The sequence below is a fragment of the Osmerus mordax genome, chromosome 5, assembly GCF_038355195.1.
Source record: "Osmerus mordax isolate fOsmMor3 chromosome 5, fOsmMor3.pri, whole genome shotgun sequence".
NCBI classification, from domain to species: Eukaryota; Metazoa; Chordata; class Actinopteri; order Osmeriformes; family Osmeridae; genus Osmerus; species Osmerus mordax.
In genome coordinates, this window is record NC_090054.1 from 21,647,893 (window position 1) to 21,777,642 (window position 129,750).

The window sequence follows — 129,750 nt, forward strand, 5'->3', positions numbered from 1 at the left end:
CTGGGCGTTGAGCAGCTGGCGGATGTTGAACACCTGCATGGGGTGATGCACCCTGATGAGGACCTCCAGAGCTGCCAGCAGTGTCTCCCACACGCCTCCCTGACACACACACAGTTCAGATGTTAGCTTTAGTGTAAACCAGCTGTCGGTACCTGAGCCTTGTGTTGTGTGTATGTTCCATGCTGAAAGCAGCAGCTGTACCTGAGCCTTGTGTGCTGTGTGTGTGTGTGTATCTGAGCCTTGTGTGGTGGTGTGTGTACCTGAGCCTTGTGTGTGTGTGTGTGTACCTGAGCCTTGTGTGGTGTGGTGTGTGTGTGTGTACCTGAGCCTTGTGTGTGTGTGTGTGTTTACCTGAGCCTTGTGGTGTGTGTGTGTGTGTGTACCTGAGCCTTGTGTGTGTGTGTGTGTGTGTGTGTACCTGAGCCTTGTGTGGTGTGTGTGTGTGTACCTGAGCCTTGTGTGTGTGTGTGTGTGTGTACCTGAGCCTTGTGATGTGTGTGTGTGTGTACCTGAGCCTTGTGGTGTGTGTGTGTGTGTGTGTGTGTGTACCTGAGCCTTGGCCCAGATCTTCCAGTCCAGCAGCAGGTCTGCCAGCAGCCTGGTGTCCTGCACCACAGCGCAGGACTCGGCGTCCAGGCGGAAGTGTCCGTCCTCCCCCAGGGTCAGGATGGGGGCACTGCAGCAGCCGTCCAGCAGGGTCTGCAGCGAGGGGGAGCACACACACTTTAACACAGGATAGTCTTTCTGCTCAATACGCCACCTTGGACAGCACTGGTCATCTGTGAGACAGAGGGGGCCAGATACGCCCGGATTTACGATCTCCAGAAATGTCACCAACCGCACTCTCGATAGAGGGGATTGAGATTGGCAATGACAGGAGGAAAATCAATAGTCTCCTCGTGGAACACCGTTGAGCACTTATCACTGTCAACACAACTAACCTTTCTACCCCAGAGAGGACCTGTCTCTAGCAATCAGCCGGGGATATTTGTAATACTGTCCAACATCAGTGCAGGGGAGCTGAATCAGATGATGGGTTCTCCGTTAGAGAGCACCTTACACTGACTAACTACACCTCACGAGAGTCTCCAGATCTTGTCTATAGTATCCACACTGATGTAGGGTTAACAGACGGCTGTATCAGTGAGTGAGGAAAGCATGAAGGCGGTAACATGATGGCCGGGCCTGCACTGAAACAAGCCAGCGTGAAGCCCTGTCTCTCCAGCTCTCGTCTGTCCCACGAGTCTTCAACGGTCCTGTCTAGTCCCCCGGGCTCTTAGCTCAGTTACGAGCACGGCTCAGGTAACAGACGCATCAGTTCACACTGTCTCACAGCAGAAACACAGCCTTGTAAATAATCCTGCTGAGCAGGTATTGAGTGGGAACGTCAACACACGAACATGAACCACAATGAGTGTCAAGTCAGAAAGCTGGATCGGATTCAGCTGTGGTCATCCTAACATCATACGAACATGAACTTGATGTGGTTCACCTTGAGCATGTGGTATCCCACAATGCACTTGGACTTGATGAGGACCTGGTGGATCATGGCGTAGCCGTGGCAACAGTCCATCTCGTGGATGCGGTGCTGGTTGAGTTTAGCCAGGGACAGCAGCACCTGGAGGGCCAGGGCCTGAGTCCTCTCACAGTCACTCAGCTCTACAGCCTGCAGGGGGGGGGGGAGAGGGGAGGAGGACTGTAAACTAATGACACAGAGATTAAAGCTTTCGGAAACTAACCCTAATTCTCAGCTATTACCAAACATTCTATAACCCTGAGTTCTAATGCATGCTATAACCCTGAACTCTACAACATGCTATAACCCTGAACTCTACAACATGCTATAACCCTGAGCTCTACAACATGCTATAACCCTGAGCTCTACAACATGCTATAACCCTGAGCTCTACAACATGCTATAACCCTGAACTCTACAACATGCTATAACCCTGAGCTCTACAACATGCTATAACCCTGAGCTCTACAACATGCTATAACCCTGAACTCTACAACATGCTATAACCCTGAACTCTACAACATGCTATAACCCTGAACTCTACAACATGCTATAACCCTGAACTCTACAACATGCTATAACCCTGAACTCTACAACATGCTATAACCCTGAGCTCTACCCATTAAGCTCCTCTCTGTTCATCGTACCCGGGCAAAGAGGAACACAAAGTTCCCGGTGCCTCCGATCTTGTGCAGGACACTGTGCAGGCCCTGTGGCTGGGAGGGCAGCAGGCCACGCAGGCTCTGGGGGTCCAGAGAGGAGCTCTGCACCTCCTTACAGCTGAAGGGCCTCTGGGACGCCACCACCCTGGCCTGGCCCTTCATCCGGATCACCGGCTCGTAGATGGTGTAGCTCCTAGGACTGCTGGGGGCAAACACCACTGCCAGGCCCTCCTGCGTCCACACACACACACACACACACACAACACAACACAACGATTAACAAAATGATTAACACACTCCTGTGAAGACACATTTACGATATTCTCCCTTTACTGTGTGGACACACACACAGACACCTCTAGAACCTTCTTCTGTGCTGACACACACACACACACACACAGAGCTAAAAGAAGGGCCGTTTTCAGAAAGAGGACAGGAGGTGTGTATGTTTGTCTGTGTGTGTGTGTGATGCCAATAAGCATTAAGGGTGACAGACGAGCTCACCACGAGGCTGGTCGTGTCCACGTCCTTGTTCTTCATCAGCAGCTCTCTCACCTGCTCGCACCTCAGCCCCTCCTGGGTCAGGTACTTGGAGAAGACCCCCCGCGGCTGGCCGTACCTGCAGGGCATGATGGAGGTGAGGTCCGGCCCACTGGCGTACAGGTAGTACGCCTCCTCTGGACCGATCCTGGAGCCTGGGAGACACACACAGTTTAAACACACGGTTAGCGTAGCGAGCCTGGAATAATGACATCAGTCAGGTTCTGAGGCTGGTATGACTGGACACGGACCATCACAGCCAATCACAGACAACAGGCCGTTCTGTATGCAGCGTTCCCCTGCTCTGGGAATGTGGAGAATCCACACACACACACGACCTCGTACACAGCAGCGTTGTCTGAATCACTAAATCAGAGAATGCAACTGGTGGAGCGATGCAGACCATTTGAAGGATGGTGAGAGCTGAAGGGAGGAGGAGTGAGGTGAAGGCTGAAGGGAGGAGGAGTGAGGTGAAGGCTGAAGGGAGGAGGAGTGAGGTGAGAGCTGAAGGGAGGAGGAGTGAGGTGAAGGATGGTGAGAGCTGAAGGGAGGAGGAGTGAGGTGAGAGCTGAAGGGAGGAGGAGTGAGGTGAGAGCTGAAGGGAGGAGGAGTGAGGTGAGAGCTGAAGGGAGGAGGAGTGAGGTGAGAGCTGAAGGGAGGAGGAGTGAGGTGAAGGCTGAAGGGAGGAGGAGTGAGGTGAAGGATGGTGAGAGCTGAAGGGAGGAGGAGTGAGGTGAAGGCTGAAGGGAGGAGGAGTGAGGTGAGAGCTGAAGGGAGGAGGAGTGAGGTGAGAGCTGAAGGGAGGAGGAGTGAGGTGAGAGCTGAAGGGAGGAGGAGTGAGGTGAGAGCTGAAGGGAGGAGGAGTGAGGTGAGAGCTGAAGGGAGGAGGAGTGAGGTGAAGGCTGAAGGGAGGAGTGAGGTGAAGGCTGAAGGGAGGAGGAGTGAGGTGAAGGCTGAAGGGAGGAGGAGTGAGGTGAAGGCTGAAGGGAGGAGTGAGGTGAAGGCTGAAGGGAGGAGGAGTGAGGTGAAGGCTGAAGGGAGGAGGAGTGAGGTGAAGAATGGTGAAAGCTGAAGGGAGGAGGAGTGAGGTGAAAGCTGAAGGGAGGAGTGAGGTGAGAGCTGAAGGGAGGAGGAGTGAGGTGAAGGCTGAAGGGAGGAGGAGTGAGGTGAAGGCTGAAGGGAGGAGGAGTGAGGTGAAAGCTGAAGGGAGGAGGAGTGAGGTGAAAGCTGAAGGGAGGAGTGAGGTGAGAGCTGAAGGGAGGAGGAGTGAGGTGAAGGCTGAAGGGAGGAGGAGTGAGGTGAAAGCTGAAGGGAGGAGGAGTGAGGTGAAAGCTGAAGGGAGGAGTGAGGTGAAGGCTGAAGGGAGGAGTGAGGTGAAAGCTGAAGGGAGGAGGAGTGAGGTGGTGTCTCAACCAGTAGAGAGCAACCTTGAGGCTATCAGAGAGCCGGCCTGACTGGCAGAGGGAGAGGAAGGAGCACGACGCAACAGAGACAGAGAGAGACAGAGAGTTAGAGAGAGAGAGAGAGTTAGAGAGAGAGACAGAGAGAGAGTCAGAGACAGGATCTTCGTACCGTTGAACAGCAGCACGGTGCCCATGTCCCAGGCTCCGCCCTGCCTGGACGGCGTCTCTGACGAGGCGATGCAGTGTCCCAGCAGGCAGAAGGTCTTGTTGCTGTCGGACGACAGGCTGGACTTCCTGGGCAGGGTGTAGTCCAGAGAGACCTCACACTGCCTGTGGACGGACAGGACGTCGTGTTGGAGATGAAAGCCACTCACACTGGACACACGTTTTACTAGTCATCCTAAATAAGACCTGTTGTGAACGACTCGCCTGGATAAACAGAGGCTCAATAAAACACTAAATAGGATGAAGTACTTAAAACGATGCATTTCATCATACGTGTTTGACTAGATGAAATCCCTCCCCTCCCCTCCTCCTCTCCTACCTGACCCCGCAGACCCAGAGTGCGAGGCTTCCGTGGATGTTCTTCTTGCCTTCAGGCTGTTGGCTGTATGTGATCCCCAGGTGCTGCCAGGGCCCCGGTCTGAGCACGCCCGGCCCAGACTCCGCCTGCGCCAGCAGCCCTGCCTTCATCTCATCGTTAGGGTCAACGCACATCCTGACGACAGGACAGTCACCGTCACACACAGGAAGTCACACCACACAGACCACACCTTGTTTACGTCAGGTTAGTATGTTGGACAGTTTGTGTGTTACTGTCACTGTCAGACACTGCAATGCTTCCTACGTTAGTGGTCAGACAGTGTTAGTGGTCAGACAGTGTTAGTGGTCAGACAGTGTTAGTGGTCAGACAGTGTTAGTGGTCAGACAGTGCTTTGCACACCTGCCATGTCTGAGCTCTCGGCCAGGTGTAGGACTCACCTGAAGGTGAGAGACCCAGAGGAGAGGTCAGCCCACACCTGCAGCATCAGGGCCTTGGAGCCCATGGACAGAACGTGCACCAGGCCCTCCTCCACCACTCTCTGCCCCGCCTGGGAGGCCCCCAGCTGGGGCTCGGCCGCCGTGGTCTTCCCCTCCTCTGGAGCACACGGAAGGAGAAATGACGAGATGTGAACACAGGCTGGAACACAGCATGCACCACACAGGCTGGAACACAGCAGACACCACACAGCAGACACAGCAGACACCACACAGCAGACACAGCAGGCACCACACAACAGACACAGCAGGCACCACACAGCAGACACAGCAGGCACCACACAGCAGACACAGCAGGCACCACACAACAGACACAGCAGGCACCACACAGCAGACACAGCAGGCACCACACAACAGACACAGCAGGCACCACACAACAGACACAGCAGGCACCACACAACAGACACAGCAGGCACCACACAACAGACACAGCAGGCACCACACAACAGACACAGCAGGCACCACACAACAGACACAGCAGACACCACACAGCAGACACAGCAGGCACCACACAGCAGACACAGCAGGCACCACACAGCAGACACAGCAGGCACCACAGAGCAGACACAGCAGGCACCACACAACAGACACAGCAGACACCACACAGCAGACACAGCAGGCACCACACAGCAGACACAGCAGGCACCACACAGCAGACACAGCAGGCACCACACAGCAGACACAGCAGGCACCACACGGCAGACACAGCAGGCACCACACAGCAGGCACAGCAGGCACCACACAGCAGACACCACACAGCAGACACAGCAGACACCACACAGCAGACACAGCATCCTGACCCAGCATCTCACCCTTCTCTCCAGACCCCTCCTGTTCGCCAGGCGTGGCCGTCTTCAGCCACAGAGAGGCGCTGAAGCCACTGGCCATGTGAGGCCAGCAGTTCTGCCCCACTAGGGGCAGGTGCAGGGGGGCAACATGCCAGGGGGAGGAGAGCAGGTGACCCGGGGACGGCTTGCCCCTCCAGAGCAGCCCCCCTCCTCTGCCCCCCACACCCCCGTTCTGCCGCCCCCCAGGGGACGAGCCCCCCGGCGCAGAGCTGCTGAGGATCATGGGAAAGGACAGGAAGTACAGAGGCTCCATGTCCACGTTGGCCTCCACGATCTGCAGAAGCCCCTTCAGCAGGACGTCCTGGAGCAGAGAGGAAGCATGGTTACCATGGAAACATAACCCAACCCTTCAGCAGGGAGCATGGTTACCATGGAAACATAACCCTTACCCTTCATCAGGGAGCATGGTAACAGTACATGGTAACAGGGGGCCTGCAGTGAGCACAGCCACCTCACCTCTCTAAGATTTACATTTCTGATATTTAAATTCAGTTTAAACCCTTTACAAAGACGAGGCATATGAAAGGTGGTTTGCGTGTTTGTGTGGTAATATATCCTGACCAGAATGGGGGCTTATTATCACTACATTGTTAGAAATGCTTTAGACAGCCCATCCAGAGATGGTGTTGATGAAAGCAGAAGTGACCCTGGGCTGGAAACAGACGTAACCAAGACGTGTACAGTAGGACACAAAAGCCCACAGAGCCGGACAAACATCTAGGCCACACACACACACACACACCACCACCAGCACACACACACATACACACACAAGTATGACCTGACCACTATGTTATTAATTCCCATATCACCAAACAAATTAAGGTGGAGAATATTGAAAACTGGGGACCTGCGTCACCAGGTCTGTCAGGTTATAAATAACCCTGTTCAGATCTAAGAAACAGGGGTTATTTAAGCAAGCTTCCACATAGCAATTAACAACTACTTGAGTGTTAATAAGTTGCCTCGTCAAATTAATTCCCAACACTTTGGTGCTAATTGCTCAGCACTGTATGTGATGTTTATGAACAATGCCATGGGAGAGCTTGTGTGAGATCCAGCCCCCTACAGTACACATGATCTACACTGCAGTACAGTACACATGATCTACACTACAGTACAGTACACATGATCTAATGATCTACACTACAGTACAGTACACATGATCTACACTACAGTACAGTACACACGATCTAATGATCTACACTACAGTACAGTACACACGATCTAATGATCTACACTACAGTACAGTACACATGATCTACACTGCAGTACACATGATCTACACTACACTGCAGTACACATGATCTACACTGCAGTACACATGATCTACACTACACTGCAGTACACATGATCTACACTGCAGTACACATGATCTACACTACACTGCAGTACACATGATCTACACTGCAGTACACATGATCTACACTACACTGGAGTACACATGATCTACACTGCAGTACACATGATCTACACTACACTGCAGTACACATGATCTACACTGCAGTACAGTACACATGATCTACACTACAGTACACATTTACATTTATTCATTTAGCAGAAGCTTTTATCCAAAGCGACTTCCAAGAGAGAGCTTTACAAAGTGCATAGGTCACTGATCATAACAACAAGATAGCCAAAAAACATCGCGAGTAGCCAAAACATGAAGTACACATTGTGAACAACCAAAGTAAGTGCCAAAGGGATGATCTACACTACAGTACAGTATACATGATCTACACTGCAGCTCAGATGAGATGCTACACATCCAGCACTGGGATGGTTTCACCTAACAGGACACTGCACGGTGTGGGAGGGGCTATAGGATTGGGAAGGGCTGTGGAGTAGGAGGGGCTACATAAAGGGGAGTGGTTACTGAAGTGGGTGTGGCTACAGGAGTGGGAGTGGCTACATGAAGGGGAGTGGTTACTGAAGTGGGTGTGGCTACTTACGGTGGGAGGAGTCTTCTCCAGGAAGAGACATATCAATAGCGCCAGTTCTTCAGCTGTGATCCGTTTGCTCACCATGGCAACCAGCAGCTCAACTAGCAGGGCCTGGCAGTCTGGACAGACCATAAACAACACCCTCAGTCACCCAGACAACAGCACAGCATGCAGTATCCATGAAACATCATGAGAGAAGCAGCCTTGACCAACTCCACACCAACATGCTTAATCAAACCCTGGAGACACGGTATTAAAGTGGTGCAAACCCACCTGTATAGGAGGAGTCCGATTGGGTGAGGATGGTGTGGAATCCAGTGAGGATGGTTTTAACTCCTCCCTGTTCAAGGTAGAGTAAGACTCAGTGATACAGTCTCCCTCTCAAGAGGGGAGGACACAGGCAGGGTGAGCAGGGAGACAGACAGGGAGGTAGAAAGACAGGTAGACAGACAGGGAGGTAGAGAGACAGGTAGACAGAGAGACAGACAGGTAACAGAAATCTGTTCTCAGACCAGAGGACGGCTCGTCAGCCTCACCTGGTCGTAGAGCAGAGCAGCGTTGAGGGGGTTGGCGTGGACGGCTCCCAGGAGGCTGTGGAACACGTGCTTCATCACCTCCAGCTCAGGGGAGCCGGCGGCCAGTAGCTGCAGCTCCATGGTGCAGATCTCTGGGAAGAGCAGCACCCCGCGCCCAGGCCCCTCCGGAGGCCCTGGCTCACACTCCCCCAGCCCTGCACCCTCCACCTTCAGCCCTGGGAGGGGAACCAGAGACGCCGGGGTGAGGGCCCAGAGCAACACAACAGCCCACACTCAGAGTCCTCCGGAAAACAACAGAGTCAAGATCATCAAGCGATGAGCACGCTTCACATCCATGCACAGCTACGCTTCACCTCCTGCAGCATGTAGACAGTGTGTATACCAGCAGGCAGGACCCCCCTGCTCCTGAAGGCCTCCCTGCTCTACTGGCATCCCCCCTTGCTCCGGCCGGGTCTGGGTCCACCCCCTCCCAGGGGCGGCTCGTAAACACGAGCGAGCCCTGAGCGCTGAGCTGTGAGCCCTGAGCGCTGAGCCCTGCTGGGGAGGGGCAGCATGGGAGCCTCCGTGATTTACAGGAGAGCTGCATAGAAGACACTCACTGGGCTGCAGGGAGCACTTTTTATTAATGAAGCTCTCCATTTCACTTTCCCTCCCTCCCTCCCTCCCTCCCTCCCTCCCTCCCTCCCTCCCTCCCTCCCTCCCTCCCTCCCTCCCTCCCTCCCTCCCTCCCTCCCTCCCTCCCTCCCTCCCTCCCTCCCTCCCTCCCTCCCTCCCTCCCCTCCCCTTCATTTTTCCATCCCCTCCAACCCAATTTTTCCTTCTTACCAACATCGACTAAAACATTTACTGTAATCAAGTTTGGACAGGGAACCCAGGAAGACTACAGATTAAATAAATAATAAACACCCTGATCTGAAGCATTAGTCCTCAGCCTGTGTTTTCCCTCGATTTCAAAGCTGCTCTTTGAAACAGAAGCCTGAGGGAGGATGGGAGACTGGAGGGAGGAGGAGGGAGGATGGGAGACTGGAGGGAGGAGAAGGAGGGAGGATGGGAGACTGGAGGGAGGAGAAGGAGGGAGGATGGGAGACTGGAGGGAGGAGGAGGAGGGAGGAGGGGTGAGACCATGTTGAGCACCTGATTGACTTTGGATCAATATTGTACTCAACATCTCCTCTATGAAATCACTCTCTCTTCATCAATCTCTCTCCCCTTTCCTTACATTTGAAAACACGTGACCTTGGAGAAGATCAACATAAAACTGGTGAGGCTGCCACATACAGTGTATTTACAGTATCGGCCTGTGTTTGTGTGTGTGTGTGTGTGTGTGTGTGTCTGTGTCTGTGTCTGTGTGTGTGTGTGTGTGTGTGTGTGTGTGGGGGTCGGCAATAGCGACTGGAAAATACTACATGAGTCACAAGCCTGCTAATGAGGCCCCGGTTTGCACCGGTCTTACAGCGTGCTGACAGGAAAACAATGAGTGCATTCTGAGAGGAAGGAAATGTTAAAAGAGAGGTTGTCTCCACCCCCTGCCCCCCACATACACACACACACACAATCGCACACACACACACACACACACACACACACACACGTGAGAGGGAGTCAGATCAGAGCCAGCGTGACCTGGCTGGTACAAGTCACCTACGAACGCAGAGACCTGGGTTAGAATCCGACTAAGCCATTTCCTGCAAGTCTTCCCCTCAAGTCTTCCCCCCCTCTCCTTTCCTGTCTCTTTCCAACTGCCCAGTTATTACAGCTGAAAAAAGCCCCCCAAAATATAATGAAAAAGTTAAGAAAGTCTATCTGTCCTAACTTCAGGATGGATCACCTCCGTCTCGGGAAAGCCCCCGGCTCTCCCAGTTTCCCAGGGCTGTGTTGGTCTTTACTCTGGAGGTCAAGACAAATGGAGCCGGCCCTTCGATCCCCCAAGATCAGATTCACCAACATCAACAACCAGCAGACACAGAGCACCCGAGGAGGATGTGTAAACAGTGATCCCACACAGTCCTGATGATGAAGGATACAGCCCCAAGGTTGGCTGTGGGAACACAGCGCTGAGCAGAGAGAGTTAGAGGACTGTCTCAGAGGACTGTCTCAGAGGACTGTCTCAGTTAGAGGGCTGTCTCAGAGGACTGTCTCAGAGGACTGTCTCAGTTAGAGGACTGTCTCAGTTAGAGGGCTGTCTCAGTTAGAGGGCTGTCTCAGTTAGAGGGCTGTCTCAGAGGACTCTCTCAGTTAAAGGGCTGTCTCAGTTAGAGGACTGTCTCAGTTAGAGGGCTGTCTCAGTTAGATGACTGTCTCAGAGGACCAACTCAGACTGTCTCTAGTTACCTAATCAGGTCTTCTGGGTTGTGTGTGTGTGTGGTAGTACCTTCGCCCTGCTTGGCCAGCAGGTCGTCAGGGTTGCTCTCGCTGTCTGCGTCGTAGCCTTCCTCCTCCCCCAGGGGGCGAGCACCACTCTGCCCCTCCTCCACCTCCTCAGACAGCTCCCCCGCCGGCACCCCCACTTGCACCCCCACCTGCAGCTTCTGACACACACATGCAGGCACACACACATACACACACACACACACATGCAGGCACACACATACACACACACATGCAGGCATGCACACACACACACACCGAGGAGATGAGTGTAGGCAGGATAACAGCAGACATGTTTGCATGTGCAGTAGCATCCAAACTCACACAAACCAAGCACCAATAACCCACAGAAATACTCAAGTAAATACCATCAGAATCAGATTATACATCTGCTCTATCAGCCATTGTCTTGCTGTGACCAAGGCTGTGGCTAAGCTAACGCTGTGAGCTAAATCCATACGCTAACACAAGGAGGACGCTGTTCCTTACCCATCGACTAGCACTTCGACTTCCTTCACTTACTGAGAACACTACAGGACGTTCTCTACGCAAAACAAGTCAATCCCACTGTCTTGCCACAGCGGGAAAACAAAATGTTTTTCGAGAAATTGAACAACTAAAAAAAGTACACACGGTTTTGGTCATGAGACCAATATCAGCTGACCAACAAGACTCACTCAACATCCCTGAGGTGTTTAGTGAGTCAGTCATCTGCATGTGCTCTCTCTCTCTCTCTCTCTCTCTCTCTCTCTCTCTCTCTCTCTCTCTCTCTCTCTCTCTCCCTCTGTCTCGCTCTCTCTCTCTCGCTCTCTCTCTCTCGCTCTCTCTGTCTCGCTCTCTGTCTCGCTCTCTCTCCCTCTGTCTCGCTCTCTCTCTCTCGCTCTCTCTGTCTCGCTCTCTGTCTCGCTCTCTCTGTCTCGCGCTCTCTCTCTCTCTCTCTCTGTCTCTCTCTACAGGCAGATTACTAATCACTCAAGACCCTCACACTCACAACTGGTCAGTAAATACATCAGACCAAAGAATTGAGAAAGACCTGAGCTGTAGCAAAATCGGGATCACTGGAGCATAAATCCATTATATAAACATCTAAACCCTGGACGTAGGAAAAGGCTTAATCTGACTGGCATGTTAAGACCAGAGGAAAACACACCGGACCAGGCAACACAGAGCATCGATGACAATAAGCTTCAGTAAAACCTATTTGACCAATGGATTTCCATTACCTGGGTAAACAATGCAGGTGACCTTTGACCCCTACTGTAGTGCTAAAACTCTGACGGAGGGCAGGAGTGTCGTAGCCTGGTCCTAACCAGACCCTCTTACATTTCATTTGTACAGAGGGTCTAGGATCGCTCCATTGACAAGCGTTAACTTCCTTGAACGCGGGTACTCTGTTGAAGTTTAAAACTATTGGATCTGCCCAGAGCCACTCTGATCTGCCATAACCAATCACTAGCGTTCGCCTTAGCCAACTCATTCACCACTACTGTAACAGAGCTAGCTGCCGTAGCTGGAAAATCAAACTTTTCCCGAACCCCGTGGGGAGGAGGGCCACAACATCATGGCCACCAACAAAACTCAGCAGAGATTGTTCTTGCTCCGGCTTTAACTTTTGGATATTCGGCAGCGACTCCGCCGCCATTACTGAACTACAACTCAAACTAGCGAACAACATCAACGTCATCGTTCTCAGCCACTCCCTCTGTTCGCTGATTGGACCTACAAAAAATGTGTTTCTGAAAACCGACTAATACACCGAAATCCCAGACCTAGTACAGAAGCAAAATCAAAATTGAGCGGAAGTACGTAGGAGGGCAGAGCCAGGCTAGGAGTGTCGTGCTGCACCTGGTCTCTCACCTGAATGCCAGGTGAGAGACCAGGTGAGAGACCAGGTGAGAGACCAGGTGAGAGACCAGGTGAGAGACCAGGTGAGAGACCAGGTGAGAGACCAGGTGAGAGACCAGGTGAGAGACCAGGTGAGAGACCAGGTGCACTCACCCTATCTGGCTTCTCCTCGGGGGGGTCGGGGCAGGACGACACCTCCGCCAGCGCTACCCTCAGCAGGGAGTCGAACAGGGGCACGGCCAGGTCGGAGGTCACGACCCCAGAGCGGGACAGCTGATCTCTCACCTCGCACAGCGTTTCCTCCACTGACTGGAGCTGCGAGGGGAGGAGGGAGGGGCCCAAAAAAACAAAGGTCAAATTGTTAGAAAGTGTCATTTCTAGAAGGTGTATTTTTTATGGTTTATGACTTATTTCAATGGGACTGTGGATTGTTGTGAAGCTGATGAAGGCTGATGCAAGTTCAGTAGGGGTGGGAATCTTTTTGTACCTCACGATTCGAATCGATTCTTGGGGTCACAAATCCACAAAAAATTAATTCACGATTTTTTGTTACTTTCACCCCCCCCCCCAAAAAAAAAAAAAATGATATAAAAAATAAATAACGTTACAACGTTACCCCTAAAGTCCAGTAAAGCCATGTGAACGGTACAGGCAGGGTTACTTCTGTCATTGGGTGTGCTTGCCTTTGGCCAGGCACAAAACTATATTCTCCCTCATATTTATTTATTATTTTCCGACCCAAACTAGTGAGTGAGACAGGGCGGTGACTGTGTGAGGCAGGGCGGTGACTATGAGGCAGGGCGGTGACTGTGTGAGGCAGGGCGGTGACTGTGTGAGGCAGGGCGGTGACTATGAGACAGGGCGGTGACTGTGTGAGGCAGGGCGGTGACTGTGTGAGGCAGGGCGGTGACTGTGTGAGGCAGGCAGTGACTGTGTGAGGCAGGGCGGTGACTGTGTGAGGCAGGGCGGTGACTGTGTGAGGCAGGGCGGTGACTGTGTGAGGCAGGGCGGTGACTGTGTGAGGCAGGGCGGTGACTGTGTGAGGCAGGGCGGTGACTGAGTGAGGCAGGGCTGTGACTGTGTGAGGCAGGGCTGTGACTGTGTGAGGCAGGCAGTGACTGTGTGAGACAGGGCGGTGACTGTGTGAGGCAGGGCGGTGACTGTGTGAGGCAGGGCGGTGACTGTGTGAGGCAGGCACCTGGAAGGAGAGCTCAGGCTCGGTCCTCAGGAGGGTGGAGCTGGAGCTGTGCAGACAGATGCCCAGCAGGGCCTCCAGGAGACGGATACTCTGCAGGGGCCATTCCTCCTCCAGCCTCCTGGAGGGGTCCCTTCCCCTGGCCTCGCCCGGGCCTGGGCCCAGACCCTCAGCCTGCTCCAGGGTACAGTCCTCCTCCAGCCTCCTGGAGGGGTCCCTTCCCCTGGCCTCGCCCGGGCCTGGGCCCAGACCCTCAGCCTGCTCCAGGGTACAGTCCTCCTGCTGCCCTGCAGAGCCCGGCTCTGCCGAGACGGGGGCGGACGAGTCCAGGTGAGACGGGCTCACCTTGCCCTTCCCCTCCCTCCTCTTCCTGGCCTTGCCGTCCCTGGTCTTGGAGGTGAGCTTCTGGATGACCATGGAGGTGAGGCGGGAGCACACCTCCAGCCCGCCCAGCCTGAAGAACTGCCTCTGGAACACGGGGCTGGCCAGGTAGACCCCACGGCACAGCGTCCACACGTCTGCAGCACGCCTCACCTGCTCCTTGGAGGGCAGCGCCACGCTGTCGGGGGCCAGGCAGGGCATGCGCCCCCCCAGAGGCTCGCTGGCAGTGCTGTCGTACCCGGACGTGTCCTCAGAGTCGTTGGCTGAGTCACGGTCCGAGTCGGCCTCCTTGCTGACGCACAGGAAGGCCACGCAGAGGAACAGGTTGATGGTGTTGAGGTGGGCCTCGCCCCGGCTACGCCCCGCCCCTGCCCCGCTCCTCCGGCGAGGGCAAGCCTCCTTCAGGCCCTCGTAGAACTTGCTCAGGCTCTGGGGGCCCTCTCCGACCCCCCGGGAGCCCAGGTCCTCCGCCAGCCCCAGTACGGCCTCCCTCTCCTGGGCCTCAGCCTTCTCCAGCTCCTGGAGGGCTCGGTCCGACTGCTGGGGCCCCACGCCCAGGATCAGGGTCTCAAACACCTTCAGTGCCCAGGAGCGAGTCTGGTCCAGGTAGATGAGCTCTGTGATCTGGTTCAGGCCGTTACAGCTCAGGAACAGGTCTCTGATCACCCTGCGAGGACAGGAATGACTCGGTGTAAAGAGAGACAGACTACATCAGAAGACATACGCTTTATAGTGGAGCTACACAAGGCCGACAACATTGTGTCTCCTAACCGTCAGAAACAGAAAGGGGAGGAAGAGGAGAGAGAAGGAGGAAGAGGAGGATCGGGCTGAAGGAGGGAGTGGGCTGAACAAGGCATCATTTTGCTCAGCGACAGAAAAACAAAACAGCCATTTCAGCCTCCTAATTGCTTTAGCAACATTATACACACAGTATTTATAATGCACTGATGAATAATGAAACAGCCCCTCATGGGAGCGTAGGGGGAACATGGCCTCAAAGAGATATGATTTTAACCGAGGTTAGAGGGATATCTGGTACAAGGGGGAACGCTGCCCTCTCACAATCACAAAGCCATTATCAGCCTGACAATAACAAATGAACATGATTCAGTTTAATCAGACACACAAACAACTCCAAGCTCAAACAAACACAGGAGCAAAAAGATGATGCACAAATGAATGAATCTGCCAATCAGCACATTAGTCTAACATGCAGACAAGCCCTTACAACAGAGAGAACCTCATTAGAGTCGTGGTTTAACCAAGCTGGAGATGAGATGCAAATGACATGCAGAATGCAGAACGATATTGCAGCATGGATCTGCAGTGCCAGTCTTTGGAACCGGGTCCTTACAGAACCGGGTATCGATCCCCATCCCTATCTTAAACGACTCACAGTTAAAGACAATTAACTGAATAGTTGACTCTAAAACAGGTCAAACATTCACTGAATCTATTCACTGACGGATCCTGTTAAATTCATGCTAAGCTGTCTACCACCCTGCCGTCTAGCCTGTCCAGCAAGGAAGGGATTCATAATTTACCAGTTTAAATTAGCAATGACTCGGCGATACAGATCTGATGACAAATTAAAGTCAGAATGGATTACCAAGCCAGACCTCGAGTTGACATGGGGGAGGATTGGTTTCTACAGAGGCATAAAGAGCACAGATCAGAGAGAGGAGAGGAGACAGCAGAGAAGACAGGAGAGGATACAGGAGACAGGAGAGGAGACAGCAGAGAAGACAGGAGAGGATACAGGATACAGGAGAGGAGACAGGAAATGTGACAGGAGGACAAAGTGGATGATCACCTTGACTTGATCAGGGTTGGCAGAGCCTGCAGGTAGACCAGCAGCACGTCCACAGGCAGGCAGTGGGTGTGATAGCTGCACACCTGGCTGCACACCGTGGACACCCCCAGCTGCTGGGCGTGGTGCGCTAGCTCCACCCCTCTCTGCAGCACCGGGCTGAAGATGTGCGTGTAGAGCTGCCACTGCACCACAGCGTTCCCCCGCAGAGTCAGCTGGCACACGTGCCCGGCGATCTGCTGGCTCAGCTGCCGGTCCTCTCCAAACACCAGCTCCTGGTAGGCCTCCAGGGCGTCCCACCTCCACAGCATGTCCTCTGCCCCCCCTCCGCTGGGCAGGATGCCCTGGGAGCGGTAGGACATGCTGGGGGAGGCCAGAGAGGACTCCCCCTGCTGCAGAGTCTCCTCCAGGCCCGGCAGCTGGCTGCTGTCCAGAGTGCAGATGTTACAGGAGGCTAGCCTGGCCGTCTCCGAGGGCTGGCCTCCTCCCAGCTGCTCCAGGATCAGCCGGCTCAGCACGCTTAGAACGTGGGCCTGGTAGCTGCGTAGCCCCGGGGCCTGGAAGGCATGGAGCAGGGGCCCCACCACCGAGCGTGGGTCCATGCAGCAGCAGATGCCCATGGCCTGGACCCCGGCCAGGACCTGGAGCACGGCCGGTCCGCTGGGGGACAGTCGCTGCAGCAGACGCAGACACTGGTGTGAGCAGGCCGCCACGCAGCAGCAACGCTCCGGGTAGCGGACCGCCTCGCCCTCCCGGCCCTCGCCCTCCTCCTCGAACGGGTTGCGGCGGGCGGCCTGCTTGAAGGCGGAGACGGGCAGACCGGAGAGGTCCCGGTGGTGATGCAGGAAGTGGGAGTACTCACAGCGCCGGTGGCGTCGCCGCGCGCACACTGACTGATGCAGCTGCTCCGACTTGGCCTTCTTGACGGCGCCGACGATCTTCAGGACCCCGGCGATGAGGCCCTTCAGCCTCTCCGCGGCCTCGCCCCCCACCTCCGCGGCCTCGCCCCCCACCTCCGCGTCCCGGGCCCTCCCCAGCCCCTCCAGGCGCAGCGCCGCCGCCTCGAACAGCTCCAGGCCGCGGTGCTGCACAAACTCGTGGAGAAGCTCCAGCGCCTGGCTGAAGAAGAAGGGGTTGGGGGCGGAGGCCTGGAGGCAGCCGAGCAGCAGCTGCAGAACCCCCTCCAGCAGCTCGGGCAGCAGCAGGGCCCGGTGCCGGTAGCGGGAGAAGGAGAAGTCGTCCTGGACCTCCGCCAGGGTCTTCTTGGGCCGCGGGGCGAAGGGGTCGGCCTGTCTGTCCAGGCAGCTGCGGATCTTCAGCGTGGCTCGGAGCAGCTCGGTCAGGCTGCGTCGGAGGCTCTCCGGCAGGGCCTCACTGGGACCCACGTCCACCGACATGAGGTGGAGGATGGTGCGGAGGAGCATCCTCTGGACCAGGGCCACCGGTTCCTCCGTCCAGCCCCCGGCCAGGTCCTCCCCCCCGCCCCCCCCGGGGCCGCAGCAGTCCCCGAACTCGGTGAGGATCTCGGTGAGGGTGGGCACCACGCTCACGGCCAGCCCAGGGTTGTGGTTGATGCTCATGTCGAACTTGCACACCTTCTCCAGCAGGGACAGCAGCACGTGGCAGAGGTCGAAGGGGGAGTTCTCCATGCGGTTGAAGATCGACATTGCGGCAGGGTCTGTTAGGGTCTCCGTATCCAGGGTCTGGGGGCCTGGGGCCCTGGGGTGGGGGTAGGGGGCGCTGGGGGGGGGGCCCGGGGCGCTGGGGTGGGGGTAGGGGGCACTCATGGCGTCGGGGGTGGGGGGTGGGGGTGCTTGTGACCGGTGGTGCTGACAACTCACACGGAGTGTGGCGCCGTGAGCTCTCCTCGCCCGCGCCCCGCCCCCCCGGCCCGTGCTCGCCTCGTCCTCAGGCCCCGCCTCCGAGTCTGAGGAGGTCAGCTGGGACCGCCGCGCCTCCTTCACCGAGTGGCGTTGGGAGGTTCTGCGACAACGCCGCTGCTTCCAGGTTCCGCCGGCGTGAGATCTCCTCCAGGATCCCGGGGCGTCTGGGCCGGTCTTGTCCTGCCCTGCCCTGGGAGGGGCGCTCCTCACCTCCCGGGTCAGGAACACCTCCAGCAGGGACGGCAGGGCGAAATCTGTCAACACAGGAAATGGGAACACCTCTGTCAGATGGATCACACCTGCAGGTTCATCATTCTCAGTGTTCCGAGCCTCCAGGCAGCTCCAGGATAACGAGCTGGTTAAGGGGTCAGAGAGTTGGACTCTACGACTAATCTATACATTTAATGGGTCTTTGATGCCACCCGAGGGAAAATACCTTCCATGACCCTAGCTCTTCCCTGACATAGGCGGCATCTACTCAAGGGGAAACCTGTTTTATAAGCTAAGGCTGAACTAAGGTGGGGAATCAAGAATTCCCAACTTAATAGTAAAATAACTTTCCCGTCATTATAACTTCATGTTTTCAGATCAAATCGAAAGGTTTTCTAATGAGCCTCAAACTTCATACACACTGGTTGTTCTAATCCAAACCGGTTTAAACCGATTTGGAGATCATATTGAAGCTAATAGAGGAAAAATGTTGGAAGCCCATGTTGGAAGAGATTAGCAAGTCCACACGAAATACCTGTGTTGCCCCTGGGTCACCAGAAGTCTCTGCTCTCTTGTACAACAGGGTTTTTAAGAGCAGTTTATCCCTGAACTAAACTAAGAAACATCAATGATGGTAATAGACCGGTAAACAATTCATAAAACAATCTTTTAAAACGTTGGCACATTGTGTAGTGTACTAGACTAGAGTAGGTGAGGTTTCACAGCAAGTGAAACACTAGAACATCCTCGAGGAAGATGAGCCCTTTCAGTGTGTCTGCTTAGCGCTTATATGCTTTATATGCTTTAAGTGTGCCAAATCCATAAAACAATGCCTGAAAGTAATGCATTTTCCTGTCTACTCTATTCAATCATGTCTAACTCCACAACAAACCATAAACTGTACTTGTCGGGCTACAGTGCACACCATGTTGTGAGAGTGATATCGAGCTAATTCAGAAGCTGCTATTGAGGCTATAGTGCTGTGTTGAAGCAGATGTTAGCTGTGGAGCAAAGTGTGTGTGAGTGAGTGTGTGTGTGTGAGTGTGTGAGTGTGTGTGTGAGTGTGTGTGTGAGTGTGTGTGAGTGTGTGTGAGTGTGTGTGAGTGTGTGTACACACCTGGAGCCTTCTCCTCCTGGACTGGGATCTTCCAGACCAGTGGCAGCAGAGACAACAGCAGAGTCAGCAGCTCCTCTCGACAGGTCAGCTCCTGAGAGGACCAGGCACAGAGAGTTACCTCCTCTCCCTCACAGTTACCTCCTCTCCCTCACAGAACGTGACCCCCCCCCCACACACACACACACGCACACACACACACACTCTGTCTCTATCGGTCTGAAATCACACAGTGACGCTCCGACTCGTTTTGAAGAGACAGTTCCTCCCCCAGAGACAACGCTCACACTCCACATCTCACCAGAACCCCTGGGAGGAAGAGAAGACCGCCGGCCCAGACGGCTCTGAACGCCCACCAGAGCCCAGGCGGACCAACCTGCAGGGGAATCTGGATGGATAAACTTCCAGAGTGCAAACAAGCAACATCAACGTCTTCAGAAAAGTCCCAGACCAGAATGTCGCCGCAAAACCGTGTTAAAGGGGGTAAGTCTGTTAGTCTTTGTAAAATCTGACCCCTCAACCCAGCTACCTTGGGAAGTTTGCAGCAACCAGGAACTCTTCTGTCTCCTTAATCACCCATTTCAGCTAATGCCAGCCTCCAGGGCTGGCTATGTGGCATCTGCTTGACAGCCTTTCCCTAAATACCGGCTCAGCTTTCACCCTGCTGTCGTACAGGGGAATTCCTCACGCAGGAGAGAGAATGCACTCCTGCATTCTGCACTCCTGCATGTGTGAATTAAAAACAAATAATAGGGAGCCGTGTCCTGGCATCAACAACACAGGAGACGTGACGGGCTGTCAGGGATCTGAGACGCTGGGAAACACAGAGAAGCTCAGATGGAGAGGAGACAGATACGCCCTCATCACACCCAGTGTGACTTCACGAGAATCCCTAGACAGCAACACTTAGTGGATGAAGAGGAGGTGGGCTAGATTAGCACCAGTGTTGAGGGCTGTAATAAGACTGTCTCACTGCTGACTGCGACCAGCTAGAGGATCACTGATGAGTCAGCACTCTACCCTCTAGACAGGACAGGGAGGAGTTGCCCTAAACCACTTTAGGTTAAGCTGACCTCACTCTAAAATAGATCAGAATAGCATTTACTGTAGACACCATAACCAAAGTAATGTGACAATTTAATACCCCATTCCAGAGAATCAGAGCAGTCCCATAGTCTTTCAGCTGAGGAACTCAGGAATCCTCCTGTCCACGTACAGCCTGGTGTGTGTACTGAAACATCTATATCAGATTTCCATGGTTACACGGCCATGTTCAGATGGGAGCAGGGATGTTTTGGAGGGAGCAACTGTGATTTGTGTGAAGTAATGACCGGCACAACATATGATGGCACTGTGTGTACCTGAGGATATTATGGTCTGTCCCAAACCACAGCTTTAATGAGACTAACAGCTGTTGCAGGCGACACTCCAGCTCCACAGATAAACACATTAGCCTCTCGTGACGGGGGCAGACCCAGCCGGTGTAGGGCCTCTCGTGAGGCCCTGACGGGGGCAGACCCAGCCGGTGTAGGGCCTCTCGTGAGGCCCTGACGGGGGCAGACCCAGCCGTTGTAGGGCCTCTCGTGAGGGCCTGACGGGGGCAGACCCAGCCGGTGTAGGGCCTCTCGTGAGGGCCTGACGGGGGCAGACCCAGCCGGTGTAGGGCCTCTCGTGAGGGCCTCTCGTGAGGCCCTGACGGGGGCAGACCCAGCCGGTGTAGGGCCCAGGGAGAGAGCGGGGAAACATGACACTCTCTGAGGCTGAGTTAGTGCATGTGGACAAACTATCCACGACATGTCACATTTTGATTAACATGATTTAGCTGTTAGTGGCTAAAATGCTCGATGCAGGGTGAGGTTTCTCATCCTTTGATACATGATCATCTGATTTCACAGTTGATCTTTCCTGTGAATTGAGCTTCATGCTCCATTCTGAATTCCTGACTAAGCAGAGAGCCACTGCTTCAATGTGGCGTTTTATTTATTTACCGACTCACATACGACTCACATTCTGAGTCATAACACGAGTCGAGTCATTACATGAACAGTAGTTCCTAGTTCCTCTCCGTGAGTCAGACCTGCTCTCTATCCTTTGTACCTGCTGCATCCTGCATGTCTTCCTCAGACCTGCCTCAAGTCCTTGAGGGTCTTTTCCCACACCAGACCAAGCATAGGCCCTGGTTAGACTGCTCTTCCCTTTCTGGAAGCTTCCATGGTTAGACACTGCTAATGGTGGTATGGGCGCATTAACATTCCTCCCATGAAGGCTGTGCTAGAGAGATATCAATGCTCTGGGATCGATGCTGGAAGTAGTTCCAGAGGCAGGCTAGGGCTGACTCCATGCTAGAGGCAGGCTAGGGCTGACTCCATGCTAGAGGCAGGCTAGGGCTGACTCCATGCCAGAGGCAGGCTAGGGCTGACTCCATGCTAGAGGCAGGCTAGGGCTGACTCCATGCCAAGACACCCATTTTACTTAACCAATGCCCTTGATTGAATCAATCACATGTGCAGACACAACTACACAGCAACACAAATCTACTGGGCCATAGCCCCCCTATCTGCCGTGTGTGTTCAGTGTTCAGTGTGCAGACGAGACAGGCACAGAGTGTGTGTGTGTGTGTGTGTGTATGTTTGTGTGTGTGTGTGCAGAGGAGACAGGCACAGAGTGTGTGTGTGTGTATGTGTGTGTGTATGTGTGTGTGTGTGTGTGTGTGTGCATTATCAGTGTTTGGAAGGCGTTGTTAGGACACGTGTGTGGATGAGATCTCCCCGTGTCACCGCAGGGTCAGTCACAGGCCTCCTCACAATTATCAGAAGAACAGAGTGAGCCTGTGTACTAGACCAACAGACAGCATGCTCTCTAAAACAGACAGAACACTCAAAACATGGCAAAAACCTCAACCACTTACTTACAACTCTAACTGATTCATAGCAGAAATAAAATGTCAAAACACAACAGAAACAGAACAGGGGGATCTTGAGCCTTATGCTCAGCCTTATGCTGTGTTCACGTAAAGCCAAGCAAATTATCCACGAGAATGATGCAGTGTTTATTCGCGCGCATTCGCATTGACTTTACATGTAATCTCACCGCGCAAATAATTCGCTTTGCGTTCGGTGTGAACACAACATTAGATTAAAAAAAAGACCAGATCATTACAGAGAGGCAGAGAAGACAACAGCATTCCCAAGGATAAGGTTAGTGACTGAAGGATAGGGTTAGTGACTGAAGGATAGGGTTAGTGACTGAAGGATAGGGTTAGTGACTGAAGGATAGGGTTAGTGACTGAAGGATAGGGTTAGTGACTGAAGGATAGGGTTAGTGACTGAAGGATAGGGTTAGTGACTGAAGGATAGGGTTAGTGACTGAAGGCAGCCTGCCTCCATCTCCTTCTCATTTCACTCAGGGGACCACCAGCACATCAGAGCTCCTGCATCCAGGTGTGTTGTGTTGGCTGTCTCACCTGGTCTAGCCAGGTGTGTTGTGTTGGCTGTCTCACCTGGTCTAGCCAGGTGTGTTGTGTTGGCTGTCTCACCTGGTCTAGCCAGGTGTGTTGTGTTGGCTGTCTCACCTGGTCTAGCCAGGTGTGTTGTGTTGGCTGTCTCACCTGGTCTAGCCAGGTGTGTTGTGTTGGCTGTCTCACCTGGTCTAGCCAGGTGTGTTGTGTTGGCTGTCTCACCTGGTCTAGCCAGGTGTGTTGTGTTGGCTGTCTCACCTGGTCTATCCAGGTGTGTTGTGTTGGCTGTCTCACCTGGTCTAGCCAGGTGTGTTGTGTTGGCTGTCTCACCTGGTCTAGCCAGGTGTGTTGTGTTGGCTGTCTCACCTGGTCTATGATGGAGTCCAGTGTGCTGAGCAGCAGGAAGCCACGCCCCCTGACCAGGTACTCTCCCAGCGCCGCCATGTGGCTCTCCTCCTCGTCCTCCTCACGTGACTCCGCCCGCTGTGACTCCGCCCGCTGTGACTCCGCCCGCTGAGCCACCGCGCTGCACAGCTGGTGAACGTCTGTCAGGAACTCCCTCGCCAGCGTGTTACTGGCCCCGCTCATGTCCGAGCTGAGAGAGGGGGCGAGAGACAGAGAGAGATGGAGAGAGAGATGGAGAGAGAGATGGAGAGAGGGCGGGAGAGACAGAGAGATGATGCAGAGAGAGGGAGAGACAGAGAGATGGAGAGAGAGATGGAGAGAGGGGCGAGAGACAGAGAGAGATGGAGAGAGAGATGGAGAGATGGGGGGAGAGACAGAGAGATGATGCAGAGAGAGAGAGGGGGAAGGAGAGGGAGAGAGAGATAGAGAGAGAAAGTATGAAATAGAGGGATGGGGTGAGAGAGATAAACAACACATGATGCTAAGGATCAAGTTTTATTTGATACTAACAGTGGGAAATTTGATCAAGTCTATAGACCTCCAGTATCTCCAGAGGAGCCAATCAATGACTCTGTTGACTCACCAACGATCCTGACTGATGCTACAATACTGTACGTTAAGGTTAGTGGATACACTATTAAATGAATAAAGACGTGATACAGCCAGAAGGAAGTGATCTAATGCTTATCTGATGGTGTTTTACAAACATTGACTAACAAATGGAAACTTGAGCCTGAAATCATAAGTCTATGGTTTCACTGGAGGCTTGTCATTGGTTAGCGATTGTTTATAGATAACTAAACTATTCAAACTGAAAGTATTAGAGTAGAACTGAAAAGGTTTAAAGCTACGTGAAACTTGTTGTCAAAATGTTTGCCATATGTAGGTAGCAAGTGAACAGGAGCTAATTTGGGCTCAAACGTTTTAAGCGAAGAAACAACATGAGATCTGGTTGGCTTCTGGACAGTTCACAAGACCGCGTCCACAAAGCTTCATCCGACTAGGCATGAAAGCACCACACACACACACACACACACACACACACACACACACACACACACACACACACACACACACACACACACACACACACACACACACACACACACACACACACACACACACACACACACACACATCTGACTAGGCATGAAAGCACCACACACACACACACACACATCCGACTAGGCATGAAAGCACCACACACACACACACACACACACACACAGCACCACACACACATCTGACTAGGCATGAAAGCACCACACACACACACACACACCTAACTACCCACACAGCCTATGCCTCATCTCAAAGGTCTGCTCACCAAATGTTCACCAAACACACAAAATCCACAACATTCCTTCCACCAAGCCTCACTGAGGCAAAATAAGCCAAACAAGAGCATAGGAATGCCCCTTAATCTCACCAGAGGTTAGATGTGGGAAAACCTTTCTTCCCCTCATTGTGAACCGTGCGTTCCAGGCTAAGACGCAGATCCCCTGGTTGTGTTCGCATTCTTCCTCGCAGCACTGACTGAATTTTCTGTCCCGCGGCACAAATTCCATTAAATCGGAATTTCAAATGGAAGCTTTCCAGATTTGCAGTTGATCAGTGCGTCACATGAAAGCATGTGCTGTCACATGATGCTGGTTCTGTCACATGATGCTGGTGGTGGACCTGGGACGCTGACATGCCCCCTGCAGTTTGGAGCTCCTCCTCTGGTATCTCCAACCGGCCTGCTGTCCTACACCATCCAGGGTGCCGGCTAGCACCCAGAGATGTAGGTGGAGTCATACTACAGCGACACAATAGCCAGTTTGTTGGCTTAAAAAAAAAAAAACTTGTTAATAAAAAAACTCTAGTACTTCAGGAGGGAAAAACAGAGCAATCACTGACGGGAAGCTCTCTCTCCCAAACAGCCACAAACTCCAACTAAAAAGTATTTGCAACACTTGATTCATCTCTCCGTTCCCTTCACAGTCTGATAGTATGTTCTGCTGAAGCCAGAACAGCCTCTCTGCAGAGGATTTTGGTAGCTTCTACTATAAGGGTGACTGTCTGTGACTGCTCAGGCCCGCTCCACAGCCCCACAGCCCCACCTCTCTCTCCCTGCCTCTGGGTCTGGGCAGCCTGTCTGTGACTGCTCAGGCCAGCTCCACAGCCCCACAGCCCCACCTCTCTCTCCCTGCCTCTGGGTCTGGGCAGCCTGTCTGTGACTGCTCAGGCCCGCTCCACAGCCCCACAGCCCCACCTCTCTCTCCCTGCCTCTGGGTCTGGGCAGCCTGTCTGTGACTGCTCAGGCCAGCTCCACAGCCCCACAGCCCCACCTCTCTCTCCCTGCCTCTGGGTCTGGGCAGCCTGTCTGTGACTGCTCAGGCCCGCTCCACAGCCCCACAGCCCCACCTCTCTCTCCCTGCCTCTGGGTCTGGGCAGCCTGTCTGTGACTGCTCAGGCCCGCTCCACAGCCCCACAGCCCCACCTCTCTCTCCCTGCCTCTGGGTCTGGGCAGCCTGTCTGTGACTGCTCAGGCCCGCTCCACAGCCCCACAGCCCCACCTCTCTCTCCCTGCCTCTGGGTCTGGGCAGCCTGTCTGTGACTGCTCAGGCCCGCTCCACAGCCCCACAGCCCCACCTCTCTCTCCCTGCCTCTGGGTCTGGGCAGCCTGTCTGTGACTGCTCAGGCCCGCTCCACAGCCCCACAGCCCCACCTCTCTCTCCCTGCCTCTGGGTCTGGGCAGCCTGCCTCCCTCCTATACTGGCCTGTCTTGGTCAGATCACTCTCAGCCCTGGCCCGGGGGCACAGCTAGGCTGGCAGAGAACAACAGTTAGAGTTAACATGATTCTACAGAATCCTCACACAACAGGTTTGACTGTCTGTGTGTCTTGTGCAACCAAAAGGACTGAGAGAAGCATGTGTCCCTGCACTAGCAGAGAGAAGCATGTGTCCCTGCACTAGCAGAGAGAAGCATGTGTCCCTGCACTAGCAGAGAGAAGCATGTGTCCCTGCACTAGCAGAGAAGCATGTGTCCCTGCACTGGCTGGGTTCCACATCTGGTGTGTTGGTTGTTTGCACTGATCTCACACTGTTGTGTGTTTGTGTAGTCTTACATTTACATTTAGTCATTTAGCAGACGCTCTTATCCAGAGCGACTTACAGTAAGTACAGGGACATTCCCCCGAGGCAAGTAGGGTGAAGTGTCTTGCCCAAGGACACAGCGTCAGTTGGCATGACCGGGAATCGAACTGGCAACCTTCGGATTACTAGCCCGATTCCCTCACCGCTCAGCCACCTGACTCCCTAGTCTTGCGTACTGTGGCACCCTGGTCCTGAAGAAACAGCATCTTGTCATCATAAGGGCCTGATTCTGGAGGCTAAACACATCCCAGTCAACAAGGTCTTCACCACGAGACTGACAGTCCAAAGGAAGTCTCCAGATTACACTATAGAATCACGTGAATGACATGTGAGCCACTGTGTCTATATATATGTATATATATATATGTGTGTGTGTGTATATAAATATTTATATATATAAAAAATAAAGCATGACACATATTCTAAGATCACATATAATCATAAGCTTTCTTCTTGTGTAGAGCAATTGTTCCCACAATCTGATACTAGGGACTGTAACTAAGAGACAGCGATTACAAACCCAACGATAAGGAACGCTTGCAGGAAACCACACCGCTTCACACAGCATCCTTTCTTCAGCATGTCTGAAATGTCATGTTCTTTCCATCTCCGCTAATTAAAGGGGCACTACTAGATCCTGAAGCATTTAGCTTGTTTTTGCACATACTGTAGAGTTTATTAGCAGATCTGCCTTCAGAAACAAAGTTTCCTTCTGTCCCACTTCACAGCATGACAGAACTCAGTTATGAGGAGCCAGGGGTTTACAGTAAACCACTAGTGGCTTACTGCACTATCCAGGGTCAGTAGACATCCAGGAGCAGTGAGGAGGGTGTAACTCAGGGACTATACTGGAGCAGTGAGGACCTACCAGAACTTCAGGGTTTCCTTGTTCCTCTGAAGGTGGACGTGACCAACACAGTGGAACATACACAGGAAGCTCTCCAGGCACTGTAGACTGACCTGCACACAGAGAGAGAACACACACACACACAGAGGACACACACACACACACACACACACACAGAGAGGACACACACACGTCAGCGATAATAACAACAGCAGCTGAAATGTTGCCTATTACTGATTAAGGACTGGGTCAAGCTTAGGTTCTCTTGCAACTCTCAACCTAACCCTTTGAGATCAAAGAAAACATGCAGAAGATGTTTTTTTTACAGTTAAAACAAGTCTAATGAATGTAAAGTGACACAGTGACATCAGATGTGGTGTGGAGATACACTTTCCTTTACTAGGCACCGGTTCCGTTTTTATTCCTTCCATTATCCTGTTATCTGTCACACTAGCTCTCTCTACGCACAGGCACCCACAGGGGGCCCACACACACACGACAAACCACCTCATTCACATTACTACCAGACACGACTGGTTAGAACACACACACACACAACACCCCTGGGTCACCATTACGTCTAATCAAACCTCACCAAGCCACTTCCATGTGAGCAGGCACACCGGACACGCCCCACCGGCTACGCGCTATATAAATGCAGAGTCCATTTACCATTTACCTCGGGTCCTCTCCTCTTATCAGCCTGCTCATCAGCCTGCTCATCAGCCTGCTCATCAGCCTGCTCTGCTCTCAGTCCCTCTACATCACACAGCACTGCTTTCACAGTTACATGAGGCAAGACACTTCCTTCCTTTAGTGTTACGACAGAATCAGCCTTCTGACTCACAGACTCACCCCCTGAACCAGACCAGCCCCAGCTCACCCCAGAGGAACCAGGTCACCGTGACTACGCCTGTTCTGGTAGTAAAATATGACCGTGTCACATGATCACAACAGGAAGGTCCTTAACACACCTTGAGGTTTCAGGGCTAATCAAATCAGACCGTCACTTTTTGAGTGCAGTGAAGAAAAAAAGAAAAAAACTGCCGATCAGGAGAGACCATGTTTCTGTCTGACTCACCAGAGCAGGGGCAGGAGGGAGGAGGCTCAAGGGGGCACAGGACCCCCCAGGCCAGCAGTGGGTCCCCCCCCCACCCTCCTCATGGGGTCACTGCACACCAGGGGGCTGGACAGCACCACACAGCAGACAGGGAGAGGGAGAGAAAGACAAAAGCATGAATGAGAAAAACAGAGTGAAGGGGTAAAGCAGAACAGGAACATAAACACAGAGAGAGAGAGATGAGTCTGGTGTCAGATGAAAGTAAAGACATGAAGAGAGAGAGATGAGTCTGGTGTCAGATGAAAGTAAAGACATGAAGAGAGAGGATGATGGACGGTGGACGGGAGTGGCTGGGAGAGGGGAAGATCTGTTCTGTAAAACTACTCCGCCAACACAAGCAACTGGATTTAGACTGGCACTCATGTCGATGAACACCCATATTTCCTGGCTGCAGAACACTTTGGCAACAATTGCAGGCACACTAAACCTGTCCTGAACGCAAAGTGAAACTAAGGTTCTCTCAGAGTGGAACAGACACTCTCGTGCCAGCAAGACTGTTTGCCTTCTTATTTGATCATGTATAGGCTAAACACAGCATAATCAGACCAGGAGACAAGCCATAGCAGGAGAGGGATTTGATAAAGGTTGAGGGAAACATAATGATAATAAACAGCTTTTCAAAGTCCATTAGAGAGAGCAACTGGCCTCTGGAAACCTAAAGTTCATCCAGACTTCCTCATAAATACCAGTAGGTCACTCATTCTATCTGGCAACACACAGACAATTCTTGGTTTCAGTAAAAGCTCAGTATAAACCCATCTAATACCACGTGAAGTTGTCAAGATGCTGCTTTGCATGCGCGTTGCAGATGGCGTCTTTTCACACTCTATATCTAGCACCACGCGTTAAAAACAGAACAGTGAGAATGAACACCTTGTGTCTCACCCATCAGAGGGTTCTCATATTTGTTCTGGAGCCTTCTGTAGTCACAGCTGGCTCTACCAAAGGCTTATGCACGCGTGGTGTCGTACTGAGGGCGACGGAGCCATAGAACACAAGTGGATTATTTAATGCGATATCTGCATGCAGTATTCACACTGCTTCCCAAGTAAACAAAGGCTGACATGTTGAAAGAGACCGTGTGTCTAGTTCTCTGTGACTCATTCCTCTATGGCTGGCTGGGTCTCCACTTCCTGTTACAACTGGAGGGGGAAAAAAGACTCAAGCCATCCGGATCATGATGGACCCAGACAGGCTATACCACGTGTGTGTGTGTGTGTGTGTGTGTGTGCGTCTGAGAGGTCTGGTCATGGGAGCGATGCTGGCTGAGTCACCCACTCCACGAGAAACGTCCCTTCCCGCTCTCGTGGCTAATCATGTTCCTGGTGGGGGGTCTGGGGGGAGGCAGCGAGGCAGGGAGGCAGCGAGGCAGAGTGCCACGTGATCCCATCCTCGTGAGAGAGTCCTGTGGTCACATCATGTTTTTCCGGTTGAGGAGCGAGCTGATCTAATTTGACATCTGGGTGATGAACATCATGAGGTGTCCCGGGTCCGGAACCCTCCGACCAGCCGCTACAGAGGGCCAACACGCACACACTCACCTGCCACTACGGAGGGCCAACACGCACACACTCACCTGCCACTACGGAGGGCCAACACGCACACACTCACCTGCCGCTACAGAGGGCCAACACGCACACACTCACCTGCCGCTACGGAGGGCCAACACGCACACACTCACCTGCCACTACGGAGGGCCAACACGCACACACTCACCTGCCGCTACGGAGGGCCAACACGCACACACTCACCTGCCACTACGGAGGGCCAACACGCACACACTCACCTGCCACTACAGAGGGCCAACACGCACACACTCACCTGCCACTACGGAGGACCAACACGCACACACTCACCTGCCACTACGGAGGACCAACACGCACACACTGACCTGCTGCTTGCATCAGCTTGTAAACACACTCTGGTGCATACAGAGGCAGCAAAGCTGCACAGGAAATGAGAAGAGAACAACTTGCTACTTTCAGCTGCAGTTAGATGACTTCTCAGCCGCTTATTATGTTTTTGTTCACCTGAGTTCTAGTCCTGAATAATGTTTACTCCTTCTGTGTTGAACAAGCTAAAAAAAAGCTGTCTTGTCTTTCAAAACTGTGGTCCATAAAAGGACAACCATGCTACTGTAGCCCAGTCCTCCCCGCTCACAGCTGCCCCTCCAGGGACAGGAGAGGAGGAGGAGGAGGAGGAGAGGAGGAGGAAACAGGAGAGGAGGAGGAGGAGGAGGAGAGGAAACAGGAGAGGAGGAGGAGAGGAGAAGAGGGGACAGGATAGGAGGAGAGAGGGGGAGACAGGAGAAGACGAGAGGAGGAGGAGGAGGAGAGGACAGGAGAGGAGGAGGGGACAGGAAAGGAGGAGGAGGGGACAGGAAAGGAGGAGGAGGGGACAGGAGAGGAGGAGGAGAGGAAGGGACAGGAGAGGAGGAGATAGTTCCAAAAGGAGAGAGGGAGGGCTAATGTCATGCCTGCTGGTGGAAGAAAATAACCAGGGTGGTGCAGAGGTGGAAATTTGACTCAGCAGAGCACCAGAGAGATTAATTATTCACGCCTTAAGTCAACAGTTTGGAACCAAGTCAGACCCCAGAACGAGTCTAGGGTAACGCCTGGGAACACTCTTAGTAGGACTAGGCTACTGTACGCAACATGGCATTTTGCATACCCGCATATCAAAAACACTCAAATGTATGTGAGTGTTTCAGCATGAGTGTATGTGAGTGTTTCAGCATCCTGCCAAGGCAGCAACATGTGGTCAGGATCTTTCATGTGGGTAAACTGCCCTCACACTAACTTCCTCTCACTGATGTAACTTTCAACTGTACACAATACACCCGCACGAAAACAAACTGAGTGGTCTGCATTACTGGGTCTGGGGGATATTCTGTAGCTTACGAAAGTCTGATAGCATGATGACTCGCTCCTCAGACCCAGACAAACCTGGTTTGGGTTTTACTCACAGGCTCTCTCCCTGGAGCCCCGTGAGGGCCGAGCAGCCAGACACCCACAGAAGGCTGGGACAAGGACCAGGCTGCCCGAGACAAGGACCAGGCTGCCCGAGACAAGGACCAGGCTGCCTGAGACAAGGACCAGGCTGCCTGAGACAAGGACCAGGCTGCCCGAGACAAGGACCAGCCTGCCCGAGACAAGGACCAGCCTGCCTGAGACAAGGACCAGGCTGCCCGAGACAAGGACCAGGCTGCCAAGTCAGCAGAGCCACAACTTAGCTTCCACTCCTCCTTGATTCAGTGTGTTTTACTCAGAGCACAGTAAGTGCTGCAGTTCACTGGCTTCTCAGGAGTTAGGCTACACTGCAGTCTCACGGAAACGAGAGTGTTTCTGCCATACCGTTCAGCATTTAGCTGCACGTCAATATCCACTTGGTAGTAAATGGAGTGTGGCGGCGCTTGGCGAGCGTCCGGGCGATGGATGTGGGAAGGCTGTGAACAGCCCTGATAGGAGACAGTAAACTAGACAGCTTAGGGAACAGAGTCAGTGTTGCAGCAAACCTCGTTCGCCCCCCTCTCTGACAGCTGGTCTATCACCAGTGATAATGTCGCCCCTCTTATCGTGTTGTCTTCAGCAGAGACGTTTTAATCATAAGGTACTGACACAACAGGAATTAGATCACTGTTAAAGAACACTACATCTAGCTATCTGTTCACACCAGGGTCGGACTGGCTGTCGGGAGTCGAGAGATTTCCCGAACGGCCGGTCAAACGGCCGCGCATAATGCAAAATATACATTTATTAATTTAGCAGACACTTTCATCCAAAGCGACTTCAAAGAAAGAGCTTTACAAAAGTCAGATGGCTGAGTGGTTAGGGAATTGGGCTTGTAATCAGAAGGTTGCTAGTTCGATTCCCGGCCATGCAAACCAAATGACGTTGTGTCCTTGGGCAAGGCACGTCATCCTACTTGCCTCGTGGGGAATGTCCCTGTACTTACTGTAAGTCGCTCTGGATAAGAGCATCTGCTAAATGACTAAATGTAAATGTAATGTAAAAGAGCATAGGTCACTGATCATAACAACGAGATAGCCCCAAACATTGCGGGTAGCCAAAACATGAAGCAAACATTGTGAAAAAACAAAAGTTCCAAAGGCAAGAACCGTAAGAGCATGTAGTTAAACAAGTTACACTTAAACAACATGAACCTCAAAAGTCCCCGTAGAAAGCAAGCCACAAAGCAGCAAACATGTGTCCAAACTTTTGGACTTTTGGTACTGTATATATATTATAATAATACACGGTCGTGTATTATTTGTCAGGTTTGTCACACCGTGAAAAACCTGTACACATCCTGTCAGATGTGTACAGTTTAAAAACTTACATTTGTAAGACCAGTCCGCTCTCTTGGTGAGTAGAAAGTGTAATCAGTCACACAAACAGCCTGTACAGTAGAACAGCCAAATTAATTTAATATCAATCCAGGATTTATTAAGAAAATCTGCTTCTAAAAACAGCAAGAGGTGATTTACTGCTGTGGTCTGACAATTGTTGGAGTATAACTAACAGATCCTCCTTTCTTTAGTATGAGACTTTCACTTTGAGGTTTACTGAAGAATCACGTTAGGCCACAAAACCTGACCTTTGAGTTGGGCCCTCTGCCAGAGACTCTACATGATAAACCTCTGCTGCCCTACCTGGAAAGGAAGTTCCCTCCATCTGACTGGTTAGTTTTCCCTGCACACTTCGTCTGATCCACAGACGTCGGATTTCCCTTCTCAAATCTCCCTGAGGGGCTGTAGCGAGTGGGAGGCAGCCTTCAGGTGATCAGAGAAAACAGGAGAGGAGCTGAATCAAGCTGATTCAGACCAGGACAGGAGAGGAGCTGAATCAAGCTGATTCAGACCAGGACAGGAGAGGAGCTGAATCAAGCTGATTCAGACCAGGACAGGAGAGGAGCTGAATCAAGCTGATTCAGACCAGGACAGGAGAGGAGCTGAATCAAGCTGATTCAGACCAGGACAGGAGAGGAGCTGAATCAAGCTGATTTAGACCAGGACAGGAGCTGAATCAAGCTGATTCAGACCTCTGGATATCTGGGTTTCTCCATGCATTTGCACTTCTTATCTCTACTCCTGCTGCATGATTGTGTTCAGCCTCTGGTCTGCACCTCTCTGTGTCTCCGACCGTCTCTGGAGGAGGGGAACCCTCTCTGAGTTTCACTGGGAGTTTTTCCTTGTCTTCCATGAGGGTTTAGGTTGGTGGAGGGGCAGTTCTTGGGCGTAGGTGAAGCCCTCTGTGACATTGCGCGAGTGAGTGATACACATTAGTGTAACAATCACAAGTGTCGGCCGTGCAGGGACATGGTCCACTGACTGGAAGCAGAGTGCTTCAGTTACGTATTAAAGACTGACTGTAGTGAAGCCATCACAAGGCTGAAGAGGAAGCCCCATAACAGGCACACTAACAAGGGAAACAGATCTGTCTTGTTTTATGTCCGACAGAGGAGGAACCAAAGGAGCAGAACAGTTCCACAAATGAAACGTACATTTAGACAGAGCACTTTAGCCACAATACGAAAACAAATAAACACAGAAATAAGACCTTTTTAAACCAGAGAAGCACAAAACAGCTGCTTCCATCTTGCTGTGGAGGCGTCAGCGTCGCCATAGAAACGAGAGATGCGAGTAGTCGTTCTCACCCTGTGTCAAGGAGGAAGCGAAATGCACAGTCTGTTTGTTGACAGAAGCCTGGCCGCAAGCATACATAGCAGGAACCATGAGGCTGGTGAGGACCAGCGTACTGGGAGGACACAAGCTGCAGCAGGCAAGTAAGACTGGCTACGATAAACAACACAAAAACTGACAAGGCAACCAGTCCTAGGATCCCGTTTGAGGATCGTAACACTGGTGGGCCTGTGTGTCATCATGTGCCTCATTCACATCCCACCCTCATAAAATACCCATAAACCCTAAAGGCCCCCTAGGTTAAGGACTGGCGTCTAGGCCAGATGGCTGTTGAATCTGCTGTTGAATCCCCATCCTGACTAGCGTAGAGACACTAATCTGAATCCCGTGATCTGGCTGCAGTGGCTGGCTGGCTGTGTGTGTGTGTGTGGGCGGGGGGGGGGGGGGGGGGGGGGGGTTGGGAGGAAGCAGTGTGAGGGAGAGGGGGTTGCAGCAAGAGGTCAACTCTCATCTCCCAAGACAGCTCCCTGTAATCAGTGAGAATTAACCGACGTAGCCAAGCACAAACTTCAGCGCCGGACTGGACAGCACTTCGAACTGTGGTTGACACCCGCCTAAACAGCTCTGCAGTACTCTGCTGTAGCTCTCACTCATGCGACTTTGAGTGCAACCGAATACAGTGAGATTACTCTGTTAACACCCACACACACAGTCTACACACAAACTGCCTGCACACACACACTGTTGTTTAATATACTTGTGACAGACCTAAGTGCACTCCAGTAATTCCACCCACGTTTATAATATCTACAGCCTGGGGCTGTAAAAAGAATCTCTGTACAGCAGTTTTACAGGACATCCTGGCAACAGTGTAGGTAATCCATAAATCTTGAGGAAAAATATACCATCATGTCTTAACGCTGATCTGGAAAGAGACTGCCATTGACTGTATAAATCCACCTGATATCTAGCAAGCCTCTTCCTTTATGGAAACAGGCGATTGGACTGTCACCTTACCTGAAACTTGAGAACCCATACAGGTCTAATTACTTCAGCCATGGCATTTACCTGTAGATCAGCTCCCTGCAGTCTGCAGTCCATGTAGTTCTCCCAGGCAAATGAGAGATTGGCCAAGTGTGGATTGGCCATGTCGGAAATTTCTCCAGGCACAGGGGGGTAATGTTAGGTGGATCAGATCAGTCCTCATCGAAGGAAAAGGGTAAACTGGGGGAAGTTCAAATCGCCCCACAGTCAACCAAAGTGAAAATCACAGACGATTCCTATTTTTACGTCAGTAATCCATTGAATTGCTTCATCTCTCTGTAGTCGGCATCACTTGGCAGAGCGAGCGCTGCTCAGTTGGAACTTGGAAGGACCGATGCGAAATCATATCATCCAGCTCGTGCACAGCTCCAACACGATCCTGTAAAGAACATACATTAACTATTAAATACACTTACCTAACTTAATTATGGTAGCTAGCGAACTGTATTGATGTCCACATCTCTACACACGCACTTGCTTCACACACAACGTTACAATGGGCTTTGTGATTGTTTTGACAAGCTAACCGGGCAGCAAGCTAACGGGTTACGTTAGCTAACGTTAGCTGGCGTGTAAACAGAATGATGCGTGTAGCTAGTGTTGCTAGTTAGCTAGTATAGACAAAAAACCTTCAGCTTCCAGACTCGATAATATACAAATAACGAACGTAGTTTGCAAACTAGCAGGCACAGCACAGTACCCGGCAACAGCGTCTTGTGCACTGAGCAGCAATTGAGTTAAGGGACCATTTTCCAACCCGCGTTACTGTATAGCCTGTCACACAGTATCAGCTGTCAAACACTGTCCCACCGCCGCATAATGCTAGCTAGCGATCTAGCTAGGCGACTAAAGCTGGCAACGAATGACGTCTAGCAAATACAGATATCAAGATTCAATGTGTTAAACTCTGTGAAACCTCCAAATTGTTATGTTGTCACTTTAAGATCTACGGAGCAGATTTCTGGCATACCTGACCTGTTCAACGCGACTCCAGGTAGCTTCAGCCAGCGATTCAGTCACTGGGAAAGAGACGTACCGAAGTACACATTCACGCCCCCAAAAGCCTGCTTTGTGATTCTATTGGATCAAAACGGCTAAGCCCCTATCAATCAAACATTTTCTTTCAAGAGATTCAATTACTCGCAAATCACTCATCCTACGTCAGCAGTGTCTCCCTTTGTGGGCGTAAACCCACGGATAAGAATTATTAAACATAAAAAGGAAGCTTGTATATTAATACAAGGCATAAATACATTTATTTGTGAACGCATGCTGCTTTTAAATATACGTTTAATGGATTCCCGATTACACAAGTAACACAGTAGTGAAACATGCAAACTTGGACTTCAACACAATATCATTACGAGGACAGCTGTACTGGGATTTGAAAATACTGGATTGAAATGATCTTCCGCTGAAACTGATCCCATGGTTCCATTTCGTCATCCGTCTCTCGTTGAGTAATTCAGCGCTGTCCTGTCAATCACTCAAGGCTACACACAAAGAGATGATCTCAACAGATGTTTTACTTAACATTTCCACTGGGGCTTGCTTTAGCAGGAGTATGTTTTTCGTTAACATTATTAGAAACATTTCGGCAGATTGGAACAACTAGCCCTCTTTAGCACAGCTGACATAAAAGCTGTTTTCTTTTTTCCCTTTGTCGCCGTCCAGACAGAAATGACAGCTCCGACATTTCGTTTGGCACGAAGCAAGCAAACTGAGTGGACAGCGACCTCTAGTGTAATAGCGGAAAACCTTCAAAACGACATTAGCAATAAAGCACAAATGCCACAAGATGGCGTCGTTTCTTCTTAAATTCCAATCACTGAGACAGCACTGTCTGAAAAAATAATTTCACGCCATTGTTAAAAAAGTTTTTTTTATTGGATAGCTGCACAGAATGTAAACTTATCTTCCCCTCCAATACAGTCAATTCTTTAGCAATTTTCACTATTATACTTCAATCCGAATTATGGAATGAGTTGCATATGCCAACATCACAAAGCTAGGAGATGAGTGTTTGATTCAACTAACTTCACATTCAATTTATTCCTTGAGATATTCAAGATATTCAAAATGTCAGCACATATAAATGTATTGATAAATATGTATTCAGCATGAACAATTCCCCCCAAAACTATAAAGGGATAATGGAAAAAAGTTGTGTTTTTTGTTGTCATAAAATGCACAGTAGGATTTCAGTGAAGTTTTTTAACAGCTATAGTTTAGAACAAGTGGTAGCCTGACTCAACATCAGATTGGACATTTGAGGTCACTCAGAGCTCTTGTACCTCAGTACCTCCCCTCTCTCTCCACACAGCTCACGCCCACAGTGTTTTTCGGACACATGCAGGAGCGCCCTAAAGGTGTGGCTAAGCAGAGATGCGTGCAACCTCCATTGTTCACGGTACAGTAGTTTTGTCCTGATGACAGAAATAATACACGTTAAAAAAAACTCAGAGAAAGACAGTATACATAATTAATATTGCTGTCAAGCATTCCTTTCATGTTCAGTCTGGTAAATATTGTGAACTGGTATGTGATTGGTTTGTGTAAATGATCTCTTGAGACATCACTAACAAACATCATCTGAGGGCAACAGCCTTTTTCTCAGTTTCACAGTATTTGGAGACGACACACAGCACATCCCAGATGTCAGAGGGCCTCCGGGCCTCAACATTCTCTGGATTTATGTAATCTTACCCAGAGACAGGGTTCTGTTTGGAAGTCCATTGCCCTAATGCGCAACAGTAACCTTAGTGTTCCCCCCACTTCATCTTGACTAGGCTTCCTGTTGCTTTCAGATTGAAGAGCATGTCAGAAATCTCACTCTGTTCTGTGTAAAGGCATAACCAGGGCCAGAGAGGTCAGAGGGCTGAGTGCTTGCACTGTCACTGAAGTTACAGAACTGAGGAACACCCACACCTGGCTTCCTAAAGGTGACCCCAAACTATGCAAGGGTCACACTAGTTCATGGAATTATTTACAGGATGTCCCAGAACAGGGGTGACGTTTTGTGTTTTACTGTTGTAAGTTCTTATTTTCCTTTCTTATCTTCGGCCCTGACACTGAATACTTACCCTCGCTACAATTTACGGGAGACTTAACCAGAACTGGTCACACAGGGCTGATAAAAAAAAAACTACACACCCGATGGACATTGTGCGTAGGCTGTTGTGATCCCGTACAAGCGGGTTCGCTTCTGAGGCTGGAACTCATCCGTCTCCCTGCCAGTGTTCCGGTCCACAGCGATCACTCCATCCCTGACACAAACACAAACACTCACTTAACAGTCTGGGATTCCCCAACTGGAGGGGGAAAGGTTAGCTACAGCATGATAGCTGTGATGAATACACTGTGTGGAAAGTTAGCTGTGAGAGCTGTGTTGAATACTCTGTGTGGAAAGTTAGCTGTGAGAGCTGTGTTGAATACTCTGTGTGGAAAGTTAGCTGTGATAGCTGTGATGAATACACTGTGTGGAAAGTTAGCAGTGATAGCTGTGTTGAATACTCTGTGTGGAAAGTTAGCGGTGATAGCTGTGTTGAATACTCTGTGTGGAAAGTTAGCTGTGATAGCTGTGATGAATACACTGTGTGGAAAGTTAGCAGTGATAGCTGTGTTGAATACTCTGTGTGGAAAGTTAGCGGTGATAGCTGTGTTGAATACTCTGTGTGGAAAGTTAGCTGTGATAGCTGTGATGAATACACTGTGTGGAAAGTTAGCAGTGATAGCTGTGTTGAATACTCTGTGTGGAAAGTTAGCGGTGATAGCTGTGTTGAATACTCTATGTGGAAAGGTAGCGGTGATAGCTGTGTTGAATACTCTGTGTGGAAAGTTAGCTGTGATGATGTGCAATAAACAGCCCCCTGATGAGAAGCGTGGGAACAGTAAGGGAAGGGGGGAGTGCAGCACAGTTGTTAAGTTTATTGAGATAGTTTATCCTGTGGTCCAATGCCCCACTAGTCCACAGCCCCCTTCCAGCCCCTCCGGCAGAGTTGTGCCCCTGGTGAGATCTGAAGAGAGGCCCTGAACCACGCAATCACAGCCACATAAGAGTCTTACAAATTGCAAGCAGCTGCCACTTTTCAAATAGGTTCCCTGACCCCCGTTCCCAACCCCCAGGCACCCTCCCCTTCTCAATGGCAAACACACATAGATGGCATGGTCGTTCTGGAGAAACAGGGCCCCACTCTGAGGGGGGGGGGGGGGTGGTAGAGCCCTCATGCTGCTCATGCAGCAGGAGTGAAGTCTGTGGAGTTCATCTGACCTCTGATCCCATCCCCTTCCCAGCACCCCTCCCTTCCTGTTTAGGTAACACCTTCACCGATTCTACTCCTGGCATCACAGACTGAACCAAATACTCTGGAGTTCATTCTGTGACACCTAGGACTTGTGAGACTACTGTTTCCCTGTAGTTAAGACTTGAAAAAAAAATGGAGCGGAAATATTCATAACAGTCTCAAATTCAATGAGTCAAAGAGTGAAATTCCTGCCGGGGAAGAGGAAGTTGTGGTTTGTGTCTTTACCCTACCTTTTCCAGTCAGTATAGTAGATGTTCTTTCCATAAGAGGTCATTCCAAAGGGGTACTGAAGGCCTTCCATTACCTTTCTCCGGTCACTCTGGCCTGGGTCGATACACTCCATCTTATGCGTGCCTGAAGACAATCACATCCGATCACAACCCTCGACCACGGCACGTCCCAACGGAAGATTGTCACCATTTGAACGCAGCCTACCTGCATCAGTCCAGCACAGCAGAGAACTCTGGGTGTCAAAGGTCAGACCATTGGGCAGGCCCAGACCATCCTTCACCAGGACCCTCCTGTTGGTCCCGTCCATGTAAGAGGTCTCAATTTTGGGGGCCTCCCGGTTCCAGTCAGCCCAGTACAGGTTTCTATTGATGAGACCAGTTACAGTTTATAACAGATTGGACAAAATCTGAAGTGTTTAAAGGGATTAAAAACAGACAAAGTCTTCAGTAAAACGGCTGAGCTCATTGTTGTTAACAGGCCAGGCTTCAGTAATCGGGTCCCACATTCCCGAAAAGCAATGCGGATCAGATGGGGAATCGTTCCCATTCCCACAGAGCAGAGCAGGAGGAGGCACCAGGCTCACCCCTTGGTGGGGTCAGCAATGATGGCCCGGGGGTTCACCAGCTCAGTGTCGACCAGGACACGTCTCTGAGTCCCGTCCAGGGATGCCACCTCGATCCGGTCCTTCATAGAGTCGGTCCAAAACAGCATCCGGCTCAAGTGGTCTATTGCAATCCCCTCCGGGCTCTCCAGATCTGTGGATGAGCAACACGAGACAGAAGATTTGACTGTGATACATTTCCCCCCTGCAACCAATGAAGCAGTTGTCTTCGTAAGAATGGCGTTACTGAGCATCAAAGGGATGCTTTCCAGGGTCACAGGTGATCCAGCTCTTAAGAGAACTGCCATGAGAAACAGATGTGTGATTGGAGCAAAGGTGAACTCTGACCCTTGAACCCTGACCTCTGACCCCACCTGATCTGATGACTTGAATGGGTTCTCCCCCCTGCAGGCTGGCCTTGCTGATGGAGGGGGTTGTGATGTCTGTCCAGTACACCATCTTCTCCACGCAGTCGTACGCCACCCCAATGATTATCTTCTCCTGTGAGAGAAGTCAAGTAACCGTGAACCTCTGAAGAACAGTTCCTTCTGAGAGCAGTGGTGTAATCGTGAACCTCTGAAGAACAGTTCCTTCTGAGAGCAGTGGTGTAATCGTGAACCTCTGAAGAACAGTTCCTTCTGAGAGCAGTGGTCAGGGACCTGAGGCTCATCTTGGGCGACAGATGGAAAAGCTTGTTTTCCGACGTCAGTGTTAAGATCAAGAAAAAAGGCTGAAAATATAAGAACTTGAAACCAAGTGCGTTGGCAGGAAACTGCTAGTTTGAAAATCTGGTTGTGAAGAAATAGTGTGATTTAGACGATGCTACACTGATGTTAACAATTAAGAGTAAAAATGTCAACATGTGGCTGTGATATTGCCCCAGCCTTCAGTAGCAGATGGTAACCAACACCACATGCTGCTAAGTGCTAGTAGAGAAATTAAATGATCCTACATGCCAAACTGATGATGTGTAAAACTAAAACATTTCCTGAATCTAAAGTCTCAATCGATTTTCCAAATGATGTCACATGCCCTGGTAATAATGTCCTGAGCTTAACTTGTGGAGATATCATATCAATATTTAGCTTTACTCAAAAGCAGACCCACAAACAAATAATGACAATGTACCAAACAGGATCTATATCACCCTGAAATTGTTTAACTATAGCTCTTAAAAATGTAAACAAGTCGTTGAGCAAGAGAGAAGTTTTCTTCTGCAGAACTCTCATGACTTGTGACTAAAGTGGAAAGGAAGACACAAACAGGAACAATGACGTCTTGTTTCAACGGAAAAAGTAAGACAAATTAAACCACACAAAAGATTTAAATGCCACCTAAACAAAATGAAAACCTCTAAAATCTTAAGAGATTGTGTCAGGACTTCTGAGTCACCGCTATCCTAACCTCATGGTAAAAGTAGAAGTGAATGAGGACTTACTGGTAGGTGGAGGACGGCCTTGGACTCACTCTTCTTCATGTCATACCCCTCAAGAGGGACAAACTCAATCCTCCCACTCTGGGCAAACAGAAGATGTGTTCCCGGGGGCAGAGGGTACACATCAGGCCTGGTAGTGGGTCCCACCGGAGGGGGAATGACCTCTTGGTCAATGCCTACACACAGACCAACACAAGAGTGAAAGGTGATTGCTCAAGAACTAAGCCCAACAATGATGCTGCACGGTAGCTGGTTCAGGGACAGGAGGTCTGGTTTGCTCACACATAGGTCGGCTGCCAGGTCCAGTCCGCGTCCCTGGGATCTCCTGCCCGCTGCGGTTCACACACCAGCAGTGTCCCGTGCTGCCGTGACACTGGGTGTCTTCGTAGGCTCCTTGGGGACCGCAGGTGGGGACGTACTGGCCAGGGACAGGGCGTGGCCCTCTGGGGCCAAACTCAGTAGAGCCCAGAAGTCTGTCTCTGTGGGTCTCACACTGGGTTTTTGTCCTCTCTGCAGGAAGAGAATAAAAAAAATCTGACACATTTGTATTCAAAAACATACACTGCAGGACTGAGTTGATAATAAATGAACCTGTACTTTATTGTTCGTGCAGAAGTTTCCACCAAAAGGCTAAATCAAAGACTTTTCCGTCAGAACTAACCGTTGACCACATAAAAAAAACACACATTGTCTCTCCCCACTACAGGACATGACAATTTCCTTCTCCACCATTCTTGGAAAAGAAAGCACATTCCAGCTGGCACCATCAGGCTTTAGCAGGGAGCTCAAATCCAAACAGGAATAAACAACACTGGGACTGAAACCAATCTGGACTTTCCTTTTGTAGGATCAAAACTAACAATACAAAACCTTCAACACAGTAGCGACACTAACAGAAAACCCGAACAGCTAGAAATCTGAAACACAGTAGTCACACTGTATTTGTATAGAATTTGATTTGATTTGACTGCCTCTGGTGTTGCAGACAGATGCTGATGTGGACTCCATGAGGCTGGTGTTGTGTCTGGACTCAATTACTTTTCCACTATAACTCAATCGACATATCTGAGGTTGCGGGACCCAGTTCTTTGCGGGACGACCTGAATTTCAAACACACACTCAGGTACTCCAGGACTCACCTGAGGTGCAGTAGAATCCATCGCCGTAGAAACCTGGCCTGCATTGGCAGGTGAAGGATCCCTGGGTGTTGTAGCACTCAGCGTCCTGATGACACCTGCCGGGCTGGCACTCATCCACGTCTTCAGGCCCGGAGGAACAAGGGGGAGAGGGCAGACCAGAGGACGGAGGGAGGGAGAGGAGGGAGAGGGAAAGAAGAGGGAGGGAGGGAGGGAGGGAGGGAAGGAGGGAAGGAGGGAAGGAGGGAAGGAGGGAAGGAGGGAAGGAGGGAAGGAGGGAAAGGCAAAGTAAATATAATCTTGTATCTAATAACGCCTCATCATTTAGCTAGTGCCTTTTTATGAGTGTTTTTAAATCCTTGCCCCTGAAACAAACCCTTGTAAAACATCCCCAATAGGCCCCTGTGTTTGAGGAACACGCAGAGGGTGTCGAGAGGACGGAAAATGTGAGTCCTGTTGGTGTCTGTTGGACAGCTCTGTGTGTCTGTCAGCAGGGCCAGGCAGATGTCATACTCATCTGCTCTTTTACGTCCTCCTGTTTAACCTCAGCAGATGACTCACATACCTCAGAGCTGAGCTCCACCAGGTGGTTAACCAATCACGTCATTAATGCCCTAACAACAGACACCTACAGGACTGGTAATCTGAGGTTATCACGATCAAGACTGAGAATCCTCCACTGTGTCTCAAACACTATATGTGTGATAGATGTCTGGTCTGCTGTCTAAATGCAGGTCAGATGGTTCCAGCTGTACCTTGACAGTTGCGTCCGTCTCCTACGAAGCCTGGCAGGCAGGAACAGATGAAGGCAGAGCCTCCGGTGTAGCTGCAGCGAGCCCGCTCACGGATGTCGCAGTTGTGGCTTTCATCGGAGCAGTGGTCCACTGGGCGGTTCACCTCTGGAGGAATCAATAAAGACACTCTCAGATGAATCACAACCCTCACGTTGTCTGTTCTGGGTCTAGATGGGGTCAGATGGCTTAGCGGTTAGGGAATCGGGCTATTAATAAGGTTGCCGGTTCGATTCCAGGCCCTGACTATTACGTTGTGTCCTCGGCAAGACACTTCACCCTACTTGCCTCGGGGGGAATGTCCCTGTACTTACTGTAAGTCGCTCTGGATAAGAGTGTCTGCTAAATGACTAAATGTAAATGTTCTGAAAGGTGACCAGACGTGATCTCATGTGTTTTTATTTGCTGACAGATGGCATTGTTTACCGAAAGAGGATCACAGCCTGACCACATGGGCATGTATACATTAAACAGTGTGTTTTGTTTTTACTCATGCTCTGAGGAAAGTGTTCTGTACACAGACAGCTCTGTACACACCAATGCATGTCTGTCCATCGCTGGCAAACTGGTAGCCGTCCAGGCACTCACAGCGGAAGGTTCCGGGATGGTTGTTGCAGATGGCGTGGAGGCCACAGATCTGGGGCGTTTCCCTGCACTCGTCAATGTCTGGAAGAACAACACAGCCTAAACATCCCTCTCTGTCACAGCAGTCATCAGCATGATGTCAGAGTCTGTGAGTCCTGATACTGTCAGAGTCTGTGAGTCCTGATACTGTCAGAGTCTGTGAGTCCTGATACTGTCAGAGTCTGTGAGTCCTGATACTGTCAGAGTCTGTGAGTCCTGATACTGTCAGGGTCTGTGAGTCCTGATACTGTCAGAGTCTGTGAGTCCTGATTCTGCCTTTGTCTCCCGATCTGACAATCAAAGGCGTTTCAGCGTCTTCCCTCATCAGATAACGACTGAGGATCAGACAGTAGAACTTAATCGGGTTTCCTAATTACGAATGGTTCCAGATAGCGTCTTTCCTGTGTCTGTGAAACATCCTTGTTTCTACGCCTGTGCCTGGGACCACTTCCTCAACAGTCCCCAGACACAAGAGCCAAAGTCCCTGGTCGCGTAGAGACTCTGGTGTCCGTCTCAACCTCTGGCTGAATTATTGTTGTGGGACCGCCCCCTTAATGGAGAGGGCTTCTGTTTACAGGGTGGCCTCTCAACCAAGACTGTTCTGTGACAAGCAACCAGTTCCCCAGGAAGGAAGGGATTAGCAGGAATGCTGACAGGATATTAAACTATGGCTTCAAACGGATGCAGACCTAAATTGACTCGGCGGGGAAGAGTAGGGTCATGGACAATCAATGTCTCCTCCATTTATAGTCAAAATACAAGTCTATTCTTGACTTTAGATTAGTGAGTTATAAATATTTCCAACGGTCCCCACAGCGTAAGATTTTTTTTTAGAAATGGTAGCTAGCTAGCTTAGATAGCTGCCGGGCTAAATTACCTAGCATTAAACTTGTAGCAATGCTACTACCATGTAATGTATTTACCATACTAAAGCGTTTATTGCATAGTTTTCGGAAAATACCCCCCCCCCCCCCCCCCCAGACGCAATCACGACGCATGATATGCTCCTATCTCTACAAGAAATGACCATTAGACCGTTTCTCGCTCGAAATACAAAATCCCAGATTTCCGGGAGATTGTACAGCATTTGCGGGCGTCAGGGAGCTGCTATTGAAATGCGAGAGACTCCCAGACCTTCCGGAAGACTTGGGATGTCTGCGATCACATATTTGTGACGCTACTCCTTCACGGGTTAAATCCATAAATACTCCCTCTATCCTGGTAGGGAATGCTTGAAGACGCACCTAGTTGTAACCGCTTGGCACATAACTCATTCCATTTCAAAAACCTTTGTGTTAGTGTAGACATTTTGCGTTTGTACCATGGCACGTCCGGCCATCCCCGATGAAGCCAGCGCTACACTCGCAGGTGAACAGGTTCCCCTGCCCCGGCCGGCACACAGCGTTGGTGTCACAGCCGTGTCTTCCCGTGAAACAAGGGTTCTCCACTGGCAGGCCACCCCCTGAACACAACAACACACCCTTTATTGCAAAGACAACATTTCAAAACCAACAAGTCAATACCATCCCATCATACTCAACAACCACTATCATTCCTCTAATTATCCCCCCAAAAATCCACACCGCTAAGGGTCTCAATCAGGAGGGGATTCTGTTTTTTCAAATCAAGAAGGAAGTGACATCAGACCAAGACTGAGACAGGAAGTCTGAGACTGAGATCTGGCCTCGTGACCTCACCATTGACATCTCCAATCTTGTTGGTCATGGCGTAGCGAATTAGCTGGTTTGGGACGTCATACATGACGAAGATCTGCTCGACCCGCAGCATCTGAGAGGGCAGCGAGGCGCTGGAGGCTTCATCGTGGGCACAACTCTGGAAGGTGATGGTCTGCCTCCACTGGTAGGTCTTGGTCTCCGAGGGGACACCGTTCTGACTCACCACGTAGTCTCTGGTGGAGGACGATGTGATCACTGCGGGACAGGACGCCAGGGTTAGCCAGCAGGTCACAGCTGTGACTAACCTGTTTACGTTGGATGTGGATTCTCAGTTTATTTTGGGGGGGAGGGGCGGGGAGGGGGTAGATATATTTGTGAGAGTTTTTCATGCTTTATTGGACAGTTTGGAAGTAAAGTGTGACAGGAAAGGCAAGGAGAAAGAGAGAGGGGAGGACATGCAGCAATGGGCCACGGCCAGATTCTCTGTTTTATCTACACAACCTCAGATGTCACCAAATATATGTATGCCTCAACAACAACAAAACTATGTCGACTTTCAGCCCTGTTTGTGGTGTGGCCAAGTGGTTTTCAGAAATCCAGCCTTGAATTGAAAACAACAGATCACGCTTTGTCTCAGGACATTCCATGATCACGGCACTTCCAGGACCGGCCCGGTGAACTTACTGTTGCTGCTGTACTGGTAGATCTCCGAGTAGGGCTCTATCTGCACCGAGGCGCCCTGGGGAACCTCTGGCACGCGGCCCTCCAGAGAAGTGCTGACCACCAGGTGGTCGTGCTCATCGATGCCTTTGAACTCCTGCCTGATGGTCAGCTTCTCGTTGCCAGGCAAGAAGGTCACCTCAGCCTGTCGAGTGAATTCCCCACCTTGACAGAGAGGGAGAGGGAGGTCATGAGGGAGGTCAAGACTCTTGTAAACATTCCTGGCACCAGGCGAACTGTGTCTCATCGGCCCCTGTCTGTGCTGAGGTGATCTGAGGGGAGTTTTGGGGAAGATAGATACTGTTCCTGGACTGGGAGCAGCTGGGCCCACGCAGCTGCAGGGTTGTGAGATCTGAAACAGCTGTGTGACTCTTCATCAAGGCCGGATGAATACAATGACTCATCATTTTTTTGCACAATGTGAATAAAGGAATGGGAAAGTAGTAAACCAAGGAAGCTTCACAGAAAGACCTCTACAACGTACTGTGCTGTTAAACAACATGGGCCTCCCGCCCTCGCTCTCTCTCTCCCTCTCTCTCTACCTCTCTCTCTCTCTCCCCCTACTCTCTCTCCCTCTCTCTCTCCATCTCTCTCCCCCTACTCTCTCTCCCTCTTTCTCTCTCTCTCTCTCCCTCACTCTCTCTCTATCCTCCCACTCTCTCTCTATCCCCCCACTCTCTCTCCCTCTCTCTCTCTCTCTCTCCCTCTTTCTCTCTCTCTCTCCCCCTCTCTCTCTCTCTCTCTCTCCCTCACTCTCTCTCTATCCTCCCACTCTCTCTCTATCCCCCCACTCTCTCTCCCTCTCTCTCTCTCTCCCTCCCTCTCTCTCCCTCTCCCCCCACTCTCCCTCCTCCCTTTCTCTCTCTCTCTCTCTCTCTCCCTCTCCCCCCACTCTCCCTCCTCCCTCTCTCTCTCTCCCTCTCCCCTCCCTCTCCCTCTCTCTCTCCCTCTCCCCCCCTGCCTCTCTCCCTCTCACCGATGATGCTGAAGCCGTTCTTGAAGCCGGGTTGCTGCAGGGCGAAGGCCCAGCCTATGACCCCTCCCAGGGCGGACAGGGGCTGCAGAGAAGGCCCCAGGCTGGCAGGGATGGTGCTGATGGCTACATAGGCTCGTCCCTCGTTGGCCACCACGTACGAGTGCAGGTCGTTGCTGCTGAACTCCATGGGTGACGGATTGTTTCCCACGAACACCCTCCCGTTCACTTTACCGTTCATCCTCTGGGGCTTCCCTGCAGAGCAGAGCAAGACTCAGCAAGCGCAGCATAGAAGTATCCGCTTGGCAACATCGAAGAGAATGGTACATGTTAAAGGGTAAACAGGAAGTGTGAGAACACACCCTCTGCCACACACTGAACACCGTTGCCGTAGAAGCCAGGCCTGCAATGGCAGCAGTAACCGCTGGCATAGTCCTTACAGTCTGCAAAGGTGGAGCACTTCTTCCTGTTGTTCGCACATGTCTCGGAGTTGTAGGAGAAGACTGTGAGGCGAGAGGGGGTGATGGAGATTGTTACGTTTCTGGGGGGGAACTTGGAAATAGGTTCATCAGAAGATAAATCTAAAACAACGAGGCCGAAATGACACTTGACGTGGGTTGCCCCGTACTGTTCAACTCTCACCGTCAACATTGATGTCTCCTCCGTCGTCCACAATCACCACCTGGGGGTCTTCTGGCTGGTAGTGGGGCTGGAACTGGACAGTGTGGATGGGGATCTGGCCCCCGACGGTGCCCTCCTGGCCAGGGTGCGGAGAGCCCTCCGTGGGCAGGTCTGTCACCTCGCCTGGGGCCACGTCTGTGAAATACGGAGAGGTGCCCATCTCGTACACCCAAACACCTCGCTGGCCGGAGTTTGTCTCCCTGGAGAGACAGAGGGAGAGAGAGAGAGACAGAGGGAGAGAGAGAGACAGAGGGAGAGAGAGAGAGACAGAGGGAGAGAGAGAGAGACAGAGGGAGAGAGAGAGAGACAGAGGGAGAGAGAGAGAGACATTGAAAGACGATGAAAAGTGCGATGAGTTTGGAAGCGCAAGAGACAAAATGTGGCAGAGACAATACGCTTACTCAGCTAGAGCCCTGACAGACGTCTCGTGGTTTGTGGTGGTGCGGTAGTACGGACCCTGCCTGCTGAACAGGAAGGAGCTCACTAGGCCCTTACTGAAGCCGGCCTGCAGGATCTCACTACTGCCCCTCACTGGTGTGGAGACAAACTGCAGCCCTTTCCTCGGGTAGAGAAGAATGGTAAAAGACGCCCTCTCCAAGGAAGCAATCACCAGCTGGAAGGTGTTTCTCTGTGCGACGAGATGTTAACAGGAAAAGAGATAATACGTTCTGTAAGTTGCAGGTCACGATTCGGAATATCACTGGCTGACGATCGCACACCAGTCCGGATGAGCTCACCTCCTTGTCCAAGCTGTCCAGGCTGTCTCCTCTGCTGTGGGGCTGGTAGGAGGCCACGTCTGCCCAGGTCACCACCAGGACGTGGGTGGGCTCTACCTCATCATCCTCTGGGAAGGCCCTGTTGATGTGGTCTGCTGCCTGCTGCAGGGTGGACACGCTGGCGTCCTGGCGGAAGTACACCTTGCCCACCCCGTCACTCGTGTCCAGGTCTCCATGCAGAGCTGCGATCATGCCGAACCCAGCCGGCATCTTGCCCAGGTATGTCGCTTCACTGCTCGGCTTGGCCGTGGCAACAAAGCCGTTGGTGTTGAGCTGAAAGGTGAAACATACCTTCAGTCAGCCTGCGACAACAAAGCATGTGACTTATGGTTCTTTACAACGACGCATACAGGTCAACAGGAGAGCCGACCCACTTTGATCTCTATTGGAAACAAATTGCGTTAATGATCCAGGTCAGTCGTATAAAAACACAACCAGACATGGTTAAACACACTGTTCTACAGAGTTACAACTTTCCGTATGAACCGGTGCCGTGCTTGTAAAGAAGCTGAGCTTATGGCAAAAACACATTTTTGCTCCTTCCTGTGTAAAGAGAACACAACAACTATTCCTGGCCACAGATGGGGGTGCTTCCTGTCCAAACCTCAGCTATCCAGCTCCGGAGATCCCCAAGATCGCACAGAAACCTTTATGAGGAGAACTTTCTGTTTAAATGCAAGATAAAGTTGAGAAAATGTCTGTTGACATTTTTCTGTATGAAATATTGGACTCAAAAGCACCCACTTTTTCCAGACATGATAATCAACATGTCTGCTTCAAAAAGCATGACTATTTCCCCAGTGGGCACAGACAGTTTAGGACAGGTACTGACTTAGTGTTCTATGCTGAGTATGAAAGAATTTAGCTCTCCTACTTTCGAGAAAGTGTCTGTGATTAATGATATGCTCTTGAAGGGTGTCTTGGAGAACAGGAAATCATTCAACACTTTGATGTTTTCCATTTACTTTAAAGTCTCTTAATCACTTTCTGATGGAATAAATCGGACTAAACTCTAAATCTTTCTTGATGTTAATAAAATCTCTCCTGCTTCGATGTTCCTCCACCATGTAGCATGTTAATCTTTCTGACCTATTGTATGAAACTATTCTGATAGCTGGCCTTGTAATCCACAACACCATTAGAGCAAGGATACAGCATTTCTTCATTTGAAAAGCAGAATCAGGAAGATAAAGAGTTGTTTGTCTGACCAGCACAATACCACAGCTTTTCCTTTATGCTGTTGCAATTGCTCTTGGGCAATTAAGCATGCTCCACAATGGTTGCACACTGTGAGAATTAGGTTGATGAAAACATCAAAAAGTCTGTTTCAATTTTACTCATTTGTTATTCTAAATAATTTGGTATGTTTAATTGGGGCAAAGTGTTATACAAGTCACATATCTCTTTAAAATAGTGTGTCTAAGTGTTGCAAACCCATATAGGGGTTTAACATGAATTACTTGAGTAGATTGCAAAACCAGGTCCTTTCAGTACTTTAGCCTCAGGGGCAACAGTAAAATAATAACCTGAAATGTTGGGACTACGTTATTTCCACAACCAAATATCAAGTATTAGCAAGGCAACATGATTGTTCATGTGTGCTCATGCTTTAGAAAAGATTCATAGAAATGTATAATCAGAACATATGTGGTGTTGTCATTTTATTTTTGTATTTTTTCAAGCGAAGAGCAGAAATAAGCGGCGTGCCGTCCCCGGTGTGCTCGTGACCCTTATAATAAATACGCAGCTGCGCTATTTATGTCAACATATCCCATATTCACTATTTGAGTGTCAAATTAGTTACTTGTTACAATACTCATTCAAGAATGTTGTGAACTTACATAAATCTTGTTGAATTTTCCATCGTAAAACAATACAGGTTTGTCTAGGGTGAGTTGGTGCGTTTGGTCATTCCCTTGTTCCAGCAACTGGTCTCCAGCGGTGACACCGAATGGAAAGAAATCTCCCCGTGTGATACTCTGCACCGATACCGCAAGCCCGAGTAGAGTAACGGTGATCAACCAGCCTGGTTTATGCCAGCCCATGTTTTGATATTTAGATACTTCTGCCCAGTCGCTGGGTTAGTTCAAATGAGTAGGCTAACAGGTAACGGGAGAGAAGCTCCGAACTTGCCCCCACGCAGAAAAAGCGCAAAGAGATTTACGTCGAAGTTGACAGGATAGACATGGAGGGGTATGGAAGGCCGAAGAGGGCGGGGTGGAGAGGGGAGCGGAGCGGAGTGTCGGAATTTCTAGAAAGAAATTCTCCGAAAAATATCATAATAAATGAATGTTTAATACAAAAAGGACTTAAAGATAGTTTCAGGATATTTGACAGATTTCTGGCTTTATATGGATACATATGATCCCAAAATACAAAACGTAAATATTTGAAAAAATATGTTATTCAAAACAATAATAATAATAGGCTATATGCAACTTAATATGTAACTGGCTGAAAATTGTATGTTGTGATAGTGGAAGATAATTATAAACGTGTTAAAAAAATACATAAATGGCAAATACTGAGTTTTGTCTTTACAAGCCTGTGGATGGCTCCACGGCGTGTTCAGCCGGGCACCGCGCACACACACACACACACACACACACACACACACACACACACACACACACACACACACACACACGCACACACACACACACACACACCCACACACACACACACACAAACACAGAGGAGAGGTCCGGAGGTCTGGCCAGATGCCAAGGGAACAATTACTAGCACTCTTGTGCCCCCTACTTTCTTTCTCTCTGTCTCTTGGACATATTATATAAACTTTGGGGACGGTACACAAGTCACTGTACCATGACTAATCATGTGAGGGAAGCCGCAATCAGCTTCTTGCCTGGCGGGAATAACGAGGAGTTTGCGAGCAGGCCTAATCTGAACGGGAGTTTGTTTTGGCCAAACTGCCTGATACTGGACAACACACTGCTTGTTAGAGTTTGAGAGCACATGTTTCTTCTTCACCAAATAACATGTAGGCTATTAAACCACTGGAGGGATCAGATTCGAATTTAAACTCTTGGTTTGCAATTAGGCTACCTGTCTTTTTTAGCAAATCATTTATAGGTGAGGTCCAAATATTTCGTGTCAAGTGTTACATTGGCCAGTTAATTGTGAGTTCAGTGTAAAATACCAGAGCCAGGTTCGCTCTTGTGTTTCACTCTTAGATTGGACGGTCAAAGGGACATGGTTTCAGTGTTCTAGATTTTGGGCCAACTACTTGAAATCTTTTATTTTATGTCTCCAGGAATTCTTTGGAAAGTACAGCTCATTAATGCCATCTCCTGGTCATTCATAAAAGTGCACTTGGATTTACAGTTTCCTGCCAAAATGAAACTAAGCTAAGCTGTTTAATAAAATCTGGTGGTAAATCAGATTTTTGTATATATATAAAAAAAAAGTTAGTTCGATGGTAGAAATAGTGAAATAACCCCGCATTCACAAGATCTTGAACGTATTTGTGTACTGTGTATTATTACCCTGTAGCTACAACCACTGTTAAAATTGTGAACGATTAAACGCCAACATGCTGATTTTTTCAGTTATAAAATGAGGATTTACGGAGTTCACTGGAACTCAGAGACAGGGGTCAATGCCGCCCAACCATCACGCTGTGACTTGGGTGACTGTAAGACATGTTTCACCTCCCATGTCCCTACACCAAGACCTGCAGCCTGGGAACCTCCGGCTGGGATCTAACCAGACCATATTTAGGAAGGCTGCAGACGCGATGGCTGACAGCGAGCACGAGAGAGAAGGATTGACTCTGACGCAAGGATGACACAGAGGAGGTCTCTCACCAACCACCCCTTCTCTTCTCTCTGTCTCTCCCTCCCCCTGTATGTCTCTCTGGTGTCTCTCCCACTCTCTCTCCCTGCTTCTCTCGGTGTCCCTCCCACTCTCTCTCCCTGCTTCTCTCCCTCCCTATGTGTCTCTCCCTCTGTCTCAAACTTTCTTTCTCTCTTTCCCGCTCTCTCTCTCTCTCTCTCTCTCTCTCTCTCTCTCTCTCTCTCTCTCTCTCTCTCTCTCTCTCTCTCTCTCTCTCTGTCTCTCTCTGTCTCTCTCCTTTTTAGTTTCAGTAAGGATATTGTCCTTTTGACAAAAGAGGAAGAGTATTCTTGAGGACAAACACTACCTTGTCATGTCAAAACTCATTCCTGTAAGAGACAAACACATGCTATTAGGATTTACCTTGGCTTGATGGTGGGGTTGTATATGTGAATACTGGTCTTCTTCTTTTCTCTTGTTTGCCTTTGTAAGCAAAATGACCTTACGTAATATCTCTAGCTAAAACCCTGGGAGGCTGCAGGGAAACCCTATGTCAGGTTACTGGGAAGTAGATGGCCAAAGCCATTTGCTTGTTTAGAGGGAGGTTACAGAATGTGTCTGAGCTGGAAAAATGTATTGAAAGGGTCAAAGGTTAGTTGTAGTGACCTCCAGTTCTTGCCTCCCTGGCGTTCACATGCCCTAATCCAGTCAAACAAAAATACGCAACCACAGCAAACCTTGCTTGGGAATTGTTATTGATTGAAGCGTCTCTCAGACCAGTCCAAGGCCCACAGACACAGACAGTCTGTCAGGGCCTGCCTGGGCCAGTCTGTCAGGGCCTCCCTGGGCCAGTCTGTCAGGGCCTGCCTGGGCCAGTCTGTCAGGGCCTGCCTGGGCCAGTCTGTCAGGGCCTGCCTGGGCCAGTCTGTCAGGGCCTCCCTGGGCCAGTCTGTCAGGGCCTCCCTGGGCCAGTCTGTCAGGGCCTCCCTGGGCCAGTCTGTCAGGGCCTGCCTGGGCCAGTCTGTCAGGGCCTGCCTGGGCCAGTCTGTCAGGGCCTGCCTGGGCCAGTCTGTCAGGGCCTCCCTGGGCCAGTCTGTCAGGGCCTCCCTGGGCCAGTCTGTCAGGGCCTCCCTGGGCCAGTCTGTCAGGGCCTCCCTGGGCCAGTCTGTCAGGGCCTGCCTGGGCCAGTCTGTCAGGGCCTGCCTGGGCCAGTCTGTCAGGGCCTCCCTGGGCCAGTCTGTCAGGGCCTCCCTGGGCCAGTCTGTCAGGGCCTCCCTGGGCCAGTCTGTCAGGGCCTGCCTGGGCCAGTCTGTCAGGGCCTCCCTGGGCCAGTCTGTCAGGGCCTGCCTGGGCCAGTCTGTGGGCTGTCAGCAGCCCAGGCAGTAATACATTTTAGTCATTTTATAATAATACTATACTAACATTAATGTAATGTATACTAACTTTGCATAAATGAATTATTTTTACGACAGGAAATCCTGTCTTTTTTTCTTTTTTTTTTACCTCACATCAAAGTGCAAGTCAATGCAACAACAGAATATGATTTAAACTGAAATCATGTCCATGTTTTAGCAGTAGCAGTAGTAGTAGTATCTAATGCAGCAGTAGTATTTGAGGCAGCTGTAATATTTAAGGCAGCTGTAGCAGTTGGTATTTGAGGCAGCAGTGGCAGCTGAGGCAGGCCCTCTCCATGGAGGCAGCAGTGGCAGCTGAGGCAGGCCCTCTCCATGGAGGCAGCAGTGGCAGCTGAGGCAGGCCCTCTCCATGGAGGCAGCAGTGGCAGCTGAGGCAGGCCCTCTCCATGGAGGCAGCAGTGGCAGCTGAGGCAGGCCCTCTCCATGGAGGCAGCAGTGGTGGGAAACCCCAGTACAGGGTTAAAGGTACAGTAGAGTGCGTCAGCTGATGCGTATCGTAGCGTGAGTCCTGTAGGCTCTGCCCTCGCTCTGAGCTCACAACACAACACAGTTTCCTGCTCCCAGCTCCTGACAAACGGCTCGTTCTCTACACAGATCATGTGCCTCAGCCTCTCGCCCACAGAGCGCTACAGCAGGAAGTCAGCCTTGTTTTCTTTTTTCTGCCCCCTGTTCCACTCTCCTCGGTTCTTCTCTCTCCTCAGCTCCTGACAACCCCCGTTCACACCCTTTCCTCTCTCCCCTCTCGATTCTCCTCCGTCTCGCTGTCTCTCCTGCTCTCTCAGGCGTGAGAGCAGCTTGTGTGTGCAGCTCTGTATCCCGGGCGGACGGAGAGAGTGCGACCAAGACAGCCAGGCTGAAAGACGAGGAGGGAGAGGGAGTCTTCCTCTTCGCTTCCTTCTCTCCGCGAGCCATGGAGGCCCCTGTGAGGGAGCTGGCTCTGGGCAACGAATCCCTGCCTCCTCCAACCCTCAGCCCGGCCGTGCCCCCCTACGTCCGCCTGGGTCTGACGGTGGTCTACACCGTCTTCTACTCGCTGCTCTTCGTCTTCGTCTATGCCCAGCTGTGGCTGGTGCTGCGCTACAGGCACAAGCGGTTCAGCTACCAGACAGTGTTCCTGTTCCTGTGCCTCCTCTGGGCCGCCCTGAGAGCAGTGCTCTTCTCCTTCTACTTCAGGAACTTTGTGGCGGCGAACACCCTGGGACCCTTCCCCTTCTGGCTGCTCTACTGCTTCCCCGTCTGCCTGCAGTTCTTCACCCTAAGCCTCATGAACCTCTACTTTGCTCAGGTGAGAGGGAGGACTGGTCTAACACTGTATCTTATGGAGCGGCATGTGTATGTTATAGATCTGTGTCTGTATGTTATGTACGTGTGTTAGTATGTTATAGACTTGTGTCTGTATGTTATGTACGTGTGTTAGTATGTTATAGATCTGTGTCTGTATGTTATGTACGTGTGTTAGTATGTTATAGATCTGTGTCTGTATGTTATGTATGTGTGTTAGTATGTTATAGATCTGTGTCTGTATGTTATGTATGTGTGTTAGTATGTTATAGACTTGTGTCTGTATGTACAGCAGGATGACAGGACCATGTTCCTGTCCTCTCAGCAACATGTCCTGTAGAGGGTTAGAGAGAGGTTCCTGTCCTCTCAGCAACATGTCATGTAGAGGGTTAGAGAGAGGTTCCCGTTTCCAGTCACTACCCGCTCACTTCTTACTGGAGAAAAAGAAGAAGTGAAAGAGCTCTCTACGTAGACTGCAGGACAAACCTGCACATCTGACGGTTGACAAACAATTTGAGAGCATCTGTGTTTTTTCACAGGTTGTGTTTAAGGCCAAGTCTAAATATGCACCAGAGCTTCACAAGTTCAGGTAAGAAAAAACGCCAACAAACTGACATTTATTATTAATTATTATTAATAAATGGCCTTCACTTGCATGTTCAGGCAATCAGGCAATCAAAATGTTTTGTGGATCGATAAACGTGACGGTGTTGTTAACAAATCTGTATGGGGCACTATAGACTGTGGTAATGAATCTGTACGGAACACTGTGGTAATGAATCTGTATGGAACACTGTGGTAATGAATCTGTATGGAACACTGTGGTAATGAATCTGTATGAAACACTGTGGTAATGAATCTGTATGAAACACTGTGGTAATGAATCTGTATGAAACACTGTGGTAATGAATCTGTATGAAACACTGTGTTAATGAATCTGTATGGAACACTGTGGTATTGAATCTGTATGGAACACTGTGGTAATGAATCTGTATGGAACACTATAGACTGGGAGACAAACAGTGACTCTGGCTGCTTCTGGCTTTTTTCTAGCCAGCTACTAACTTTTCTCTCTTCCTGTTCCCCAGGTTCCCTCTGTACCTCCTCTTCCTGTGTCTGAGTGTGGTGTTCCTGGTGGTGAACCTGACCTGTGCCCTGTTGGTGAGAACCACATCAGCAGACGCTCAGACCATCGTGCTGGTCAGGGTGGCTATCAACGACACGCTCTTTGTCCTGTGTGCCGTCTCTCTCTCTCTCTGCCTCTACAAGATCGCCAAGATGTCGCTGGCCAACATTTACCTGGAGTCCAAGGTTAGGGAAGCAGTGTTGGGGAGCTCAACAGAGTTATTGGAATGTAAAGATGTATTTCTTGTGAAGAATATATGCGTCAAGTCTAACAAGATACAGACAGTTTTATTTAGGTGGCAATCGAAAGAAACCAGAGTGATTGCAAAACTAATATTACAAGAAGCTGTACCTGGTAGAACTTTTACATTTCATATTAAAACAATCAAATCCACCTTGTGCCAGAACTACAGCAAGCATAGGTTCTAAACCTGCAAGGGGCCTTTCCACTCGATCCACAGCACTGACATGAAACGCTGGCATGATGAAGCACAGTAAGCTGGCTGGTCTGTCACTATAGTGTTCCCTTCCTCTGTCCAGGGCACATCCGTCTGTCAGGTGACGGTCATAGGAGCCATGGTCATCCTCCTGTACACCTCACGGGCCTGCTACAACCTGGTGGTGCTGGCCCTCCCCAACATCAAGAGGATCGACTCCTTCGACTACGACTGGTACAACGTCTCTGACCAGGTACCACCAGGATACGTTTGGTGACTAGTTTGTATTTGGACAGGTACTGAAAACACCACCTAAAATCCCTCCTGTTGACTGTCAGATTCATCCCGTTCTTTACATTGATAATGGCGTAGATTATCCGTAAACGTAGCTGTAGAACCATCATTTGTGTCCAGAGTTGGAAAAGCATTCTTGGTTCCTCAGGCAGATTTGCAGTCGACCCTGGGGGAGGCAGGGTACGTGGTGTTCGGGGTGATCCTGTTCGTGTGGGAGCTGCTCCCCACCTCTCTAGTGGTCTTCTTCTTCAGAGTCCGACGGCCAGCACGGGACAGGGTGAGGACACCCCCACCATCCACATGTTTTCATTCTGCACGAATCTTAACTATCCCGACATCCTGCCATCCCCTGACCAGAGTTCTACCTGACCAGGACCCGACCAGTGATGTCTCTGACTAGGAACTGACTGTTGTGTCTGTGCTGTGTCTGTGCTGTGTGTCTGTGCTGTGTGTCTGTGCTGTGTCTGTGCTGTGTGTCTGTGCTGTGTGTCTGTGCTTTGTGTGCAGAGTTGCTCAGGGATCCCAGGACATATCTTCTCCTCCAGGGCTTATTTCTTTGACAACCCCCGGCGCTACGACAGTGACGATGACCTGGCATGGAGCATCATCCCTCAAAACAGTCAGGCCAGGTACGTACTGAAGACTGAAGACACACAAACTTAACCGTTAAATTAACCGTTAATTATGTATGTAAAAATTACATCTAATTTAAACACATGCACTACAGACATATTTAGGTGTAGATCAAGTTAATCAACTAACAGGGTTTTAATGAATGACGTTTGTGCCAGTTTGACTGCAGACAGCTATGACTGGGGCAGCCGGAACAGCAGTCTCACCCCCTACACAGGAGGCCAAGACCCCTCTCCACCCCCTGAGGAACTGAACCCTTACTGAGGCCCTCCTCCACCCCCTGAGGAACTGAACCCTTACTGAGGCCCTCCTCCACCCTCTGAGGAACTGAACCCTTACTGAGGCCCTCCTCCACCCCCTGAGGAACTGAACCCTTACTGAGGCCCTCCTCCACCCCCTGAGGAACTGAACCCTTACTGAGGCCCTCCTCCACCCCCTGAGGAACTGAACCCTTACTGAGGCCCTCCTCCACCCTCTGAGGAACTGAACCCTTACTGAGGCCCTCCTCCACCCTCTGAGGAACTGAACCCTTACTGAGGCCCTCCTCCACCCCCTGAGGAACGGAACCCTTACTGAGGCCCTCCTCCACCCCCTGAGGAACTGAACCCTTACTGAGGCCCTCCTCCACCCCCTGAGGAACTGAACCCTTACTGAGGCCCTCCTCCACCCTCTGAGGAACTGAACCCTTACTGAGGCCCTCCTCCACCCCCTGAGGAACGGAACCCTTACTGAGGCCCTCCTCCACCCCCTGAGGAACTGAACCCTTACTGAGGCCCTCCTCCACCCCTGAGGAACTGAACCCTTACTGAGGCCCTCCTCCACCCCCTGAGGAACTGAACCCTTACTGAGGCTCTGGGCTCTTACCTCACTGCATGTTTCTCCACTGGTGAAGACTAAAAAAAAAAATGTAATAGTGACTTTGCAGCTAACATGGCAGTGGACTCTGGGTGAACATTCCCTTAGACTCCACATTGTAGGACTCTATTTTCTACATTCTGTTCTCTCTTGTGGTCAGAAATTGTGTGTGTATGATAGTCTTTTTTGTAAACATTGTTGTACATTCTTTGAATGGAAAAATAATCAGAGAAGTCACTGCACAGATCCGGTTATAGTTTTTCCAAGATCTACATATGCAAAATGTATTCCATCACTTTCATTGTCTGTTGTGTATAGGGCTTACTCATTTACACATTCATTAAGGCAGGAAGAACCATGTATAGGTAAAATATATTTTGTACTAATGAATTTTTCTGGTTTGTGGAACTGGACAAACCACTTGTGGTTTATAGTAGCTAGTCCATTTAACATTAAATAACTCTTGTTAAAGTTAGTTTGTATACCTGTGTAGCTTTTGATCATTTTTAAACATATGTAAATGTCAATGTTTTTAATGCAGATTTTAATAAGGGGTTTCCAGCATACATGTCCACCATAGAAATGCCCACCACTGGATTACAACCTGCAACCTATGTGGGCATTGTGCTCAACACATGATTTCACCAGTTCAAACACCACAGCAACAACTGAACACGGTCACAGGTTTTATTGGGGGAATTAAGCCGGTGGCAAAAACAATCCTCTTGCGTCCTGTGGACAGGAGATCACAGCAAAGCAACACAAGTTTACTAATTGGGCTGTTTAGCAGGCAGGAGACTGTTGGTGTGGTTGGAGGAGTCCTCAAGGTGCCTGGAAAGGAGAGCTGGGAAAGGGAAGATGGGTTACAGGTAGTACATGTGAGGTGTAGACAGGTGGGATGGGTGGAGACGTGGTCTGTCCTGAACCTCAGTTGTGGTCAACTCCACCTTAGTGAACAATAGAATTGGGACCGACTGAATTGAAACATTTATTGAATCAAAAGCAAACAAAGGACTCATTCTCAGCAACAATAGAAACCTTAATCCAACCCATGATTGCAACGGTGAGCAAAACCCAAAACACTGGTCTCCTCAACTACAGCACCAGTGCTGGTAAACTCCATCTGCCTCCAGTCCACCACATTCCCAGGCCTCACTAGAATTCCAGTCATGTAGTACTGGATCTCCTTTGGAGAAAGAACAGAGTCCCACATGTAGACATCAGTCAGAGAGCCAACAAAAGATTGTGCCGCCTCAAAACTGCCACCGTAAGAGTCCTGTTCCTGACCCAGAATGATACTGGGAATCCCTGTGATGGAATACCCAGGGCTGACTGACTTCCTGGGGCTGGGCTTGCTGTTCAGCCACACCTGGGCTAGTCCTGTGGTGGTCTCCCAAGTGGCACAGAGAGAGTTCCACTGATTCAGCACGCCTTTCAAACCAGGGAAAGTTACACAACTATCATTCACATACACATGGTAAACATCATGCTCGTCTCTCCACAACACCAGGCTGTTGTCTTGCGCCGGGCTGGCGAGAGAGAAGAGGCTGGAACCTCTACATGCATCGGTGAAGAAGCGCAGACACACAGTCGTCATGTTGATGGAGGTCTGTGTGGATTCAGGGTTGACTGTCACATGAGTGGTGTTGCTCTCCCCAGGAAAGGTGAACATGTCCTCAAACAAATCTACTGCCAAACAAAAGACATTTCAGAAATGGTTGAGTCATTGTGACAGCAAAATGAAAGTTCTCATTTAATCAACATTTCTTACCTTCGCTCCCTTCTGAACAGCACACCATCAGTGTGACGAGGAAAACCAGTTTCTCCATTCTGTCGTCTGTTTCTTTGAGTCTGACTTCTTGACGCTGCCCAACTGGTATTTATGGGGAAGCTGGTTCAGCCATGGCACTGAACCTGGCAGCTGAGGTCACTCACGCAATCACTGCAGATGTGCTGATTGAAGGTGTAGTGTTACTCAGGGTCCTGGGGAGCTATACTGGGTCGGTACCAAACTCTGCAGAAGCCTGCTAACGACCCCTCATTAGAATCAGGTGTGTTGAGGAGGGAAACGTGATCACAGCTCAACCTGTCAGACACGCAGGGCTGTGGGTTCCCAGGATCAGGGTGGCTTTACTCTCAAACAAATCTAGAGAGAAGACACATTATTTCAGAAATTGTTGAGTGATTTTGAAAGCAGACTGACAATCATCAATTGCATTTAAAACAGAAAAGTCAAATTGTCTTATGAATGAGACCTGAAGTATCACTTTTGCACTCCTGGGATCCTGGGAACCCACAGCCCTGCGTGTCTGACAGGTTGAGCTGTGATCACGTTTCCCTCCTCAACACACCTGATTCTAATGAGGGGTCGTTAGCAGGCTTCTGCAGAGTTTGGTACCGACCCAGTATAGCTCCCCAGGACCCTGAGTAACACTAGACCTTCAATCAGCACATCTGCAGTGATTGCGTGAGTGACCTCAGCTGCCAGGTTCAGTGCCATGGCTGAACCAGCTTCCCCATAAATACCAGTTGGGCAGCGTCAAGAAGTCAGACTCAAAGAAACAGACGACAGAATGGAGAAACTGGTGTTCCTCGTCACACTGATGGTGTGCTGTTCAGAAGGGAGCGAAGGTAAGAAATGTTGATTAAATGAGAACTTTCATTTTGCTGTCACAATGACAACCATTTCTGAAATGTCTTTTGTTTGGCAGTAGATTTGTTTGAGGACATGTTCACCTTTCCTGGGGAGAGCAACACCACTCATGTGACAGTCAACCCTGAATCCACACAGACCTCCATCAACATGACGACTGTGTGTCTGCGCTTCTTCACCGATGCATGTAGAGGTTCCAGCCTCTTCTCTCTCGCCAGCCCGGCGCAAGACAACAGCCTGGTGTTGTGGAGAGACGAGCATGATGTTTACCATGTGTATGTGAATGATAGTTGTGTAACTTTCCCTGGTTTGAATGGCGTGCTGAATCGGTGGAACTCTCTCTGTGCCACTTGGGAGACCACCACAGGACTAGCCCAGGTGTGGCTGAACAGCAAGCCCAGCCCCAGGAAGTCAGTCAGCCCTGGGTATTCCATCACAGGGATTCCCAGTATCATTCTGGGTCAGGAACAGGACTCTTACGGTGGCAGTTTTGAGGCGGCACAATCTTTTGTTGGCTCTCTGACTGATGTCTACATGTGGGACTCTGTTCTTTCTCCAAAGGAGATCCAGTACTACATGACTGGAATTCTAGTGAGGCCTGGGAATGTGGTGGACTGGAGGCAGATGGAGTTTACCAGCACTGGTGCTGTAGTTGAGGAGACCAGTGTTTTGGGTTTTGCTCACCGTTGCAATCATGGGTTGGATTAAGGTTTCTATTGTTGCTGAGAATGAGTCCTTTGTTTGCTTTTGATTCAATAAATGTTTCAATTCAGTCGGTCCCAATTCTATTGTTCACTAAGGTGGAGTTGACCACAACTGAGGTTCAGGAAAGACCACGTCTCCACCCATCCCACCTGTAACCCCTCTTCCCTTTCCCAGCTCTCCTTTCCAGGCACCTTGAGGACTCCTCCAACCACACCCAGTCTCCTGCCTGCTAAACAGCCCAATTAGTAAACTTGTGTTGCTTTGCTGTGATCTCCTGTCCACAGGACGCAAGAGGATTGTTTTTGCCACCGGCTTTAATTCCCCCAATAAAACTTGTGAACGTGTTCAGTTGTTGCTGTGGTGTTTGAACTGGTGAAATCATGTGTTGAGCACAGTCTAGCTGCACCCTCTGTGGGCTGTCAGCCATCAGTTTCCAGAGGCACACCCTCTTACCTTAAAAAAATAAAATAAATTATATATACAACTAAGCTGGAGATGATGAATGTAAAAGTTTCCATCAGCTGAGCCCAAAATAACTGCTGTGAAATTGAAAGGCACTCAAATTTGAGACAGTACACTTTTAAAAAAAAAGTATAGCTTGTTAATTTAACCACTATCCAATATTAATTAGCAAATAGTACCTTAAACCTTCTGAAACCAAAGCTTTGTTTTGAATGTTGAAAAATGGATGCGGTGGGCAGGAGGATGAACACATACATTTCTGACTGATCAAAGATGTCTTCAATTTTGTTTCAACTAAGGAATAAATGTGTGTGCAACCCAAACCTGTCTAATTCAATCATCTTTGGAGAAAATGGTAAAACAGTTACAAAAAGCTGTTTTCAAGCCTACCATGTTTGTACAGCAGGGGGCACTATAATATAACAGTACTGTTGGTAGTACACTGTCCTTACCTGCCCCACATAAAGGGATGACAAGGGGGGGGGAAGGGACACTTGTGAGATGAAGCACAGATAACATCTGGGATTTTACCAGAACATTGAGTGAAGTCAACACGTATCAGCACTATTTGTACCTCACTTTGGATAAAGTGAGGTACCTCCTACCCTGGACACTCCCTGTTTCAGTCACTCCCCTCCGGCAGAAGGCTGCGGTCCATCAGCACCAAAACCTCCTTCCTGCCGAAGTAAATTCCTTGTCTGTGCAAACTTTCATGGCGATTAAAACCTTTCTGATTCTGATAAAATCTTTTTAAATGAAAAATATGTAAACTGTCACAGAATAACTGTCATTGTTTCTTTATTCAGATCCTTCTTCATGTTATCAAAACGCAGGCACATTTTACCACACCTCATTCCATGTAAAGCATTAACACGACAAGCATATGCAGAACACTGTACCTTTAGGGAATTAACATCAAAATCAATTTGTAAAAGATAACCGGTTAAGTCTCTCTGGTCTTACTTCCTCTTTGAAGTAATTTCTGAATTGCAGTTTTGAAGCAAGTATTATTCACCAACAAGGCCAAAAACAGAGCAGACAGTCCCTGAAGTACAATGACATCACATTCGCGGTCACCTGGGTCAAGCCATGTCCGATGGAAAGAAAAGTGCTTTTCCTTCTCGATAACCTTGTATTACCATCCGTTCACACAGTCTCTCAGTCTGAGCAGAGCACACTCTCTCCACAGTCTGAGCAGAGCACACTCTCTCCACAGTCTGAGCAGAGCACACTCTCTCCACAGTCTGAGCAGAGCACAGTCTGAGCAGAGCACACTCTCTCCACAGTCTGAGCAGAGCACACTCTCTCCACAGTCTGAGCAGAGCACACTCTCTCCACAGTCTGAGCAGAGCACACTCTCTCCACAGTCTGAGCAGAGCATACTCTCTCCACAGTCTGAGCAGAGCACACTCTCTCCACAGACTGGGCAGAGCACACTCTCTCCACAGACTGGGCAGAGCAGAGCACTTCATGGCCGTAAGAGGGGCCCTGGCTTCTCATTAGCTGGCATCTGACGGCTTGTTGAGCTCCACCTTCACAGCTTTCTCTCCGGCCCCTGCAGAAACAGACAGTCAACATCTGACACGTAGGAAGCCCTGGTACTAAAGTACTGCAAACACAGTTGGCTTCAGTTTGACTTCTTTCAAACGCACCTGTTAGATACTTCTCTTTAGCCCTGGCTCGCTCATCAGCGTCAAAATACCACACGGTGATGGCATACCTGGTGAGACAAGTTAGGATATGAGAGAGCCTAAAGGGAGAGACCAGAGGTCAGAGGTCAGGGGTGAAGGCCAGTGAGGGTCTGGAGGGCTCACCTGGTAGTGTGGGCAGGCTGGACCTCGTGAGGGTTCCGTCTGTCCGACCAGAAGAACAGCAACCTGTCGAATTTGGGCTCAATGTCGGCGAACTGGGCTTTGCCTTCCGGAAATATCCTGAGAAGGCCTCCGTGCTCCTGCAGGAAGACACGTACACAGCAGACAAGTTAGTCCTTAAGCCTCGCCAGAGACCTGGACAGGTGACAAATCAAGACACTTAAGACTGCGGCTTAAAAATAAGGTTATACATCCTGTTCCACCATCATCTGATACACAGAGGAGGAGGAAGAAGAGGAACAAGAGGAGGAGGAGCAGGAGGCGGGGGAAGAGGAGGAGCAGAAGGAGGAGGAGGAGCATAAGGAGGAGGAAGAGGAGCAGAAGGAGGAGGAGGAGCAGAAGGAGGAGGAAGAGGAGGAGCAGAAGGAGGAGGAAGAGGAGCAGAAGGAGGAGCAGGAGGAGGGGGAAGAGGAGGAGACTTGCGCTCCGGGCAGGAGGGGGAAGGCAGGAAGTGAGGGCTGAGAATGGCCTTCCTGTGGAGGGATGGGGAGACTGAGCCACAGGAAGTGAGCTGGATGGAGAGACTGAGTTACAGGAAGTGAGCTGGATGGAAAGACTGAGCTACAGCAAGTGAGCTGGATGGAAAGACTGAGCTACAGGAAGTGAGCTGAATGGAGAAACTGAGCTACAGGAAGTGAGCTGGATGGAGAGACTGAGCTACAGGAAGTGAGCTGGATGGAGAGACTGAGCTACAGGAAGTGAGCTGAATGGAGAGACTGAGCTACAGGAAGTGAGCTGGATGGAGAGACTGAGCTACAGGAAGTAAGCTGGATGGAGAGAGGGCCTGCAGAGTGGAAAAGCAGATTGCAACTTGCATGCCGGTCAACCTCTCACATAGCTGATCAGTCTGACTCTTCACACGGATGCCCCCTCACACAGCCCACAGGCCCCCCTCACGCAGCCCACAGGCCCCCCCTCACGCAGCCCACAGGCCCCCCCTCACGCAGCCCACAGGCCCCCCTCACGCAGCCCACAGGCCTCCCCTCACGCAGCCCACAGGCCCCCCCTCACGCAGCCCACAGGCCCCCCCTCACGCAGCCCACAGGCCCCTCTCACGCAGCCCACAGGCCCCCCTCACGCAGCCCACAGGCCCCCCCTCACGCAGCCCACAGGCCCCCCCTCACGCAGCCCACAGGCCCCCCCTCACGCAGCCCACAGGCCCCCCCTCACACAGCCCACAGGCCCCCTCACACAGCCCACAGGCCCCCCCTCACACAGCCCACAGGCCCCCCCTCACACAGCCCACAGGCCCCCCCTCACACAGCCCACAGGCCCCCCTCACAGAGCCCACAGGCCCCCCTCACAGAGCCCACAGGCCCCCCTCACACAGCCCACAGGCCCCCCTCACACAGCCCACAGGGCCCCCTCACACAGCCCACAGGCCCCCCTCACACAGCCCACAGGCCCCCTCACACAGCCCATAGGGGACATCACGGCTCTCTGGTTGATGGGCTCCATCTGCCTGTTTAACACACAACAACAACAATGTACTGGCTTGTCTCCGCTCTGGGGATACGTACAGGCCTTACAAACCTCTAATGAAGGAGGAGACAGCCACACTAATGTATACAGTTGAACTGTAATGAACTGCAATTTGGTAGCAGTGTATAATGAAAGCGCAAGTAACACGGACATTCCAGTCATATCATCCCCTGATGGAGCCATCCGTATCCAGGCAACCACACTCAAGAACAGAGAGCTCGCTCAAAGGACCCACAGTAACAGCCAATCACAATCTAGATGGCAATTAGCACATTTACATCTAACAATCTAAAAAGTGGGGGATGTGGGACCCAAACCTGACTTTTCTCTTTTCTTTCGTCGAGCATCAACCCAAAAACTGTTTGTGCATTGCCATCGTCTGAGCACTCTGTAATCCTTACAGAGTTGTCCAATGATCCTCTTCCCTTCTCAACGCCACGGCACAGGATTAGCCTAGTCACACCATCCCTCCCTTCAACTGGCAAAACAGAGGTTCCAGTAATGAGATCATTCAGTAAGCAGGCCTGGAGGTGGAGTATCAGAGAGGCTGAGGCTCTGGTCCCTCCACACCTAGCTCAGGCTACGTGCTCTTTTCCTGTCGCTAGTTCCCCTGACCTCCTCTGAAACCAGCTGGGCCAGACCTCCTCACTGCTGCGCTTCTGTCACGACATTAGCCTTGTTTCCTGCAGCCCAGCATCCTGTTTTCTCCCTCCAAGCTCAAGAACTTAGTTCCTGCTCCGTTTCAGCGAGTCACCTTTGACCCTAAAGCTCCAAAGGCACGGGTGTCTCCTCTGGTCCTTGCTCCACCCTGGAGGGGCGTGGCTCACGGGGACCAGACCGGAGGGCTCCGAGGGGGGAGGAGGTAGGGGGGCGAGGTGGGAGGGACTCCAGGATGACAGGGTTCAGAGATTGGGGACTTAAGTTGACTTCAGCTCCAACAACTCCTGCCTAAGGATGAGGATGATGGGTGACGAGGAAGGACGTTTTGGGGTCGTCCCTCTGCCACCCTGCGCTAGTCTCTGGGGATTATCAGGATGTGTAATGGGATTAGATGGAGAGGAGAGAGCGGCTGGTGGGTCATCCCTGGACACAGGCAGGTCCTGACACTAGGGCGTGGCTGGTGGGTGAGGGGTCATCCCTGGACACAGGCAGGTCTACCACACAACTAGAGTCGACACGTTTGGTTCTGTTACGTGTGACACAGACTGAGGACGGTGACACTACGTACCTTGGCATCCCAATCTTTGTTAAGGTAGTATATGCAGGTGACGCATCGCCCATCGCCGTTGGGGTTGTCCACATGCCTCACGTATCCTGTGCCTCTGCCTGGGTAACATGCCACCATCGCCTGAAAACACAAAACACCAGGATCAGGGGAGCTACTCGGGATACATGATAACAATTACAGACAACAACATCAACCTCCTCAGTCCTGATAGGCTGAGCAACATCTCTGTTCAGCTCCAAAGGCTTTAGATGTATTCTTTGTTTACATACTCAGAAGACTGTGTAGTAGTGATGTGTGTGTGTGTTGATCCGTCTGAGAGCTAGGCAAGAGCAGCCAGGGGATCCAGGTGTGCGTGTTGAAGCAGGTGTGTGTGTATTGAAGCAGCCCAGCGTGGTGACTAGTCTGACCAGGCAGAGTGGAGAAGGACAGCTCACTTACAACCTGCTGTCACATTATAAACTCGAAAGCAGCGAAAAAAGAAACCGGAGATATCAAAGTGTAAGCCAACTTCCCCTCGCAGTTTCCTGCTCTAATAAGGGCTGAACAGCCGGGGTGTTTGCACATCCAACACACATGCACAGCAGAGACTCTCCAAGAACACAGTGAAGGGGCAGAGCTTGCTGTGTCGGCAGCACTGAGACAGCCTGCAGAACTCTTCTGTCCAACACGGCTGAAAACAGGCTTTCAAGAGAATTATGAGGCATTCTCACTCTCTGGGAGGCCTGCCTCGTTTGGACTGCAGGCTTGTGGGACGGGTATGTAGAAAGACAGGTTCTCACTGTGCACCTCGCCTTTATGCAGTCCAGAGGGCAGAAATATCAGTATACGACTATCAACTGTGGGACAAAGCATTTCTGAGCTTAAACACACATGAGAAAATGTGCACATTACACACACACACGTTTAGGCCCTACATACCATGTCTACGCGTTGATATCAAAAACAAAGGGCGAGTTTATTTTTCACACACGTACATCAACAAAAGCCATAGCAACATTATTCTAAACACACCGCAGACTAAACTCCTCGGCTTGGTCCAGCGCCAAGCGAAATAATGTCCACATTATTTTCTGTTCCAGATTTGTAAAGCATTCATGTGCTCCATGTAGAAAACTGTTCCTATGAAAACAACGTCCTGCTCAAGTTCAACCTGTCTTTTACAACGCTCACTCTAGCAACGACTTCTGTAACGCAACGACACAATCTACTGGAGTTATATCATTGCCAGGTCTTTATTGTAAATGAGAATATGTTATTAAATGACTGCTTTGGTAAAGTAAATCCACAAAGGATTCACACTTGTTCTCGTGACGACTACCGTGACAACCGGAGAGGAGCATCCTTCTATACGTCTCGTTCGCCACTCGTCGGGAATGTTTCCCAGCAGCCGGTTGCGTCAGTCTACTATAGGGCTTCTACATTAGCAGCGATACTGAGCATGCCGGCGGTGACCTGCATCACACCTTCAGAGACTTCTCCAGAAGACACACATGTGGAGGAGGCGGGAGGAGGCGTGAGCCCAGCTTCAGTGACGCTGTCTGACCAACTACTGCATGGAGCCTGTCCCCTGGAGGGCGGGGGCGCTCTGGAGGTTCAAAGGGGCGCGAGAGGCACGCTAACGGACAAAGAGCTTCCTGTGAGCGAGACCCCCTGTGTAGCAAAGCTGTTTATAATGCAGAGAGAGGGGGGGGGGTGATAAAGAGAGATAGAGAGTGTCGAGGAGGGTGGTGAGGGGAGGAGGAGAAACGACAGTGAACTGATGTTAACTTTGACTCCTGGCCTCTCTCCAGCGGAGCAGTGTTTTAATGCTTGGTCTACGTGCAGAACGTGAGGGAGCCTGGCTGACTCACTCGCCCAGAGATTCCTCCCACCGCTGCTCATGCTGCACGGAGAGCGACCGGCAAACATGGACTGCAACTAGGGGGGTCGAACCAGTTGTTTAGAACACAGAAAAGTTAATTTTACATGATAATAATGTGGACACATTTGGGCTCGAACACAAGTTTCAATAACCTAAATCAAGACTCAAACAAAGTGGTCATTGTCAACACTTTGTCAACACTTCCAGTGGAAAGAGGCGGTATGGAAGGATATGGGCTTGACTTTTATGACTCAAAACACTTGCAATTGCTGCAACCGCACGCGCGCATTTTTGCGGACCAACCCCCGGCCTACAGAGAGCGATAGAGCTATAGGTTGCAGAAGAACAAGGAAGCTTTGAAAATTGATACAGGGGTTACTAAAACAAATATTATCAGGAAGTGTCACACTGACAAGAGTTGGCTAAAATGTGAATTCCTAGATCTGGCAGCACCCGCCTCGAAAACACAAGATGTGAACTGCAGATGGGCTGTTCTCCCCTGAACTCTTCAGACCGAAACTGCTAGCGCCTTCAACTGGGATATTAAGAGCCTTTTAATGTCGTCCATTGTGACTGTTTACTGGCGTTACATGTCAAATTAGCTTCACATGTCAAACTTGTCTGACTTAAGACTGCGTGAGTTCGACATCCCACTGGTCGGATACAATAGCTAACTTGAAAACCCGACGTTTACCTTTGTAGAGGAACATTCATGTATGCTTTAATCCCTAGCAACTAGGTCGTGGGCGGAACCCGCAACCCGCCCTTTGTCGACTACAGAAATATAGACCTCAAGGGCTGGCCAACAAGAAAGGTTTGCTAACTTTGGGAATATGGCCAGAGATGGGCTTTCTGCTCAAATATAGTTAACTAAAACAAGACAGGCAAGTCCACAAATGATGCACAATGCCAGATGCACGAGAGGTTTGCCACACCTGTGAGGTTAGTATTAGGCTAGCTGAAGTTGTATGCATCTTCTCAGGCTAGCTGATGACTCTCCTCCATGTTTGTAGTTAATGTAGCTACTTCTGGTCTGATCCAGAGACTATGGGTGACAGTTCAACCTCAACAGGGAGGTAATAACAAGGTGGCCAATCTCTACCAGAAAAACCCACTTCCCTGTCCAGCATGGGGAAGTGAACACCACTTGCTCCAGAGGAAATGTGATCAGTCAGGGGCTATGTTTAGCTGGCATGCCACTGTAAGTGTAGTTCCGACCATTTAGTGACTCGTTAGGAGAGCTGTCAAAAGGTATGTTGAACATACATCATTTATGATCTACATTGCTGATGCTCTAAGTACCAACATGATTACTGTGAGTAGATTTACTCTAAGACAAATGTATCATCATAGGAAATGAATTCATTTTTGTTTTTATGAGGCTGTTGAACTAGTGCTACGACACACCAGAGGGGATCCCAAATCAGAATCTGTATCCAAACCCTCCTCTCCCTGTCCCCCTCTCTCTCCTCCTCTCCCTCTTCTCCTCTCTACCTTCCTCTCCCTCTCCCTCTCTCCCCCCTCTCTCTCTCTCTCTCCCTCCCCCCCCCCCCTCTCTCCCCCCTCTCTCTCTCCTGCACCACGTTCTGCCTTGCAGAGTCATTCTTCCACATTCCTGTGTTGGCTCTCATTAGGAGGCTGAACCTGATCACCATGCTGTTTGTTTACATTCCACACAGCCTTGGGGGCGACCCCTATGGAGAACGGAGGGAGAGGGTAGCAGGGGGTGAGAGCAAGAGAGAGAAAGAAGAGTTAGGAGAGAGGGGATGTGATAAATGGACCTTTGGTCACTGACAGACAAGCATGCTTTCTCATTTTGGAATAAGTATCAAGCAACTCTGCCTCACCCCAGTGAAGACTAAAGTCAAACACAGTCTTAACAGCTGATTGTTTCAGGTTAGTTAATACACATACTTCAAATCTCTGGTAGTTACTTAATAAAAATAAAAACGTAATTAATGAAACACTACTTTGGGTTGATAAGAAACACCATGCAGAGCGTGCCTTGTGCAAGTGTTTATTTTTCTGCTCTGGTCTCAATTAGCCTTGAACAGCTCCAGATCACATCTCAAATAAATCCAGTTTTTTTCAATGGGCTGAGAATTCATTATTGCCTGTCCAGTGGGACACAAAACAAGCAGTGTAAAAACAGCCATCAACGGAGGGATTTGTCAACTGATCTCTTGGTTCAATGTGTTTCTCTAACGTGTGACTTATGCAAGGCAACAACGCCTGTTGTTACGCTCTAGTATTGACCATTTCTTTAACCCTCGTGCTGCCTTCGGGTCACATGACCCAAAGGTTCATAACGAACCATCGTTGTGTTTACCCAATTTTACCCAATACAAAAACAAATAAAAATCATTTTCTTTTAACCTTCGCAATGTGGAGGGTCTGAGACAGCCCAACGGTTAAAAGAAAATGCTTCACTTTGTTTTTGTATGCGGTAAAGTTGTCACAATACGACGGTGGGTAACAATGACTGATGGGTCAGAATGACCCGAAGAGAAGACAAGGGTTAAGGGCACACAAGACAAATAATATAACAGGTTGTTTTTATGTGAACATCAGTGTCCATCCCCACTTTCTTATTGAGTAACTTATATTAACCTTTATACCTGTTGAGCCTTAAACTCTGTTTCATTACACATCACTACAGTTCATAAACTTAACTACGGGAGATAGGATATTTGACTGTACCCAGGTCAGCTGACTGTACCCAGGTCAGCTGACTGTACCCAGGTCAGCTGACTGTACCCAGGTCAGCTATGTTTTATTCTCATCCACTGGTGGTTTGAGGAATCAACTCATGACTCTCAAAATGAGACCTTTTGGAGATCATCCTTAAATCTGCCCTGTGGCTCACTGGCCCCTGTGGCTCTGAGAATTTCTGACATCAGAGTGATGGTATCACGTTTAACTTGGAGTTTATTGACGTCAGCTAAGAATGAGCAGAAAGGGTCAAACTGTTAGGGGTCTGCTTACAGGAAAAGATGCTTATGAGGGTTTAGGTTGGTGGAGGGGCAGTTCTATGGGCATATGTGAAGCCCTCTGTGCCATGCTTGCGTGTAAAAAGGGCTATACAAATACATTTGATTTGACTTATCCACACAATCACAAACAGTCAAGAAGAAGACAGAGGAGCAGAGAGGTCTGTGGGAGGTTCAACCCTGGAGCAGAGAGGTCTGTGGGAGGTTCAACCCTGGAGATGAGAGGTCTGTGGGAGGTTCAGCCCTGGAGCAGAGAGGTCTGTGGGAGGTTCAACCCTGGCTGGAGGGCAACTAGACGCTGTTCTACCCATCACAGACGCTGCGGCTTAAAGAGGAAGCAACCCGCTTTTCCCTCATTCCTTTCATTTTACTGGAGGAAAATAACAATGGAAAGCAGACACACAACACCGGTACAGGACTGTACCTTCAGAGCTGGGCCCTGCCAGCAGCAAGCCAGAGTTGTCCAACACACATTGGTTTACTCCCCTGGGGCCTCATGTATAAAGGATTGCGCAGCTTTTATACCAGAAGATGGCGTACGGCCAAAACTCGAAAAGTACCTACGCACAGAAATATTCACATGTATAAAACCGGTCGTACGCCAGGTCCTGCGCACCTTTCCTTTATAAATCACAATCAACGTGAGATTGACTGCACGTGAACGAGCCACTGACCCCGCCTTTCCTCCTCCCACAAATGAATATGCAGATGGACTATAAATGCGCTCCTGAGGTCATTTTGTTGTCTGACCGTATTTCTTCGAATAAACGCCACCCTCGAATAAACGCTGCACAAAAATGAACGTTATTTAATAAACGCCACAGCATTTATTCGAAGAAATACGGTAACTGTGAGATTGAGGTTCTGACAACAGAGGTGGAGGCGAGAAAATGTGTCCTGTTTGTCGGCCTGTCAGGTATTAGCGACAAAAGAAAGTCGGCGGAGTGGAAAACTGTCACTATTTGTGCCCTTTCTTGTTTTTAACCTGTAGCACTTTAGCTAAATGTAAAGTGCATTACAAATAAAATCATTATTATTATTATAGGGCCATAGATGATGTGGGTTCAGAGAACCGGACCATGGCAGAAATTAAGAAGAATTGGTCCGACGTAAAACTTTAAATGAAGAAACGAGTGGTGGCGCATCGTAACAGCATGGCAGCTATAGGGTTAGCGTGACATGCATTGATTTTGTCGTTCATTTGACACCCTCATGTTTAACATGTTATTAAGTGGTGGCGGATTAAACAAAAGGCTTTATAGTATTTCCCGTTTTGGGTTTTGGCATTTTGATGTGATCATCCACATAAATGATCAAGCTTTTATTTTTATGTTTTTTGAAGTCAACGTCATAAACAGTAGTGGAAACTTTATTTTGTAATGTTTGGTGAGTTTCGGCACTTTTCAGTTAGAATTCGCCACGTTACAGAGCCAGACAAGACTTTGCGGACAGTCCGCACATTATCACGTCTGCTCAAAACCTTTCGTGACGGCCCGCACATTCTCACGTCAAGTAAATCTTTATACATCACAAAGTGTGCGTGAAAACCACCGTACGCAAGCTTTTTGTGCGTACGCAACGTTTATACATGAGGCCCCTGGTGTTTACCACAGCCAGACGTTAGGTAATGGAAGCAGATCCAATTCTGAGCCTGCAGCTTAATGAATCCTTTAGAACATTTTTTAAAACATGCTCATATAAGAGGAGCCAAGCTGTTGGACACAACAGAACCCAAACAGGCTGTCATTCGTCACAACAGACCAGAAGGCCAACATTAACATCAACAGTCAAACTATTGTGGAGACGTGTCTCTCATTCAAACACCAACTGTGGCACGTTCAGTCTCTGATGTTTCCCAGTGGCGAATGAGGAGCAGGATGATGTGTGGTGCTGGTTAGCTAACTAGTTTCCTGGACAGAGGGACAGTGCTGGGCGTGAGACTGACTTCAGTGCTCATTCTATAATAGGATCAGTCACTGACACGGGCCTCTCTGCCAGAACAAGCACCCTTGTAAGTCTAAAGCTTGTGGAAGTTGTGCTGTGAGCCAGTATAACCTGGCCAACAGACTCTGAAGAACCATCAATGACGTGTGTTATTCTCTCTTTATTTACATTTTCTTTTTAAAAATGTTATTCTTATTATTCGTGTCATTTAATTTCTACTGATGCATATTTATTGGCTTTTTCTTCATTGATGTCTGCCTAACTAAATCAAAAGGCCCCCTTCACCTAGACCTTGGTTCAGGGTCTAGGTTATACAAGCCCAGATTACCAAACAGGGAGTGTGAAAGTCATCATGCTTTAGATTCAGCATGCTTTAGATTCAGCACGCTTTAGATTCAGCACGCTTTAGATTCAGCACGCTTTAGATTCAGCACGCTTTAGATTCAGCACGCTTTAGATTCAGCACGCTTTAGATTCAGCACGCTTTAAATTCAGCACGCTTTAGATTCAGCACGCTTTAGGAAGTACAACTTCAGTCAAGCAACATAAAAAGCTCCAATTATGAGTGTAATAATCTAGGTCAAGTGGCAACTTCCTCTCCAGAGCACTGAGGATCTTCACAAGGCTGCTCACCGAACGTTGGCCCCATGCTACTGAACTTTGGCCCCATGTTAGTGTTCAGCACTGGCACTGTGAGACCACCATATGTGCACCATAACTGCAAAACCTCAAGGCTTAACTGCAAGGGAGTAACCGTTACATCTTACATTCTTAACAAGACAACATGGCACCATGGAAACAGAAATGAGTCTCAAGTGAATACTGTTATTTCTAACACCCCAGGCTTGATAAACACCCCATGCTTGATAAGAAACAAACAATTCCAGCAGCCTGTCATTCCTCACAGTATAACTGAGGGAAAGAGGAAGTTACAACAATGATATTAAATAACTATTTGGGCAACACTATCTGTCCCGTTTGTGAATCACACTAGCATTGTTGTGGGTTCCTTTGAGCCACTGAGCTGGTCAGAGGTGTGTGTGTGTGTGTCGCAACACTGACCACCTGGTCCTCCTCTCAGGCTGGGTTCACAACCTGCCGGCGCTACCGAGACAGGAGGAGAGGAACGTCCTCGAGGCCTCACGTCCTCAACAACATCTGACTTGGTGACTGGCTGCAACGCAGCACACGCTAAACAAATCTGTATTTCTCTCCATGGACTCTGTGCTTTCTGGTAAACACTTCATTTAGTGTAAACAACAGGATGACTGCAAAGGACCAGACAAGAGTGGGGGAAGGACAGCTGGACGAGGTCTTCACGAAGAGCAGTTTGAGAAAACATACAAAGACGACCTCTGCAGAGACAGGACGAGAAAGTGAAATACAGAATGGCAGATTTATTTTTTATATGCATCATGTGAATGAGCTAACATTCATATCCTGGGCATTAAGATGCTCTGAGAAGTTGGAGGAAGCTGTACACATACTGCATAGTTGATTTATACTCAGAATTTGTCTGATTGATTCTTAATTCCAATCCGTTGAAATCCTGAGCCAAGTGTAGCAGACACCCTGAGGTTACCAGGCCACCGTGTCAGCCTGACTGCCTAGACCTTTGATGTCAAGACTACCCAGGATCAACACCCAACTAAGAGTTTATAATCCCATAACTGGAGAAGACTACTTGAATAACATAAAATATAAATCTTAAATGTACTTATTTTGTATGTTTTTGTCAGCAGTTGCTCTGCACGATCAATTCAAAGCTCATCGAAATGTTTCACCGGTCAAAGTTGAAACACTTGCAGTTGGTCAAAGCGCTGTTGGGATGTGTGACGGTGTGTTTGTCCCTGAAGGGGTGAGAGACAGGCTCCTGTTCCAGAGTCAGAGGAGGTCGTAGGGTCACCGTGGTCAGAGGTCAGATCTGTCAGACAGGGAGCCTCTCTGGTCTCACGTTGGTCTAACCCTTGAGGGGGGGGGGGGCTTACAAGCAATAGGCTTACTGAGTTACAGAGTCAGGGCTTTGGGACGTGTATTGAGGGTGTAATACAAGCTGGATGTGAACAAGGTGGCATACCATAAGTCTATTATAGGATGAGAGGTGCTGCTGCATTTGCCTACATCCACCAGGGATTTTTTGGTGGCAACAGAACCTAATGTCTCCAAAGGAAAGCTGTTCTCCAGACTCTACTCTCTGTTCTGATGCCTGGGAGAAACAGGGAGGGTTGAGGCCTATGCAGGCCTCTAGATAAGGTGTGTGTGTATGACAGGTTGTTTCTGCCAGTCTGGGCCAAGGCCTTGCAGTTGGGTTTCCAAACATTTAGTTTAAATAGGAATAGAACAGCCTTAAATAATTGCAAGCAGATATTGCTGACTGAGTTTTGGGGGTGCAGCACAAAAGTTACATCTCAAAATCAAATGTTCAAATGTGTGTTTTTGTAACTTGCTACTTACTTTTGTCCTTCCATTTATTGTGTAGTTTCCCAGTTTGCCATTACAGTGTCTGACAAGGTCGTCCATGCGACTCATTAGAAAACGTATCTTCTCGCATCCCGGCTCCCTTCCCTCTATCCACGCTATTTTGTCTCCTCGGATGTCTTTAGTGGAGTCGCTCTTTTGACTGACCAACTGTCCGTCAGTGAATTTGCCAGTTTTATGCAAAGCTTTCACGTCCTCTAAAATGCCCAGCCCTATGTCCCCTCCAAGAAAGTTGTCAACTACACAAATGCCATGCTTGGTCATACACGGGACAATATATTCCATGGCGAGCTTTTGAGGCGAAGACCGAGTTTGTCCATTTGATTTAGAACCATCTTGTTTGTTGTCAGAACCGTCTTGGCCCTCTGCGTTCGTGATAAACCCTTTCATTCGTTCTCCAACCGGATATGCGATGTCCTCAGGTTCTGTGTGGTTCTTTAGCTGGGGTTTCCCGTGTCTCTCTTTACCGTCCTCCCCTGACGATTGTTCAGGTTCGGGATTCTGTTTTGAGACTTGGGGTTTGTCCGGCTCTTTGCAAATGAGCTTATGCTTTTTCCAGTGCTGTTTCTGATGCTCCTTACTGCAATAGAAGGAATTCCGGCACCGGCCGCACTTGAGAAGATTTTCCATGTTCCCACAAAGTTCACAATACTGTCGGTCTCGGTCCAAATCTACTGTACTTTCCTTCTCCATGTTTGCGGTGAAATGCGAGTACGGTCTCTTTAAATCCAATCCTTTACACGCGCCCCGCTACTGATAAGTTTGGAAGTGATCCACTGCCTGCCACGCCACACCGAATGAAACGGAAAATCAGCTCTCCACGATTTAAAACCTAACAATTTCATCACACGTGTTCCGTTATTACCTCATATGCTGCGGTACACACGAATACATGGTTTCGAGAACCGCATCTCGGCGAGGTCGTAGTCCGTCAGGACATTGTTGGGCTATGCTTAGATCCGCGAGTGTCGCATGGCGCCTTCTCTGTACGTCGGTACGCTCTTGCCCCTCTCTGATGTCTACTCTGACTCCGCCTACAAACGACTACGTTCTTGGCCCACACTAGTGTAGTTTACAGAATAGTACAAATGCACTTGTTTGAAACTGGTGTTAAATATATATTAAACTACAATATGTCACTTCCTACAACATTATATAAAATATTCCCCATTAAATATATGAATCGAAATAGGCCAATGTGTAATGTGCAATGTGTTTACAAACCCCGCGCAACCCTTCAATGACAATTGTTTTTATATTTGAATAATCATGAACATACCCTCAGTGTATGTATATTATTGTCTCATTCAAATGTGTCGGAAGGTTGAGGAGAATTGGAGTGAGCGGCTGCAGAAATTGAAGGAATCTGTGCTGCAGAGCGCGTGGAGGCTGGCACCCGACGAGTTGCACGTACACAGTTGGCATGAATCCCCCGAGAAGGAGATCCTGGAGAGGCGAGGAAATCTGATCTGTGTAATCAGGGCTTTCAAAGGTTGTCACTGCAAGTTCAATTCAGAGTCATTAATCAAAATGTTTGTTTTGATAGTGTAAATAGGCTATATATCTTTGTAATACGGTTAGTTTATTTTCAAAGGTACCCAGGATTGTGTGAATTTAACGCAAGACTAAACAGTAAAGGGGAACAGTTAAATACAATTTACACCGCAGACATAAGTCTGCATAAATACAACCCCCCCCCCCCCCCCCAAAGTAAAAGCCACGACGTTCTGTTAGGGTGACCAAAATACATTTCCCAGCATACATCTGTTCCTATTACGCAAGAAGACAGCGCAAAAGCCCTGCCACACGAGGTCCGTAGACTTGCCAGTGATTTAAGTGCAAAATGAAATGTTCCAAGTCGTATTGTTATACGCCTTAAAACTCAACAAAACGTTTTCGTTTTGGATTTAATATCTTAGATATATTTTCATAATTCTGTATTGTACTGTGAATCATTAGCGTATCCCAAATGAACCATTTTCCTTAGGCGATAGACACGGGACATGCAATTGATTCTTGTTCAAATAATCGTTTTTTCACTCTTAACCAGGCTATAGTTGTATAGTGTTAAACGATATTAACCTAACTTTCAAAACACAGTTACCAAACACAACTGTTCCGGTATGAATAAGCGAGAAGGTAATTGCAAGCATGTACCATGAGGCTTGTCTCATTTGGATGTGGTCATTTAGCTACCTAGCGTTAGCTAACTAGTTATCTGTTTACTGGTAGCTTGCTTGCTAGCTAGCTAATGAAGTTTACTTGTTTTAGGTGAAGCTTGTCCCCGCAGAAGAAAAAATGATGGCACGACGTTTAAATCGGAGGACAGTGACGTACCCTCCCCTGTGCTATCGGCATTCAAGGGTATACCAATCTATCTAATACACAGTAGAGTATCTGGCAAATTATGTACAATTTTTTATATTCATTGCCACTGCATAGACACAACTACCAGTCTTAGTAAATCAATACAGTGAAATAAGCGGCCATTAATTGGAGACCTAATCTTCGTGTCTGAAGTTTTCCAACAGGAGCTTGACGTCAAACATGATAAACATGAGAGGTTGGTGAAACTCAGCCGGGACATCACCATCGAGAGCAAGAGGAGCATATTCCTATTGCACAGAGTGACCAGGTAACATTTTATATTTACATTTGATTAATTTAACATTGTATATGGCATGCACAGCTGTGTGTGAGCTGGCTTCAGAGTGTTAAATGGTCCTGCAGTGTACCGAACGTGGAGGATGTCCTGGTGGAGGCAGACACCAAGCTGGACGCTGTGAGGGAGAAGATTGGTCAGGTTGCTGAGGAGCTGAGAGGAGAGGACTTGTATCAGTTCCACAGAGCATTCACACCAGGTGAGCTGTCATTCATTCATCCATTCATCCCTCTCCATTCATCCCTCATTCCATTCATCCCTCTCAAGAAAAGATAATTATTACCTCGAAATAGATGTTAACAGTTGATTTGCCATTTTATTTGACTCAAGGTCATTTAAGTGACTGATTGAAAGCAAGGCTGTAATGACTCATACGTGTTCAGTTTCAATCCCCCTCAAACCTTCTGATGAAAAGGTCTGTTTTTCCACTTCTCAAAAAAAATAGAAAAATGTAATGGGTAGACAAAAGGTCTGCGTATTTCTGAGGAAAGCTCTGATGGGAGATGGGGTTGGCTGTTATCTAGAAGCTGGGGAAGTCCATTTGAGATTGCTTGTCAGGGATTGTTGCTGTATTCTCCCGTGCAACGTGACTCTTAGCAGTTCCCACCAATTAGATGTTTATTTATATATTTATCTTAACCTCGTTATTAGATTATCAGTATATGGCCAATCTTGCCCCAACAAATGACTAACCTGGCTGGACTGGAAGTCTCCAGTCACATTTAATGGGTTTGTTTTTCAAACAAGTACCATTAAAGTGTTGTGAACTGAATTTGAAGGTAATTGCTTCTGATAAGAGGCCGGTGCTGCACGTCGATAAGCTGGAGGGCTGGAGGGCTATCTGCAGCTCTAGCTGCTCTGGGTCTGAAGGGCTATCTGCAGCTCTAGCTGCTCTGGGTCTGGAGGGCTATCTGCAGCTTGAGCCGCTCTGGGTGTGGAGGGCTATCTGCAGCTTGAGCCGCTCTGGGTGTGGAGGGCTATCTGCAGCTTGAGCCGCTCTGGGTCTGGAGGGCTATCTGCAGCTTGAGCCGCTCTGGGTCTGGAGGGCTATCTGCAGCTTTAGCTGCTCTGGGTCTGGAGGCTTGTCTGCTGTCTGTCTCAGAGGGCTGCGGTGGACCTGAGGCACGGACTGGAGGACACGTACTTCCCAGGGTGCATCAGGAGAGGAGCATGGGAGCTCCCAGGATCTTAACAGCCTTGTAGTCTCTTGGGAGAAACTCTAGCATGTTGTTGCCATTGAATAAATGTGCTGTGAAGTATGTGCTTGATTGGATCAGAGACAATGATGTCTTTAGTACTGTAGTGATGTGTCGTTGGCCTGGAACTGATAAGCAAACAGATTAGTCCTCCTCCGTAGTGATCAATGCTGAAAGCTGTGATAGCCCTATAGACCTTTTGAGGCATTACAACATGCAGATGTATCAGTGGTACACGTTGTCGGACTTATGGGTGAGGTGCTGTAGTTATGTGAGACAGCCTGGATCTTTCCATCCAGGCCCTGCCAACATCCTCTGGTCAGAGGGCCTGGTGCTGCAGCCTGCTTACTCTGGTCAGAGGGCCTGGTGCTGCAGCCTGCTTACTCTGGTCAGAGGGCCTGGTGCTGCAGCCTGCTTACTCTGGTCAGAGGGCCTGGTGCTGCAGCCTGCTTACTCTGGTCAGAGGGCCTCGTGCTGCAGCCTGCTTACTCTGGTCAGAGGGCCTGGTGCTGCAGCCTGCTTACTCTGGTCAGAGGGCCTGGTGCTGCAGCCTGCTTACTCTGGTCAGAGGGCCTGGGGCTGCAGCCTGCTTACTCTGGTCAGAGGGCCTGGTGCTGCAGCCTGCTTACTCTGGTCAGAGGGCCTCGTGCTGCAGCCTGCTTACTCTGGTCAGAGGGCCTCGTGCTGCAGCCTGCTTACTCTGGTCAGAGGGCCTGGTGCTGCAGCCTGCTTACTCTGATCAGAGGGCCTGGTGCTGCAGCCTGCTTACTCTGGTCAGAGGGCCTGGTGCTGCAGCCTGCTTACTCTCTTCTATAGACTGTAGTTGGCGTTAAAACCAGGGTATGCTACATTACATTACATTTACATTTAGTCATTTAGCAGACGCTCTTATCCAGAGCGACTTACAGTAAGTACAGGGACATTCCCCCGAGGCAAATAGGGTGAAGTGCCTTGCCCAAGGACACAACGTCAGTTGGCATGACCGGGAATCGAACTGGCAACCTTCGGATTACTAGCCCGATTCCCTCACCGCTCAGCCACCTGACTACCTCATGCTAGAACCACTGATGTGTGAAGGGCCTGCTGTATTGTGTTCGGTGAGTACAGGTAAAGCATGTGTCTAGGAGAACCTAGTGGCTTTTTAAATTAGTGGGGTTTGAATGGTAGATGTACAGGCACTAGGCTGCAGACATACTTAAATGTCTTGAAGTAAAGTTAAGAACAGAACATTCTTAAAGTAAATTATTGTTTTTGTTATTGCTAATTACTGCTATCTGGTCATTTATTAAAGGGAATTATTTCCCTTATTTTGGCTCTGAGCTGGAACTAGCAGCTCTGTTGCTCAGTCTGTTGGTCACCCCAAAAAACTGTGTTAACATACGTGGTTGTAACTATTCTGAATTTGCGCTTGTTTAAATTAGAAATTGTCTGGTGTTTTTCTGTGCTTGATTGTAACGTGTTGCAATCCTCAGAAACTGTAGCTGACTGAAATGAAGTGATCGTTGTAGTGGACTCGGGAACTTGAGTGAACTTTGCCTGCCAGCTTCAAAGCAGGCAACCTTTTCATGTAATTTCCTGCGTGGTTAAGACAGGCATTCACAGTGTCATCATTGTCCATCACAACAGAACAAGTCATTGTTATGAGATGTCTCAGCACAAGAGCTGTTATCTCTCAACAAGATTCAGACATTCAGGATTCAAGTGCAGATTCTGTAAAGGCAGATTTGTGCTGGGAAAAGTGTTTGTTCTACTCAGTTAAGTCTAAAGAAACAGTCTGGTCGAGGGAGTTTGGTATTTCATGGGTGATGTCATCACCTTTCCTGTTTTGCAGATACAAAAGAACATGGCTGTGAAAGTCTGTCGCTGCAACCAATCATGATGGGTTATTAGTTGTTGAAGTGGCATGATTGGACAGAACAAGAGACAATCCTGAGTATGGTAAAAGTTTGTTTGTTACTTTAAAACAACAGTGAGCAAAAGAAGTGAGCCCGACTTCTAAATGAACCACAGCCTCAACCAGACACTGGATCTGTGGTCAGTGACAGGGAGATAGAGGCCCTTTGATGTCAAATTGCCGCTCCAAAAGTAAACGTTGGACACAATGTCTTCCGTCCTGTGATTATTGGATTGTTGTTTACATGAGTGGTGGAAACTAATAGGGGGTCATCTACGATGCCTTACTCTGAACACCTGCACAGATCCTCACTCTGAACGCCTGAACAGATCCTCATCCCTCCAGCTAGGGTTAAACCCTTCTGCTTCTGTTAAAATCAAGGGGAAACGATTTTGTTTGAGGTAATAGTGAGGTGCTGTTTCCTGTGTCCTCAGGGATCCAGGAGTACGTGGAGGCCGTGTCCTTCCAGCATTTCATCCGCCATCGCTCCCTCGTCAGCCTGGAGGAGATCAACGCCCGGCTGGTGTTCATCAAAGAGGGCAAGGTACAGTCCACACCTCACACATGGTACAGTCCACATCTCACACATGGTACAGTCCACACCTCACACATGAAGGAAACGCTTTTGTTTATATTCTGTGCTCACAGTCATATGGAAGCCAATCAGTGACATAATGTTTTGAATTTAAAGTTGAATATTAATTTAGAAATGTAAACACCACAAATTTGTTGTTTTTGAATTTGCCTTTAAATAGAAATCTGAATTTATTTTCAATGTAGAAAAACAAATCTAATCCAAAAATTCCAGGGTCGGAAATTCAGGTTGCTCAAATTCGAACAGTAAAATTCAGATCCCAAACATAAAAAAATTCAAGGTTCAACATTCAAGCCGGAAAAATTTGAGCCAGAACAAATTAGGCTTAGAACCACATCTGGGAATTTTGGGGATCTTAATTTGAGCAACCTGAATTTCTGAAGCTTGTTTATATACATGTTTATATAAATTAACACATTTGGTGGTGTTTACATTTCAATATTAAGTATTCAATGCCTTTTTAATATTCAAAACCTGATTTGCTACCATATACTGAGTACTGAGTCTCACAAACTGCTGAACAGTTAAACAGGATTTCTGACTGGTTCATTTGTGTGTCACAAAATCAGGTGCAAACACCTTTTCAAGGGCAGGTAAACAGAACATTAGTCTATTCGCCGAGTTCTAATGCATAGTTTCATGTTCTGACTTTGAGGAAAAAGACTGAGTTTGGAATCTTGTTTGTTGTTGGGTTGTTGATTGTTTTGGTGGTTGTTGTTTCTGGCTTGATCACGGCCTGCATTTTGTGAAGCCCCTCCCACCGCTCTTATCAGATTGGTCAACGTCCCTGCATGGCCTCTGACTATTTTTAGGTTGAGATGTTGGAAGCCTGCATCCTAACTCCTTGAAAATACAGTAACTCTCTTGTGTCCAAATCGCAGTTATTCGCTCTCTTATCACCAACCTGCTGTCTGGATCAGCTGAGTTCATTTCATCTCTTTCCTTTTTTAGAATGGCTGTTATCTCGTGGCATAGTGCACAGAAACACACAACACTGCTGATTCATCTTCCATCCGCTTATTGGCACCATCGTTGACATTGTTGTCATTGTTTGACTGTCAGAACATGGATAGCTGTCTATACATAAAGCTTGTGAGAGTTCCACTTCAGCTTTGTGCGAGTGTCTGCAGGTGAACCCAGTATGTGGATGATGAAGCCAGCTTCCTCTTCCTGTCCTGCAGGGGTGCGAGGGTCACGCCCCAGACACCACAGTGCTCACCTTCCAGGTGACGCCCACAGACTACCTGCTGGGCGTGGCCGACCTGACGGGGGAGCTGATGCGGATGTGCATCAGCAGCGTGGGGAACGGAGACATGGACACGCCCTTCCAGCTCAGCCAGTTCCTGAGGCAGATCCACGACGGCTTTGCCTACATCGGCAACACGGGGCCCTACGAGGTGTCCAAGAAGCTGCACACCCTCCGGCAGAGCCTGGCCAAGGTGGAGGACGCCTGCTACACCCTGCGCGTGCGGGGCTCCGAGATCCCCAAGCATATGCTGGCCGACGTGTTCTCCAGCAGGGCGGCGCTCATGGACACGGATGAGGGCGTGGCCTAGATGAGCAAGGCTTCTGGTTGGTCCACAGCCCGGTGTGTGTGTGTGTGTGGGGGGGTCGTTATCTGCTCCATATCAAAAATAGTTTTGTTCTGTTTTGCTGTTACGCTGTGAGAGTCATGTGCCGGTTTAGTATTTGATGTTTGCCATTCCTCGAGTTGGGAAACCCTTCACCACTGTCTCAATGTTAGGATGTGGAATGCCACACGCTTGTTTTATATTTTCAGGTTGTTTGCATTGGAGTTAGTGAAAATAAATAAAATAAAGCTTTTTGTGATAAACTGCTCTGTCGTTGTTTCTTATGGTATAAAAGTGATGTCTGCAAAACATTTGTGGGAGATGTAATCAATCCAGCTCCAATCCAGCACAATTCTCCATTATTCAAACAACAGTCGTCGCTTTGAAGTGCTGCAGTCTGTCTGAACCTGCCTGTGCGGTTGCAATAGTTTATTTTTCTCTCCGGTGTGTCAAACAGATAATGTAGGCCCGGTGCTATCTGTCTGACCGCAGGGTGAACGAGCTGTCTGCTGTATGTGCCTTTTGGGAACCTCCCTGCCTCTCACACCCTCAGGCAACCCCTTACTGGGATGGAATTAAAGAAAACTCCAAGTAAGGCTTCGCCAAATACTTGTTTTTTTCTCACCATGACATTTTTTCGGTGAACAGGTTAGTCTGACATATAGAGGCACTGGGGTTGGCTTAAATTCTTTTTTCTCTACTAATATGAATATTGACTGGCTTTTGGCACATGATTTCCAAAATATTAGCACATTTTCCCCCTAGATTGAGATCTACTGAGGTGTGCAAAGTTTATTTCTGACTATTTGAATATGTTCTGCAAGAGCAAGACATGGTTACATTTAGTCATTTTGGCAGATACTCTTATCCAGAGGGATTTACATTAAGTACAGGGACATTCCCCCGAGGCAAGTAGGGTGCCCAAGTGCCTGGCCCAAGGACACAACGTCATCTGACACTGCCGGGAATCGAACTGGCAACCTTCTGATTACAAGCCCACTTCCCTAACCGCTCAGCCACCTGACTCCCTTGGTTACTCCTTGTTTGCTCCCAGAAACATAAATTCTGTTCTTTTCCCTTCAGGAACAGTAACCATCTCTAGAATAGGACTGTTGTAATGTAATTTTAGCCGTAGGCATTAGTATGGTGAATTTTAATTTAAGTATTCTCTTATACTCGGCGACGTATGCTACCCCCTTAGTGGTTTAAAATGCGCGTACCCCATCTTGTGGTGACTGATGGTATTACACACGAACAGCCCAGATTTAGAAGTAAAAGTTTTCGGTAAAAACAAACGGACTCAGGGAAAGATTAGGAATCAGCTAGCTGTGGCATATTGAGTGGTTGTCTGTGTATAGTCGTCGTGAGTTTAGGTTCGATTAAAAGACAGGTATGTGGTTTGCTTGACAGTAATCATTAAGTGCATCTAATCTTAAAATCCAAGCCGATGCCTTAATTAGATTTACAACGGATTTTTAGGACACCGTAGTTCGTGATGAAACCTATTAACAGAGCAGACCAGCAGCAGTGAACAATACAGCTTCTTTGTAATGCCGGTGTTGTCCCGAAATCGGTGACCTATTGAAAACTGTGACCGGGGGGTGCTCTTCTGATGGCTTGCTATACTGGTCAGCAAATGTTGTGGTTATGGTTATGGTTGGGGTTAGGGTTCGAACATTTCCTACAGCAAGCCGTTAGAAGAGCGCCCCCTGGTCAGTTTTCAATAGGTCACCAATTTCGGTACAACACCGGGTTACTGCTGGGATCGTCAACACTCATGTCCATCAAAGAATCAGCTGAATAAAAAGGGTTTTGGGGGGGGGGGGGGGGGGGGGGGGCGGGAAGGAGCACGAAAGGCACAGCTTTATTGAAGCCGTTTATTTTCCCATGCATTAGAAGCGAAGACATTAGTCATTAGAAGCCCATTTGGTATTTGTTGTGTCTCAACAATTTAAGAAGCCTTAATAAGTCACGTGAAAGTCACAGAGTAGCATAATCATTGATGATCATGATAAAATCCAAGGTAATTTGACTCGATTTCCGCCTTTTACGCACTGCTTTCCACCCTATAGCCTACATTTGTAACTTTCTCCAAAAACAGACTAAAAACAACTCAAGAGATTAATTCAATAATGCAGTTTGCTATGTAAATTAGCCATAATGTTTTGTATTGATGCGAGCGCAACTATTGGCTGTCTCGTTTATAAGGCGGCCAAAAGGAGCTCGAGTCAAATTCCATCACACGTACTGTTCCTCGTGTACCCGTTCCGCCAACACGACACATAACGGAGCGAAGTGCGCCATGGGGCGCGGATATTCGATTTCAATCGCCTGGACTGTAATGTATTGCAATTGATATATTACTATAATAAGCTTGAAACGTTTAATCGTTCCCTTTTTGTTTTACTCGTTGCTAAATAGGCTTAACAGTACCTCCGAAGTTTATTTTATTTCCTTTCACCACCGTTATCCTTAGAGTTAGCGCAGGACTGCCTACAGTTGAGGTATTATACTTCGTTGATGATCATGTATAAATAATAGGGCATTACTTTACAAGTAGGTACAGCCGCTGACACTGTTCTTATGGGCATTTGAATGCCGAAAAGGCGGAGTGAATAACAACATTCCATCCCAAGTGGGGAAGAACCAAGTTTCAAGGAGTCTGTTCTTTACAACGGAAATGAGATCAGTCGCTTTGCTTAGCTACGTTTGCGAGGGGATCCCACTTTAGTAGTTTTTTTTTGTAGTTTTCGCTCATGTGTTTTATTTGGAAATATAACTTCAAGTCGCTCCTTCATCAACATGTTTGCCGGGTTGATGACTTTGGAATTCCAAGGTAAGTTGACAGCCGCCACGCGCATCTTCAGCGTTGCTCATGACAATGGAAGACATTCGCCTGTTGGAAGTTGTGTAGTTTCTTCAAATAGGCCTAGAACTAGTGATTTCTAACATTAAAACGTAACAAAGTTAAGATATTTACAAAGGAATGATCATATAGTGAAGAAGATATAAAGATGGAATTTGCTCTCAGCAGTTTAGTATGGCTGTAACTGCAGTTAACAAAAAAGCCAGCCGATACCCAAGTGTGATAGCCTACATAGCTAGCTATCTAGAATCAGAATGTAATCATTCATATTTAAAATGTAGGGCCTAATTATTTGACCATGATGATAACGTGGCTAACACAGGTGTGATACAGGGCTTTGGGTGAGTGGATTGATGTTTGACCTTAATTCCTCACGTAGCTAACTGAGTGATCTTCTTCACATCGTGAAGCTTATGATTGTGGGAATCTGCCGGATGACGCTACAGACTGTTTAGCTGCCCTACTGACATTGTGTCCGAGGTCTTTGCAAATCCTCCTGTCTGTCCAAACAAAATGTTCTCACGAGGTTTTTTTTTGCTCTTTTTGGTTTCAAGTTTTCAAATATTGCAAGCGTGAAACATGCTTTTCAGATCAAATATTATTCCTTCCCCAGTCAGACTGCAGATCTGGCCGCAAATCAAATAGATGACATTCGGACTAAAACCCTCATCCCGCTGTTGGTCCTGGTCTTTAGAGACCCGCTCAGTAGTGGACTTCTCTCCGCGTCCAGACTGGTGGACGTCTCGAGGGCATCCAACCGGCGGTTATGGGGGAGGGTTCAACCGATGCGGTTTTAATTGACCTGTAAACATATTGCGTTCTCTGGAAACAGAGCTATGACGTGTCAGCAGTTAAAGGGGTCACTGGGAAGTGTTCTATACATGGGCCATATGCTCACGTGCATCAGTACTGCCTTCAGACAAGAGGCATTTTATCTGACATGGATTCATGTTGACCTTTTTGACTGCAGTGGAGGAAATTCCTGTTTTATTTGTGTAAAATCTTCACAGATGACAGATTCAATGACGACAAAAAGGGGATTCTGTGAGCCTTACCAGCCACAACTACTGTCATTGTGACTCTGCCTATATCTGACACTATATACTGTGCACGCCACACAAAAGAGCTACCAACATTAAATAGCTCTGTGTGTGTTTTTAGCGTTTCGAGAGAGAGAGAGAGAGAGGGAGATGAAGAGAGGCCAGACAAAGAGGAAGATGGATAGTGTGAAAGGGTGTGTGAACGAGAGAAAGAGTGTGTGTTCATTATTTTCAGCTGCTTTATGTTTCCCATGTGACTTGACAGGAAGCTCATGGCTGTCCGAGCCAAACATGCCTGCTCTGTGCGTAGCTGGTGTGTATGTGGTGTGTAGCTGGTGTGTATGTGGTGCGTAGCTGGTGTGTATGTGGTGTGTAGCAGGCTTCTCTCATGGAGCCCAGCACACAATCCCACCAGGCTGTCTCAAACCTTAACCACCTAAAATGATAAACATTTAGTACATATACAGTCTTTTAGGGTTTGTTTATTTACTCTCAGCCCTTAACACAGATGACATTACAGGCATGAATACTTAGGGTGTCAACTCTAACAGCTGACTTAGTGACAGAGGAGGGGAAATACACTGATGGGGCACTTTCACTTCTCTTGTGTTTCCGCTGTGGTCAGTCACAAGTGACAGACTGCCCATCTGGCCAGCAGGTGGGTTCTCAGGAGGGTGGTGCGGGTGGTGCTGACAAGGGCAGGTCCGGGAGTCGGAGGCCGATGAGCTCTTTCCCCAAACGTTTGTGTTTTTATGATATCCTCCACATTCCTGTACTGCTGAAGTGGTGGCTCTCCACCAAGCTGTGTTTACCATACGGGGGCTAGGAAGGCCTCTTTAATCTGCTAAGGTAAATACTGCATCTCTCAGGCAGAGCATTTCTCAGGCCTGTGCATTGCTGTGTTTCTGTTTTGCTTCTGTGGACCTGTTTCCAAATGACCTTATAATAGACTGATGTGTGAAATGGGACTGGGTGTTAGCGAAGGGAATATGCAGAAATACGTTAATTTCTGAGTAATTTCTTTCTGAATTCTTGGCAAGCTGTTTTAGCTCACTGTTGGCAGGAAGGAGGTGACACACAGGCATGCTGCAGACGGCTTCTTACTCCAAACAATGGATTGTGGGATGTTTCCTCCCACTCCCTCCCCCCTGCTAGCCTCTCACATAGGTCTGGTTCTCTCCATGGGGGGTTATTCTCTGTCCCAGCCACCCAGATGGTCTGTGATTGACCCGGGCTGCAGTGTGTCTCAGGTTACACAGGTGGGACATGCTACAGTGACCACGTCTGGAGAGAGAGTTTAGATGGAGTGGTTGTGTAACCTGACCGTGGGGCTGTGGTCTCTGAGGATAGGGCTGCCGGGTGGGAAGCCTGCATGTCTGCTACTGTTCTCCTGGTCAGGGCACTGCACACAAGGCCTCCAGTACCCCCCCCCCCCCCCGTCACCCTTCATCGCTCTTTGTCTCTCTTTTAGCTTGGCCCTCTGTCCCTTAAGTGGAGTCTCTCCCTCTGGGTCTCTCTCTCTCAGCGCTAGACAGTCCAGAAGCATGACATCATGTTAGGATCATGGAAGTCTGATCATGTGACTCCTTTGTACGCTCCATCGTGTTCTAATGTCTCACATTCCTGCTGTAATATACTGCATCCGCTGACACAGAAGCAATAGATCTAAAACCGCACCTTTAAGACCATACCAGAACATAGGCCTGCAGGGATGGAACATTTATAATATGAAATCCAGTCTTTCAGAGGGTCTCTTGATTACTCCCCTTTAACGTATTTAAAAACAAACGGGGCATGTCTGAGCTCTTTTCTACTGTCTCTGTGGGATTTCTAGCGCCAGTTCTTCTGAATGACCCCTCTGTGGCGGCGCCCGCGTTTGAATGCAGCCACGACTCTGTGTGTGTGTGTGTGTGTGTGTGAGGGGGGGGGGAAGCAGAGAGCTAGAGAAGCAGCACAGCTGGACACAAAGGAGCTGTTGAGGTCTCCTCTGTGCCCAGCGAGGGATCTGCAGCAGCGCTGTGTGACACGGGGCAGGTGGCCAGGCACGGACACAGCCTCTGTTCAGTTTGGTTACTTTACAAACCCTCTGTTCAGTTTGGTTACTTTACAAACCCTCTGTTCAGTTTGGTTACTTTACAAACCCTCTGTTCAGTTTGGTTACTTTACAAACCCTCTGCCAACACTGCCGTTCTTTCTCATCCAAGAACTGTGCACCATTCTCTCTCTCCACAAATGTCCCTTCGGGGGCAGTAAAGTTTAGCGTTATTATGAGAAGTTGTCAGTGTCACTGTGTTCCAGAGGACAGAACAAAGTTCAGTACACGCAGCTTGGACCCGCTGCTCTGGCTGTCAGTCCTGCGCCTGAACCGTGTGACCGCATCTGCTGTGGAGGAGCTCTCTCTGTGAACATGACGGAGGGCGTTTGGGATTTTCTCAACAGCTGGATTCTCCCAGCGCCAGTGTCTAATCCAGCTGGACTCTCCCAGCGCCTGGGAAAGAGACTCTTCCTACGAAGGTCTAATCCAGCTGGACACACTAGCACAGCTTCATGTGACACATAACAGGGGAATCCTATTGGGGGGTCATGACACAGACCTATTGGGGGGTCATGACACAGACCTATTGGGGGGTCATGACACAGACCTATTGGGGGGTCATGACACAGACCTATTGGGGGGTCATGACTCAGACATATTGGGGGGTCATGACACAGACCTATTGGGGGGTCATGACACAGACCTATTGGGGGGTCATGACACAGACCTATTGGGGGGTCATGACACAGACCTATTGGGGGGTCATGACACAGACCTATTGGGGGGTCATAACACAGACCTATTGGGGGGTCATGACACAGACCTATTGGGGGGTCATGACACAGACCTATTGGGGGGTCATAACAGACAGTTTCTCAGATTTGTTTTGACATGATCCAAACTTAAAGCTGTGCTGCCCTCCTCGCTGTGCAGTTGTTGTGCTATCAGGCTTAACGGCTAATCTAACTGTTAACAGGTGGCCCAGTCCTGCCTTCTGAGTCAGCTGGAAGCCTGACCCGTAAGAGGCTCCAGCGCAGGCCAGGGTGCGTGAGGCCAGACCTGCCCAGGCCTCAGAGCTCTTCCTCTGGGGAGGACGGGAGCACCACCTGCCTGCAGAACGGAGTATCTGGAAGCGCTGGCGGGGAGGATCGCGATGACATCATCCCCGAACCAACCAACACTATGTCTGTAAGCCGGCAGCGACCTGCCCTGGATGAACTCTCCCTGGGTCAGTGTCGACACATCCTCCTCTCCTCCTCCGCTCCCTGTCTTCCTCAGGAGGGCTGTGGGGCTGCGAGGCCTCCGTCCAGATCCCAGGACAAACCTTTCTATGACCTCCAGCTGACCCCAGGCCTCCAGCCCGGCCCGGCCCAGCCCAGACTCCCTGGCCCAGGGGACACCTTCAGGTCCAGCTTCAGCTTCATCCAGCAGTCGCTCACCTCCACCCAGGGAGCTCACACTGTCCCTGAGCTACGCATCTCCTCCCTGGAACCAGCAGACCAGTCATCCTCTAAGACATTACCTTCCAGGGCTGGGTTAGCCCTGTCTGTCCAGCAGGAACCTGAATGTGTTTCCTCTAGTCATCCAACATCTAAAACACCAGGAGACAGATCTTTGAGACAACCCGGTTCAGTCCCTGGCCAATCAGAGCCTGGCTCAGCTCCACCCAGCCAATCAGAGCTTGGCTCGGCCCCACCCAGCCAATCAGAGTTGTCGCTGGGTGAGAGGCTGTGGCAGGATCGCCACTGGGAGGGCCGGGAGGCGGGGGGTTGCACCTCGGTGACGTCTGACCTGAAGGAGAGTCTCCCCGACTCTGACTCCATGGACACCGAGGCAGCTTCGTCCGTGTCCCTGGATTCGGACGCTGCCACATCCGGCTACGACAGCGCGCCCCCGGGGGGTGAGCCGGGCTGGGGCAGCCTGCTGAAGACGTATGAAGGAGCCCTACAGGCCTGCCTGCAGAACACCCGGACCAGCACCAAGGTGGGGGGGGGGTGTGGGCTAGGCCCTAACCCTAACCAGATGATTTGACTTGGTTAATTGTTATTCTTCTGATCCTTTCTCAGATTGAGTCCATGATGTTGAAACTGCAGAGGCTGCAGCAGAAAGCTGTCCTTGAGGATGACTATGACAGCGGTGAGTCAGGATGTGTTGTAATAAACCATGACCTGGTGAGGATACTCCAGCACTGAGTGGGAGCGAGATACAGACAGTTTGAGAGAGAAAATGAATGTAGTCTTTGCCGTAATGCTTTCACTGTAAGTAGTTGAAGCAGTGGTGTGCTGGTGTCCTGCCTCCACTAGAGGCCAGTGTTGGGCTGGTGTCCTGCCTCCACTAGAGGCCAGTGTTGGGCTGGTGTCCTGCCTCCACTAGAGGCCAGTGTTGGGCTGGGATCTCCTCGTCTGCCTCCCAGTCAGCAGGAGCCTGTTGCCTCTTCCTGCCGTATTGAAGCACGGATGGACATTTTAAATGTGTCAGTTGGAACCATAACAAACAAGAGTGCTCAGTCTGGTTTGGTATGGCCTGTTATGGATTCACATTGCCGTTGGTAACTGCTGGGTTCAGAAATAGAGATTTGACCCACAACTTGAGTTTTACATCCATAAATCCTCTCGCTCTATTTGCTGCTGTTGTTGTGACAGCACATCACTCTAAAGGGCTGAGACTGGTGTCTGGTCATTGAAGACTCATTGACCCAGATATCTAAACAGCGTTGGCCTACAGACCCTGACTGCTGGGGAGTGGAGTTGGCTTCAATGTCAAGACTGTACCGTGACCTGTTTCCTGGACCTTGTGACTTAGATAAATAAGAACAGCTGGTGACCCCCTCTTCAGCACACAGTGATGTGTTTAGCTGGAGTGATTATGTGGGTCAGGAAGGCTGGTAATGTTTACTATCTCTCTCTCACTTCCTAGCTCATGACTGAGTTTAAAGAACTTACCACAAATAATGATGGTGTTTTAAACGCCAACCCGTGTAGGGTTTGTATAGACCATCAGTAACCCTTCCTGTCTGCAGAGCAGCCGTGTCGTTTATGTCAAGGCTTCCAGCTTTTGCCCCTGGAGGTCGTGGGGTAACCATGGAGACCCTGTGACATTAACTCCTGATTCTCTGAGGTAGCAGCAGAAGGAGAATGGGAATCGCTCCTCTCTCACGCGATCGCTCACTGTGCCAGCCAACCTGCGCTTGTGGCCTCTTTGATGGTTCCTCGAGGTGATGTGTGTGTGTGTGTGTAAACAGTGTTTTCTTGAGGGGTTAGAAGTGGACATGCTTGGGTCTGCTCCAGGATGAGTCAAGCCACTATGCAGTCAGAATAGGACTCCTGGTTAAGGTCAGACGACAAACAGCAGATGGGGCTGGTGCCAGACTGCACACTGGGGCTGGTGCCAGACTGCACAGTGGGGTTTATACATCCAGGCACCCTGCAAATAGAAATATACTTTTTTGATGTTTGGTGTGTGTGTGTGTTTGCGTTGGTGTGTGTGCAGCGGAGCGTTTTGGTAAGAAGCTGGATGAGCTGTCTGGAGAGCGGGCTCGCCTGCAGCTGGACCTGCCCTCCAGACAGCCAGGGGTCTCCCTCCTCCTGCAGCGGCTGGGACACGCGCTCCACAGCACCCTCCGCAGGACCCAGGACGCCACGTCAGTAACCACTCCTTTACATGTTTTTATTCAGTAGAATTTGTATGGATTTAAAAACCATTTTTAGAGGCCTTATAGGATTATTTCCATGTTATGTTTTATTTATTATATATTGTTAAGAATGTTGGTTCACAAAGGGTTGGGATTATTCATGTAGAAATTGAGATGTAGAACCATAGAGGATTTAGGTTAGATGGATGTTTTTCTATTTTTTGGGGCCCCTGTCAGTCAGGGGCCCTTGGAATTGTCCTAACCTTTCCCCCTATACGCGCCCCTGCAAACAGGACCTAGAATCCAACTGTACCTGTACTTGTTACAACAGCCAAAACTAACATGAAACTTGATGTGGAAAATGAAGCTGTAAAGTATTTTTCTGTGAAACAGCCCACTGCAACAGGAAGTAGCTCACTGCAACAGGATGTAGCTCAGGTGGGGTTTGGACAGCGTGTGTTCCTGTTGGAGCACAGCTGACGAAGGCACAAAAACAGGGCTGCATTGTTCTGATCCGCTGCCCCTGCCTCAGACCAGACTCTATTGCTTTGTGCATGTAGAACAATCCTCCAGAGATTATAATCTGTTAAATGAGAATGTACGGTGTCCGTTATGAAACTGTGTTTTTGTTATCTAAAAATAACACATCACTTCTTTTTAGAGCAGCTCTGTCCAGCCGTGTTCTGGATGAGATACTGCCTGTAGGCTTTCACTCCCTCCCTAATGCAGCACAGCACATTCTACAAATTACCTGGTTTCTAACTGGGGGCTGGCTGGGCCTGCAGGGCTGGAGCTCTCCAGGAACAGGCTGGACAGTCCTGGGGGAGAGGCTGGACAGTCCTGGGGGAGAGGCTGGACAGTCCTGGAGGAGAGGCTGGACAGTCCTGGGGGAGAGGCTGCACAGTCCTGGGGGAGAGGCTGGACAGTCCTGGAGGAGAGGCTGGACAGTCCTAGGGGAGAGGCTGGACAGTCCTGGGGGAGAGGCTGGACAGTCCTGGAGGAGAGGCTGGACAGTCCTGGGGGAGAGGCTGGACAGTCCTGGAGGAGAGGCTGGACAGTCCTGGGGGAGAGGCTGGACAGTCCTGGAGGAGAGGCTGGACAGTCCTGGGGGAGAGGCTGGACAGTCCTGGGGGAGAGGCTGGACAGTCCTGGGGGAGAGGCTGGACAGTCCTGGGGGAGAGGTAGAATGAGTCACGGTGGTTCTCTCTCTCTTTCTGGTTCTCAGTGAAGGCCGGGATGCTGACCTGGTCCAGGTTCCACAGCAGAGGAGAGTCTCCTGTCTTCTTCAGGAGAAACGACAGGTGGAGGTGAGTGGAGCTCCTAGATATCACAGTGTTGTAGTTTGGTGGAGCTCAGTGATTGGAGCTTTTGACTAGAGATCAAGAAGTCACACATTCAAATCCCTGTCTATAGGTCACTTTGGATAAAAGTGTATGCAAAATGAGCACATTATTACCTAAATATCTCTCCTGTGAGGAATGCACGAATGATTTAACAATTGTATCAAATTGTTTTTATAAAGATTGTTTTTTTTTTTTTTTTTACAAGCAAACTTAACAAGTAGAAATGAGTGTAAGAACCCTCCTGTCACAAACCTGTTTGGTTCACACTTCAAACCGTGTCCTCTTCAAACTGTCTCCTCTTCAAACCGTGTCCTCTTCAAACCGTGTCCTCTTCAAACCGTGTCCTCTTCAAACTGTCTCCTCTTCAAACTGTCTCCTCTTCAAACCGTCTCCTCTTCAAACTGTCTCCTCTTCAAACCGTGTCCTCTTCAAACCGTGTCCTCCCCAGGTGGAGATGCAGGCACTGCGGCGGCGTCTGGAGGATCTGGAGGAGCGCAGACGGCGTCTGGAGCAGCAGGAGCAGCAGGAGGAGGAGCTACGGGGCTCGGAGGAGGCGGAGGAGAGCTTGGCCCTGCGAGGGCGCAGCGCGGCCCAGCTACGGGACATGAGCCGCACCCTGGATGACCTGGTCACCTGCAAGAGCCGCTCCCAGATGACTGTCTGGCCTCCTGCCTCCACGCTCAGGTCTGCCCTCCCCACTCCTCTCAATGCCTCGTCCAGCCCAGTGGTGCTCAAGCTTTTTGGCTTCAGAGACGCTTTTCTGAATCCCCCATACCCCATAAAAAATGTATTGATAATATTATATTTCTACCTGTATTTTCATGGTTTACTGTCATATTTTTCAATTTTCCACTTTCTCTCACATACCCCTGTAGTACCTTCACGTGCCTCTAGGGGTGGGTACACTTGTCTAGCCTGTACAGTCTGAAGCTGCAGTGCACGGCATCACCACAAGGGGCTGCCAGAGAGACGTTGAAAGAGGCTGGATGTAAAAATATAACAAAATAGAGACATCCGAATGGCAGTCTTTGTTAGTCGTACTCATCAGCAGTGTGCTTGGCTGGGTTCATCTTCATGGGGATGATTAGGGTTATCTGCTGTACAGCACTACTGTCCCCCTCAGGCACCTGTTGGTGATAACCTTTACCACAAACTCGATTGTTCTACTGTCAAACGATGACATTTAAAACAAATCCCACTGCACACTGCACTGTCCTAGGTTAAGAAATAATGATTAAGTGAGAATCTCTGCCTGAATGCCACAGGAAGACCTGAGGCTTCAGAGACCAAACAAGGGAAAAGGATGAAGAGAAGCACAACTGTTTTTTTGTGTTTGTGTCATTTAAAAAAAAAATCTTTCACAGTATTTGGAAGAGCATACATTTAATATTGTTTCCAAAATGTCAGGAGGTTCTTGGTTCCCTGCTATTTCAATTTCCCCTCCTCACTCTCACCTGCTTGAACCTGTTTTGAATATTTATTATTCCTCTCTGATGCAAATGAATGCTGCCGTCAAATCGTCTGAAGGTAATGGCGTTGGAGTGGAAGCTATGGAAAGCCCTGTCCTGTTCCCTCTGGTTAGAGATGGAAATTGTATTTATCCCCGTCGCAGAGCCTTGACCCACCATCTGGGGGATAATTTGGTATCTGACACTCTGTCACCCTGATCGGAACACCACGGAGCCCATTCTGATTGAGATTGGAAGGAGAGATTGGGGTGTGAGATTTGGATGTGGTTTACCTGACTGGGTTCTGTTGTCAGAGAAGTTTGCTCATTGAATTAACGGCAGGCGGCGACTCCTGCAGTTTGTCTTTCCACCAGTATGTGGCGCTGTGCTGTCGTAACCATCACTGCTGGTTTATCTGCCATCTGAACAGAGCCGGTGAAATGCTGACATGTTAATCTTACAGCTTCTCATAAAACCAACAGCATGTTAGGAGGAGGACCACATCAGCCAGGTGCTGCTGCTGCTAATATTCATATGAATTCTGAGTGTTTAGGTTTGAATGCATTGAGAAGCTAAAGGTCTGTTGTTGTAGGATATTAAGTTCAGTGATCCAGTCTTTACTAAGATGCACATCACATTGCATCATTGTCTTACTATGAGCAAAGCATCCTTAGGTCTCTTGAAAGGTGTTAAATACGTGCAAGTTATTAATATTATTATCCAACGTGACAGTGTTCATTGTGTTGCTCAGACATGAGGGTAATGTAATGCTAGAGAGAGTGAGGATGAGATGTTAGAGAGAGTGAGGATGAGATGTTAGAGAGAGTGAGGATGAGATGTTAGAGAGAGTGAGGATGAGATGTTAGAGAGAGTGAGGATGAGATGTTAGAGAGAGTGAGGATGAGATGTTAGAGTGAGGATGAGATGTTAGAGAGAGTGAGGATGAGATGTTAGAGTGAGGATGAGATGTTAGAGTGAGGATGAGATGTTAGAGAGAGTGAGGATGAGATGTTAGAGTGAGGATGAGATGTTAGAGAGAGTGAGGATGAGATGTTAGAGTGAGGATGAGATGTTAGAGTGAGGATGAGATGCCAAAGAGAGTGAGGATGAGATGTTAGAGAGAGTGAGGATGAGATGCTAGAGAGAGTGAGGAGGATTTTCTGCTCCATTTTGTCCATTTATTTCTAATTAGGATCACACTTTAAACTACTGTGACATGAATTAGCTGCTATGATTCCCTAGAAACATTTCCTCAAGTGTTTTTTTTACTCTGGTTTATTAACAGTTATGGTCTAGATCCACCATTGTTGAACATGTGATGGTTCCACAATGTTCCTGTGTGTGTGTGTGTGTGTGTGTGTGTGTGTGTGTGTGTGTGTGTGTGTGTGTGTGTGTGTGTGTGTGATTCATACGGTTTCTTCTTCACTGACGTGTTCTTCCTCTGGTTCCAGACTCCAGGAGCAGGAACAGGAACTCAGTCTGTCCATCAAGGAGGCCACTGCCAAAGTAAGGCTCTATTCACGGACCCCCTGTGCTCCGCAGCCCCCCTCCACCCAACACCAGGCTGCAATTACTTTATGAATGTGACAGAAATATACTCTGACTGTTGACTCCAGAGCTCTCAAACTTATAATAGTAAGATTGTGTGTGTGTGGTGTTGTGTTTGTCTGGGGTGGATGTGTGTTGAGATGGGGGCAGGGGAGGTGGGTGGTGTCAGTGTGCTGTCCTCACCAGGACTCCTGCATCCCACCCCAGTGTGTGTGTGTGTGTGTGTGTCTAGCAAAGCCTGAGGCTGTGTGAGCATCAGAAAATTGTCACTTTAGCCGTCATGGCCTCAGGCTCTATCACTCACACACACACAAACACACACACACACACACTGTGTGCTTGAATGTGTGTGTGTGTCTATATGTCTCCTTTTTGTAAGGGGTGTGTCTCTGCCTGCATAGATTTCCGTGATGTGTGTTCGAATGATGATATGCCTCTGTGTGTGTGTGTGTGTGGATATACATGGTATCAGGATGATCTTTCAATACAGAGACATGGATCTGGGCAGGGAGGGTTAGACAGCCAGGAGCAGCAGAAATCCTTCACTGCTGGATGAGGGGGGAGGTGTGAGGGAGGGAGGGAGGGAAGGAAGGAGGGAGGGAGGGATGGGGGGAGGGATGGGGGGAGGGAGGTGCAGCGGGGGGGAGGACCACAATGTCACATTGCCCTCCAGAAAGCCATCGTCACGTGTGTGTGTGTGTGATGCTGTATCGCACTGAAGCTATGGAGGGTTTAACAGGAGCGCAGTGCTTTCAGAAACAGCCCTTTTCTGGAGCACAACTGTTATTCTCTGTGGAGCAAAATGGACGCACAACATGTTTTTCTTGACCAAGTTTGTTATTTGAACGACTTTGAAGGTTTGGCTTGTACGCTGATTCACATGAGAATATGGGTGTGTTTCAAAGCAACACTTGTTCTCTATTTAGTACAAAGAAAGCCTGTTGAGATGAGCTCTTCCCCGAGACCCCTTGTTTAACAAAGCTCTGTGAGAGATCTGAGGGAGCCCACAGTCTCTTTGAAGACAGAACGCTTTCACAGAAGAAGAACTGTGTCATATGAAGGACTGTCCGGCAGTTATGTACTGAACCAGTTGATGAGTCAGAATGTGGGTGTGCAATGTCACACACACACACACACACACACACTGTATGTACATGCATACACAAGCACACACACATGTATATGTACACACACACATCTCCCTTCAACCCGCTGACCTTCCGAACCTCTCTCCTCTCTGACATTCTGCTGCCATCTTTTATGGAGATTTCTCATTTCCTTTGTCTCACCTCATGAAAGAAGAGCCTCTGTGTCTCTAAAGGTTAGGAACAAGGTATCCCATCATCAGTCTCTGTCTGGTGTCCTCTGAAGAAAGAGCAGACATAAGAACAAAAGTATAATGAGAATGACAGCAAAACAAAGGAATATGAAAGTAGCAGAGATAATGAGTCAGGCTCACCAGGGCAGTTTGACTGGAGACCTGACTGCCTCCCCTTCTCCCCCCCCCCAGGTGGTGATGAGTCAGAGGCTGGGGGCCAGTCTGAGGAGGAAGGTGAGCGAGACTGAGACTCAGCTCCTGGCCCTCCACGAAGCCAAGCTCGCCGCCGTGTCAGGTGACCGACATCACTTCCTCCAACCAATCAGACTAGAAGATAAGAAAAACATTATTGTCCATTAAATTGCCATTAAATATAAATGTGCCTTTGGCATTGACAACATACTATATGACAAACAGTAAAGAACAGCAGGGCTTATAGGATGGGTGGAGGGGTTATCAGATCTGCTCCTTCATCTACCTCATTCACCTCACATCAGACACAACTAATCAAGCCTTTAACCATCAAGTCCCATCCTCCGAGTCCTGCGTAACTGAAGAGCCTGCTGTTTGGTTCCAGGTAATGACTTCAGCAGCGCCAGGGAGCTGAAGGCTGAGATGAGGGGGGTGTACGCGGAGAGGGAGCGCCTGGAAGGCCTGGCCAAAAGGCTCCACAGCCTGAGTGCCGGGAACAGCCAGGAGCTGGCCAGGATGAAGGAGCAGCAGCAGCAGCTGAAGCAGGAGCTGGAGGAGAGCGTGGCCCAGCACGGTGAGTCTGGAGCGGGTCACAACACAGCAAGCCTCCCCTGGGGTGGACTCACTCCTGGATGTCTGAACAGGGACAGTTGGGTTGTCTGTGTTTAGGGGTCAACCCTGACCAGACACTGGCTGAGTGTATTTCTCACTAATTGTCACTTGTTTATATACACACACGTGCATACATGCATTTTTAGACATGTAGTGTTTTTCAGAAAGCACCTGTCATTTACGGCAGCTGCCTTTTGAAATACCCATTACAACACGGATCCTGAGGAATCCTGAGCATCAAAAGATGCCAGGAGAAGAAAGTCTTTGAAAGAAATTATTCTCTGTTGCTTTCGGCTCCTTGCTGAGAGCCGGCGTCAATTAAAGATGAAAATCCTCCGGTGGAGAAGAGAGAGGCTGTCTGCCGGGCCTTCACACAACGCATCAGGAGAGGAAGGAGACCGGTGGAGATCAGCTTCAGATTGTGTGAAGTGTCCAATTACCTCCTCGCTAGGACAGTGGGGCCCCATGGCTGTTTGTGTGTGTGTGTGTGTGTGTGCTTGACTCCCCCTCCATTGAAGAGGATGTTTGCAGCTAGAAAGACACATTTGGAGGGTTTAGATGGTCTGGCCTCCTGGTGAGGGTATGTGTAGAGAGATAAATGGGTCTTGACAGCACCAGCTGCACTGCTACCATCCTCAGCACATTTGTCACAGCCACATATCTACAAAAGGTCACTTCGCTCTCTGAGGTTGGAACCTGGAGGGGGAGGCAGGGAAGTGACAAGCCCAGGATAGTGAGGCTTGGCTGGAGGAGAGGGTCCCCGGGCTGTGCTGCCACCCCCAGGTTAGAGTAGATGTGATCTACTGTAACAACCAGATTGTCCTCAACGACAGGATCCATTCTGAGCCATGGTTTCGTCACCCGTGTCAGAGCTGGTAGGCCTTGTGTTGCTTGGGCACTGCATGTAACATGTTTTTCAGATGACATTTTAATCCAGCGTGATATTGAATAATCATTTGTCTGGAGTGACTTGACATTCCAGTCAGTCAAGCCTACATTAATAACAAGTGACATCTGTAGTCACAGAGCATGATGTCAGAGATGGGGGTGGGGGGGTGAGGGGGGGGTGGATAAGGTCTTGAGTTAGGCGAAGTGATGACGTGTTTTCCCATCCACACACTCCTACTGTACATGTTTTTGTCATTGCAGATGGGAAAGAGCTGTCATTCATATACCCAGTACCACTAGGGGGCACTGTTCTATTAGTTCTGTTTGGGAGGGGGAGGGGGAGGGGGGTTGGTCTGGTTACAGAATCGTATCAGTGGTTTATGTTCCAATAAACCAGCAAGTTACGCCACCGATAAGCTAGCTGCCGCGGGTGGACAGTACCTTTACTGAGGAGGACTGAGTTTAGCAGTTCACCTCAGCTGCAGCAGCAGTCAGACACCAAAGCCCAGCTAGCGCCACCACTCAGCTCCTAAGGGAGGCCAGGGTCTAACAGCGGTGTCGCCAGCACTGCTGGGAGCGAGGGCGAGCTAGCGTGGTTAATGTGACACGCTCACATTCCTCTGAAACAAAAGGCCTTAGATTCAGGTGGGTTGGCGTCACTGTGTGAGGAGAGCTGGTGGGTTAATGAGGGGTTGTGCGCCGAGCTAAAGTGCTCAAAGTAGGCGAACACAATACTACAGGCTGAATACCACAATGGCTGTCTGACACGACGCTGGGGTCTCATTAAACTGTCACCCCGTTGGGTAATAAGGGGCTGGCCCACGCTAGTTGAAACTGATAGCTTCACCGCTATGTAGAATGCATTAGCATGTCTTTAGCTGGAGGGGGGTGGTATGGCTTGTCAGGTTCAAAGCCAAGTTAGCGCACCTTTGGTTTTAACTTAAAAAAATATCACTCTGAGATTAACTAGGAGAATAGCTATTTGAAAAGATCTGTTCCTGTTAGCAGCTTCAGCTAACAAAGAAATGGTCTATAACATGAAGTAGAGTTTATACTCAGCAGTGGATGTCCGGACTGTCAACACTATGTTCAGTTCAGCAGTCGCTCCTTGTTGGTCTGGTGACATTATGCACTCAAGTAGAACTGGTACTCATACCTCTGACTCTGTCCTCTGACAAAGGCAGCTTTAATGCTAACTGATAGCATCATGATTCCCTTGGAGAGATGACCACAGAGACTAAATGCACAGATAAATAATTGACGAGATATAAAAAAGACTATAAATGACCCCCCAGGATTCGGCCGTGTTCAGGATATACAGCACCAGGGTGCGGATCATTTCATTTTGATGAGTGTAAAACGCTGATGGCAGTTTCCATATTCTGCTAATATTCCGGTTTTGCCGCTGGACCAGGCATCTCTAGGCTGGCAGTATTCTGAACTGTACCGGTGGCATGATATTAAATATGTATGCTTGAATATTACAAACTGTCCAAGCGAATCACCCTCAGCATTGCTTTGACTAGTTTGTTTTGGCAGTGTGCAGGGAAAGCATCTTGTTGCATGCTCCCCTCCCCCTCCCGCGCAGCAGACGCTTCCAATGTCACCTCTGTGCTGCGGTGCATGATGGGATAGCGGTCCATGCTCTGCCTCCCAGCAGGCTTTGTGTGTTGGTCCAGGACAAACGTCACATTATCTGGGATCTGATCTTAACTGATGTCATTAAGTTACGCAGGATGTGATGTCATTAAGTTACGCAGGATGTGAGTGAATCTGGAGGACTGACATGTTTGCTTCATGACCTGCTCTCTGTCGGACAGTGTCATGACAGTCACATGCTTGTGTGATTGAGACTAAGTATTAGGTGTTTTTTATGAGGGTGTATTAACAGGTTTCACATATCAGGTGTGTCATTCAGTCTGTCATAAGTTCTGTAATAGAGCTGTGATCCCACTGCCTTGTACCATAATATACCACCTCACTAGCGCATAATCATCTGGTCAAGACGGGTGAACATGGACTGTCATCAAATCTAACCTTTAAACTTGGATCATGGAGCGTCATTTTCCTATCGCTCGCCCTGTCGGTCTGTGTGACTGCAGATACACAGGCACTGACACACAGACGAGGCCCCAGTAATGAACCCTAACAACAAAAGCACATCCACACCCCAGCCTGCATGATTAACCTGAATGCATCTCTCTCTGAACAGGGAGCTCGGAGATGTGTTGGGATGGCCGAGTTGTGAGCCCAGAGGAAAGTGCTCTTACTGTGTGGTAGCTGGAGTCTTTCTAGAGCTTTCCGAGGATATAATTAGATGAGAGGTAAGTAGAGCAGAGAATGCGTGCAGGTGATGTACTGAGTTGGGAGGGAGAGAGATGGAGGGAGGGATAGATGGGAGGGGGGGGAGATGGGAGGGGGGGACAGAGAGATGAGGGGGGGATAGATGGGAGGGGGGGGGAGATGGGAGGGGGGGACAGAGAGATGAGGGGGGGATAGATGGGAGGGGGGGGAGATGGGAGGGGGGGACAGAGAGATGAGGGGGGGATAGATGGGAGGGGGGGGAGATGGGAGGGGGGGACAGAGAGATGAGGGGGGAGGCTTTGTGAAAGGCTTTTAGGACTGTGCTTTTGGGGGAACTCTCCTCGCCTTGTCTCTTAATGTTTAGCCAGATTCAATCATCAGAGAAGTAAGTAATGCTGCCGGGGGCAAAGTGGCTGCAGCGTTCTCATTTACACGTTGGAGACGGTAAGGAAAATCTCACTCACTTTTCTACAGAGTATTTTAACACTCGGTAAAGTGTATGTTGATGGCAGTACAATTTCACGGGTGAGGATTGCAAATCATTTGTACGTTGAGTGTATTTCCCCAGTTTTGGGAGGGAAAGCGATCGTTGCATTAGGCCCATGTATGCAGCGTTGGCTGAAGGCGCAGCAGTAACCTGGGTTCTTTGTGAGGCCTGAGGCGGAGATGGAAGCAGTAACCTGGGTTCTTTGTGAGGCCTGAGGCGGAGATGGAAGCAGTAACCTGGGTTCTTTGTGAGGCCTGAGGCGGAGATGGAAGCAGTAACCTGGGTTCTTTGTGAGGCCTGATGCGGAGATGGAAGCGCGGCCAGCAAGTTCTCACCAGACAGCCTCCTGCCACAGCTACTTCTCCAACGGACCTTCTGCTTTGGGAGGCTCATATAACCTTGGACCGTTGACCTTTTGGTTAATACTATCGGTTTAAACAGTGTTGCCAATTTAGCAACAATGTTTCACCTTCCAGAGTGACAAAAATCTATCTAGCGACTAGCGACAAATCTAGCGACTTTATGCTACTTTGGCAACCTCTGTTTTCGTTGTTTTTATTTCTGTAGCCTAATTGTACTTGTGTTAATTATTATAGCTGCCAATCATGTAGGTACAGCCAGCAATGCGTTTTCGTTTTGTTAATCTGATTTTGCTATTTTTGTTTAGTCTATGCTGCTAGGCCTATTTAAAAATCAACCCAAAAAACATTTGTTGTATTATTATTTATTTTTTATGGGTCACAGACATTTGTCCATTCTACATTTGTTATCTTGTCGGTCAGCGGTTGATGGTCGTTAACGAGCATTAGTTATCGGTCAAATATTTTTTCAAAACGAGCATCTCTACTTCTGCTACCAGGGTCGAGCCTCAACACATCACGTTTCTTTAGCAGGACTACGGTGCCTTGCACGTGACTGTATAGGTTTCATCTGAGTAATGCTGAGCCTGTATCCAGACTCCTTAGTCACAGTCAGAGGCTCCAACTCAGTTACACCAGGTAGTTTCTCTTCCTGGTTATTATTCTCCCGTTTCAGAACGCCATACCAGTTGCCTCTAATTTGCCGCGTGACGTGAGTCCTCGTAGGAGTCTGGGGTTTATTGTGTTCTTCATTATTACAAGCTGTTGAAAGTATCGATGTGTTAATCGCTCCGGTTCCAGAGATGAATAAATACAGTGCGAGCAGGACAAGCGCTTTGCTATCGTTGAAGCCCATGAACTCTCATTATAGCCTGGATATCAGACAGATCTGCCAGCTCATGTTTTATCTGCTCTTGTTTCCCCATCAGAGGTCAGTAGAACCTGTATTTCCCTGTGTGATTGGGTTACGTCAGGGGTAGTGTGATCAGAGAAGTCATGGCGAGTTCAAGCTTTTTTGCCAGAAGGAAAACGAGGCTCATGAATTTGCAAATCAGTGGATTCTGAGTGGAACAGGATGATGAACCCCCACATGTATTATGGATTGTCCATTAAATGTGGCTCTTTTCTCCACAAGTTTTTGAATGTTGATTTTATGCCCAGTTCCTGCCAACAGCAGCAGTCTCCTGCAGACTAAAAGGAAGTTGACATGTTCCAGGAAGAGCCTTGCTAAGTCGCTGTGTACAGCTGTGTACAGCCCTCAATACTGGATTGTCATATCTCCCCGGGTAGATTATGAATGGTGTTTTATGGTACATTTTACATTTCTGTCTGTCACCTTTCATCTGTGCTGCTGGCTGAGGGGGCCAGCAGGGGCCAGCACGGGCTAGCAGTGGGGCCAGCAGGGGCCAGCACGGGCCAGCACGGGCCAGCAGGGGCCAGCGCGGGCCCCAGCAGGGGCCAGCGCGGGCCAGCAGGGGCCAGCAGGGCCAGCACGGGCCAGCACGGGCCAGCAGGGGCCAGCGCGGGCCAGCAGGGGCCAGCGCGGGCCAGGGCAAGGGGTCAGCAGGGCCAGCACGGGCCAGCAGGGGCTCAGGCACGGGCCAGCAGGGGCCAGCAGGGGCCAGCAGGGGCCAGCACGGGCCAGCACGGGCCAGCAGGGGCCAGCACGGGCCAGCACGGGCCAGCAGGGCCAGCAGGGCTAGCTCCTCTCTCAGTCCTGGTCGTCTGGTTCTGGGTCGCGAGGGAAGAGATCAGGGAAGAGATCTCCCATGGAAACGAGACGTAATCAGTGACCTGTCTGTTGCACCTGCAGGATAGCAGGCGTATGATACCAGCCCTCCGGACATCTCAGCAACGCCTTGGTGCGGTCTGAAATTACACGCTCACATTCAGGCCTCACAGCTTCCTGCTAGTACTTGTGCAAGAGCATGTTTACACACACACAAACAGACTAATTACATTTTGTTCTGCACAAATGTTTTTCCTCATTCCTTCTTTCTCCTGTGGTGTCTGATAACCACCACAGGAGAAAATCATTAAAATTACATTAAAACCCCAGTGTGATCCCTGTTTAAAAAAATTATGTGTGAGAGAATCAGAGCAAAGAGCCTTTTGTGTGTTACGGGAAGATTCTGTTCACTGACCATGTAGCCACCGTGTTTTGTATGAGTGTAGCTGAACAGACTTTGATTACAGAGGGAAGAAAATTATAACACCACTGGGTTTGGCATTCATGTGTGTGAGAGAGAGAGATCGTGTGTGTGTGGTTTCAAGGACCCTGATATCATGTTTCAAACATGAGCCTAATGAATACCAATTTTCCCTCCCCTGCTTCCTGAAGTATGCCGTTCCCATGTCTCAGACTTCAGGCTGGTGTGAACACTGTCGTGGGGCCAAACAACACGCTGTCCCTCTCTCTCCCTCCAGCGTACAGGAAGACATTTACCACGAGGCAGTTCCTCTGGGTCTTTTTCTAATTCACACCTTTACCCCCCCCCTCCCTCCCACACACACACACACACACACACATCCCCCCCCCCTCCCTCCCTCCCACACACACACATCCCCCCCCCCCCGCACACACACACACACATCCCCCCCCCCCCCCCCCCCCCCCCCGCACACACACAGCCTGCATCCTCACACCACACTGAGCCTGAACAGTGCTTTAGTGTCTCAACACAATAAAAGCAGACCTCAGAGGTAACGATGCCTCCCCACACTGTACTGTTACAGTATGGATAATAACTCATCTGGGCATTTGCAGCAATGGTTTGTTGCTAGGAGACACTGCTGTCTATGTGGTTAGTGAGTAGTGAGTGTTAATTGAAGTGTCTGTCTGCCCCCCTCCGCAGAACGCAGTCTGAAAGAGAACGCTCTGAAGTACATCAGGCTACTGGAGGACAGAGTGCACAGGTACGACAGTAGTCTCATATCTCTCTTTTCTCTTGGTTTTCTTTTTCCTATCTTTTTTTCCTGTCTCAGTCCTCTGTGCTCTCCTCCACTCTCTCTTTGCTGTTCTCTGTCTCTCACTCAGTTATCCTGTCTCCTCTTTCCCCCTCTTTCTGTATCTCACCTGTCTCTGTGGGCTCTGTCTGTCTGTCTGTCTGTGTTGTGTGTTTCTCTGTAGAGTAAAACCTGGCTTGCCCTTTTCAGCTTTCCTTCTCATCCCCCGCTGCCTAGCAATGTTGATGGATTGGCTTCTGATGGTTCAGTAATGAAGGAGATTCCATAGACACCCAGCTCCCCCTGTAGCTGGGCCAGGTGAGAGCCCCTGTAGCTGGGCCAGGTGAGAGCCCCTGTAGCTGGGCCAGGTGAGAGCCCCTGTAGCTGGGCCAGGTGAGAGCCCCTGTAGCTGGGCCAGGTGAGAGCCCCTGTAGCTGGGCCCAGATGAGAGCCCCTGTAGCTGGGCCAGGTGAGAGCCCCTGTAGCTGGGCCAGGTGAGAGCCCCTGTAGCTGGGCCAGGTGAGAGCCCCTGTAGCTGGGCCCAGGTGAGAGCCCCTGTAGCTGGGCCAGGTGAGAGCCCCTGTAGCTGGGCCCAGGTGAGAACCAGGGCCAACGAGGATACCAGTTCCAGCTTAGCTCAGTGGGACTGTAGGGTTGGTGGTTACTGCCTTCTGTGTTTGAGGTAATTGAATGGGCATCAGGCCACATCCAGACACACTCGCTCCTTTATCACTCGTCTGTTTCTGCTCAGCCGCTGTCAGTCACTGGAGACTTCCTCTCCTGCTCTCCTGGAGGCCACAGCGCCACGCCACCCCGGAGAAGGAAAATTACCCTCAAATGAAGTCTAATATAGCTCTAATGCTGCTCTGATGGACTGCCAGGGGGGGGGGGGGGGGGGGGGGGGGACTGGTCTAGCTCACGCATTTGTGAAATGTCTGGTTTCCTTAGAGACAGACAGCGTTAAAAAGCAATTATCTCCTTCTTTCTATAGACCTAGACAGGATGCTGGGGCTTACACATCCCAGAATATTCCGCCGGAAATAGAGTATGTGACTCAGATTAGCTTTCAGCTTGGAAACCGTTGAATACACAGTGTAGAAGTTTGTGAGGGAAATCTCTCCTCTGTCTATATACTTTTTTTCTTGTGAGTTTTTTGGGAGTGTTCATTTGTCGTGTTAAGCTTCATGGAACAGGACTTAATTATAACCAAATCATCCAACAGTTCCCTGCGGGCCTGTGTGCTGTGGTTCTGCCTGCTGTGGTTCATGTGAACTTTTGAAACTCTGTAGCGGCCTGGGGGAATGTCGTGCTGATCAGCAGAAAGCCTCCACTGGGCAGAGGAACCCTCCCCTGAACCGCACACTTCGCTGGGCTGCAACTCCGTCTTAACTCGGTAAACCAAAGGAAACAATACACAGTGCTTATGCTGTAGTAACGCCAATCCTCTGGGTGCTAACTCACCATAAAGTGTCACCATAAAGACGATAGAAGCTTCTTATTTTTTCCCCATGCTGTGATGGTGCCTGTTGACGTTAGCAGGAAGTGGTGTTGTCAGTCACCAGTAGATCTTTTCTAGCTGGTGTCTGAGGTGACTTGGTCTCTCTGGTGGCTCCTATATTACAGCGTTCAGGACCGTCACTCTGACCACGACGATGAGAAGAATCCTGCGCTCAGAGGGTGAGAGGAGAACGCAAAGGAGAGGAGCGTGTGAGAGCTCTGTCTGTGAGGTAGAGTGTGGAGAGAGAGAGATATAGACAGACAGAGAGCTCTGTCTGTGAGAGAGGAGTGTTTGGGGGAGAGAGACAGATTGTCTGACAGGGCAGTGTTTTACAAGCCCACCTCCTCTCATTACTGGACCATCAGCACCGAGGTATGCCCACCTGCCACTGTCAGACAGGCGGGGGGACACCACCAATTAACCCAGGGCCTCACCCTCCCTCACCCCCAGCCCCCTCCCTCACCCCCAGCCCCCTCCCTGCCCCCCAGCCCCCTCCCTGCCCCCCATCCCCCTCCCTCACCCCCAGCCCCCTCCCTGCCCCCCATCCCCCTCCCTCACCCCCAGCCCCCTCCCTCACCCCCAGCCCCCTCCCTGCCCCCCATCCCCCTCCCTCACCCCCAGCCCCCTCCCTGCCCCCCATCCCCCTCCCTCACCCCCAGCCACCTCCCTCACCCCCAGCCCCCTCCCTCACCCCCAGCCCCCTCCCTGCCCCCCATCCCCCTCCCTCACCCCCAGCCCCCTCCCTGCCCCCCATCCCCCTCCCCCACCCCCAGCCCCCTCCCTCACCCCCAGCACCCTCCCTGCCCCCCATCCCCCTCCCTGCCCCCCATCCCCCACCCTCACCCCCAGCCCCCTCCCTGCCCTCCATCCCCCTCCCTCACCCCCAGCCCCCTCCCTGCCCTCCATCCCCCACCCTCACCCCCAGCCCCCTCCCTGCCCTCCATCCCCCACCCTCTCCCCAAGCCCCCACCCTCACCTCCAGCCCCCTCCCTGCCCCCCATCCCCCACCCTCACCCCAAGCCCCCACCCTCACCCCCAGATTGTGTTGTTATGCTACTGGTTGTTTGTGGATGTCTGGGCGCTTGCTTTGCTGTTTCCTTTGAATCGTTCAGGGACACTGAGGGTTTATGACAGCAACTCCCCTGACTGATGACAGACAGACAGACAGACAGGCAGTAATGTGAGGGCGCTCTTGATTGAAACAGCATTTTCACACCCATTATTTTGGTATCCACTTAAATCCAGCAGAGAGAATAGCCTTGTATTCAACTTCAGCAGAAAAAACAATTGCTGAAATAGCTTGTTGTTGCCATGGTTCTTTCCGATTATAATCATGGCGTAGGAAGTGGGCTTGGTGACCGGCTGAGCCCAGCGAGAGTTCTACTGTCCAATCCACCTCAGTGGTCCTGGTCTTTATAGAGTTCTACTGTCCAGTCTGCCTCACTGGTCCTGGTCTCTAGAGAGTTCGACTGTCCAGTCTGCCTCACTGGTCCTGCTGTTGTAAAGGAGATGTTCAGTCCCAGACTCCGGGATGGAACTGGACCTTGGTGCTGAGGAGGACCTGACAGCAGGACCTGATCAGGAGGACCTGACAGCAGGACCTGACAGCAGGACCTGACAGCAGGACCTGATCAGGAGGACCTGACAGCAGGACCTGACAGCAGGACCTGACAGCAGGACCTGATCAGGAGGACCTGACAGCAGGACCTGATCAGGAGGACCTGACAGCAGGACCTGATCAGGAGGGTCAGAAAGTGGAAGAGATGAGAAGGAGCAGAAGTCCTCTTGCTCCCTCCAGCACCAACAGCACGTCCAGCCCTCTCCCAGTCTCCCAGCTGTGAGCAGGCCCTCTCTCTCACCTCACTGCTTCTCTTTGAAGAACGTCTCTTTGAAGGAAACGCAAGTCTCGCTGCGTGTTCATCTGCGAGTCTATAAGACAGACAATTTCTTTATTTTGTGTGGGTGTCTGCGAAAGTATAACCTTTTGGGTCTCCAGTTTGATTTCTTCTTTCATGTTGTGCTGAGAGAGAAGAGCACTGCTACTGGGACCAATTACCACAGCAGTCTCAGTAGTAGAATGTCCGCACACTGTAGTATATGTGCAACTGTCCTGATATGTGTGTGTGTGTGTCCCTCTGCGTAGCTGTGGCTGTCCTGTGCTGGAGCGCGTGTGGGAAGCTGACCTGGAGGCTTGTCACCTGCTCCTACGAGGCCTCCAGCTCCGCAGCCCTGCGTGCAGCGGGATGGAAGGAGAGGACCCCCCCGCCATGGTGGGACGGCCCGCCACGCAGGGCTCCAAACAGGAGCAGGACTGCGCCATGCTCACCGCCCTGGGGGGGCGCTGGGGCCCCGACGCCAACCTGCAGAACTCTGAGTTCACCAAGGTAACAACTGCAGCCATGTTTCAGAACGCTGTGATGACATACTGTGGTTGATGTGGCTAGTATGGAGGGTGCATATGAAGCTATGTAGTGCCAGCAATTTACAAACAGCATTCAAATGGATTTGGAATGTTGTTTGGGAAAAAATAATCTGTATTTATAGTAGTCCTTTGCTTATTTATACCGACTCACAGAATCTCCAGCAAGTTATCCTGTTTAATCAGGACAATCATGAAAAAAGCTCAAAGCAAAGAGGATATTTCTATACTGATATTGGCACAACTCTTTTGGGCTGTTTTGTTCTTGATAGATAAAGACCATACTTATAAATGAGGGAATGTGGCTAGTATTGACTGGAATTCTCATCAGCTTGTATCTTAGTCTGATATCATTCATGTGGTCTAGTCTCACCCCAGAGACCAGAGTGTTGGGCCCTGCAGCTGTTGGAGCAGGTGGTCAGGGGAGCTGGTGATCTGGGTGGAATCCATTTCTGGTCTGGGTGTGTCTTCCTCGTACTGGAGATAAAGAGGGGGGAGTCAGGTGGCTGAGCGGTTAGGGAAACGGGCTTGTAATCAGAAGGTTGCCAGTTCGGTTCCCGGCTGTGCCAGATGACGTTGTGTCCTTGGGCAAGGCACTTCACCCTACTTGCCTCGGGGGAATGTCCCTGTACTTACTGTAAGTCGCTCTGGATAAGAGCGTCTGCTAAATGTAAATGTAAAGAAAGTAAGCAGTGTCTCAGTAAGCAGGCGTTTGTGTTTGAGCTCTGGGCTGGTTTCTCCCAGAGTGACCAGAGATTCTCCAGGACCTGACCCACCCAGCCTCTCGTCCACCCACGCTCAGAGGCTGGCCTGCCTGACATGGGTGGAGTTAGGACAGAATTGGTTAATAAAAAGTTCATAATAATGTTAATATATAATGCTCTGTGAGAAGAGCAGGGTTCCAGTTGCTTGTTTAAAGGCAACATTTCCACCACCACAGTGGATCCACATCCATCATGGTTTCATGAAAAGATGTGCTTAAACGGAGACAATAACAAATACTTGTGTCTCTAGGAACATGGATGTTTTCTGTTTAATACTTTCATACTCATCTTCTTTTGTTGTCTACCAATAACTGTTCCTGCGCCTGTCGGCAGCATGCCTTCCTAGCAACTACAGAGACTAACCTTGTCTGGGTCCTCCTCTACCCAGGAATCTAAGACCTGCATGAATCTCTTTTCTTTCTGTTTCCCTGTGCTGTCTGTTCTGTCTCTGAAGCCTGGCTTCTCCTTCTAAACTGTGCCCAGGATACAGGTGAGGCATCACCTCTCTCCTTTCTTTTCCAACTAGACCACCTGGACCACTCTCCAACACACACACACACACACTCCGAACCAACCAAACCACACAACAAATCACTGGGATTTTGAAGTGCCTTGTTACTTCTGGCAAGCCAGACAAGGTCATTAAAGGTCCTTTTATTTCTAATAAACATTTCATTAAGAATAAGATAATTTTTTATTTTTGCTAAATGTGTTTTCTGCTTAGCCTAAAGCCATAAACAATGCTAGACTTTCATAAGGTAATTACTTGTTCTTGTAGTACAGAATTAACAGCAGGTTGTGAATACAAAATAAAGAGCACAATGCGAGGGCAAGTTCCTTCATTTTCCTCTCGTCAATTCTGGTGATGAATAATTACCCAGGACTCAAAATGATGAGACTGCATACATACAGTACACAGAAGGAATAATTGCACTTTCAATAATTCATGAGGGCATTTATCACTGTGTGACTAAAACAAATGTTTCTTTTTGTTTTGTTTGCAGAAATTGGAGGAGTTTTTGTTCAGCATGGAGGATAATCACCCAGAGGTATGTCTGGAGTCATTAGGTCTCAATTGTAGATCCACTGGTGCAGTCTGGGAATGGTAGTATTGAACCAACACCAGGCTCATCCAGGGCCCTGAGGCCTGATGAACATGACCCCAGTTTAAATATGACCCCTAACACTGAGGTTCACGATCGATCTTTAGGCCCATCTCGTCCCAGCGGGTCCCAGGTCCCCTGCAGGAGGAGCCTGCAGCTTGCAGGCTCACTAGCTCTTTACGGGGGAGAACATGTGGAATGCTGATCGCTCTGATAAAAGTCCTCTAGCTTCGTAGCTTCCTACATAGCTGTGTGCCAAAGACCTGAAGCTAAACACTAGTCAGGGCTTAGCTGCAGCCTTGATGGAGGTAAGTAGTGCAGTTAGCATGTGCTGGGTGGAGCACAGTGTAGTGATGCATCTCTGAGTAGTGCAGTTAGCATGTGCTGGGTGGAGCACAGTGTAGTGATGCATCTCTGCAGGTGCTGTTGTGTTGTTGGTATGTGTGTGTGTGTGTGTGTGTGTGAGGTGATTGACTAGTTTATATGTTGAACATACTGTACCAACTTCACATAATTGTATTTAAAAACTAACTTATTTTAAGTGTTCCTAGGTGAAATAATTAAATAATACTTTTTAAATGAAATTATATTTGGCACAATTTCCTTTTTCGGTTGGAGAGAGATAACATTTCCCCTAATAAAGGCCCTAAGGACTGTTCCTCTCTGGTTGGAAAACATTTGTTTGACTGTTTCATCGGCCTATAAAAACATGTTATTTTTTCAGGCCAGGTACCAGAATAGAGCTCAGACAACCACACACACACACACACACACCATAGGGGCAGGATGTGTCTACCTGCAATGGTGAGTCAGTCTAGACGGTCTCTCTGCTTGTGTGTGTGTGATTGAACTGGGGCACAGTGTCCACAGAGGGGTTTGCTCTAATTATCGGCCAGTTTGCCCTCCAACCAGGGCTGGGCTGTATGGCCTCCAACCATACCTAGTGCTCCTCTGCCTCCCAGCCCGTACCGCTCCCCTCTCCCCCTCACCCTGCACACACATGTACACACACACACTCATCTCATCATGGAAGCTGCAGGATGGGAAATTATTATACATGATATGGTATTTAAGTGTCTTAATGCTTCACATTTTTTGTTGCTTTCTCTCCCCTCCTTCTTCCTTCAATTGTTTCCACTTCATTTCCCCCTCCTCTCTCCCTCCCCTCACGCCCTCTTCTCCCACCTCCCCCTCCCCTCTCCCTCCCCTCACCCCCTCCTCTGTCCCTCCCCTCACCCCCTCCTCTCTCCCTCCCCTCACCCCCTCTTCTCTCCCCTCCCTGCTCTCTCTCCCCTCTCTCTCCCCTCATCTCCCCCAGGATGGGTGCAGTGAGGCTGCAGACCTGACAGAACAGTGTGAGCTCATTAGTGACAGACTGATGACCTTGGAGGAAGACCTGCAGACAGCCATGCTCAGCCGAGACCAGGCCCTCACCCATATCCTCTCACTGTCACCTTGGTGTCCGTCTGGCCCTGCCGGCCTGCCTGTCTGTCTGTCTCTGCCTGTCTGTCTGTCTCTGCCTGTCTGTCTCTGCCTGTCTGTCTCTGCCTGCCTGTCTGTCTGTCTCTGCCTGTCTGTCTGTCTGTCTGTCTCTGCCTGTCTGTCTGTCTGTCTCTGTCTGTAGTGTAACAACAGTTTAATAACAGGGTTTCCCACAGAAAATGTGTTAGTTAAGGTGGTAGGGTGGGGATTGCTGTCAGACCGGGGGGGGGGGGGGTTACAGTTTGTGCGATAGACTAACGTGTTCTGCAGAGAAGGGAGACTGGCACTTTGGAATGGAACGTAGAAAACTGGACAGAGTAACACGGTGGATAGCACTATTAAAAAAAAACGATGACGTAGTTAAGGCGGCAGGCGTGTGTTGCTTAGGCGGCCGCCTTAACTGCGAAGTGCTGCGGGAAACCCTGAACACTAACAGTATAGCAGTGTAATAGCAGTGCAATAGCAGTGTAATAGTATAATAACAGTGATGACTGTAACAACAGTGCAGAGGTGGCAGAAGTCCACACATCCTTCACTCCAGTAGAAGTACAGATACTAAGATACTAATGTTTAAAAAGACTGGTAAAAGTACTGACTGTTTCACTCAAAGTAAAGTAAAGAAGTAAGAGCTCTGACATATACTTAAGTAAAAAGTAGTTGAACTTCAGTGGATTGTTAAAGTTATTTTTGACAATATGAACTCCCTCTTTCCCTCCCTTTCTCTTTTTCTACCTCAGCTTTCTAGTATCCTCTGCAGCTAGTCCAGGCAAGGTTACAAGAGGGCTGTTCATGTGGGCTGCCAGTCACCAAGGGCTGAGATTAAGGGAGAGAGACAGGGCCATCGCTGGGGCAGATAGTAGAATGTCACCGCAATGATTCCTCCTGTCATACCCTCCCTCCCTCCCTCCCTCCCTCCCTCCCTCCCTCCCTCCCTCCCTCCCTCCCTCCCTCCCTCCCTCCCTCCCTCCCCAAAAAGGAAATTACAATATCCAAGATAATGATGACTCAAATGAAACTGTTGAAACTGATTACATGTGACAATGCATTATACTCCGTGTTAATTAGTGAGATGATTGGAAATAGATGACTAGTTTTCACCCAGTTTCTTCCCCTCTTTAGTGAGAGTTTATTATGAGGAATGGGGAGGTGCTATTTGGATGTTAAAGATCTGATCTAGACAGATCTAGACAGTGCTATCGTGTTCTGGGACATACAGGACCCTACTGTGAATATATGTCCCAAGTATTTAAAACGGTGATTTGGTTCAGAGCTCTTGTGGTCCTGGCTGTGCTCTTCTGTGTGTGCTGTGTTCCTCCTGGGCTGTCTGGTGTAGAGTGGCATGGTCTGTCATGTGATCAGTGATGGTGTCTCAGCCAGCAGACAAGGCTGTTCTGGTTCCCTGACTGATGCATGACATCGCATCTGCTCTCACACGCTGGGGAACCAAACACACTTCTCTATCTGCCTGTCTGTCTGTGTCTGCCTGTCTGTCTGTCTGTCTGTGTGTGTCTGCCTGTCTGTGTGTGTGTCTGCCTGTCTGTCTCTCCTGTTGACCAGTCATGTGTATCTTGTGTATGTCTGAAGTGTACTCTGTGAAAGCGTGACATGCAGACCTGGCCAAGGTGATGTTTGTGTTCCTCTTCCTGTGTGTAGTAGCGTGTGCAGACGTGAGGAGGCTAGACAGGCCCTCTTACTCTCCGCCTGGCTCACTTAGGATGTTGTTAGGGATGGGGAGGTTGCCATGGAGACTAGGAGACCAAGCCACTCTTTCTGAAAACCAAGCGATCAGTAAACTGCTCTGTGAGCGAGGTTTGGAAGAGAACTGAGCTAGCCAGGAGAGGGAGAGACGGACCGCCTCTGTAGAGACGCTGTCCCCAAACATCATGTTGATATGGGGGAGTCTGTACGCATGTGGCCCACGCAGCCAGCTCGTCTCCAGGAGACACATGCATTATTCATGACACGCTCTTTACCGGCTGCTTAATTATGAATGAGGACAATCTGTGTCCATTTTGAGAGCAAAACGAGCCATTGGTCCCCATCTGCCGTGAAAGGCTTCTCTTTGATTCACCACTTAAGATGGACACTCCAAACAGTAATTTGGGTCTCTGAGCAGGTTAAACACTCCTTTCACCACAGTCGCTGTCCTTTTCTCTGTGGCCTCATGAATTATTTAGCTGGCAGGGTCTGTATGGGTGGGTCCCCCTGTGGATGAAACGATCTCATGAATAGTGAATTGCATGAAGTTAAATTGAGTATGACTTGATGATTGGGAACCAGTAATCAGAGTTTGGTGGCCCAGTGGAGGAAGATTGATGACTTCATCAGCCTCTAGTCTCTCTGGAGCTGCTATTATCATTAGCCATCGGGGAGCACCTCTTCTTGACACTGGAGTGTGTATCTACTGGAATGTCCTTTTGTGTGTGTGTGTGTGTGTGTCTGTTTGTGGTTCAGGGTGCATGGGGTGTGTTGTTGGGCAGAAGTATGGTCAGAAAATTCCGATGTCTTTCCTTAAGTCCAGCTGCACAGTCCCTGGAGGTAGAGGTGAAGGAGGTGAAGGCTGCTCTTCAGAGCATGCTGGTGCAGCTGAAGGGGGAGGAGGAGGAGGAGGAGGAGGAGGAAGGTGATTACATCGTGGAGAACAAAAAGGAGGAGGAAGAGGATGAAGAGGAGGAAGATCAGTACTTCAGTGACAGCTGGGAGATTTGACCCGGGGGTGGAGTGTGTGTTCTGAGCCCTCTGAGGCAGCGGCCTCAGTATCCCCTGACCCAGCCTGGGAGAATGACCTCAGGCCCCAGTTACTGCACACCTGCCCCATCGGTCTCCTCACAACAGGCCTCTACACTGGTGCTGAGAAAGAGACACTCACAGACCTTGGACATTTATCCTTATTACATGTGTCTCAGTGTACTGGAGCTGTCACTCAAAGATAAGTTTTGTTGTTGTCGTCATACTTGGAAGCACAGATATTGTGCCGGAAGACGTCTAACCAGCCGGAACAGCTCCTCAGGCAGCTAACAGGACTGCGTTTGAGTTTTCCTGACGCTCCAGTTAGTCTGGTTACCTCCCTCAGTACTGGGGTTAGTCTGAAAACACTTGCAAGGATTTTATTGTAAAAATAAGGACCAACATGACAATCCAAATGTATGATAGTTCATAGTTTTGCACAGGAACAGAGGTGGGGGTAAATGTTGCCTCGTTGCTTAATTCATTACGACTGGATCATAAACTGTTTAGTTATAGTCCACGATATTCTATGTGGTGCTACAGAGGTGCAAGCTAACCTGAACCCCCTCCTTCCAGTTTGTAGACTGCTGTTGAGACCACATCACTGTCCACAGTGTGTAGACTGGTGTTGAGACCACATCACTGTCCACAGTGTGTAGACTGGTGTTGAGACCACATCACTGTCCACAGTGTGTAGACTGGTGTTGAGACCACATCACTGTCCACAGTGTGTAGACTGGTGTTGAGACCACATCACTGTCCACAGTGTGTAGACTGGTGTTGAGACCACATCACTGTCCACAGTGTGTAGACTGGTGTTGAGACCACATCACTGTCCACAGTGTGTAGACTGGTGTTGAGACCACATCACTGCCCACAGTGTGTAGACTGGTGTTGAGACCACATCACTGCCCACAGTGTGTAGACTGGTGTTGAGACCACATCACTGTCCACAGTGTGTAGACTGGTGTTGAGACCACATCACTGTCCACAGGCTTCATTCCAAGTGTGGGGGAAAGAGATGCAATGCTTTTTTATAATTGTGTTGAAAGAAGTCTAGCATGCAGACTCTTGATGTTTTATGCGTTTATCCTGGGAGACTGTGTCATGTGCAGAGAAAAGCTCTTTAATAACTGTTGGATGTTGTCTTACGGCCACAAAAAAGCACTTTTGTTATTTCTTGTCCGTCCTGCTTGTTATAATGAAGTACTGTTGTGTTTTTGTTTCTTGTTATATTGAAGGTTGTGAGAGCACCACTGTGCATCCGGTTTCTCCCACTTTTCTCTCCAACCAGCAGACACAGAGTCTCACACCTATTTATCAATGTTCTGTCTCACCCTTCTTACTGTACGGTTTGGAACCACTGTGTTCTGTTTCATATTTATATACAGTATATATATTGTACGGCCTAACTAAATAAAGTGTGTACCTTTCTGTTGAATATGCTGTCTCTTTGTCCTCATACTGTACTGAGCCACCGTGCAGCTGGAGAGTGGGGCTGTCAGGACCTCAGTGTGGTGGAGGAGGAGGGGGGAGGAGGGAGGGGAGGAGCTAGGGTGGGGTGGGGAGGAGGGGATGGACACACTGGATTGGTGCCTACTGATGGACAACCCACCAATCAAGATTCAGCAAGCATTGTGACGTCATACCTGGCTTCTGCATCATCAGACATTTTGTTACCCAGATGAAGTATTCCCTGGATCATGAGTTGTGACTGAGCTCATGTCAGATGAGTTTAAAACCTCGTCTGACAGGTACAAGACAGCACAAGCAGAAGGTGTTTGAACCAGGCTCCCAGCAGAGATCATAGGGAATAATAATAATGGAAAGAATTCTTTATGAACAGATTCAGTCTTATTTTTTAAATAATTATTTAATTACAAATTTTCAGCATGTATATAGAGGAAAACACTCAACAGCCACTGCCTTGACTCAGATGGTAGATGACTGGTTCAAGGATATGGAGGAAAGTAAAACAATAGGTGTTGTAATGCTGGATTTTACTTCAGCATTTGATATAATTGATCATGATTTACTGTTAAAAAAAATTGAAATATTATGGTTTTTCAGGAACCGCATTATTATGGATGGAAAGTTATTTGACAGACAGAAGACAATTAGTTTACTTTAATGGAAGTTTTTCAGAGGTAAGGGTTGTGGAACATGGCGTGCCTCAAGGAAGTTGTCTTGGGCCGCTCCTCTACTCAATCTTTACCAATGATCTTCCATCTGTTTTAGATAAAGCAAGCATTTCAATGTTTGCTGATGATTCCACTATATATTTAGCAGGAACTGATATTGGTGATTTAAATACAAAACTACAGATAGAGCTACAGTTAGTGGTGGACTGGATAAGGAGTAACAAATTGATTCTCAATGTATCTAAAACTACTTGTTTAGTGGTTGGAACTCCTTTTTCTTTATGTTCCAAACCAAAACTTGAACTCAGCCTAGAGAAAAATTTACACCACAGACCGTCAAACAAGTAATTCATGCTTCTTTTTTTTCACACCTTGATTATTGTTCTGTTGTTTGGTCCAGTACCTCAACAATTAATATAAGAAAACTACAAGTGATGCAGAATAAAGCGGCACGTGTGGCTCTCTCATGTGAGTTTAGATCAAATGTGGATAAAATGCATGAAAGCCTCTCATGGTTTACAGTTAAAAACAGATTTTGGTATTCACTAATGTTTTTTTTACACAATGTTATAACAAACAAAACATCTTTTACTGTATATTCAAAACTATCATTTAGTAATGATATACATCATTATCCAACAAGGCATGCAGTAGGAGGTAGTTTTATTTTACCTAAAGTGAGAACCAAATCAATTCAACGTTCAGTCAGGTACAGAGCAATGTGTGAATGGATCTCTCTTCCAAATACCATCAAACAACAAAACACTCAGTATGGTTTTAAAAAATCACTTAAGAACTATTACCTTCAAAGACATTTCAATATTTAAGATCAATTTAGAGAGAGTCAGTCATAAGGCTTTCGTTATATCTTATTTAAAAATAAAATTAAAATAATAAAAAATCTATTCGGGGTAGCGTATCTTGTAAATTGTCTCAATATTATTATTATTTTGTATTTTTTTATTTTTGTGTGTGATTAATTGTGTTAATTGTAAAATATGATTTGTAATCTGAATAATGTCTTGTGTGTATGGTGTGAAATGTGATGTTGTAAATTGTATTGTCACATGATAGATTGTAGGACCCCAGGAAGAATAGATTTCAGCTTATGCTGAAGCTAATGGGGATCCAAATAAAAACAAACAAACAAACAATAGGGAAGGCTGTTCCCATCCTTACTGCCCTGTTCAGCACAGTCACACCAACATTACTAATGAATGCAAATGTTCCTTCCGATGTATTCATGAATTCTGAGAGATGTTTACTGTTTGAAACTGACACCTAGGTAATTACTGACTGACTGGGTATCAGTTGTACCTTTTGAGTCAGTCAAGAAGCATTGAGAAACGTGTGTGTGTTTGACAGCTACAGTGGGACTGTTATATCAAAAGAGAAACAGTCATTCCTAGTATAAATGCCTTACGCTAATTGCAAGACCAAATCAAGATTCATCAGGCAGCTCGTGGTTTTCACATCCATAAATGCAGGAATGCAAGTAACTGTTGAATGCTGTCAACTGGGCAATTAATTACAACAGCTACTCCCCTGGAATTAATAAGCATTTCTAAATCATCTTTCTCCCTCCCTACCTCCCTCAATCTCTATATATATATATTCTTTCAGCGTGATCCACTGTCACATTTGAAATGGAAAGAGGACCCAGATGAACAATGGAGGCCAAGCAGAAAGGGTTGTACATATCCCTCCTCCTTCACTCCCTCTCCCCAATCTGATCTTGACATTGGAAATCACACTTAATTATGCACACAATACCAGTGAGAGCTAGGCTGTCTCTCTTCAGAAACAGGCCCATTTTCTGTCATTTACAGTCATATGAGAAATGACAGGCTGAGTGGGCTGTGTACGTGTGTGTGTGTGCGTGTGTGTGCGTGTGTGTGTGTGTGTGTGTGTGTGTGTGGGACGGTGATGGAAGCATCGCTCTGCTGAGTGGAAGAGTTCGATGTCACTCTTCTTTCATCCTGTTCGTGCGCTACCAGGACCTGGAATGACTGCCTCATGCAGTTCTTTCTCTCAGCACTGTTCTCTCTGCTTCCTCATGCAGTTCTTTCTCTCAGCACTGTTCTCTCTGCTTCCTCATGCAGTTCTTTCTCTCAGCACTGTTCTCTCTGCTTCCTCATGCAGTCTGGAAAACACGTCACCCTGGTGGGGGCTCTACCCCGTCTCGCTGTCATGGCGATGAGCGTCATCTCCTGACCGCTGTTATTTTTTTGAAACAGAAAACACAATCAGCTAGATGTCAAACGTGAGGAAGCATGTCTGGAATGGTCTTGCAGTATCGCTCTGTCTGGGAGTGTACAGAGAGTGTCTCTATCAGAAACTACTACAAACATGATCAACACCCCTCAACTCTGAACTAGTGACCCCCAGGACCTGAGGTCATGCTACAGCTGTCACAAACAGTTGCTGTACAAACGGCTAAATGAGCTCATTATCTCTGCCACTCTCTTCTGTCTCTCTCTCTCTATCACTCTAATACTCCTCTCTCTATCACTCCTCCTCTCTGTCACTCATTGTCTCTCTCCCAAGACACACTACCAGTTATAGCTACAGTAAGTACCGAACGCTAGCCCACCTCACTGTCTAATCTCCTAATTAACAGTTTGGCTACTTTCAGTCTGTCGTTAGTGTATTCCACCCCCCGCAGTTACAGAACCTTAATTATGCGAGGAACAAACAACGAGATTAGATACGCTGGGGGGATAATCAGATGAAACTGAAGGGGTTTACAGAGTGCCAGCCAAAGGTGCTGCAAGGCTGTCTGCATCAGAGGAACCAGATTGAGAGGCTTTTGAGGAGCTTGAACTGTTCAGGAAAATGTATCATTTTGGGCGGCCGAGATGAGATACATTTATAATTTCTGTATAATTCCATTATTCTGGTTCTGCGTAAATGTTCTGATTGGTCCGTTTCATTCCTGTGCAAAGTGGCACAACAAAAGTTTACGAATGATGTCTGTATAAAAAGAACTTCTTCACGTCGTCCACACATTCTCCTCAGCACAGGCTGCCTCCCGTACAACACCCGCTCCAACCACGAGGACCTGAACTTAACCAGGACAGACCATGTTGTCACTGACACTCAGTCTGCGTTATGCTATCCATGTCTGGGGAGAAGCCTGAAACAAAAGAGCCAGCAGATGGTGGTTCACCTTGGGAACTCCCCAGGGGCGAGCCTGCAACCCGGGAGCTGAAGCATCACCACTGCATCACCATTCTTCCCACTTAGCCTTAAGAACAGACAGAGCCCACGCGGAGGGGAGACGGATCGATAGAGCTGATGGACGGAGCTGGCTCCCTCAGGAGGGGGGGGGGGGCAGGAGGGATGGGGAGGGAGACAGGGAGAGATGGAAGGAGAGAGGGAGAGATGGGGGAGGGAGGGAAGGAAAGATGGGGTAGAGAAGTAGAGAGATAAAGAGAGAGGGGGGATGAAGGGGAAGGGATGGGGGAAAGATGATGGAGAGAAGAGGGGGAGAAGAAGAGAGGGAGGGAGGCTGGGCTAGCTGTCTGGCTGCTGTAATGAGAGATCCTCTGAGCGATGGAAGATTCCTCCAGCAGGAGGCCAGGCACGCAGTCCTGCTCCCCCACCGCTGAGCAGACAGTTTGGGCTGATGAGATTCAGAAGAGCCCCTGTCCTGGAGAGGGAGTGTGGGATTAGAGAAGCAGCGTCTCCCCATCATCGCCTCCGACAGCATCACCCTGAGCTGTCCTCTTCAGAGCTGCTGAACAAGACATGGCTGGCATCTGAGGAGTTATATTTATTTTCGACAGATAATGTACCATTGTTGAGAGAGGTGACTGCGATTGACTGAGAGTCAGAATGCTTATGCAAACACAGGCAGTTACAATGGTACACTCACACTTATATTTACGCATCCACAAACACATACACCCATACACACACACAGGTGGTCTGAGAGGATGGCAGGAAGAGGGCAGCACCAGGGCTAGCTGTGTTGACTCTCACCAGCCCTGACTCAGTGAGGTGGAGGGCAGCCCCAGGGCTAGCTGTGTTGACTCTCACCAGCCCTGACTCAGTGAGGTGGAGGGCAGCACCAGGGCTAGCTGTGTTGACTCTCACCAGCCCTGACTCAGTGAGGTGGAGGGCAGCACCAGGGCTAGCTGTGTTGACTCTCACCAGCCCTGACTCAGTGAGGTGGAGGGCAGCACCAGGGCTAGCTGTGTTGACTCTCACCAGCCCTGACTCAGTGAGGTGGAGGGCAGCACCAGGGCTAGCTGTGTTGACTCTCACCAGCCCTGACTCACTGAGGTGGAGGGCAGCACCAGGGCTAGCTGTGTTGACTCTCACCAGCCCTGACTCAGTGAGGTGGAGGGCAGCACCAGGGCTAGCTGTGTTGACTCTCACCTGCCCTGACTCAGTGAGGTGGAGGGCAGCACCAGGGCTAGCTGTGTTGACTCTCACCAGCCCTGACTCAGTGAGGTGTAGCAGTGCTGATCCCTTTTGCATGATGTGTTGATGAGCCTTCTCCTGGTGGGGGAGAACATTAGACACAGTGGGATGTTTCAACACACACAACACACATGAGCACGCACACACACACGCATGAGCACACACACACACACGCATGAGCACGCACACACACACACATGAGCACGCACACACACACGCATGAGCACGCACACACACACTACATTAATAGAAAATATCTTCTTTAAATCATTAAATCTTTCTCTGAACATGACATGGCCCTGGGCCACAAAGTTTTTCAGGCCTCGTGGTACGTTATAATAACATATCTGGATGTGTCACACAGCCTCCCCCTACTCAGCTGCATTTGGTAAAATGAAGGCCGGACAGAAGCTGAAGGAAATCTTCTTTTCTGATGGTTTAAATCAGAGGGAGAGGGAAGGAGACGTGGTGATGGAGGAGGAGAGGCTGGGAGGGAGGGAGGGAGGGGGAGAGAGGGAGGGAGGGAGGGAGGGAGGGAGGGAGGGAGGGAGGGAGGGAGGGAGGGAGGGAGGGAGGGAGGGAGGGAGGGAGGGAGGGAGGGAGGGGGAGAGAGGGAGGGAGGTAACAACAGGGACATCACAGATGGTGATGGTGCAGTCCTGTAGGGAGATGAGCTCTCCTGAAGAGACAGACTCCTCCACCAGCCTGAGAAGACGTCCCTCTGCTGGGAACACTCTGCTGAGTGTTCTCACTAATAACATCCAGCAAAGATAAGACAATCCAAACTGTCTTTTAGAACATCAGAAAAGACAACTGAACGGGTGAACAGGTAAATCAACATGGAGTATTAACACTCCATTCCACATGGATAATCAGGGGCTGTAGGTCCAGTCCTGCACGATTGTACCTAAGGTCAGAGATTAACATGCAGAGGTTCCACAATCCGTAAACAAGGTTGTACAACTGATTGACCTCGGTTTGACCTTGTTTTCAGCTGTATGTGGTGCGTTCTGAGCATGATTGCATGTCATTCCTCCCTTAGTCTTCATCTATTTATGGGATAACTATGATTTAGCCCCAGGCCAACTCATCCATGCAGTCATACAGCATGTCTGTATCTCACAGGAAATGAGGAAATCACTTATCTGTCCACAGAGATGAAGGAAGGCTGAGGCCTTATCTCCTGCCCCCATGCACGCTGGTCTGAACTCTGTCAGGAGAGCTGCTGTCTCCACACACAAACCACAACAAGCTGCTCAGCATGATGACTGTCTGTGTGTGTGTGTGTGTGTGTGTGTGTGTGTGTGTGTGTGTCTATCTCCGGGGCCAAAATGTGTGTGTGTGTTATTGTGAAATTCTCTCTAGATTAGAAATCGGTTCTTGAGCTATATCAAGGAAGTGGCATCATCAATCATACTGATCTCCCAAACACACGTCAACTATTGAACAGTAACTTTGCTAAAACATGCTTGATGTCTTTGGCTTTGCCCCCAACTGACTCCCTCTTATGCAACAATGGAAAGCAGTTGCCTGTAATAGCTTCATGTGGACAGTCTGTATAATCAGATCAGTTTCATCCTGATAAGAAGCACAACTAAAGTTTTCATGTCTTGTTAGTTTCCAAGTTGTTTTCACCACAACAATCATTTGATCATCCAGTTTAAAGCATCCTCTAGCTCTTTCTCTAAACCATCAGAGTAATACGATCAATGACCAGGAGGACGTTGACTAAAGGAAAACAAAATCTTTTTAAAAGGCTTCGTTGGCGTATGATTGGGTCGAGGAAAAGATGAGAGCAAAGTTCCTTTTGAACTCCAAGACCTTCTGCTTGTTGCCGTGCAGAATAAGACCTGGGAAACTACAGCTCCTTCTGAGAAGAAACATGCAAATCAGAGATAACACGTCTGTTTTCTGTCTCAATAAATAAAAGAAAGGAGAGTGTATCCAAGCAGCCAGAGGGCCAGTGGACACAGCTGCCTCACCCAGCCGGGGTTCAGACCAGACCACGGGTCACTGGGGGTCCCTTTGTTGTGTCTCTCCAGGAGGCTACTGGAGGAAGCGGTCTCTCTCTCAGGGCCAGGAAGAAGACTGGAGGAAACTGTCTCCTGGGGAATCTGCCTTCACTGGGGCCAGCAGCCCAGTGAAAACAGCCCAGTGAACACAGCGCCCCCTGTGGGAGAAGGAAGTCCGTCCATCATGTTCTTCTGTGTGTGTGTGTGTGTGTGTGTGTGAGTGTGAGTGTGAGTGTGAGTGTGTGTGTGTGTGTGTGTGTGTGTGTGTGAGTGTGAGTGTGAGTGTGAGTGTGAGTGTGTGTGTGTGTGTGTGTGTGAGTGTGAGTGTGTGTGTGTGTGTGAGTGTGTGTATGTGTGTGTGTGTGTATGTGTGTGTGCGTGTGTGTGTGTGGATGTCTGTATGTGTTTGTGTGTGTGGATTGTCTCTGTGTGTGTGTGTGTGTGTGTGGATGTCTGTATGTGTTTGTGTGTGTGGATTGTCTGTGTGTGTGAGTGTGTGTGTGTGTGCGTGGATTGTCTGTGTGTGTGTGTGTATTATCAGACTTTTGTTTTGGCTCGGTCTCTTTACTGCTAGAGGGGTTTATTCAATGTGCTTTATCTATAAAACACTCAAGAAGTTGCTTACTTCTCGGCTAAGGACGAACACACCATTACTGGGGGAAAAGACAGAGATTGTGGTTCATTATTCTCACAGGATGTAATTAATTTCTGCATCCAGAAGCTGTATATCTGATTAGAAAAAATAAAGGATAAATATAAGAGAAAACCTTGAAGTTTACCTTTGTTGTTTTCTTCACACACACAAATACTGTATTTAAAACATTTCTGCAACGAGGAGAACAGTCAGCCTACAGACTATCTAGTAATTAATGATAAGGAGAGCATGCACACAAAAAGAATAATATTAAAACTACCCTGGGAGGCATGGCGACGGTGCCCCCCCATCGTTGTTGCCATGGCACTGGAAGACCCTTCCCCACATTTCTCCTCTGCGTTTTGCAGGGTTTTGTGCTTGCAGTCTTGATGGTCTTGTTATTACTCACACTCTGTAAGACATCCCCTCAGTGTGTCCCTTCAGGGCCACCGTACCATCTGCAGGCTCAGGTAGAGAGGACTACCTGCTGGGTGTCTCTGTCACAGCGCAGGCTGCAGGAGAGGTGAGGCGGCAAGGTGAAAAATAACAACCTTATGGCAGACTGTTTTAGAGTGTCCTTTGCAGAGGTGTAATACACAGGAAGGGAGGGAGGGAGGGAGGGAGGGAGGGAGGGAGGGAGGGAGGGAGGGAGAGGGAGGGAGGGAGGGAGGGAGGGGAGGGGAGGGAGGGGAGAGAGAGAGAGAGAGAGAGAGAGAGAGAGAGAGAGAGAGAGAGAGAGAGAGAGAGGGAGGGAGGGAGGGAGGGAGGAGAGAGAGAGAGAGAGAGAGAGAGAGAGAGAGAGAGAGAGAGAGAGAGGGAGGGAGGGAGGGAGAGAGAGAGAGAGAGAGAGGGGGGAGAGAGAGAGAGAGAGAGAGAGAGAGAGAGAGAGAGAGAGAGAGAGAGAGAGAGAGAGAGAGAGAGAGAGAGAGAGAGAGAGAGAGAGGGGGATTATCCAGGACAAAGTAGGTTCTTCTTTGTGAAGAGGGAAAGTCAGGTGTGTCTGTTTGTCGACATTCAGACAGGACATGTACACAACTGCTGAACACTTCTGGATTACAGGTATAGATCCTGCTTTAGTGGCATACTGTAAAATATTCAGATCATATCAACATTTGGGTAACTGCATGTTGGGACCTCATATTTGTCCTGTGATCATCTTCATGTGCTTATTCCACCATTGCACTGTGGGTGGATGGACAACACATCCAGGCTTGGTCAATTGCGTTCATCGGTATTGGAACAATACTTGGCCTTGAAGGATGACGTCAAATTTGTTCACGAGAACACAAGAATGAAGTAAAATAAACCGTGGATTGATAAACAGCCTGATCGTAGGAAGCCTGTCCACCCCTTCTATGGAGTGTCCACAGGTGAGACAGGTCAGTTTCTCTCAGTTATTCACCAACTAGGCAGTCGTCTGAGTAACAACGAGCTGTTAGTAGCCAGTCTGAGGTGAATAACAAAGACAGCCTGAGTCTGTGAGTCACCAGCCGACCAGTCCAGATCCTTTAACCCTCGTGCTGCCTTCGGGTCACATGAACCACATGAACGAACCATCGTTGTGTTTGCCCAATTTTACCCAATACAAAAACAAATACAAATTATTTTCTTTTAACCTTTGCAATGTGGGGGGTCTGAGAGCCCAACGGTTAAAAGAAAATGCTTCACTTTGTTTTTGTATGCGGTAAATTTGTCGCAATACGACGGTGGGTCACAATGACTGATGGGTCATTCTGACCCGAAGATAACACAAGGGTTAAGACGACATCTGATGCAGCTCCATCAAAGCCTATAATTGGCTCCCTTTAAATTAGCATCGTCACCTTTGACAATGAACATGGTCTCTAGGTTTGTGAAAAGTGTTACCAGAAAAATGGGCTGCTAATAACACAATTATCATTATAATCTTCATCATAATTATCATGGCGGTCTTCATCATCACCACCATATTTATGGCTTAGGGGTAATCCTAACCCTAACCCATATATCATGTCCTTTAAGTCACCAGTGAACAGGGCAGAGTCCTGATTCCTGCTCCTGACTGATTCTTCAGGTAATACAAGAGATCTGTTCCTCTTAATCACCCCTGGCTGCGCCCTACATTTCCCAGACACAATTTCAACTAAGTCTTTCCTCTCAAATAACCTTGCCTCTCAGCTTGGTTTTCATATTTCAGCTGTTTGCCGACAGTCTTACAGCCGATGAGGAATTTCCAAGTCTAGATTTGGTTCAGCTTTCTCACTGTGCCTGCGTTTGAAAGAATGTGGTTCAGTATGTCTTTACACCTGCAATCCATCTTCATTGGTCACAGCTGAGCTGAAGATAGTGTCTCCTGACAGGAGCAGGGCACGGAGCAGGGCGTGGATACAGACTGATGGATGTCTCCATTGGCAGAGATTTTCTCTCAGGAAGAACAGAGTACATTTACATTACATTTACATTACATTTAGTCATTTAGCAGACGCTCTTATCCAGAGTGACTTACAGTAAGTACAGGGACATACCCCCCCGAGGCAAGTAGGGTGAAGTGCCTTGCCCAAGGACACAACGTCATTTTGCACAGCCAGGAATCGAACTGGCAACCTTCTGATTACTAGCCCACTTCCCTAACCGCTCAGCCACCTGACTCCCCAGAGTATGAACATCTCCTCCAGACCGAGCTGGTCTCTCTTCCAGACCAAGCCGGTCTCTCCTCCAGACCGAGCTGGTCTCTCCTCCACACTGAGCTGATCTCTCCTCCAGACTGAGCTGGTCTCTCCTCCAGACCGAGCTGGTCTCTCCTCCAGACTGAGCTGATCTCTCCTCCAGACTGAGCTGGTCTCTCCTCCAGACCGAGCTGGTCTCTCCTCCAGACTGAGCTGGTCTCTCCTCCAGACCAAGCTGGTCTCACCCCCATCATTCAGTCTTTCACATTTCTTTGTTTATTTTATTCACCACCTATTCACATTCAGCATCTACATTTTGAGTGGAAACAGCCAGATAACTGGTTTGATGGTTCAACATAAAATAAAGAATGTTCTGGAAGATGATGTGTGTGCTTGTGAAATAATACACCGACAGTGCAGGCTTCAAGCTGGTGGCCCGACACTGTAGGAAAAAACAAAACAAACATGAATGACTGTGTCGTGATGATTAAATATTCTTCATTTGTTGATACTATATAGTTAGGTGTAGATTTCCTGACAAACATTTTATCTGTTGTGTATT

At 49.2% G+C, this 129,750-nt stretch overlaps 9 protein-coding genes across 14 annotated transcripts in view; 4 read left to right on the forward strand and 5 right to left on the reverse strand.

Annotated features, from left to right (window-relative positions):
• Nucleotides 1-27,256, reverse strand: part of lyst (lysosomal trafficking regulator) — a 44,862-nt gene extending 17,606 nt beyond the window's left edge. The window contains 19 exon segments of the mRNA XM_067236341.1: nt 1-99; nt 550-699; nt 1,493-1,666; nt 2,164-2,409; nt 2,683-2,873; nt 4,291-4,451; nt 4,666-4,839; nt 5,103-5,259; nt 5,972-6,308; nt 7,960-8,069; nt 8,224-8,290; nt 8,487-8,701; nt 10,858-11,014; nt 12,852-13,013; nt 13,897-14,941; nt 16,088-18,221; nt 19,295-19,385; nt 23,115-23,343; nt 27,160-27,256. The exon segment at nt 1-99 is cut by the window's left edge and continues 39 nt beyond it. Coding sequence (XP_067092442.1) covers nt 1-99; nt 550-699; nt 1,493-1,666; nt 2,164-2,409; nt 2,683-2,873; nt 4,291-4,451; nt 4,666-4,839; nt 5,103-5,259; nt 5,972-6,308; nt 7,960-8,069; nt 8,224-8,290; nt 8,487-8,701; nt 10,858-11,014; nt 12,852-13,013; nt 13,897-14,941; nt 16,088-18,221; nt 19,295-19,385; nt 23,115-23,343; nt 27,160-27,218 — 5,958 coding nt within the window. The 5' untranslated portion in view covers nt 27,219-27,256.
• A 9,552-nt stretch (nt 27,257-36,808) lies between these two features.
• nid1a (nidogen 1a) lies at nt 36,809-51,039 on the reverse strand. The gene is made up of 20 exons (XM_067236480.1): nt 50,733-51,039; nt 48,853-49,164; nt 48,517-48,743; nt 48,077-48,315; nt 47,797-47,937; nt 47,438-47,689; nt 46,426-46,626; nt 45,763-45,996; nt 45,387-45,527; nt 43,979-44,107; nt 43,406-43,549; nt 42,654-42,773; nt 41,797-42,024; nt 41,518-41,690; nt 40,454-40,580; nt 40,062-40,233; nt 39,683-39,840; nt 39,478-39,601; nt 38,097-38,209; nt 36,809-37,369 (listed from the first exon to the last, which is right to left on the reverse strand). Exons 1-20 carry the CDS (start codon nt 50,934-50,936, stop codon nt 37,239-37,241), a joined length of 3,570 nt encoding a protein of 1,189 aa, XP_067092581.1. The 5' UTR covers nt 50,937-51,039; the 3' UTR covers nt 36,809-37,238.
• A 3,720-nt stretch (nt 51,040-54,759) lies between these two features.
• Nucleotides 54,760-59,208, forward strand: gpr137ba (G protein-coupled receptor 137Ba). Of its 2 annotated transcripts, XM_067236837.1 has the most exons (8): nt 54,760-55,386; nt 55,922-55,971; nt 56,471-56,693; nt 57,048-57,197; nt 57,387-57,515; nt 57,746-57,867; nt 58,030-58,136; nt 58,721-59,208. In XM_067236837.1, exons 1-7 carry the CDS (start codon nt 55,012-55,014, stop codon nt 58,133-58,135), a joined length of 1,155 nt encoding a protein of 384 aa, XP_067092938.1. In that variant the 5' UTR covers nt 54,760-55,011; the 3' UTR covers nt 58,136; nt 58,721-59,208. The 2 variants fall into 2 exon arrangements, with proteins under 2 accessions (XP_067092938.1, XP_067092937.1); XM_067236836.1 differs by having other exon boundaries at nt 58,030-59,208.
• A 493-nt stretch (nt 59,209-59,701) lies between these two features.
• On the reverse strand, nt 59,702-60,585 carry LOC136943495 (serum amyloid P-component-like). Of its 2 annotated transcripts, none has more exons than XM_067236840.1 (2): nt 60,498-60,585; nt 59,702-60,412 (listed from the first exon to the last, which is right to left on the reverse strand). In XM_067236840.1, the coding sequence occupies exons 1-2, from the start codon at nt 60,553-60,555 to the stop codon at nt 59,766-59,768; spliced, it is 705 nt and encodes a 234-aa protein (XP_067092941.1). In that variant the 5' UTR covers nt 60,556-60,585; the 3' UTR covers nt 59,702-59,765. The 2 variants fall into 2 exon arrangements, with proteins under 2 accessions (XP_067092941.1, XP_067092939.1); XM_067236838.1 differs by having other exon boundaries at nt 59,702-60,415; nt 60,498-60,584.
• Nucleotides 60,586-61,274: 689 nt separating this feature from the next.
• Nucleotides 61,275-62,151, forward strand: LOC136943518 (serum amyloid P-component-like). Of its 2 annotated transcripts, none has more exons than XM_067236870.1 (2): nt 61,275-61,357; nt 61,441-62,151. In XM_067236870.1, the coding sequence occupies exons 1-2, from the start codon at nt 61,300-61,302 to the stop codon at nt 62,085-62,087; spliced, it is 705 nt and encodes a 234-aa protein (XP_067092971.1). In that variant the 5' UTR covers nt 61,275-61,299; the 3' UTR covers nt 62,088-62,151. The 2 variants fall into 2 exon arrangements, with proteins under 2 accessions (XP_067092971.1, XP_067092970.1); XM_067236869.1 differs by having other exon boundaries at nt 61,277-61,357; nt 61,438-62,151.
• Nucleotides 62,152-63,327: 1,176 nt separating this feature from the next.
• Nucleotides 63,328-77,403, reverse strand: egln1a (egl-9 family hypoxia-inducible factor 1a). 2 transcript variants are annotated; one of them, XR_010876659.1, is made up of 6 exons: nt 76,377-77,403; nt 67,128-67,247; nt 64,361-64,497; nt 64,199-64,266; nt 63,970-64,101; nt 63,328-63,763 (listed from the first exon to the last, which is right to left on the reverse strand). XR_010876659.1 is itself a non-coding variant. In XM_067236335.1 (5 exons), the coding sequence occupies exons 1-5, from the start codon at nt 77,091-77,093 to the stop codon at nt 64,046-64,048; spliced, it is 1,098 nt and encodes a 365-aa protein (XP_067092436.1). In that variant the 5' UTR covers nt 77,094-77,403; the 3' UTR covers nt 63,328-64,045. The 2 variants fall into 2 exon arrangements, 1 of the variants encoding a protein (XP_067092436.1); XM_067236335.1 differs by having other exon boundaries at nt 63,328-64,101.
• A 783-nt stretch (nt 77,404-78,186) lies between these two features.
• Nucleotides 78,187-84,581, forward strand: tsnax (translin-associated factor X). Of its 2 annotated transcripts, XM_067236339.1 has the most exons (7): nt 78,187-78,211; nt 78,501-78,539; nt 78,672-78,764; nt 78,921-79,035; nt 79,131-79,261; nt 82,587-82,696; nt 83,929-84,581. In XM_067236339.1, exons 2-7 carry the CDS (start codon nt 78,524-78,526, stop codon nt 84,301-84,303), a joined length of 840 nt encoding a protein of 279 aa, XP_067092440.1. In that variant the 5' UTR covers nt 78,187-78,211; nt 78,501-78,523; the 3' UTR covers nt 84,304-84,581. The 2 variants fall into 2 exon arrangements, with proteins under 2 accessions (XP_067092440.1, XP_067092439.1); XM_067236338.1 differs by lacking the exon at nt 78,187-78,211 and having other exon boundaries at nt 78,343-78,539.
• A 2,123-nt stretch (nt 84,582-86,704) lies between these two features.
• disc1 (DISC1 scaffold protein) lies at nt 86,705-118,769 on the forward strand. Its single transcript, XM_067237028.1, has 14 exons — nt 86,705-87,154; nt 91,236-92,242; nt 92,326-92,395; nt 93,749-93,899; nt 95,116-95,197; nt 95,682-95,917; nt 98,133-98,187; nt 99,740-99,842; nt 100,125-100,313; nt 107,245-107,305; nt 110,977-111,217; nt 113,021-113,065; nt 114,438-114,555; nt 117,129-118,769. Exons 1-14 carry the CDS (start codon nt 87,121-87,123, stop codon nt 117,308-117,310), a joined length of 2,574 nt encoding a protein of 857 aa, XP_067093129.1. The 5' UTR covers nt 86,705-87,120; the 3' UTR covers nt 117,311-118,769.
• Nucleotides 118,770-128,822: 10,053 nt separating this feature from the next.
• LOC136942772 (signal-induced proliferation-associated 1-like protein 2) overlaps nt 128,823-129,750 on the reverse strand; it is a 38,026-nt gene continuing 37,098 nt past the window's right edge. The window contains exon 18 of the mRNA XM_067235744.1: nt 128,823-128,875. Coding sequence (XP_067091845.1) covers nt 128,823-128,875 — 53 coding nt within the window. The remainder of the gene's footprint in view (nt 128,876-129,750) is intronic.

Excerpts from the sequence above, each read along its gene's own strand:
- nid1a (XM_067236480.1), bottom strand. The coding sequence starts at position 50,936 with ATGGGCTGGCATAAACCAGGCTGGTTGATCACCGTTACTCTACTCGGG. Across the intron at positions 47,690-47,796 it reads TGTTCAGTGTGTGGCAGAGG|GGAAGCCCCAGAGGATGAAC; the intron begins GTGTGTTCTCAC and ends TCTGCTCTGCAG. Across the intron at positions 42,774-43,405 it reads AGACGGACGCAACTGTCAAG|ACGTGGATGAGTGCCAGCCC; the intron begins GTACAGCTGGAA and ends CCGGGCCTGAAG.
- gpr137ba (XM_067236836.1), top strand. The coding sequence starts at position 55,012 with ATGGAGGCCCCTGTGAGGGAGCTGGCTCTGGGCAACGAATCCCTGCCT. Across the intron at positions 55,387-55,921 it reads TGAACCTCTACTTTGCTCAG|GTTGTGTTTAAGGCCAAGTC; the intron begins GTGAGAGGGAGG and ends GTTTTTTCACAG. Across the intron at positions 55,972-56,470 it reads CCAGAGCTTCACAAGTTCAG|GTTCCCTCTGTACCTCCTCT; the intron begins GTAAGAAAAAAC and ends CCTGTTCCCCAG.
- LOC136943495 (XM_067236838.1), bottom strand. The coding sequence starts at position 60,555 with ATGGAGAAACTGGTTTTCCTCGTCACACTGATGGTGTGCTGTTCAGAA. Across the intron at positions 60,416-60,497 it reads CTGTTCAGAAGGGAGCGAAG|TAGATTTGTTTGAGGACATG; the intron begins GTAAGAAATGTT and ends TTTGTTTGGCAG.
- LOC136943518 (XM_067236869.1), top strand. The coding sequence starts at position 61,300 with ATGGAGAAACTGGTGTTCCTCGTCACACTGATGGTGTGCTGTTCAGAA. Across the intron at positions 61,358-61,437 it reads CTGTTCAGAAGGGAGCGAAG|TAGATTTGTTTGAGGACATG; the intron begins GTAAGAAATGTT and ends TTTGTTTGGCAG.
- egln1a (XM_067236335.1), bottom strand. The coding sequence starts at position 77,093 with ATGGAGAAGGAAAGTACAGTAGATTTGGACCGAGACCGACAGTATTGT. Across the intron at positions 64,267-64,360 it reads CAGCCTGCCCACACTACCAG|GTATGCCATCACCGTGTGGT; the intron begins GTGAGCCCTCCA and ends TTGTCTCACCAG. Across the intron at positions 64,102-64,198 it reads TAAAGAGAAGTATCTAACAG|GGGCCGGAGAGAAAGCTGTG; the intron begins GTGCGTTTGAAA and ends CTGTTTCTGCAG.
- tsnax (XM_067236339.1), top strand. Across the intron at positions 78,765-78,920 it reads TGTGCTATCGGCATTCAAGG|TTTTCCAACAGGAGCTTGAC; the intron begins GTATACCAATCT and ends TCGTGTCTGAAG. Across the intron at positions 82,697-83,928 it reads TGTTCATCAAAGAGGGCAAG|GGGTGCGAGGGTCACGCCCC; the intron begins GTACAGTCCACA and ends CCTGTCCTGCAG.
- disc1 (XM_067237028.1), top strand. The coding sequence starts at position 87,121 with ATGTTTGCCGGGTTGATGACTTTGGAATTCCAAG. Across the intron at positions 95,918-98,132 it reads CCTCCTGCCTCCACGCTCAG|ACTCCAGGAGCAGGAACAGG; the intron begins GTCTGCCCTCCC and ends CTCTGGTTCCAG. Across the intron at positions 114,556-117,128 it reads CCGAGACCAGGCCCTCACCC|AGTCCCTGGAGGTAGAGGTG; the intron begins ATATCCTCTCAC and ends GTCCAGCTGCAC.